We start from the raw sequence: 144179 nt of genomic DNA, 5'->3' as shown, positions 1-144179 counted from the left end.
CGAGAAAAACAAGCGCTTGTCAAAGTTGGCAACGAACGACCAGCAATCGAAGAAAAGATGTAAAAAAGAAATTGAAAAAGTGGTAAAGTGCTAAGGCGTAATAAACGTGGCGTGTAAAATTGTAAAGCGAAGTAGGTGATAACATAGCTGCGGTGGTTGCGGCAGGGATGCTGCGGAAGCAATGCGGCGGAGCCGGAGGAATAAATTCAAAACTCTGTAATGCCCGGAATTCAGAATCTAGTAGAAATAAAAGGAGCATCCCGGTGACAAACTTGCAGTCCGTAGTTTTATCGTGAATTTTTTTCAAATCGCTAAAAGCACGGCCGCATAACCCAACTTTTGCATTATCTCTTCGCGCGCAGAACAAGCGAAGCGAACGCCGTCGCTCCTCTCGTATCTGCGATGTACATTCACCTGGGGGCAAACTGCACCCCCAGCTATTCCACCCCGCTATATCTTCCCTTCTAATTGAAGCGTTTTACCTAAAGTATAATTTAACCACGAAACATCCGTATGAAAAATTCCGACTCAGTGTTACCCCTGTTAATTGAGAGGAAATCATCCCCTCTAATTAGTAATCGTGTCAGTCACCTCGAAAATCTACTGAGGCTCTTTGCGATCCTTGAATTCTAACGAATTCTTTCTTAAAACTGTCAACGGCTAGGAGGGGGGGGGGGGGGTTGATTCGACGAGCGATAACGAAATAATATCACTTTTCACCCTGCGACTGAATTAGGAAATGAAGACAGTATAAAAAAAAATATGAAAAAATTGTAAACGTAAAATTGAAGAACTCTAGACTGCGTGCCAAATGCAACTTATTGTTAAAGTTCTTTTATTCGTGCTTTTCTTTTCGGGGGGGGGGGGGGGGGGGGGGGGGGCGCAGAGAAATTAAAGCAGGTTGAAAAGAAATCGGGACATAAATGCGAGAAGTTGTAAAATATATGCAGGAGAATATACGCAGCACTCTAAATCGGCGAGAATAGGTGCTTGGAAACTGCGGAATTGGATATCGGGGTGGTTTATGGGATGGACGTTGAAAGAAAGGAGAAATTGTAGGGGTTTGTTTATTCGGGATGGTTGTTCGCGGACAAATAGTCAGCAGTTTGTTCTTCACATCGGATAGAGGTATTCGGTTGTGTGCTCTTGCTGCTGCAGAAGTGGGCATCCAGTGCCAAAGTTTCGACGTAGCTAACGCGAAACTACGCGACGTCTGCAGCGCCAGACGACATGAGACTGCAGATCAAAGCCGGCTCCTCTGCGTATAACCAAGCCGGTATTTGTGCTCTTCAAAGCCCTCGCTCTACCTACACAGTCTGTTAATGACTTCCAGTCGATTCCGCATTCCACACCAGCTTCACCTTCCTTCGACGAATTACAACCGGATAACTTTCCAAATTTTGTGAATATTTATGCGAAACAAGTAGAGACGCGATTTTTTTGCCTCGTAACGAAGTTTCGTTCATTTTTTTTTTTTTGTTTTTTTTAACACATGAAACAAATTGTCACAGCAGGTTGAAGAAGGTATTGTGTGACGTCACTAAGGTTAAAGTATGTGATTCATGTACAAGCATTAGGTATTGTGGAATTCAATTGCACATAACTTTTCCAATTATCGTCGATAACGTATATGAAAAAATACGAGCCAATTACGTTAAAATACTTAAACTTTTTGCGCATGTAAAATGCCGAAATTCCTTTCCATTAAACTTCCCCATTTGGGAGAATGACTTCGTTTTTCTTTGTAATTTTCTTTCTCAATTTTCTGAAGTTAACATTCCGTCGATAAAGGTGAGAAAGAAAATACAATTAATTATTAGAGTAAGCAAATGTAAATTACTTTTGTAAGGAATTTTCAAACATATTTTCAGACTAATTGTAAGGATTGTACCTCATTATGAGTCTGACAGTTTAAATAGCGCGTCTATTACGTAAATAAAAATTGGAAAAGTTGTCAAGTACAAGTAGAATGTGGCAAATGAGTTTAGCCGGTTGCCACTCTGCGAGGAAATATCGAAGAATCAATATACAATTGATACCTTGTAGTCCACATTTTAAATCTATTTGCACATTTGAACATATGCAATTTTACAATCTGCATTTCATTTTGTTTTCACTAAACAACGTTTGTTCACATGCTTCCTAAAAATGTAAATGAAAACGTGACAATTGTAACAAGTTTATAACAATTAAAAGTGAAAAGTTATCTACGAAAATGAAATCTATGTAACGAAAACGTGACGCAACGGCTTGGCAAAATCGGATCATTAATCCGGAACCCGCTTGGACAACAATAAAGAAGAGTAAAAGCTGTTATTGATTAAGAAAAAATTTCTCACGAAAAATTTTTTCAATTGAATTTGAAAATGAACATTAATATTAGACAGAAAAGGCGTGTTTTAATCTTGAGAATGAATGAATACGTGAATGAACGATGAAAAATAATACAAATTTATATTTTAGTTTTATATATATATATTTATACACCTTAGATTTATTCATTTATTAAACAAATAGAAAATATATACAGTTTACTTAAAAAGAAAGAAATCACTTAAAATTGATAATATAACAACATGGACTGAATTTACATGCATAATATATGTCTGTGTTCACAGAATATTTCTTGTGATAGACGACAACCGTTACACGAGGAACGTGGGTAAATAATTTTTAACATTAGATTACAGATTGAGAAAGTCCTGAACACGTGATCGAAAAATCTTCTCACTGAATTTTTCATAGAACTCGCAGATTCTCGAGGTACCTAATTATCACGAAAATTTCGAAGAAAAAATTATAATCGATGTGAAATCATCCAATATTTCTTCAACAATTATCATTTTGTTACTCTTGACTGCATATTTGTATTGTAATTTAAAAAAATATGATGTAGAGTTTTTATTGCGACAAGCGAAAGTAAAAAAGGAGTAAAAAGTAACAATTCATTTAAACGATACGGATGAAAAATAAAGGCGCGGCTGGCCAGCGTGCCAAATTTTTTTCCACGACTCTGAAAACCACAAGATTTTTCTGTACATTTATTCAGACGATACAAAAGCTACATAATAAATGTCTTTGTTATTAATCACGCGTACTTGGAGGCATGAAATGATTAAATTAACCAATTTTGAAGCAATTTTGAGAATTTAGTGTAAGCTTAAATAAATTGACGGTTGAATAATTTTGATAAATATTGCGTATTACATCGAATTAGTTACTTTTCCGTACATATTCTTAAAATGTAGCGCAATATGTGAATCTATTCTGTTATTCTGCGTACCTCCGATGTTTTTTTGTTTTTTTTTTTAATAATAATTTAACGCCTTCGCACGAGCTTCAGCATTATAAATTACACGTAATTTTTCGCCGCTATGTATAGGAGTCGCTTTGAAAATGTTATTCAATGTTGCATAATATACACTGTATACTCTATTTATCATGAAAGCCTGCGACAAAACAGGATAAAAGCTTAGTATTGCAGTAAAATTAAATACGCAGCACTTATGTTATCCAATCGTTAATTTTCTCAAAGCAAGTGTAATAGAAAGAAATTTTTTTCGCACTACTCCGAGGTTGATTTACTCTCTGAAAGTCTCTCTAAATATTTCTGAATGTGGAGATCATGTTTGACAGGTTTTTTTGAAATTTTCAAATTGTAATCTTTGTAAGTTATATATTTATTTTTTTTATTAAAAACGTATCTGCCAGTTGGAAATTTTCAGAGCAATCTCAAAATCAATAACTCGAAAAATATTAAATTTTTGTACAGTAAAAAAATTTGAACTGCTAGTGAAATTTTGTTAGCGGATTTTTTTTTCCAATCAATTTCTGTTACGCAGTCAAATCCAAGTGTTCACGTGATAATTTTTCATACGAACTTTGCTAATTTTCTCACAAAGTGACACGTAAAAATTTTCAGCCACCATTTCCTCCGTAACTCGGCTACAAAAACAACAACAACGAAGAAGAAGATGCGGGAATACAGGTGAAACTGGGTATAACTACAAAGCTGAAACGTCTTTACCGGTGGAAAGTTAGTTGCATGGATGTTGTCGTGTTGAAACTTTGAAATCTTGACGTGGAACCTTAGCAGATAGGACATACGTACATGTATACACGAAGATATAATAATACAACTCTTAACTTCTAACCGCTGCTGTTGCACTACGTGCGCTGATTACTGAAAGTGAAGTATTTGCCAGACGACAAGACAGCCCAAATAAAATAAAAATTTTTATCCTACAACCTTTGTATGAAATTGACAAATTCATATTTAAAAATTTCAGAAATTACCTGTATATATATTTATTACATGGCATCATTTCTTTTCAAAACCAAAAACGTATAGTTTTTCCAGTGTTTGACGAAAGACAGGCACATTTCATTATCAAATATTTATAACTTCTGTATAAATGGTTTGAGATAATTTTTTTCTCTCTTGTATACGTGCAAAATCGTTACAAGTTTTAATTAAAAAACTTTTACTTTTATAATTAGTACGTGTATTTTCATGTTCCGAGAATCTATTTCAGAGCGTATCGTAGAGAAATTGGTAACAAAAGAAGACTCGTTTTGTTTCATTACAAATTATACAAACAATGTAGGATTTTGGTTCAAAAGTAAAAACCAAAGAAGCTGACCGATCTGTGTAAAGTTCTATCAATCATCAAACTCTATCTTGGCATGAAATACCAGTTTAATGTTTCTTACTGACGAACAGAGACACTTTTACAAAAATTCAATTCAGTTAGCTTCGATTTTAGAATTTCAAGGCACTTATTCCGCCATCTTAATCATTGTACCAATCGATCGTTCTGCTAATAAATCTCGCATATATAACGACAATTGGTTTTGACTTTCTTTCTATTTCCTGGCTTTCTTTTCCAGACACAACCTTGTCGAAAAGCAGGATTCACCGAAGAACACGGAAAGTTGGAGCAAACGTGCCGCGTGCAGACTGCAAATCCAGGGTCCTTATTTCCGCTGCGGAGACGACGTCGTTGCAGTGCATCAGTCCATTAAACATTCGCTGCAGTATACTATAAACCATGATATAATCTCACAATGCGGTGAACACTGCCAGGCTTGGGGAGCGGTGTGCAGGGTGTCTGTGAGTCTGTTGGCCAACCTGTGTTCGTTCATAATCACACTCGCGGGTCCTGCGATACCAAGGGAAGTGGGTACAGCACGGATTCGGGGGATTACCTGCAGTCTCCGATCAAAAGTACCAAGTCAGCCTAATGCCGGGGACCGTGTACCTGCCTACCAAAATTCTACAGAGTTCATCCCTGATCTGTGGCTGCGGAATGGAGTGCATTGTACATCGCAGAGTGTGGAAGCCCGATTGCCCTGCAACTAGAGGTTGACTCAGTATATAGCGACCGCCGGAAAAACAATAGGTAAAAATTTATACAATCATCGATTATTTTGTGTTGTTTTTTTTTTTTTTTTTTTTTATAACGGTGCATTTGAAAGAAAAATTTCGTGAATTTTAGTATCAAGTCTTAATAGCGGAAAATTTTATTGATTGTCTGTAGTTTTATTTAAAATGTTTTTAAATTTGAGGTGAAAATATTAATTTTGGAATTCACTTGGATTCACTTCTGTTACACAGTAGGGATGTTCAGAATCATTCGCACAAATAACATTGCTGGAGATTTTTAAAATGATATTTTTTCTCTTTTTTTAACGTTTGAATCAGACGTTCCAGGTGATTCAGCCTTAACAATAAGTATATTCTTGAAACAAGTTGGTAATGCAAATCTGCACGGTAATTGGAACAAATACCTTCCCTACACTTTACAGTTCGTATTTTACGTTTCGTCTATAATTTATCGATAATTTACGTTCAATCATAGAAAAATGAAGGACTGGTATATATTTATGAGTCTACGATTATGAGTCTTATTTGATAAACGAGAAATATTGCAACAGAGATATTCTTAGCAAGAGTTGTAGGTAAATAAATATTCTGCACAGAGAAGCGGAACTTCTTTGAACTGCTACGATGGAAATCAAGATGCGACGAACGCTGAACGCTCAAAGAGACTTGTTTTGGTTTGTTTGTCACAGATAATTGACATATATTTCTGTAAAAATTGATAAGTCACAGTTTTCTCGGTGAGTAAATCGTTTCTCGATATACCGGAGGGTGACATCAATCGTAAAAGTTTTGTTTCATATCGATCTTAAATACTCACCGAAGTCATGCACAGTTCTTCGTACTTAAGCGTGTGAAATGATTTCGAGCCATTTAAAAAATCACTTGATTTTCCTATATGTAGCTTGATTTCTTCGAAAGTTATTCGAAGACATTTTTGGTTTCATGGACCTAGCCACGTGGCATTAGAAATCCGATCGAAGTATCTTCGGACTATTTTAAAGTGCCTCAAAGCCCATATACTAGTCCATTAACGTCTACAATAGAAAGAGAAAGTCGACGGATGAAATTCTATTGTAAGTTTAGAAATTTTGGATTTTGAAGTGAAGCGAAGCCCGACGCTTGTACAACAGAGAAAACGGAAAGGAGAAATGAAACCCAATGTGAAGTCAATGAAGGCGGAGAGTTTCATGGAATCAGGATTCCCTCAGGGTGAGCAGGTACCTACCTACCTATCAGCCATCGCAATTCCTCTCTCCTCTGCAGAACACCGGGTAATAGGAATTGCAACGATAGCTGGACATTCAACAGCTCCTCTTCCACACACGAGCCAAGGAGCTTTTACCCTCACAGTATGCACACGAGACCAGTAAGCCGAGCGTCCATGACGGGCAAACGGGGAAATAAAAAGTGCCTGAGGACGATATAAATCCACTTGAAATGTAAAAACAAAAGGGAACACATAGAGTTTAAACATTATCAAATCATACAGATAACGTCTACGAACATGTTCGTTGATACGATGTAAAGTCGTGAAAATTTACCTTCATGTCGTATTGACTAGGGGGAAAAAAAGATCTTCAACTTTTTATGGAGTTGTTATCCGTTTCATCTTCTTTCCTGGTGATCGACTAATTGAATAATTATTATCTCAAATTCCTACACTGCATCGACTGCAGTTCGGGAAGATGAACTTTATAGTTTATTCTCGGTTGAAATGAGAATTAATTTACAAAGGTGGATTCGTTCTTCGAGAGGTTTTTTTTTTTTTTTTTTCACGCTGTACCTACAAGTATGAGAAGTACTGTTGCTCGAGTGGCTTTTATACGGTAATTTGCGACGAAAGTTGTCCTGGTTTATGGAGAACTTTTCTTCCAGCTTACATTCACTCGCGCAGTTTCCGTCCAAAGAGAAATTGCACGTATACGTATATACTTACGTGTAAATTGTTGGAAAATTTATATGTAAGTAAGAAATTTCTAGATTCAAGAGAAAAGTAGAATTCTTTTTAACTATCTAGGAATTAAACGGTCTACCGGAATATATATTGCGGTTGCACGTTGTACGTATACCTTGTACGTCGCTTAATTTTCTAAAGCTGCAGTGCAGCTACGTAAATGTTGACTAATTTCAATGAGCGTCTCTCGCAATTTACAACCAACTTCTTGACCTTTATACCTGCAATATTTTCCCCGATAAATTTCCTAGCCTACTGTTTTCGTTTTTTGTTTTCTTTCTTTTTGTTTTTGCTCTCCAATTGTCTTACTTTCAATTTTTTATTTATAATTACCAATTTCGTACAGTAAAATGCGTGAAATTTTTTTGATGCTTGTTTACATCATATGGATTGTTGTTTCAATTGTACCTAATTATCAAATGCATCATTTATAATGCGGGCATATTTAAACCGTAAATTTTGAGATTTGAACAATCAAGCTTTCTATTTCCTCTCTCTTTCTTCTCATTATGTTTTATCATTTCTTTCGAAACTTCGTTCTTAAATACAATTCAGTCCAATAATCCTTATCAAATATTTAATGGTTTTAACCAGTGTAAACATTCAGTGCATATATTTCGTTGTCACATAAATTCATTTTTGTTGCGTCCGGTGAATTCGTTTTTGGATAAACATATTATACGTAAGGACTGTTCAGTAAGTAATTATTTTCTCGAATTTTACTCGATATTTTTTGTTTTTTGTTTTAACGGGCCTTTTAACTCTGGATTCAAACGGAACTTCCAGTGACTCGATAACTTACCTGGAGTGAGTTTAAGCATCCGTGTAGTTTTGCCACACGCGAGGTAAGTGAGGTGGTGTTGGGTTCGTCGTTTAGGTTGAAGTTGGCCGGGAACCAAGTAGAAAGGAAAAAAATGACGCTGCTGTTAGATGCCCTTATATATTATTTATATATATTATATTATATAATATAAGTATACCATAGATAATTCGCAGTACTACAGTACATCGTCGAGAGACAGAGTTGGATGGTTGGTAAGTGGAAGATTGTAATTAAAACTTGAGGCTTAATTGCGCCGTCAAATTGAGGGAATGAAGAAGAAAGCAAAGTACGAAGGAATAATGCTCGGCGGTTAAAAAATCATAAGATATTTCCCGTTCAGAGTTGAACATTACAGGAAATTAAAGGAACAAAAAATGGTGGTCAAATCAAATTTAGTAAAAACAAGCTGACCTACATGTTTTATTCATATATTTTATATTCTATTATAGCCACAGCTGCATACAATTTTGCAATTTGAAACGATGGCGGGTAAAACAATTATACTGGATCCTCGCAGCTGCAGCAGCAGCACCACCAGAATCAGCTCAGCACCGAGTAACAAATAGTCGTCGACAATTTTATTAGTACTATTTTCCGCTTCCCGATTAGTGTTGATTTAAACTCAATTTACAATCCCGAATCTTCGTTTGGTACCTACGGATTAACCGAATACATATGTACGTACATATTGTACGTATATATCTATAACTTTTATGCTGACCGTGTACGAGAAAAATTTCTAGTTCTCATTACAGTTCTCGTAAAGTCCTAAAATATTTTTATTTTTTACCACAATCTAAAAATTTAATTTTGACTAAAAAGTAAATATTAGTTTTGTAGTTGTAACCAGAAAATCAAGCACACTAGCGCTGAGAAGTATTTTTACAAGGATGGTAATTGAGTTAATTACAAACAAATAGAAAATAGAAAAAACAATATTTTTTTATTGAAATTAATTGGGTGTTCTACATAATTGTAAGAAATTAACTCTCGTTCGCTGGAAAATACAGTTAAAATGAAGAAAAATCAGAAGAATGATAGATCAAAATGATAACGAAATTTATATTGTCAAAATACTTTTGAGCGCCACTGTATTGATAATCATTTCAATTATTGTCACTTACAGTACATTTTTTTTTAAACTATTGCAACAAGCTTACGTACCTAATTGACAATAAATTGATATTGACGGATTATTCAATTGAAAAATGCAGTAATCCAAACGAACGGATATGTAATTTTTCATTGTCTTATCGTACCTTCAACTCACCCATTCTACTAAAATTTTCTAGTCACTGTAACAAAGAAAAATTTTCTCAATTTGGCTTTCACTGCCTGCCTCTACGAAGCTCCTGGTACGACCGCGCATCTGACCTATATATATATATATTTATACATATATATATGTGAGTGTTGCGTCAGTGTTAGTTTCCGGTTCGAGAATTTCACGTTCTAAGCTTAAAAAGTGCTTGTTATACCAGCCACATCTACTCGCGGTGCTGTAGACTCGTGGCAACAAGGCGTTACGCGAACTACGGTAATTTAGCCGGACAAAATTTTTTCCCTTTTTCTCGTACTACTTTCTCTTCTCCTTCTCTCCTCATTTTCCCGTTTTCCGTTTGTTTCCTATGCCTGTTTTTCTTTAACTCTCCTATATTTTTCCTTGATTTTTATACCTCCCTTAAGAACTTCCCTCACATTTTTTATCCTCATAAATGACGCCCACGCTTCCCGAAATCTATTTACCCGATCCTGCAGGATAGGCGAGATTTCTTAAGGTACGTAATATTCTGTACGTATAATCGATTGAGGATATTATTGAATTTGTAGCATGTAATTTTTTTAACACTGTTTAATTAGCAACTGAAATACGCAGTTCAAATAATGAATGTTTTAGGATTTCGTCGATTTCTTCTACTTCATTCTACGTACCTTTTTTGTTGCTTAGAAAACTCGTATTTTTTATTCAAAAAAATGGGGGGATTGGGGTTAAAACGAAGACGAGAGGTGTGAGCTATAATTTCACGCTGTGCCAAACAAGATCCAAAACTCACTTTCGCCTTTCATTTTGACGTTCGAATTTTCTTACAGCATCCTGCATCACGATAAGCCCGCAGTCTGTGGATACGATTTACCCATAATGGCACGATTCAACCTTATGTACAAAGGTGTATAGCTATATATATATATATATATATATATATATATATATATATATATATATATATATATATATATATATGTATATATATCCAAACCGCGGTATGTATATGCGACACGTGCCACGCGACCGTGACGAATAGCTGAGAGTCCCCGCGTCCTGAAGGAGGAATTGCCCCCCCATCCCAGTTCGCTTCCTCTCTAAAAAGTGAAGAGTCTTCGAGATTCTGAATGATGAGATTTTTATTCAATTAACGGGCAACTCAGCCGGTAGATTTTTTGTCGCGGAAAGAGAAAAACGAAAAGCTTCACCGAAGTGGAGGAGCGGAGAAAGGAGATTGAATATTGGTAGGAAAAATATGGATCCTTAACTCGTAATGAGGAGCTTGAATCAGTGAGAGGGGCATGAATCAGTAGGTATACACTGACGTTATATTTTTTTTTCACCCATTTCGACACCGTATATAGCAAGCCACCGAATGTGTACTTATATATGAAGTACGAGACTCGAGGTAACGACGATATTCGAGTACCTACTCGTAACAATTTTCGTGGTAACCAGTTGCGAGATAGCTTCAACGGCTCTTTAAATACCGTCTCTTCTGCATCAAAAATGGAAAAGGAATTTTACTGGCGAGACTCTTTTGAATGACCTGGCTTAAAGCGCTCGACCAATTATACATATTATAAAAGTCATTATACGAACTCAAAATTCTCTAAATCAGTATGAGACTCGACCTCATTTTCCCCGTTTTCTCTTTTCTTTTCTATACGAGCTCATTTAAAATATGTAACTTGTAATTCTCCAGTCTCAATTTTCCCCAAAAGTCTTCGCAGCTTAGAATCTCCGTATTTAAACGAAAACTCAAAGCCTCAGAGAGTACATTATAGCCTGACCGTGGAAAGGTGACGGAATCAAAACTTTACATAATAGATGTTCTAGGGATGTTGGCACGGAGTACGCGACCAGATGCTGACTGAGCATTGATTAGGATGAAGTTCCGCGACAAAGTGGGTAACAACGACCCGAATTTCTAATTAAGCTTTGAATGTAAATCAGATCGCAGAGATTTTCAAGCCCCTCTGACGAGGGAAGAAGAACGGGGGTTTGGTGGGGATTTGGAGGGGGCGGGAGGGATGGAGGGAGGGAGGGAGGGGAGGGAGGAGGATTTTCTTGACGGGATAGAAGAGAGGGCGTCGCGTGAAAGCTAGGTCGTTAGGATAAACCTGATGAATTTACTGCCTCGCAGAACTTTAAGCGCTCACAAGACATAATATGCATACATATTGCAGTATCTGTACCAGGCACAGCTATATATTTACTCGGTGGACTTACTTTAGGTATAACTTATAGAGGGCATTCGAATTTCTCTATTTTTTAAAATCAAGCATTAATACGCTGCTGATTTGACGGTTTTGAGAAAAATCTAAAGAATTCAGTGTTATGAATGATAATTATAACGGTTTTTACCGTTTTATTATTTTTTCAACATGTATCAAATTTTTAAGAAACAATATCTTCGAAAGGAATCGATCAAACATATTTGAATTCTGGGGTAAATTAAAAAGCTTAATTTTTTATACCCTAGATTTATCCATAATAAAAAAAAGCATTGTATAATTGATCATGTTAATACCTATTAATATAAGGATTAAAAACTGCGCCTTATTTTCGGTGAAATGTTCTTTCCAAAATCTAGAATCACCTACAACTACAGAGAATTGAACAGAAAAAATTATCTTAAATTTGGCACGGAATGGCTCATAGACGTGTATAAGTGGTAGAGGTACTCGTTACATATGCAAGCTGCATGGAACATACGTTCTAATTCCTGTTTGTATGGTATATCGCCGTGCACATTCCTGTGAAAATAGTTGCGATGAAACAAAACAGATCAAGACTGCCGCAGTGAGTATGTATATATGTATAAAACGTACGGTGATAATAAACAGGGCAGAATACGTATATATATATACATGAACAACCGCACTTCCGTCTCTGTCCGGCGATTAAAGTCCCCGCGTCCTATTATTCGATCCTTGTCGCAGGTCCTGGAGTGAGGAAGAAGCCCTCTCATCCCGCTGTATGGAAAATGAAACGAAAGGAGAATATAAAATGAAGTTAAACGAGGAAGAGAAAAAAGTCACGCCCCGCCTCTCGGTCTCCTCCTACTTTTTTATCGCCGACTTTTTAGAACCCTTTTTCATTCGCTAACCATCGGTTAGGCCATCGTGGCAAAAGGAAATGCGACCACCGCATGCCTCTCGTCTGACCCAACGAGGACAGCTACTACTGACACGACTGCCGTTCCTCCTCGTTCCGGAAACCATTTTGAAATCTTGAACTACTGTGTTTGCCCGTCTTCTTTCTGCAGAAAAGATTCCACGATCGGTTATCAGATTTCGATACGCCGAAGCTCTTTAGCCTTGAATTCAAAATCAACAATCCCGGAAATTGTAGGGAAGTTATTTTCACGCGGGGTTATGTGTGCGTTTATTTCGGTTTTTTTTTTTTCTTTTCTTTTCTTTTCTTTCACCTACGTTTTTACTTTGTGGAAACATTGTACCTGCTTCAAAAGAGACTTTGATTAAAGCACAATCGCTTTCACGTTGGTACCGCAAAATTGAAATATCGGTTTACCTTTTTACCTTTTCGTGAAGTAATAATTTTTCGTTTTTTTTTTTTTCGAACTGTCCGTGAAAGATTTTTTATGTGGACTCAAGAATTACAAGTAATGACACTTGAAATACACATTTTATGGGCAAAATTATCATATCTTATCTGTAATTATACGATTGTAAATGGGAAACTTCCGCTGTGATAAAAAGTACGTGATTTCGTTATTAGAAATCTGATTCGTAGAATTTGTCGGAAATTCATTACCGAGGAAAATTAACTGTGACTTAATTGCGGTAACTTTACCTTATACGCCACGGTTTTTGGACTAAGAAACGTACTTTGAATCTCACTGAAACACAGCATCTGATGTTTTACCTCGAAATGAAAATGAATTATTTATTTTTTATTCCTAGTTTACTGAAAAACTTCGTGATCCGTTAATACGGGTTTATTTTTCTTTCGATTAATACTTGCGCGATCTTTGTTGTAGATTCTACGTAGACGAAACGATTGTTGAGCAGAATCTTTTGTCTTATTTTATTACCGAGTCTAGTCTGTTATTATTGCACTTGCGTTGAAGCTATAAATATTTGTACAATAGGTACATATATCTGAACAGAAGATACTGGAGGCTTCAGCCGTACCGAGACCAGTTTTTACGAATGTTATAAAAATTATATCAACACTCGTAAAAGTTCACTGTTCGTCGTCAATTTTCGACTCGAATATAAAAATATCGATTCCTTACGGACCGCACGTCATTCTACATTCTTAATTTTCTGTCAGTTGGATTCGCTGAAAAATTAACTCAACTGAAATTTGCACCCGATGCGAATGTGGGATTAAATCATAAATTTGAGTGCAGCTAACTTTCTTGTATTGAAGATCGTCGAATACATTTGTACAGTATTTGAGAGCAAAGAATTTTCTAATAATTGATTAACTTTCTTGAAATAAAAAGTAAACTCGAGGGGATGAAATTCTCTTGATTTCATTTTTTCAACGTCCATGATCGTATTCGCATATTAAATTTTATTCAAGTTCTCCAACGAGTCCATATACACAAGAGGGGAGGAAAATGTCGAAAGTATAACCCGCGGGGAAAAAGTCAATAATTTTACGATCGACGTGCGCGTATTGCGAATGTATAATATCGTGGAACTGCGAAGTATCTGTTATGTAAAAGAAACGCGAGATCCGCGATTCCACGCCGGACTTACACCGGGGAAATCCGCCCTTGGAATAAATAGCTTCAGAACGAATTCGCCATTTTGGAATCCCGAATTTTTACGGGATCAATAATAATTTATCCACAGGCATGATTCTCTCGCGGTTCAGATGGACTAAAAACAAACCCTTCGCACAGTTATGGCCGACTTTACCTCCGCGTATTCCGCATCCGTTTATCCACCGGAGATTTATAATTGCGATAAGCGGCTTGCTCCGTATTATCATCGTCTGGATTGTATGAAGGAAACGAGCAAGTAGGCGGAGGAATTCGTGACATGGTTGCGAAATTTGATTGACCAAATGTAAACCGCGGACTGATCTCGCTGGCCAATAACAACCGAAATTACACCACGTTGCGGGCCTTATCAGCGTCTCGATTAGGCTGCAAACAACAGAGGACTTGCGGTTTTGCCATATTCCAGTTGGAACGTAGAGCGGAATTCAGCCTGCGACTACACAAGAGATGGAGGAATTTCAAGCTGCAATAATTATCCCCGCAAATTATTATCTCGGGCATCCAGAGCTCCGAAAATACACCGGGAAACACTTCACACATGATATCTGGTGAAATAATTTTGGAACAAAAAGACGTTTTGCTCACATAATATCGGATGTATTTTTACGCTCGTCTTATTGCCGTAGAAAAATAATTATTGAAAACCGTAAATGCATCTCAACGATCATATCGGGAAGTTGAATGTAATGGCAGCTTCTGAATGTGTTGTGTAATTTAGTTTAATAAGCTAAAAAGCGGAGACTAAAGGTCGGGACTTGCATTTACGTACGACCTTCTGCTTTCAAATTTTCGATTCTTTTACCTCAATATACCTGCGTCATAGTCATGCATTCATTTTATTTTGTTTTAATGATCGATGGTTGCAAAGAAGAAAAAAAAACTACAAAGGATTATACGCCGCTTTGACACTAAAATGCTTTTTGGGGCTCACAACTTTATTCCTCTGTACACGCTGTAATTGATGTGAAAGAGAAATTGCGGGGAAATATTGAACGGGAAAATTTCGAGGGGTGTAATCGCTACTTGCCACTCGTCGGGGAACCAGTTACGCGCTCTTCACCACCAGCGGCATTTATTACCTCCATTTTTCTCTGAAACTTGACGTGCAGACAGTAGCACGTTAAAGGACTCAGCATGGCGGTGTCAATTGCGAATTGGGGCAGTTACAGTTTAAAATAATTTGTCGCTTCGAATACCGTTTGCAACATTTGCAGAAAATTTACAATTTACTGTATAGGTATAATGGAACTGTGAGAAAACCAATGATACGAGTATTTGTTCGTTTGATATGAATAGGATAGGATATCACGATTTTGCAACGCGCCAAATGACGAATTCGACATTCCATTATTCTTTCAATTATAAGGACGCTGATGGGAAAGTAAATGGTAATTACTACCCTTGGCATGACGCATTCATTCACTGTGTCATTGCCTGTTTAACCCACGAATCAACGCTATTGTTTTACGGTATATGTGCACCACACATATGCGTTATACTTGAATGTGAAATTTTACCAAGAACAGGCTCGCGAAATACAGAGCAAATTTTCGACCACCCTCGCATTGCGGAGGGTAATATTTTACAATTAAATTCAAACTTGTTTTTGTTCTCTCCTTTCTCTCTCTCTCTCTCTCTTCTCTTTAACGCACCTCGGGATGTACATTAAATAACCATAAACCAACAAGGCTGCGCAGTCGTTTATTTCCTTTTTTCCATCATTAAAGCGGCATGATTTTTTTTCCTTTCTAAATACCCTCTCAAGCAGTCCATTAGAGTCGTTCAAAAAATACCAAACTTTTTACCTTGAAGCTCATTGTTAAATAACTACATCTGATAATAGCTATACTCGGTATATAATTTCAAGTAAATGCAGAAATTACCAGACATATAAATCTACGATTCTTGTGGAAGGGACAGAAAAAAATTAAAAACGCTTGAAATCCAACCAGTAATGCATATATATTTCAATCATATAATCATACATCGCAGACAACGTTCAATTCAGTTCTAGAAACTATGGTACTATTGCTGAAACGACACATGCCTACGTCTAAGGTCCCCATGACGATCCTGATGTGGGTTAAATTTTAAATCAAAGTCTAAAATAAAATACGAGCCAAAGTCAATAGGATTCTTTGGAACGTAAATGCGTCATTCCAACAGCGTTGTTTTATCGTGGATATGCATATTCAGCATTTGGGGCAACGTTCTGCAGTGTTGGGGTGGAATAAGTTGAGGTCTCTGTGTATTTATCGTCCAAATCTCCGAGCTCGGATTATACACACTCGTAGGTACACTGAAGGGATCGACAATCTGAACAATGATAGAAAAGTTCAGCCATTGACGTACTTTGGAAATTGTGTTCACGAGGAAACCTCGCTAATAATTAATCAAGTGTTGCTCGCAGTATTTATTACATATTTCGAAAATATTTGATGAAACTTTTTTTTTCTGCCATGCTTTTCGAAAACTTTGACAACCAAACCGAATATCTGGACAACAAGCGTTGATGTAGGTCGTAACAATTCTGGGTCGTAAAGCTAAATTGCTTGGACATGAAAAAAAATTTAACACAACTGTTATGAGCAGCTGGAAAAATTATCTCCTCTGAACGTAAAGTTAGAAAAAACTATTTAATGTAATGAAAAAAATGGAATTAACTTTCCAACAAAAACATAAGCAGGCACGTTAAGTAAAAAAAATATCCGAATCTTATCTCTCACGTTTATGATAGATAAAAACCAATTTTTTTTCTGCTTCGTCCCGAAATTTTCAAAATTGAAACCCCCTTTTAGACACAATATTTATGAATTGAGATATACATTTTTCAAGCCTCATTTGTACAGGTTTCTTGGATACGTCAGTAGGTTACCAGTTTTCCTTATCTCGTGATTTTCGTAGTGATTTTATTCTCGAAAGTGAGATAGAAAAATATTATTCAACGCTGAGCTATTGGACGAAGCGCAGCGCGATCCTCTGACTCCGGCCTTCAGGGATGCTCCTGAATCCATTGCGGATGCATAAGGATGACTGTAATAACTTGATACACGGACACAGAAGACCTCATGTCCATTTCTACATCCAAGTACGTGGTAAATTCTGGACCACTGTAGAAGCCACTAAGTGCTGACCTGGAAACCGGCGTGTCCAAATTTTTCACATAAAGTGTCATCAGCCTCTGGTTTGTGCGCTGCGGGGATTTCTAGCGTGAGCTTGGTGCACACGTTATGGCTGCACTCCATCACATTAAATGTGGCAAGGATCCAATAGCCAGGGAATTGATTGTGAGTTAACAAGACACTTTGGAGCGCCACGTACGTCGCGCCGGCGGACGCCGAGTCCGGGGTGGAAGCAGCCGGCTTTTCTTAATTGAGGAAAGCTTCTAAAAGCAAATTAAGGGAGACAAAAAAAAGGCGAAAATAAGCTCCGGTACGCCTCTGCCTAGTTACGCCGTTACGGCTGACGGCGGGGGAAACTGGCAAACAAACAGGGCGGAAGGGAGGGGGATGAAGGACCCTGAGGAGGGATCAGCTTCTTATTTCGTTTCGTTTCATTCCCACGTATATTTCATTTATTTTATTTCTCCTCGTCTCGTCTCGTCTCGTTCCGTGTCGTTTCGCTTCCTTCTCAGCCATCCACCTCGCCTACCGCCCACTCCATATTCATTTCACCGCGAAATTAGCCTCCGGCAATTCTCCGCCAAGCAAACAACCCGTGGCACGTTGCGGACTCAGCCACGTAACAATCCCTCCCTCCCTCTCTTCAACTCCCCGCTAAATTTTTCACCGAGCTAATACACGGCCACATATTGCACCTATTAACTTCGGCTTGAATCAATCCCCGTCGATAAGCGAGGACGTGTTAATCGTTCTCGATAATGTGCGAATATCCCATAACGAGCTATTAATCCATTACAGATACGCAAGATAGTATATATATATATATATACTCACTCTAGCTGTCGCCGACGGGTATCCGCTGGCAGATAATATCGACGTTGAATTGTAACTAATCATAGAGATAATTCACCCCGCACTGATTCACACCCCCATCAAGCCGTCATCCCGGCGGGTTCACATATCGTCCCTTCAACACTCCGTATAACCGTGCACGCGCGAAACGGCGGTCAAACACTTCGCCAACTGCTGTAACTCACTAGTGACGAACGGAATCTCGCTATTCCGTGTACGTCGTTTGCTTCTACTCGCTCTTTCGTCGGATTAACAATAAGTTTCACCGCGGTTTTCCGTTCCAGCCATTCTTCCTGTATTCATCTGCTCGTTCAAGACTTCCACCAGGGGAGGAAGAAGAAGCTAGCGTTTTTATATATCACATTTGTTCATCGGTCAGAGCGCACGCCCTTTTCATCGGACGAGTATATACAATATACATACAACGATATGCCTATACATATACGTGCCAGTTTGCGAGGGGTAGTTTTAATTTGACCTAAAGGATCACCGGCGGGTGAGGCTGACTTTTTCGAACACTATCGTGATCCCTATCGCCTGGCGTCATTCAAACTTTTCACTCAACACTCCACCGTCTCTCTTCGAGTTCACCGTTCTTCAACTTTTCAGACCTTATCGTGAGCCTCCTCGGCCGCGCTTTGTCGCCAGGGGTTAAAGTTGAAACTCAATAACAACGTTGGATTAAATCGAGTCTCAACTACGGCTATCGCAAATTCCCGCACCTATTGCCCCTGCCATTCGAGGTGGATCACTAGAGCTTAAAAAAACCGCACTGATTTGCCAGAAGGTCAAGTTCACCAAGATCCGGGTCGAACAGTCTGGCCGAACTTGGCGTTCGTCTGCTTTAACGATGTTCTGCGCTGTACTGCCGCGTAAGAAAGAAGAGAAATAATAGTGATAGTAATGGCTATAAAAATCAGCAGAAGTGGAAAGAGGTAATAGAAGTTTGGTGCCAACTTGCCTACTGCGCATTCGATTTGATTTACGAACTGTTATACCGCACCACAACACCACTCCGCAGTCATACCCTGCTGCTCATCTCTTTGTACGTATGTGTATATCTCGCACGACACGAATTTCACGCTGATATATTTTTCAGCCTTTGACCACACGCGAACCACGAGGATCTAGGAAAAACCGGAGAACTTGACACTCGGAACTAAAACTTCCCAACTCGAACTTCGACCGTTCTTCAAACAGCCCTCGTGACATCCATGCTCGATAGTTCTCGCCTGGCGAACCGCGGCGGGCGTTCAAACTCTCCGCGATCTCAGACCGTACCCAGCGCTTGAACCAGGTCCGCTCTGTTCTTGGTTGTCAGAAGTTTGCCAAAGGACTGCCGGGCAGAGGCGGCAAACTCCGACGCGCATACCGCTCACGCACCAGCTGCCCCACCCCCAGAGTATATAGTCACCTTTCATCCCCTACCCCTGGAACTGGGAGGCTGTCACACTGCCCGCTGGACTCGGCGAGGAACCGAAGCACCGTTGCTCCACTACCTCAGCTTGGTCAGCCATGGGGAAACCACGATGCAACCAACATCGCCGACGCCTTTAATCACCAGAAATTGCCGGCGCTTTTTCTTTGGTCTCAAAAAAAGGTCTGACTCGTGGTCATGGACCGTCTGAACGGAATGTCTGACGCAAGCTCTTTAGGACGACATCCTCACCCTCATCACCGGCTGCATGCACGTCGAGGCGTGAGAAGGCGAACGCTGCATAGTGAGCAGCTCTAAATTCGTCACCAGAATAACCTATCGAATCCATTCCACCGCTGGGTCCGTACATCGGGGCAAGGTGGCTGGTCCTGCCACTGCTCTCCGTCTGTTTGTATTTCCCCTGGGAAGCGTGTATATTCATGTACCCAGATAACGGGCATATGTGGACTCGGTACAACAAACGTACATCCGAGAGTCGCATTGATACGTTTAATGCACTGGGAAAATGTTCTCCATATACCGAGGTTATGCAGGTAGGTATAATATCCCGGCTTCAACCGACCATCGTCAATTTAGCAATTACCTTTGGCCCCGACCATGGCTCGCTCAATTACTCATTTTTCTATGCTGACCTCCGTCCTCTGTTCCATTTATCCAACGCACGGACATCGAGCAGTGACGCACAGTAGTTACACGTCACAACGCCGAGATACTCGACTCGATTTATGCCAGCACGCGGATGCTTTCACCCTCTTTTAGGATCGATTCCGTTGGCATCGGTCCGGCATTGGACCGGCGGAAAGTGGGACGTCTCAACCCGCAGAACCAATCAAAAACCCGAAATTATTTTCAGCTCAAAATCGGTCTGGGAATATTTTCCGTTCAATCCGATAAGGGAGCTCACTTATATCTCTGCCGAACAATCGTGTCCGGGTACTCCCAACGGTGCAGTGCCTTCCCGATGTCCGGTGTGTAAGGCATGTGCACATACATATATAGAGAAAGCAGAACTGAGACACGGAAAATGGAAAATTATATTAAGCCTCAAGGGACAAACCGAAACTGGAAGCAAACGGACTCGGATTCCACGTCTAGACAAGCGGACACGCGAGTGCGAGACGCGGTTTGATATTCAATGAATTCTCGAGATTTCGTAAACTTCGACAATCACTGCAGCTCCAAATGAGAACTGCACCGAATGGGGTGGTGGCAGCTTCACGCCAGGCGGTTAATAAGACCGCATTGTTGGACCTTGAAGAGGGTGAATGGAGCGCGGAGGCCTCACAGTGCCTCGACTGGCGGAGCAGCGTGTTGGAATCCACATTGCTTCAACCTTAATCGTGTCTCAACCGAGTGCAGTTTTGGATCGTAAATGGTAAATGCATTGTCTGGAGACGCGCGGACTGTGCAGTTCGAGGAGAATCTGCGGCGCGTTAAGCGCCTCAGACTGCAGGGTGATTCCCCGGAAATAAAGCGGTTTCAACCAGTTACAAGTCTCGCGCTTCTGACGATGGACTCCCTTGTTCCAGACGTCAGACAAGGTCTCATCTCTCACTCTCTCTCTCTTACTCTCTGACAGGCAAGTTAATAGTTCGTTGCACTGTACTCTATACCGACAAACAGTAAAGCTTCTACCAGCAAGCAGCAGAGCCTCCCTTGCTGAGAAGTGATGCAGCCTAGGCAAACAAGAAGCTCAGGGAAATACAAGAAGCACCCTGTATCATGACCGTCCCTCCGCACCAACTGCACCCTCTGACAATGGTGTAGAGACGACGTGGTGTGGATATACGTTGAAAGGTGCTTTGCAGTTGTCGGCCTCGTCTGAGGGTTCGAGCGGTAAGTTGTGCGGTGTGCATTTGGCTCTCGTGCCAGCCCATTCCGAGATTGAATCTCGCAAAACTGCAGCCCCTCAGATTTTACCCTCTGTCTCTGCCTGCCGCACAGTATAATTAATTCATAATGCCCACCTAATTGCCCAACCATGTCGGATACTTGTACACCCATGCGAACACAATAGCATTTAATTTGTTCCCTAATTAAACAGACTGCATCGCGGATCTGCCGGCCCTGGAGTATCTGCACAACCAACTCTACTACACTTGCACCAGCAGTCACGGTGGTCCGTTTTCACCATTCTACGGTTAACTGGGAGGATATTGTGCAGTCGCTGTTTCATTCCACGATTTGTGATACTTGGATGCTTTAACGATAATCACCGTTTTCGACAGTTTGGATATCAGTTTGACCGCTGGTGAAAGGTTGCGCTCCTAGTAAAGCGAAACGATGTTTGAAGTCTTGCTTGGTTTTGCTCCGAAGTTTCCGGGAACTTAGTCGCGTTATGTCGTGGCATGCCCCCATAATTCCCCTCGATTCCAGGGTTAACCACGAGTTTCTCTATTATTATCACGCAACTGCAGCTGGCAGGCAAGCAGGCAGTGAACCGGTATCCCAGTATACCATATTTGGCAAATGCGGGATGAACAGCGGAAACGGGATCTGCGAAAATTCCGCGTACAATCCAGGTTGTAAGTTTTGTCGTGTGGCGTTATGATATATGCCCGTATATGATATGTGCTGCCGAGATGGGGACAGAAAAATACAAAAAGGTAGGTATGCTGAGCAGAATGGATATGAGGAATGGCGAGGCTGAGAAAGCGGGGAAAGCACGGGAAGCTGAGTAACCGGGGAGCCTCATTCGTGATCCTTATCGCAGCTTGGCGAGAGAACGAATTTGCGTATCGGAATTGGATTCCTATTCCCTTAGATTACAAAACTGACTTAAGAGGCGGCTATACTGAGTTTCACACACGCGAGAAACACTTCACGTCAAATTATCCGCTGGAAGATACTTTGAATTTATATGTAACTCTCAAGGCTCTTACCTTTTCCAGTTCTGATTGGTGGAAAAGAATTCATTTCGCTTGAGTCTTAGACTAGGCGGAATTATGAAAATCTTACTCAATAAGATATCTGTTATTCGGAACATCCAATCGTTGCCCAATAGGTCATATCCGACAAACGGATAGTAGGGCTTTCCTGTGAAAGTCATTGTCGATTCTGATTGGAAGGTTATAAACATTTCTCAATTCTTCGGAACGAAATTTCCCACGTATGTGCTGCGTGGCGAGATTTTTGCAATTGATTCCTGAGCGTCCATCGTAACCACTTTGACAGATCCATCGACTGGGCTCTCATTGTCAGTCCTGAAGAGCTCCACGCCCCAGTCAATTTCCTATTCTGGTGATTCCACGTGAACGAAAAGTTTAATCACCGTTCCGTGAGGCACCAACGCTGTGCGTAACATCGGGGTCGCTGAGTTGGTTCGGTTAACTCGACTCCTCGACGGCTTGAAAACGCGGCGAGTCGCGACGTGACAAAGGCGCGTGAGGAGGCCGTGAGGAATAGGAAGGAGGATAAGGAAGTCGAAAAAGGGTAGGGTGGAAGGAAGTTTGGCGCGCGAGGCTCGCAGCTAACTGACTCAACCGTGCGAGAAATAAGCAATTCCCCCGATAATGGTCTCCACGTGTACCATCCACGCCTTACTTAGAAGGGACATGGTTATGCCGAAGGTGTAAGGTTCTCGCGCGAGCGGTCGAGAATAGGAACCTGGAGGAAGTGCCCACTTGGTGCCTTATAACGCGATCTAGATCAACGTGCATGATCGATTTTTCATCGAAAATCTGTGCGGTTTTTGCTGTAGAAGTGGGAGAATCCTATCGCGTTTAATACGAGTGTTCAGTAGGCCGAGACTGTGCTCCGAATATCGCTAGAGGTTGTGAACTGAATGGTCCACCACCTCTCTCACAACCGGCGTGACTAAATTTTTTGGAAGAGTGTGGGATACACCCCCTGATTGATACACCCTCTGACTGATCAAAGTGAACGGTGCCAGAAGCGAGAAGGTAGGATGGGAAATTGCTCGGGGACTGGGGAAAGTGGAAGAGACGGAGCAAGCGATGATGATGGATCGAGCCCAGCGCGATTGGCAGCTCCGTTATTACCTACACGTTGAACAATAACGGGGAATCAGAATGCGATGTTGAATAAGTGCTACGCGTTAGATAGCTGTCTCGTTGACGGAATTGCGTCCAGCCACAGCCAAGGCACCAAAGTCTAGGCTTCCGCTGTGAAGTTAAAACCCACTTTGCCTATGGAGCTTATTAGGATGTTGAGTAACAATGCCGATTGTGGTCGACGGTGAACTACAGTAACAATCGAAGAAAATATTCGCAATGACTGTGCATAAAACTCTAAATGCATAAAAAGAACGAACTTTTGATTTGATCGTTTTCGAACCTATTGCAGAACAGATTTTCACATTACAATACTTTTTCCTCGTGGTTCTGATATTGGACTCCATTACTAATGTATGATAATTAACGATAAGCATTATACTTTCATTTAATTTAATCGCATTTCTATTTTTTGGCATATGAGAATTCCGATATTTCAAACTGTTGAGAACACTACTTAAAAGTCAGACGCTTATTCACAAGATATGAAAATGAATTTTCCACGTTCTCCGATGTTACATTTCCTAAATTTCTAGCTGCAATACCTACCCAAACTCGAACATTCTTCCAAGAATCCACTACCTCTAGTGCGTTCCTATAACCCTCACTAAAATTCCATTTCCACGTGTTTTTCTTCCGTCACATTTGCAAATTCTCTCCCGCTGCCCTTTTCTGAGAATACTTAGTGCGTCTGGTTTTTTTCTACCTCTCCCTTGAATCGACATCCTGTGTGAATTTCCCAGCCTCATCGATTGCTACAAATCCTCACCAAGTTCTCACGCACTTCTGAAGCTGACAAACCAATCTAAAGCCATACGCGTGTCACGATCATTACTGACCCTCTACAATCTTTCTGTAACCGTCATCATCTCTTTATTGTGACGGGTATGTAGTAGGACACCTGTCAGTAAGTTAGAGTAAATACTTAAGAATAAATAAGTCCGAAGTTATAATGTCAATTTGCTCTGTAACCTCATCAGCAATCAGTTTTCAAAATTAATTTGAAAATATCTTCAAGCCTGTGGCGAATCACGATTCTTAAAAACGAAAAACACGTTGTAATCTATGGATATATTCATTCAACATAATCATCGACGATCAAATTTACTTGGACTCAAGAATTCACGTTAACAGCTGTTCGTGCGTGCCAATAAAAATTTGTAAAACACGACAAATTTTAACCAGTATCTACGACCATAAGCCTCAAACATCTCTTCAAATCGTGAAGAACTGAGTCATTATGGCAGTAAGAATTACTGTGTGTTGTACGATAAATACTTTATACTTATCTAACGAGTGGATCAATTTGGGCAACTTGGAGTCATTTTTTAGTAATTATCGCTAATTTACTTCGTTGTATATTCTAATCATTTTCGCTTCTATATTATCGGAAGAAATGAGTACACGAATGTGAATGTCACTTTTACGCGCGTCATATCACGAATAAATAATTAGATAGAAAGAAGGGATAAATAGAAAGTCGGCGAGAGATACATAAGGTGAGATTTTTTATGCGAAATAGCACAGTATTTATAAAAGTATACATTATGAATTAAGATAATTATTATTGACGTAGAGATTATTATTATAATTTCCTTATTGACTTGGAATCAGAGGAACACCAAAAGGACATTTAGAATGACGATGGACCAACAGCTGTAGAAATACGGAAAGCATACAAGGGAATTCAGCTATTTAATTATTTTAATGCAGGTTACATAAATTACTAACAATACAGAATCATACATATTGTATCCTGCAGAAATATATTGCGCCTGTGTGCGGCACATAACTCAAACTATATTTGAAAAGTACAAGAAAAACTATCTCATATAATACCTTTCATATTCTGCTTAATCTGAAATATCTTGCATTTGCCTTTAATAACATTTGTTCGGCTTTTACTGTAACACTGTTTGCCAACTTGTTGAAATCACACAGTTCTTCTGGTACACTGACACCCGAACACTTGTACTAGTATTAAGGCGTAATAACTAAACTGCAATAAGCAGAATTTAATGGTAAACTCTGTAGTTACAACCTTTGTGATGTCCTTTCCCCATCTTCCTGGAAACCTAGCGCGAGTTAGATGTTGTTTTTTCCGGAACTCTTAATCCAGCAGAAAATTACGTCGATATAGTGCATCGTAAAATTATTATGAGTATTTTTCGGTATCGTCGACCATTGTCACCAATAATCAAGAAATAATGACCGTACGTGTATTCACAAAAAAGTTTTGTCTCCACATCGATTTCGGACTTCCTAATCTTCTACTGGTAAATCTAGAAGAGATAGCGTTACTTTTTTTAGGTTAACAATCTTTGGTCCGGTTTCAAAGCCGCAGAGTTTTCGTCTCAAAATCGATTTGTATGACCCTTTCTGGATTAATTGAACGCCCAGGAACTCAATAAACGCGAAAAATAAGCGTAAAACCAACAGCAGAGATATTACGACGCACAGATCAGCAGCACAAGAATTGAGAAAATACGTCTATCTTTTTTTGGCTGTAACTTTTGATCCGTTGCTCGCAGCGTATTGGGACTGCGCTAAATCGATTTCTCTCGAAAAATTACGTCGGAATAGTGCCCTGAAGAATCAATTGCAGCACTTTTCAAAGTCGTCAAAATTTTCGCCAAAAATCCAAAGGGGTTAGCCATACTTTTTTTTGCGATTTTTGGAGTCGAAAGGTTCTGGTCTCCGAATTGATTTGGATGACCGTTTCTTGGCTAATTGGAACTCCAGGAACTCAAAAAACACATTAAAAACAGCGTAGGACCGACAGCAGAGAAATGACGACGAGAATCTGCAGGTTTTTGGCTGTAACTTTTGATCCGTTGCTCGCAGCGTATTGGGACTGCGCTCGATCGATTTCTCTTGCAAAATTACGTCGGAATAGTGCTCTAAAGAATTAATTGCAGCACTTTTCAAAGTCATCGAAATTTTCGCCAAAAATCCAAAGGGGTTAGCCTTACTTTTTTTGCGATTTTTGGAGCCGAAAATTTCTGGTCTTCGAATTGATTTGTATGACCGTTTCTCGGCTAATTGGAACCCCAGGAACTCAAAAAACACATTGAAAACAGCGTAGGACCAACAGCAGAGAAATGACGATGGAAATCTGCAGTTTTTTGGCTGTAACTTTTGATCCGTTGCTCGCAGCGTATTGGGACTGCGCTCAATCGATTTCTCTCGCAAAATTACGTCGGAATAGTGCTCTAAAGAATTAATTGCATCACTTTTCAAAGTCGTCGAAATTTTCGCCAAAAATCCAAAGGGGTTAGCCTTACTTTTTTTGCGATTTTTGGAGCCGAAAATTTCTGGTCTTCGAATTGATTTGTATGACCGTTTCTTGGCTGATTGGAACCCCAGGAACTCAAAAAACACATTGAAAACAGCGTAGGACCAACAGCAGAGAAATGACGACAAAAATCTGCAGTATTTTGGCTGTAACTTTTGTTCCGTTGCTCGCAGCGTATTGGGACTGCGCTCGATCGATTTCTCTTGCAAAATTACGTCGGAATAGTGCTCTAAAGAATTAATTGCAGCACTTTTCAAAGTCATCGAAATTTTCGCCAAAAATCCAAAGGGGTTAGCCTTACTTTTTTTGCGATTTTTGAAGCCGAAAATTTCTGGTCTTCGAATTGATTTGTATGACCGTTTCTCGGCTAATTGGAACCCCAGGAACTCAAAAAACACATTGAAAACAGCGTAGGACCAACAGCAGAGAAATGACGATGGAAATCTGCAGTTTTTTGGCTGTAACTTTTGATCCGTTGCTCGCAGCGTATTGGGACTGCGCTCAATCGATTTCTCTCGCAAAATGACGTCGGAATAGTGCTCTAAAGAATTAATTGCATCACTTTTCAAAGTCGTCGAAATTTTCGCCAAAAATCCAAAGGGGTTAGCCTTACTTTTTTTGCGATTTTTGGAGCCAAAAATTTCTGGTCTTCGAATTGATTTGTATGACCGTTTCTTGGCCAATTGGAACCCCAGGAACTCAAAAAACACATTGAAAACAGCGTAGGACCAACAGCAGAGAAATGACGATGAAAATCTGCAGTTTTTTGGCTGTAATTTTTGATCCGTTGCTCGCAGCGTATTGGGACTGCGCTCAATCGATTTCTCTCGCAAAATTACGTCGGAATAGTGCCCTAAAGAATGAATTGCAGCACTTTTCAAAGTCATCGAAATTTTCGCCAAAAATCCAAAGGGGTTAGCCTTACTTTTTTGCGATTTTTGGAGCCGAAAATTTATGGTCTCCGAATTGATTTGTATGACCGTTTCTTGGCTAATTGGAACCCCAGGAACTCAAAAAACACGTTAAAAAAAGCGTAGGACCAACAGCAGAGAAATGACGATGTAAATCTGCAGTTTTTTGGCTGTAACTTTTGATCCGTTGCTCGCAGCGTATTGGGACTGCGCTCAATCGATTTCTCTCGCAAAATTACGTCGGAATAGTGCTCTAAAGAATTAATTGCATCACTTTTCAAAGTCGTCGAAATTTTCGCCAAAAATCCAAAGGGGTTAGCCTTACTTTTTTTGCGATTTTTGGAGCCGAAAATTTCTGGTCTTCGAATTGATTTGTATGACCGTTTCTTGGCCAATTGGAACCCCAGGAACTCAAAAAACACATTGAAAACAGCGTAGGACCAACAGCAGAGAAATGACGATGAAAATCTGCAGTTTTTTGGCTGTAATTTTTGATCCGTTGCTCGCAGCGTATTGGGACTGCGCTCAATCGATTTCTCTCGCAAAATTACGTCGGAATAGTGCCCTAAAGAATGAATTGCAGCACTTTTCAAAGTCATCGAAATTTTCGCCAAAAATCCAAAGGGGTTAGCCTTACTTTTTTGCGATTTTTGGAGCCGAAAATTTATGGTCTCCGAATTGATTTGTATGACCGTTTCTTGGCTAATTGGAACCCCAGGAACTCAAAAAACACATTAAAAAAAGCGTAGGACCAACAGCAGAGAAATGACGATGTAAATCTGCAGTTTTTTGGCTGTAACTTTTGATCCGTTGCTCGCAGCGTATTGGGACTGCGCTCAATCGATTTCTCTCGCAAAATTACGTCGGAATAGTGCCCTAAAGAATTAATTGCATCACTTTTCAAAGTCATCGAAATTTTCACCAAAAATCCAAAGGGGTTAGCCTTACTTTTTTGCGATTTTTGGAGCCGAAAATTTCTGGTCTCCGAATTGAGTTGTATGACCGTTTCTTGGCTAATTGGAACCCCAGGAACTCAAAAAACACATTGAAAACAGCGTAGGACCAACAGCAGAGAAATGACGATGAAAATCTGCAGTTTTTTGGCTGTAATTTTTGATCCGTTGCTCGCAGCGTATTGGGACTGCGCTCAATCGATTTCTCTCGCAAAATTACGTCGGAATAGTGCCCTAAAGAATGAATTGCAGCACTTTTCAAAGTCATCGAAATTTTCGCCAAAAATCCAAAGGGGTTAGCCTTAATTTTTTGCGATTTTTGGAGCCGAAAATTTATGGTCTCCGAATTGATTTGTATGACCGTTTCTCGGCTAATTGGAACCCCAGGAACTCAAAAAACACATTAAAAAAAGCGTAGGACGTACAGCAGAGAAATGACGATGAAAATCTGCAGTTTTTTGGCTGTAACTTTTGATCCGTTGCTCGCAGCGTATTGGGACTGCGCTCAATCGATTTCTCTCGCAAAATTACGTCGGAATAGTGCTCTAAAGAATTAATTGCATCACTTTTCAAAGTCGTCGAAAATTTCGCCAAAAATCCAAAGGGGTTAGCCTTACTTTTTTTGCGATTTTTGGAGCCGAAAATTTCTGGTCTTCGAATTGATTTGTATGACCGTTTCTTGGCCAATTGGAACCCCAGGAATTCGAAAAACACATTGAAAACAGCGTAGGACCAACAGCAGAGAAATGACGATGAAAATCTGCAGTTTTTTGGCTGTAATTTTTGATCCGTTGCTCGCAGCGTATTGGGACTGCGCTCAATCGATTTCTCTCGCAAAATTACGTCGGAATAGTGCCCTAAAGAATGAATTGCAGCACTTTTCAAAGTCATCGAAATTTTCGCCAAAAATCCAAAGGGGTTAGCCTTAATTTTTTGCGATTTTTGGAGCCGAAAATTTATGGTCTCCGAATTGATTTGTATGACCGTTTCTCGGCTAATTGGAACCCCAGGAACTCAAAAAACACATTAAAAAAAGCGTAGGACGTACAGCAGAGAAATGACGATGAAAATCTGCAGTTTTTTGGCTGTAACTTTTGATCCGTTGCTCGCAGCGTATTGGGACTGCGCTCAATCGATTTCTCTCGCAAAATTACGTCGGAATAGTGCTCTAAAGAATTAATTGCATCACTTTTCAAAGTCGTCGAAAATTTCGCCAAAAATCCAAAGGGGTTAGCCTTACTTTTTTTGCGATTTTTGGAGCCGAAAATTTCTGGTCTTCGAATTGATTTGTATGACCGTTTCTTGGCCAATTGGAACCCCAGGAATTCAAAAAACACATTGAAAACAGCGTAGGACCAACAGCAGAGAAATGACGATGAAAATCTGCAGTTTTTTGGCTGTAATTTTTGATCCGTTGCTCGCAGCGTATTGGGACTGCGCTCAATCGATTTCTCTCGCAAAATTACGTCGGAATAGTGCCCTAAAGAATGAATTGCAGCACTTTTCAAAGTCATCGAAATTTTCGCCAAAAATCCAAAGGGGTTAGCCTTACTTTTTTGCGATTTTTGGAGCCGAAAATTGATGGTCTCCGAATTGATTTGTATGACCGTTTCTTGGCTAATTGGAACCCCAGGAACTCGAAAAACACAGTAAAAAAAGCGTAGGACCAACAGCAGATAAATGACGATGAAAATCTGCAGATTTTTGGCTGTAACTTTTGATCCGTTGCTCGCAGCGTATTGGGACTGCGCTCAATCGATTTCTCTCGCAAAATTACGTCGGCAAAGTACATCAAAGAATTATTTACAGCATTTATCAAAGTCGTATAAATCTTTTGTCTCAGAGTTGATTTGTTTCATCTATTTCAGACTGATTAGACCCATAGGAACTTAGAAAAGACATAGCAAACTGCCTTGGATCAACAGCAGAGAACGTATGTAGGAAATATCACGTTTTCTGGCTGTAACTCTCGATACATTGCTCGCAGCGTATTTGTACTGCGTGCAATCAATTTATCCCTCAAAATTACGTCGATATAGTGTATCAAAGAATTGCTTCTAGCATGTTTCAAGGTCGGCAAAATTTTCGCCGAGAATTTGAAGGGGTAGGAATTTAATTTTAGAGATAGGAGGCTGAGCTATTGCCTCACTCAATTCCTTACCTGTAATGCTGAAGCGTTTCAATTTAGTATTAACAATTTCATTGGATGTATCAAACTTAACTCTATATTCGCCAGAGATATAGTTGCAGATATTTTGTTTTTTTATTTTTGTAATAAATCTTCTTCTTATTATTTTCATATGAATTTGAATAGAAAATAAGAATCCTACGCCCATAGAACTAATTGTTGATAACATGTCTGTAAAGCCTCAATAAAAATATGAATAAAGAATTTATGACTTATGACTTACCTGTCCCCACTGCATGTTATCAGAAATTTCCACAAAATTATGTCCAAGTAACAGAGCTGAGATTTCTTCATTTTTCAGCGCCTTATCATAGGCAACCAATCTTACGTGATGTATGAGTGCCTAATTATAGGCACCCCATCTTACGTAACGTCAGAGTGCCTAATTATAGGCAACCAATCTTGTATATTATTGGAGTGCCTAATTTTAGGCAACTAGTCTTGTGTAATATTGAAGTGCCTAATTATAGGCAACCAATCTTACGTACCGTCAGAGTGCCTAATTATAGGCAACCAATCGTGAGATACATTGGTGAGCCTAATTATAGGCAACTAAACTTGTGTATTATTGGAGTGCCTAATTATAGGCAACCAATCTTACGTCACGTAAAAGTGCCTTATTATAGGCAACCATTCCCGTTAGTTAAAAGACCTCCTCGGCTCAGCTGTTCTCCTGATACCAGGAGCAATTTTCGGCTGAACTTTCTCCGATTCGCTAATTCTAAGTGGCTGTAGCATATAAGCAAGCGATCACATGCCTTCTCAGGCAAGCAGGCATGCATCAAAGCACACAGTATCAACGTCGCAAGCAGTCAATCAATCAGTCCCTGTTTTTGGAAGAGCTCCTCGGCTCAGATGTTCTCCTGATACCAGGAGTAATTTTTCGCTGAAATTTCTCCGATTTGCTTAATTCTAAGCGGATGTAGCATGTAAGCAAGCGATCACATGCCTTCTCAAGCAAGCAGGCATGCATCAAAGCACACAGTATCAACGTCGCAAGCAGTCAATCAATCAGTCCCTGTTTTTGGAAGAGCTCCTCGGCTCAGATGTTCTCCTGATACCAGGAGTAATTTTTCGCTGAAATTTCTCCGATTTGACTAATTCTAAGCGGATGTAGCACGTAAGCAAGCGATCACATGCCTTCTCAAGCAAGCAGGCATGCATCAAAGCACACAGTATCAACGTCGCAAGCAGTCAATCAATCAGTCCCTGTTTTTGGAAGAGCTCCTCGTCTCAGATGTTCTCCTGATACCAGGAGTAATTTTTCGCTGAAATTTCTCCGATTTGCTTAATTCTAAGCGGATGTAGCATGTAAGCAAGCGATCACATGCCTTCTCAAGCAAGCAGGCATGCATCAAAGCACACAGTATCAACGTCGCAAGCAGTCAATCAATCAGTCCCTGTTTTTGGAAGAGCTCCTCGGCTCAGATGTTCTCCTGATACCAGGAGTAATTTTTCGCTGAAATTTCTCCGATTTGACTAATTCTAAGCGGATGTAGCACGTAAGCAAGCGATCACATGCCTTCTCAAGCAAGCAGGCATGCATCAAAGCACACAGTATCAACGTCGCAAGCAGTCAATCAATCAGTCCCTGTTTTTGGAAGAGCTCCTCGGCTCAGATGTTCTCCTGATACCAGGAGTAATTTTTCGCTGAAATTTCTCCGATTTGACTAATTCTAAGCGGATGTAGCACGTAAGCAAGCGATCACATGCCTTCTCAAGCAAGCAGGCATGCATCAAAGCACACAGTATCAACGTCGCAAGCAGTCAATCAATCAGTCCCTGTTTTTGGAAGAGCTCCTCGGCTCAGATGTTCTCCTGATACCAGGAGTAATTTTTCGCTGAAATTTCTCCGATTTGACTAATTCTAAGCGGATGTAGCACGTAAGCAAGCGATCACATGCCTTCTCAAGCAAGCAGGCATGCATCAAAGCACACAGTATCAACGTCGCAAGCAGTCAATCAATCAGTCCCTGTTTTTGGAAGAGCTCCTCGGCTCAGATGTTCTCCTGATACCAGGAGTAATTTTTCGCTGAAATTTCTCCGATTTGCTTAATTCTAAGCGGATGTAGCATGTAAGCAAGCGATCACATGCCTTCTCAAGCAAGCAGGCATGCATCAAAGCACACAGTATCAACGTCGCAAGCAGTCAATCAAGCAGTCCCTGTTTTTGGAAGACCTCCTCGGCTCAGATGTTCTCCTGATACCAGGAGTAATTTTTCGCTGAAATTTCTCCGATTTGCTTAATTCTAAGCGGATGTAGCATGTAAGCAAGCGATCACATGCCTTCTCAAGCAAGCAGGCATGCATCAAAGCACACAGTATCAACGTCGCAAGCAGTCAATCAATCAGTCCCTGTTTTTGGAAGAGCTCCTCGGCTCAGATGTTCTCCTGATACCAGGAGTAATTTTTCGCTGAAATTTCTCCGATTTGCTTAATTCTAAGCGGATGTAGCATGTAAGCAAGCGATCACATGCCTTCTCAAGCAAGCAGGCATGCATCAAAGCACACAGTATCAACGTCGCAAGCAGTCAATCAATCAGTCCCTGTTTTTGGAAGAGCTCCTCGGCTCAGATGTTCTCCTGATACCAGGAGTAATTTTTCGCTGAAATTTCTCCGATTTGACTAATTCTAAGCGGATGTAGCACGTAAGCAAGCGATCACATGCCTTCTCAAGCAAGCAGGCATGCATCAAAGCACACAGTATCAACGTCGCAAGCAGTCAATCAATCAGTCCCTGTTTTTGGAAGAGCTCCTCGTCTCAGATGTTCTCCTGATACCAGGAGTAATTTTTCGCTGAAATTTCTCCGATTTGCTTAATTCTAAGCGGATGTAGCATGTAAGCAAGCGATCACATGCCTTCTCAAGCAAGCAGGCATGCATCAAAGCACACAGTATCAACGTCGCAAGCAGTCAATCAATCAGTCCCTGTTTTTGGAAGAGCTCCTCGGCTCAGATGTTCTCCTGATACCAGGAGTAATTTTTCGCTGAAATTTCTCCGATTTGACTAATTCTAAGCGGATGTAGCACGTAAGCAAGCGATCACATGCCTTCTCAAGCAAGCAGGCATGCATCAAAGCACACAGTATCAACGTCGCAAGCAGTCAATCAATCAGTCCCTGTTTTTGGAAGAGCTCCTCGGCTCAGATGTTCTCCTGATACCAGGAGTAATTTTTCGCTGAAATTTCTCCGATTTGACTAATTCTAAGCGGATGTAGCACGTAAGCAAGCGATCACATGCCTTCTCAAGCAAGCAGGCATGCATCAAAGCACACAGTATCAACGTCGCAAGCAGTCAATCAATCAGTCCCTGTTTTTGGAAGAGCTCCTCGGCTCAGATGTTCTCCTGATACCAGGAGTAATTTTTCGCTGAAATTTCTCCGATTTGACTAATTCTAAGCGGATGTAGCACGTAAGCAAGCGATCACATGCCTTCTCAAGCAAGCAGGCATGCATCAAAGCACACAGTATCAACGTCGCAAGCAGTCAATCAATCAGTCCCTGTTTTTGGAAGAGCTCCTCGGCTCAGATGTTCTCCTGATACCAGGAGTAATTTTTCGCTGAAATTTCTCCGATTTGCTTAATTCTAAGCGGATGTAGCATGTAAGCAAGCGATCACATGCCTTCTCAAGCAAGCAGGCATGCATCAAAGCACACAGTATCAACGTCGCAAGCAGTCAATCAAGCAGTCCCTGTTTTTGGAAGACCTCCTCGGCTCAGATGTTCTCCTGATACCAGGAGTAATTTTTCGCTGAAATTTCTCCGATTTGCTTAATTCTAAGCGGATGTAGCATGTAAGCAAGCGATCACATGCCTTCTCAAGCAAGCAGGCATGCATCAAAGCACACAGTATCAACGTCGCAAGCAGTCAATCAATCAGTCCCTGTTTTTGGAAGAGCTCCTCGGCTCAGATGTTCTCCTGATACCAGGAGTAATTTTTCGCTGAAATTTCTCCGATTTGACTAATTCTAAGCGGATGTAGCACGTAAGCAAGCGATCACATGCCTTCTCAAGCAAGCAGGCATGCATCAAAGCACACAGTATCAACGTCGCAAGCAGTCAATCAATCAGTCCCTGTTTTTGGAAGAGCTCCTCGTCTCAGATGTTCTCCTGATACCGGGAGTAATTTTTCGCTGAAATTTCTCCGATTTGACTAATTCTAAGCGGATGTAGCATGTAAGCAAGCTATCACATGCCTTCTCAAGCACGCAGGCATGCATCAAAGCACACAGTATCAACGTCGCAAGCAGTCAATCAATCAGTCCCTGTTTTTGGAAGAGCTCCTCGGCTCAGATGTTCTCCTGATACCAGGAGTAATTTTTCGCTGAAATTTCTCCGATTTGACTAATTCTAAGCGGATGTAGCATGTAAGCAAGCGATCACATGCCTTCTCAAGCACGCAGGCATGCATCAAAGCACACAGTATCAACGTCGCAAGCAGTCAATCAATCAGTCCCTGTTTTTGGAAGAGCTCCTCGGCTCAGATGTTCTCCTGATACCAGGAGTAATTTTTCGCTGAAATTTCTCCGATTTGACTAATTCTAAGCGAATGTAGCACGTAAGCAAGCGATCACATGCCTTCTCAAGCAAGCAGGCATGCATCAAAGCACACAGTATCAACGTCGCAAGCAGTCAATCAATCAGTCCCTGTTTTTGGAAGAGCTCCTCGGCTCAGATGTTCTCCTGATACCAGGAGTAATTTTTCGCTGAAATTTCTCCGATTTGACTAATTCTAAGCGGATGTAGCACGTAAGCAAGCGATCACATGCCTTCTCAAGCAAGCAGGCATGCATCAAAGCACACAGTATCAACGTCGCAAGCAGTCAATCAATCAGTCCCTGTTTTTGAAAGAGCTCCTCGGCTCAGATGTTCTCCTGATACCAGGAGTAATTTTTCGCTGAAATTTCTCCGATTTGACTAATTCTAAGCGGATGTAGCATGTAAGCAAGCGATCACATGCCTTCTCAAGCACGCAGGCATGCATCAAAGCACACAGTATCAACGTCGCAAGCAGTCAATCAATCAGTCCCTGTTTTTGGAAGAGCTCCTCGGCTCAGATGTTCTCCTGATACCAGGAGTAATTTTTCGCTGAAATTTCTCCGATTTGACTAATTCTAAGCGGATGTAGCACGTAAGCAAGCGATCACATGCCTTCTCAAGCAAGCAGGCATGCATCAAAGCACACAGTATCAACGTCGCAAGCAATCAATCAATCAGTCCCTGTTTTTGGAAGAGCTCCTCGTCTCAGATGTTCTCCTGATACCAGGAGTAATTTTTCGCTGAAATTTCTCCGATTTGACTAATTCTAAGCGGATGTAGCATGTAAGCAAGCGATCACATGCCTTCTCAAGCAAGCAGGCATGCATCAAAGCACACAGTATCAACGTCGCAAGCAGTCAATCAATCAGTCCCTGTTTTTGGAAGAGCTCCTCGGCTCAGATGTTCTCCTGATACCAGGAGTAATTTTTCGCTGAAATTTCTCCGATTTGACTGATTCTAAGCGGATGTAGCACGTAAGCAAGCGATCACATGCCTTCTCAAGCAAGCAGGCATGCATCAAAGCACACAGTATCAACGTCGCAAGCAATCAATCAATCAGTCCCTGTTTTTGGAAGAGCTCCTCGTCTCAGATGTTCTCCTGATACCAGGAGTAATTTTTCGCTGAAATTTCTCCGATTTGACTAATTCTAAGCGGATGTAGCATGTAAGCAAGCGATCACATGCCTTCTCAAGCAAGCAGGCATGCATCAAAGCACACAGTATCAACGTCGCAAGCAGTCAATCAATCAGTCCCTGTTTTTGGAAGAGCTCCTCGGCTCAGATGTTCTCCTGATACCAGGAGTAATTTTTCGCTGAAATTTCTCCGATTTGACTAATTCTAAGCGGATGTAGCACGTAAGCAAGCGATCACATGCCTTCTCAAGCAAGCAGGCATGCATCAAAGCACACAGTATCAACGTCGCAAGCAGTCAATCAATCAGTCCCTGTTTTTGGAAGAGCTCCTCGGCTCAGATGTTCTCCTGATACCAGGAGTAATTTTTCGCTGAAATTTCTCCGATTTGACTAATTCTAAGCGGATGTAGCACGTAAGCAAGCGATCACATGCCTTCTCAAGCAAGCAGGCATGCATCAAAGCACACAGTATCAACGTCGCAAGCAGTCAATCAATCAGTCCCTGTTTTTGGAAGAGCTCCTCGGCTCAGATGTTCTCCTGATACCAGGAGTAATTTTTCGCTGAAATTTCTCCGATTCGCTAAATTCTAAGCGGATGTAGCATGTAAGCAAGCGATCACATGCCTTCTCAAGCAAGCAGGCATGCATCAAAGCACACAGTATCAACGTCGCAAGCAGTCAATCAATCAGTCCCTGTTTTTGGAAGAGCTCCTCGGCTCAGATGTTCTCCTGATACTAGGAGTAATTTTTCGCTGAAATTTCTCCGATTTGACTAATTCTAAGCGGATGTAGCACGTAAGCAAGCGATCACATGCCTTCTCAAGCAAGCAGGCATGCATCAAAGCACACAGTATCAACGTCGCAAGCAGTCAATCAATCAGTCCCTGTTTTTGGAAGAGCTCCTCGTCTCAGATGTTCTCCTGATACCAGGAGTAATTTTTCGCTGAAATTTCTCCGATTTGCTCAATTCTAAGCGGATGTAGCATGTAAGCAAGCGATCACATGCCTTCTCAAGCAAGCAGGCATGCATCAAAGCACACAGTATCAACGTCGCAAGCAGTCAATCAATCAGTCCCTGTTTTTGGAAGAGCTCCTCGGCTCAGATGTTCTCCTGATACCAGGAGTAATTTTTCGCTGAAATTTCTCCGATTTGACTAATTCTAAGCGGATGTAGCACGTAAGCAAGCGATCACATGCCTTCTCAAGCAAGCAGGCATGCATCAAAGCACACAGTATCAACGTCGCAAGCAATCAATCAATCAGTCCCTGTTTTTGGAAGAGCTCCTCGTCTCAGATGTTCTCCTGATACCAGGAGTAATTTTTCGCTGAAATTTCTCCGATTTGACTAATTCTAAGCGGATGTAGCACGTAAGCAAGCGATCACATGCCTTCTCAAGCAAGCAGGCATGCATCAAAGCACACAGTATCAACGTCGCAAGCAGTCAATCAATCAGTCCCTGTTTTTGGAAGAGCTCCTCGGCTCAGATGTTCTCCTGATACCAGGAGTAATTTTTCGCTGAAATTTCTCCGATTTGACTAATTCTAAGCGGATGTAGCACGTAAGCAAGCGATCACATGCCTTCTCAAGCAAGCAGGCATGCATCAAAGCACACAGTATCAACGTCGCAAGCAGTCAATCAATCAGTCCCTGTTTTTGGAAGAGCTCCTCGGCTCAGATGTTCTCCTGATACCAGGAGTAATTTTTCGCTGAAATTTCTCCGATTTGACTAATTCTAAGCGGATGTAGCACGTAAGCAAGCGATCACATGCCTTCTCAAGCAAGCAGGCATGCATCAAAGCACACAGTATCAACGTCGCAAGCAGTCAATCAATCAGTCCCTGTTTTTGGAAGAGCTCCTCGGCTCAGATGTTCTCCTGATACCAGGAGTAATTTTTCGCTGAAATTTCTCCGATTTGACTAATTCTAAGCGGATGTAGCACGTAAGCAAGCGATCACATGCCTTCTCAAGCAAGCAGGCATGCATCAAAGCACACAGTATCAACGTCGCAAGCAGTCAATCAATCAGTCCCTGTTTTTGGAAGAGCTCCTCGGCTCAGATGTTCTCCTGATACCAGGAGTAATTTTTCGCTGAAATTTCTCCGATTTGCTAAATTCTAAGCGGATGTAGCATGTAAGCAAGCGATCACATGCCTTCTCAAGCAAGCAGGCATGCATCAAAGCACACAGTATCAACGTCGCAAGCAGTCAATCAATCAGTCCCTGTTTTTGGAAGAGCTCCTCGGCTCAGATGTTCTCCTGATACTAGGAGTAATTTTTCGCTGAAATTTCTCCGATTTGACTAATTCTAAGCGGATGTAGCACGTAAGCAAGCGATCACATGCCTTCTCAAGCAAGCAGGCATGCATCAAAGCACACAGTATCAACGTCGCAAGCAGTCAATCAATCAGTCCCCGTTTTTGGAAGAGCTCCTCGGCTCAGATGTTCTCCTGATACCAGGAGTAATTTTTCGCTGAAATTTCTCCGATTTGCTTAATTCTAAGCGGATGTAGCATGTAAGCAAGCGATCACATGCCTTCTCAAGCAAGCAGGCATGCATCAAAGCACACAGTATCAACGTCGCAAGCAGTCAATCAATCAGTCCCTGTTTTTGGAAGAGCTCCTCGGCTCAGATGTTCTCCTGATACCAGGAGTAATTTTTCGCTGAAATTTCTCCGATTTGACTAATTCTAAGCGGATGTAGCACGTAAGCAAGCGATCACATGCCTTCTCAAGCAAGCAGGCATGCATCAAAGCACACAGTATCAACGTCGCAAGCAGTCAATCAATCAGTCCCTGTTTTTGGAAGAGCTCCTCGGCTCAGATGTTCTCCTGATACCAGGAGTAATTTTTCGCTGAAATTTCTCCGATTTGCTTAATTCTAAGCGGATGTAGCATGTAAGCAAGCGATCACATGCCTTCTCAAGCAAGCAGGCATGCATCAAAGCACACAGTATCAACGTCGCAAGCAGTCAATCAATCAGTCCCTGTTTTTGGAAGAGCTCCTCGGCTCAGATGTTCTCCTGATACCAGGAGTAATTTTTCGCTGAAATTTCTCCGATTTGACTAATTCTAAGCGGATGTAGCACGTAAGCAAGCGATCACATGCCTTCTCAAGCAAGCAGGCATGCATCAAAGCACACAGTATCAACGTCGCAAGCAGTCAATCAATCAGTCCCTGTTTTTGGAAGAGCTCCTCGGCTCAGATGTTCTCCTGATACCAGGAGTAATTTTTCGCTGAAATTTCTCCGATTTGCTTAATTCTAAGCGGATGTAGCATGTAAGCAAGCGATCACATGCCTTCTCAAGCAAGCAGGCATGCATCAAAGCACACAGTATCAACGTCGCAAGCAGTCAATCAATCAGTCCCTGTTTTTGGAAGAGCTCCTCGGCTCAGATGTTCTCCTGATACCAGGAGTAATTTTTCGCTGAAATTTCTCCGATTTGACTAATTCTAAGCGGATGTAGCACGTAAGCAAGCGATCACATGCCTTCTCAAGCAAGCAGGCATGCATCAAAGCACACAGTATCAACGTCGCAAGCAGTCAATCAATCAGTCCCTGTTTTTGGAAGAGCTCCTCGGCTCAGATGTTCTCCTGATACCAGGAGTAATTTTTCGCTGAAATTTCTCCGATTTGACTAATTCTAAGCGGATGTAGCACGTAAGCAAGCGATCACATGCCTTCTCAAGCAAGCAGGCATGCATCAAAGCACACAGTATCAACGTCGCAAGCAGTCAATCAATCAGTCCCTGTTTTTGGAAGAGCTCCTCGGCTCAGATGTTCTCCTGATACCAGGAGTAATTTTTCGCTGAAATTTCTCCGATTTGCTTAATTCTAAGCGGATGTAGCATGTAAGCAAGCGATCACATGCCTTCTCAAGCAAGCAGGCATGCATCAAAGCACACAGTATCAACGTCGCAAGCAGTCAATCAAGCAGTCCCTGTTTTTGGAAGACCTCCTCGGCTCAGATGTTCTCCTGATACCAGGAGTAATTTTTCGCTGAAATTTCTTCGATTTGCCTAATTTTACGTGAAATCAGCATTCAGGCAGCATAATTCAAATTCGACAAAATATAGACCCAAACTCCGAAGACGTCAGTCAGCCTTACTTTCTTTGAAGTAAGCATAGTTTCGTCTGAGAACTGATTTGTATGATCCTCACTGGAAGTATTGGACGTTGAGCAACCAGAAAAAGACAGCAAAGAAAACATGGGACCGACAGTTGAGGAAATATGAAGAAAACACACAGAAGTTCATTTTGACATTTATTTTAATTCAGGTTACATAAAAGATTACAGTGATATACATATCATATCATATGGAGGTGCAGTGCACCTGTGCGCACTGCGGTTCTCAATATAAACTTAGGAACCACAATGATAACCATTCCATATACTACTTTCTACATTCAGCTTAGCGTATTTTACTCTTAAACCGTATTGTCGTCGTCAGCATTGTTATGAAATAATAAATTATATTTGTGTACATTCTCTCTATTCGATTTCACAATATTCGGTAATTTTATGACGTACTATACACTTTTATCTGAACGCTTGTATTAGGATAAGGACGTATTGAGCAAACTCAAACTTACAATAAACAGAACCTAACGTTGTAGTGGTTGTTATTTGCCTGACGCATCTTTTTGACAACCTGTTACGAATTCCGTGTTTTGCTGCGGTTCTGTCCAATTCGTTGTTAGCTGCGAGTGAAAACTGAAGGCAATCGATTCCTCCACAAAAAACGTCGGAATAGTGCATCAGAGAATTGGTTGCAGCATCTCTTGAATTCCTCGAAATATTCACTAATAATCCAAAGGGGTTAGCCTTCCTTTTCTTTGAGTGAAGAATCTTCTGTCTCGTAATCGGTTCGTACGAGCCTTTCCAGAAGAATTGATACCCCTGAAACTCAAAACATACAGCAATGACAGGGTATGACCAACAGCAGAAAAATTACGTAGCGAAGACGAACAGCAGAGGAATTACGGTGCACAGACCATCAGCTGAAAAATGGAAAAAACATGACTTCCGTTTTTTGGCTGTAACTTTTGATCCGTTGCTCGCAGCGCATTCGGACTGCGCTCAATCGATTTCTCTCGCAAAATTACGTCGGAATAGTGCCTGAAAGAATTTATTGCAGCACTTTCCAGAATGGTCGAAATTTTCGCCAAAAATCCAAAGGGGTTAGCCTTACTTTTTTTGCGATTTTTGGAGCCGAAAATTTCTGGTCTCCGAATTGATTTGTATGACCGTTTCTTGGCTAATTGGAACCATAGGAACTCAAAAAACACATTGAAAACAGCGTAGGACCAACAGCAGAGAAATGACGACAAAAATCTGCAGTTTTTTGGCTGTAACTTTTGATACGTTGCTCGCAGCGTATTGGGACTGCGCTCAATCGATTTCTCTCGCAAAATTACGTCGGAATAGTGCTCTAAAGAATCAATTGCAGCACTTTTCAAAGTCGTCGAAATTTTTGCCAAAAATCCAAAGGGGTTAGCCTTACTTTTTTTGCGATTTTTGAGGCCGAAAATTTCTGGTCTCCGAATTGATTTGTATGACCGTTTCTTGGCTAATTGGAACCCCAGGAACTCAAAAAACACATTAAAAACAGCGTAGGAATGACAGCAGAGAAATGACGATGGAAATCTGTAGTTTTTTGGCTGTAACTTTTGATCCGTTGCTCGCAGCGTATTGGGACTGCGCTCAATCGATTTTTCTCGCAAAATTACGTCGGAATAGTGCCCTAAAGAATTGATTGCAGCACTTTTCAAAGTCGTCGAAATTTTCGCCAAAAATCCAAAGGGGTTAGCCTTACTTTTTTTCGCGATTTTTGGAGCCGAAAATTTCTGGCCTCCGAATTCATTTGTATGACCCTACCTAGATTAATTGGACGCCCAGGAACTCAGAAAACACAAGAAAAAAAGCTTCGGACCAACAGCAGAGAAATTACGACGGAAAGACCAGCAGTAGGAAAACCTCAAAACGAACGTTTCGTTTTCCGGCTGTAACTCTTGATACGTTGCTCGCAGCGTATTGGGACTGAGCAGTTTCAATCAAAATAGTTCACTTTATGCTTGTATGAACAATGACTTCTGGGATTCCATCGGAGCGGGATTGTGGTGATAGTTACTTATTAGCGAATAAACAGTTTTATAATTCAAAATAATTTGAGTATTCACCGAATCGACCGAAAGCGTATTACACTCTTCTTTTGTTCATTTGAAAGAGGATATTTGCACCCTTATAAGCTTCGAATCAATCAGCATACAACCAGCATGATCATGCTCATGACTTAAATATTACGAATAATTTCATAAGTAGAAATCACAATTAACACACAAAAATGGCGCGTTGTTGGCAAATATTCCTGTACATATAGGTCGCAGTTACTTTGCCAGCCGTGGCGCATCAAAATGTTTATCACGCAGAGGGCTTTCAGGCACTCATTGCCTTAGCCGTGCGTAATTACTCTTGTTAGTCTCTCAGTCTCCTTTTAATGACTTGGTTAATTGCTGTGTATTACCCAGGACAGAGGATCCTCGTTCTTCACAGATCGCTTATCACCGGTAGAGCTAGTTTTTGTTCTGAAACTCGCTTCCTGTAACGATGAGGTGTGCTTAGATTCAGGATCAACGTATAAACATAGCACGATGCATCCATTATACAAAATATCTTGCGATCAGGGAGCTTAATTTCCGGTGGAGCGCAAATTGGACTTTGTTTTCTACTTTGCTTCACGGTTCCCTTCAATCCAATGTTCAGTAACACCATACAACTTTAGCATGATCATATTCCTATTTCTGAGTACCCGTTTTTTCGGTTAACCATGGTACACTTGAAAATTTCGTAAAACACTTTAAAATAAGCGGATTTTCGCCAGAATATTCACGAATCACCGCGTCCTCCTTTACCCGAATTCGTCCCACACCCTCTGTATCCCGCATTATCGGTTTCAGGGTCGGAAAGCTCGTTTCGCAGACACTTAGCGTGGCTCAGTCAGGTTTGGTCGACCGTTGCACATTGGCTTTTGATGAAATAGTGATCCGTTTTAAAAAATGAAAGCCACTCTGCCGGTATGGTGAAGAGTTATTGATGCTCCGAGTAAAATAGCCGGAGGAACTTGGTACGCGATTCGTACGTGTATACTGGAGGTGTTGCAACGTTGTACACACGACGCTTACGGAAATGATGAAGTATTTAATATAAAGTTAATGTAGCTTGCTAGCGGGGTCTCTGATCGATGCTACCCATCAATCAGCCAACCGTTCTACGGGAGAGAAAACCAGCCAACTACATCCAATTCCTTCTTTATTTTCACCTTAAATGCGACCCTCCATACCATCAGAGACGAAACGCCATGTCTCGCCTTGCAGCCGGGATTCTTAAAGGAAATGGAAGCTGTAACGTAATTTGGTAGGGAAAACATCTCTGCAGCTTATGGGAAGTGTATCGAGATTTTTATATTTTTAAAGTCGTGTAAGGGATACATTATTCAAAGCTGTATGGCGCGCTTGATCGATATAATAACTCCTTTCAACGCGGCGGACATCGAACCCGTCACAAGAGACGTGACAGTGACGTAACGGTGATGTTCATTCCTCTCGAGATCTAAGCAGGACGTGTAGGATTCAATCATTTCTCATTAGAAATTTTTTCAACTAGTCTAGAACCATTATTCTATGATAATTCTACTAATAAATCTTAACGTCTCTAGCGTACTAGTTCTGGTCAGCCTAATACCGGTTGTGGCCACACTCGTTACCACTTACGTGTCGTCTGACGTTATGTCAACAAATGGCACAGATGTACTTTGATCTATGTAACTACTAATTTTTCAACGATACATTGTGACAAATATTAAAACCTTTTGTCAAAAACTTGCTCAGAGTGGGATTCTAGTCATGAATACAGTTATTGGAAAGATTCAAAGTCAGATTATTAATGAACACAGAATTTGATAAAGGTATCCGTAAATGTAACAGTAACCATAAAAGATGTGTCCCCCCGTAAATTCACAGTATGCAGTTTTTTCCGGTATGAGTTTCAAACTCTCTGATAGGTCAGGAAGGGTGAGAATCTATGGCACTACCAGAATGAACTATTACCATATCAAAAATTTCTGTAAGCCCGTGAAGGGTGGTGAGAATATTAAAAAAAAAAAAAACAATAAGTCGACGAACCTTTAAAACCGATTTTATGAATCAACGACAGCCTGTGTATTCGGAAAGTATTTTGCTACCAGTACCTATATTGTTTGTCAAATAACTTATGCGGGTATTGCTTCAACAGTTGTAGTGCGTCACGCGTCAAAGTTCAGTGAAAATAGTTGTTAATTAACCATGTACCTACTGGGTTCTAGTTACGATTGTATTACACTATATAAGACCGTATAAATTCAAGGGGCTTCCACGTATTCCAGTACAGCATTCTCGTGCCACTTGAATTGCGGAAAGTTTAAATTGCGACGGATGTGTGAGGTGAGGTACGACGGGAGTGAGTAGTAGCCTCCCCAAGTGTGCTTGCTCGTTCAACGATAAAGCGGAACCCAATGAGTTTCGTATTTACGTCACATTTTCAACTGGAAATTCAATTTCCGATTTTTCCTTTTTTTTTTTTCACCGAGAACCTAACCTCGCTACGAAGCATACCAATATACCATACCACTCCCTTACTTTTTCATTCAAAATACACGCTGCCGCAAGCTTATTTCTTCCTTGGCGGCGGCTTCTGCTCGATAGGAATTCCTAATACAACTTCCTGATACTGCGAGGTAAAAAAGAATTGGAATCGCTTGTTTTTGATATAAGTGAATTCTATATTCTTTCGGTTCTTTATTCTCATAGTTCAACGGTATTTCATCCATTTCCACCGTAACTCATCTACCCGCGTCATTAATTTCATTTAATACGCACAAGTATATGTTCTATTACGGTAGAAAATGAAAATCGCTAAGGGCTACGTAGTAACCACGAATAGAAATTTTTCTTCGTGTGATCCATACATTTATTCAAAGCGTGTTGTTTTTTAGTACTCTGTAAGATAATCACCACCATCTGATCCAGGTCGCAGCGCTGCGTGGTGACAGTTCAATCAAAAAAAATCTGCTGAGTCACGATTTGCGCCGGTCTATGCAGGCGGGTTCAAATGGTTTTGGAAGTGAAGGAAACTTCTTGAATTACCTACAGATTGCAGAAACAGAGTTCAAATCACTGCGGAGCGACCAACTCAGAAATTCTGAGACAGTAAAATCTACACTAGGTTCATCCTTGAAATGCTTCTTCTGCTTTGAAATGAACTTTCATAAAGATTTTGAACAAATAAGCATAAATACTCATACACTACAAATACACAATATGACAGAGCACCTGAAACGGAATACCAATACTAAAAATCATACACTTTTTTCAGGGACTTATTGAAAGTATTTTGCAAAACGTGGGGATTTAAGGTATCGTTTACAGAGACTTTATTAAATACTATCAAGTGGTGTATATTATATACCTATATGTATATATATGTACGTAATACAAATTATCATGTATGTGTAGTATCACAACATTATTGTAACAGTACCTGTAGTAATACAGATGAAATTGAATATCAGAATATCAAGAATTCATTACACGGATGAGAAACAATCGTAGCATTCGAAACTAGATATATCGATACACGTACGACCAATGTCTTTTCGGTAATTTGTTGAAAACTCATAATACAATATATGTAATAAATGAAATTAAATCGCCGTGGAAAAAAAATGATACGAGGAATTTATGGAGGTGATCGCATCGAGTATAATAAGTTTACGGGGTTATATTTTTTCAGCTCACAAATATGCGATCATACAAGAGGTTCAAACATGACTCATAGTTGATTCCTACAGCGTTTGTTTATTGATTTTTCTACGTCAAAAAAAAAAAATATACATCAAGACTGCAGCGACAAGTTTCTACATTCGATGATTATTCGAAATTTCTCATAGAAATATAAGTTATACGTATGTATATATACTTTTTTTTACATTTTCATTTTCCAAGGAGTAAAGAGAGATCACAGCCCAAACTTAAATTTTTTATCTATAATTATATAATAAATTCTAACAATATTGATCCTCGAATTTTACTTTGGCGCGCGGTCGATACATTAATTGAATAGAAATATATAGAACGCAATATGTTTTTTTTTCTAACTTTTTTATAATTTAAAACAATCATGCGTTATGAAATCTGTTTAAAGATTCATCTAAAATATCCTAAATCTCTACGTTACAATATGTATATATATAATAATCGCTTGTAAGTCGGTATGCATAGAAAACATTTCACGAAAGAAAATATATTTAGTTTGTATAATTTTGATGCATAAATTCAAACGTCTTATTTCGATCAACGATTAATTACAGGTATTTCATGATTGTACGAGTACAGGACAGATTCAATAACCATCGAACAGTCGATTTTCGCAAAGAATGTAACTAAATACCTTGACTTATGAATTTGACTCGAGTTTTGACTGACACACATACTTTCCTACAAACTAAAACTGAAAATGATCGAATCTTTTCTTTAATTCATAAATTAACTGGTCAATAAATTCAGCGTGAAAAATTATACACTGTGTTTATAATACATTTTGTGCCTGTTTTTTTCAAGCCAGAGGCGTACATGCCAAAAATTCTCCATATCACCAAACAAAGGATGCGTAATATTCTAGAAAAAAAATCTATATATATATATATATGTATATATAACTCTGTTCACAGCTGATAGTCTATACAATTTGACAAAAGCGCGATAAGATTTAGAAATTACTCCTTGAACTATCCGGCTTACGGTGAATTGCGTTCGAAACTGTGAACAATTTATAATTTACGTAGATAAATACAAATACAGTAGTAAGGAAATAGAATGATTTTTTTGTACAGATTTCTGCGACAGAAAGGATATTTATAGTACGTACATTACTGTAAAGCATCAATATTCATTAAAAAAAAAGAATGTTCCACACAATCAACGGTATCAAGGAATATGAAAAATGCATTATTTCAAACGTCATCATTGATTGATTTCATCGACTGATTTTATGAAACATGCGTAACCGGGTGCAAACAACTTTGTAACTTATTACTTGATCAAAACTTGATTGACTAACTTACTAAATAAATAATAATACAAGAAACTGAAAAATTCGATACTCTTTCTGTTATTCAAAAAATCATCCGAATTCCCTATGGCGAATACAAGCTTCAAACGTGGCCGCAAATGACTCAGAATATCAAAACTAACAATTGCTACAATGAGCGTATAATTCGTTATGACATCTATTATAATTTATCAGTGTATAATGTATAAGAAAGATGAGATTCGGTAATTGTGGTTCCTTCTTCAACTTTTTTTTTTGTCTTTTTTCTTTTTTTCTTTCATGAACCACGAGATTACCATCGATACTAATAATAATATTATCAATAACAATAGTTTATAAATGTCTGCCGATCAAACCTGGCAGGGCGACTCGTGTATGCAGCGGTTGTTGCTCCGGACTAACTTCTCCCGTCACAGTTCCAAGCTGACCCACACAAACGATTGAAACCATCAACCATCAATAGTGTCACACAATATGTCATTAATGTATAGTAGGTCCTATCAAATCCAAACTGCGAGTGCATTATCATAATTACAGTTGAATTCAATGAATTAAGCTTTATGCATTACAGCTATATATATGCAGTTTTTATCCAGTGTAAATTATCTATTTTATAATTGGTATTTAAATAATACTGCAACACATATGCGTGCACGCACCATCATTAATCGGATGACGATAACGCATCAAACATTTTTCTTCATTTTCATCCCTATTTTTTTAAACACTACAATTTTTTTTCCTTTCTTTCAACCTTGTTTTGTGCACGACGTACGTTATACTAATAATGGAAACTCTACACCAAACCCCCGAGTAGAAAATATTGAGGAACACCGTATACGTGGATTTTATCCCACAAGTTTGTATTCTGGCACACTTTGGTACATACTTCAGAATTGTAAATGAGATTAGAATTTACAGTCATTTTTGGTTCCCATTTTCTTTTGCAATTTTGATTCAGCGCTATTTTCGTTCTTCCAAAAGTCAGTTGTAAAATTGAGATTTATTTATACATTGATAATAAATTGGCCTGAGTTGCTTCTGTTTTTTTTTCATATGCATTTAAATATTATTTTTTTCTTTATCGATTCGTTCCCTATTGCAGATGATTCGCTCACCAAATTTTTTTGTATCAAATCTTGTACATTCGTAGATATGATATAAATTTTAGATTTTACAAGAGAAAAATGTGTCAGAATTAGTGGTATAATCCATCCCACGTAAAAAATGGTAATGATAATGATAATAGGATAACTAAAAATAACGTAAACAAATCAAATTTATAACTAATTGTAAAACATAACTTATCTGTTGCAATTAGAGCTGAACTGAAACGACGAATCATAAATGTATTCCGTTAGCAGGGCTGATTGGAATACTCGTCTGCGAATGAAGAAAAATTCAAAGTAAGGAAGTTAAAAAAATATTGGAAATATGTGCAAATTTTAGAGAGATTAGATGTAGGCGATATCAGGACAAAATGGATACCTCGACTGAAAATGGTAAACCAAGGAAGAAATGATGAAAGGTTCAAATTTTTATCTGGCTTAAAAACTTTCCTTAACATATCATTTCTCACCCTGCTACCCGTGTTGCCCCCATTTTTTAATTTTATCCGAGGTGCCTGATTTGCCCCGATATTTCCTATAATACATCATTTCATGTATAATAAAAGTTTAATTGTGTTATTAGCAAAATAATAAAATGTGCATGTAATTTACGGGTATACAAATATGTATTAAAAACGAAAATATTGATATAGTATGCATGATGAATTCATATGTATGTACATACATATATATTATATATATATATATTACATGTATATACATACATATGTACACAGGATAGAAAAATGAATGACTTGTATTAATCTGATTTATAATTTATTCAGTTTCTTTGATACCCTATAAAATTATATCGTAATGTTATTACTATTATTATTATCATTATAGACAATTTAAATTCGATCAAGTAATATAATATGCCACAGCATAATCGTGCTAACTTTCTTAAGAATTTCAACAGTCATTCATCAAAAAAATAATTGTCATCATGTTTCTGTTTTATAAATTATATATTTATTTAAAGTTCCATCAATATCTCGCTGTTCTTTTTTTTTTTCTAACTACTTTCTTTCAAAAATGCTCATCGAAACACACAAATATATATCAACTTTCATGCAGACTAGAATACGTATCAACTGTTTTACAAAATATTATCACTAATAATATTACATTTAATATTATTATTATTATTTCAAATAAGAAAATAGCAACTAAGTACAAGATCACATATGTTATCAAAGAGCATTTTGGAAGAAAAGAAAAGAAGAAAAGAAACAGGAGGCATATACATACAGTATGCGCAGTGGCATATGTCTAGAAAATAAAAGTGATATGGTAGTAGGCAAACCAATCCAAACAACGCCACCCTATATTAAGTTAGTATGTGTATAGTTATAGGTATATCGTCTTTACAAACGTAAACGTATATAGAATTTCTATATAGTATATACCAAGTGACTAGCTTTGTGGAAGGAATAAGCAAAAAGACAAAAAAAAAGTCAAGAGGGGAAAAGTGAAATTAAATAACTAGTTGGCACACTGTCGTTACATAATGCATTTGTACCCTATAGTACGTAACAAATACTGTTGTGTGAATGTATGTATACATAAATGAATCGTGCTGCTGATTTTGTATATATGTATACATACATGTATACATACACGTATAAAAATTAGTTTTTTTAAATTACGAATACCCTCGATTATCGCATGTATAGGTATAATGCAATCATTGACACGCATTTAAGTTTCGTAAAGTGTAGGTGTGCTCATTAGGAATTGAGTAATAAAACCTTGTACTAAACCGACGTGACCTTTTCATTTTTCTTTCATTTTTTTAGTTTTCTCATCTGATGGTTAAAGACAGCACCTCACATGAAGTTGTAGGCCAGAGGTGAGGTCGGATCCTCCAAGCCGCGTGCAAAAATGCTTGGTAAATACTTCTTGCAAACAATTCTTCAGAGTGCAATTTTTAAATTCTAGCTTCAGTTAGTTTCTTTCTTTCGTAAAATTCTTTTCTAAGTAAAATACTCTTCAAGCATCGTCAACTATACATATAAAAAGTATAATAACTGCGGTACTGGTTAGTATAGGAATGCAGTAACTATTATACATAACTATGTGTACACCAATTTATAGTACCTAACTTTGGTGTTATGAATAAATTTATCATAAAATAACATATAATTAAAACATTTATACATTTACTCACACTTGTTTCGAAAATTATGTTTAATGCTCGACCCTAATTATATCCCCCAATAAAATTATATGCTGCGGTGATTAACGCAATACTATTGTGTAGTATGTATAACTGGGAAAAGTCAATTGCCAATTGCTTTAAATCTCTGAAAAAATCAATGTATGTATGCTTTTCCCATGAGAAGTGAAAAATGTACGTTACATAAATAAATATGTAATCGGTGAATCTGTATACTGAAATAAAATTTGACTAGAGAAAATGATTGTTTCAATTACAGTACAAGTAAGCAAAATATACATTTTGTATATGATGTAAAACAAATTAGCTACCGAAACCGTGTATGAACTTTTTCACCGTGATGTGTAATCAGAATATACAAAGTTAGGAAACTCTCAAGTTTTTAGATGCAGCAGGGGGAACAGGAGGAGCTTATCACACGGTTTCAATTTCTGCGTTTCATTCCCAAGTTTTGACAGTGTAAAACTTTGTCTTTGATAAGTTAGTGTTAGTTCAAAATTTCATTATTATTATTATTGTTGTTGTTGTTGTTGTTGTTGGTGGTGTCGTTTTTGTTATTTGTATGCTACGTCTATGGTTATCGTGTAAGATTCGATCAGCTCAGATCCCACTTTACAACGTTCGCAATGGAATATATCCTTCCATTCCAAGCATAGGAAGATCCACGTCGCCGTTAGCTTCCCACTAAAAGAAATTGATTAGAAACCAAAATTCAACGGTTATAGGTCTTCTGCATTAGAAAAAAAAAAATGGATTCCCAAAGAAAAGTATATTTTCTATCATTTATTCCCCAGATTCTCCATAATATTTCATACGCACGTATATACCAAGCTATATGTACAATTTTATATATATATATATATATATATACGACTGTATATATATGAGTATCATATTATGAGTATTATATGAGTCATTGATCTCATATGCGTTAATTCTACACCAGTCGCAGTATGCATACAACTTTATACATGTTATTTACTCATTAAACATAATTTTCAAAACGCATCTTCCATATCATTGAACTCAAGCACGCAACCAACTTATTTTCCCACCTATATACCGATATTTTATGAATCACATTCTCATGTAGAGAACTCGCAGACGCCTTTGCAAGCTCAAGCATTGTTAGAGACTTGTCATTCGCAGTATATCATCTTTTGAATAAACACAATAACAGGATTGTAAGATCGATTATGAAAAAAGCAAATCTCAAATGCCAATATAAATCGTCTCTGAAAAGCAAACATATCTTGTTATATCCCTATCATAAGCAATATGAGTTAAGAGGAAACATGATGTTCTTTCCATCAGGCAATCTTGACAATATGTATTAAATTTGAGTTTTGAATTGCTAATCATGTATATCTAACAATAATTGTTATCTTCAATCGAGAGATATTTATATGATATGAATCAAACGTACTTTTTAAAAATCTTACAACCCTGTTTGACCATCAAATCATTTTGAAATGAAAGCTGCCTGTGAACCGTTAATTAATTCTTAGATGATGAAAAAAAAATAATTTTTCAAGCCATCATAAGTGATCTCTAGTTTTATGACTACCTTGCTTTAATAACCACGAGATCACAATAATATCTGCCACCCCTAGGTAAAACGAGTAATGCTTTAGCACAGTACGAATTTATAATATATTTACATACTTTCGATTAATCATTCGACCTAAATTTTAGCTCTAGAATCAATTTGCATATATATAGACAATTAGCAAAGCATGTAAAAAAAATAATGACTTAGGTACATCACAGAAGTAAGGAGTCCAACCCTTTGACGAATTGAGAGCTGTACCAGTAAGTATTCTATTCAATTAAAAAAAAAGAATTTACCAAATTGTTCAGAGATAACGGAAAAAAAAATTAACGATGATAATGATAATAATAACAATCACAATAAGAATCACAAAGAAAAATAAATGAGTACATCTCACAAAAGTAAAAGTTTTTAATTTTTTACAGTGTTGTAATTCGAAGTCAGCGAACAGGTCCGTGTGAAGTTTTGTAATAACGTGAAAACTACGATGATTTTGAAAGTAAATAGCTATCGCTCGAATGAATGTTTTTAATTGAATTCAATCAATTATACAGTTTTGATACTAATCTAAAAAGAACTAATCGTTATCAGTTTAATACCATTCACTGGTTAATTGGCCTGGAAACAAGCTTATGATAACAGGCACGATAAGTTGAAATTTTATTTTTAATAAATCAAACTAATTATCAATTTTTGTTGCATATTCAGTTACATGTTTATTTTACGCAAATTTTGATTGACCAGTTTTTCAGTCATTAGTTTTTCGCTATTCTGAATCTAGAGTAAGTTTTCATCTAATTGTCAAAGCTCAATATCCCTCTGTATGCTCTCTCTTGTTTGAGTTAGGCCTTCAAAATTTTCTTGATTTGAAAAAACTTCATCGACCTTTCGTTTATTTTAAAATATTGGTTTTTCCATTATCTCCATAAAACTGAATTCTGAAGATGAAACACCATACGATTTAGGTACATCGATATATATTAGTAATAAATTTCTATATGTGTATATATCTATACTTTACATATGCGTTTATAATACATCGGAATGAGCAATTATTGTGAAATATTAATAGAAAAGCGTTGAGCTGAGCCGTTATAAATAAATAAATAAATTAATAAATAACAATGATGTAATATGAACAGTGAGATCAAAAGTAAAAAGGATTCAAGCCAAGCATATGATTTAAAACAGTAAATAATACGGTAATTACTAAGTAGTAATCACGTGGTTGATACACATAACATATTCTTGGCAATGCGAGTATCATATTTATACATGATACATATCCTGTATGTATATTTGTTTACACAAGATTTATGTGCATGCAATCAACATACATACACGATATCGTTTTACAGTTATTTATTCTGCGTTTTTTTATACACAGATTTTTGAGTTCGCAATTTCTCGCAACGAAACGATACGATACCTAAAATTAATTTCTCGCAATAGTACCAAGAGAAAAATCTATTTTCCCTGGTATTTGTCTATTGTCGCGTGAAATTTAGAACCACATAAGGCTCTTCAGAGTTCGATGGAGCCGAGCCATTGTGACTGTAGCACGGGTTGTTAGTATAATTCAGATCAGGTTGATGATAACTCACCGGCTGAATGCTCGTCCTCCGCCTATCAGTGTCACGATCCTCCAGGCATAAGTCCGAGTCTGAGTCTACCCTCTGTGCCACATTGTCCTGTATGAATTGCGCAAAATTCAAATCTCTCGAAGGGTTGTACAAAACAAAAAATAATAAAGATAAACTACGAAATTTAGACTTCGATATATCATCAAGATACAACAGGTAAGACGAAGGGAAGCAAAGCATACCTGTGTCATTTGCTGAGTGGTGGTCAAGATCCTGGCCAAAGGACCACAACAGACCGGTAGAGTGTCCAGGAGGGTTGGTCGAGAATGTGTCAGTAATGGTTTCATGTAATGGGTATCGAAATTGCCCCATATTCTTGCAAGCAGAGCCTTTTCGTTTGTTTTCGATGTACTTCCACCCATCGACAGGGAACCACCCTGCATAGAATCGTACTGTGAAACCGTAAATGGGGAATTGTTACCGTACAAGTTTAGATTTTTTAATTTCCCCAATTTACACACTTTGGCTTGTTCCATAACTTCTGTTCTTACGCATGAAATTCAAACGTGTTGAATGTTATTTAAGAAAAATAAATGCAACGAATAAATACTGATTTAAAAAAACTAAAAAAAATCAAACAAAACATTTTAATCACGGATTTCACAATTTCGTTTCTTATTTTTCAATCGTTTCATCCAAAATCTAAGAAATCTCCATCCGTCAATTCCTTCATTTATTAGTTTAGTAATTTCCAATTTCAGATGCTAAATCTTCACCTCAACCTTCAGTTTTCAAAACGATTTTCATTTTCTGTGCAGTAACGTGTATTTCTTCACGTATTTTAAGAATCTACTTTATGAAACTCTTCTTTCTCAAGAAAATAATGATTTCATTCCTAACGATTAACCACACAAACGCCAGATTTGATTACATTCGTGAATCTGTTAATAGTATGTACTCGCATATACATTTTACTTTGTGTAATTTATATCTACTACAAGCGGGATGTTCCAGTGCCATGCACAGTGTCGACGTTAACTTGCAATTAAAGGACGTTATATAGTGTTGCAATATATCATGAGGAGGTACGATGAATAAATTACTTTCTTTGCAACGTAAATTGGAAATTTAAAAATGAGGAACATACCGTGGGACTTCTTTCACGCCGACTCTCGGGATCACCAAAGCCACCATCGCCAGCAGACTATCAACATTCGTATAGACGCAGGTGAATATTAAGCAGTTTGTTTTTTCCCATGGATGTAACAATTACAATCGTTAGTTAGATTCAATAAGCTATTACGTGCGCTCATTTGGCGTATGCCTATTGCACCGTGTTTAATATTCTTGCAGTTACTTTACCCTCGATGCAGTATTGATAACATTCAATTAATTATAAGCTTTCTACTGCAAATTACCCTTATTCTGAACGATATCTAAAGATTTTAAGCGGTGTTTTGAAAAAGATTCTATAAGATTTTCAAATGACTTCTATCAATATTTAAAAGATTGTAAGGGACTTGGAACAAATTCCAAAATATTATTATTATATATTATACGAAAAGTTTTAATTTGGTTGCATAGAAATAACTAGATCGTTTTCGGGCTGTTTATTTTAATTTCGATTTTTCTTGTTGGTTTTATTCTAATCCCACGCAGCTAACTTCTTCGGAACAAAAATAAAATCAAATTAAACAGACAATGAAGAAATAATTTAAAGAATAAAGATATTAGAATGTAACTTCAGGATAAATAATAAAAATTACCTTACAAATCAATAAAAAAATTTTTTTTAAAAAAAGATCTCAAATGTATTTCCACTTCAACAAAGTAAAAAACGTCATTCAACAAGTTAGAAACAGTTATTATATATAAATTATGCAACTTAATATTCCCTGAAAGATTTCATTAATGCTGGTCTCACAAATGATAGCATGCCTTTTTCAACTGTTTTGAATTATTATATGGCAGTGATAATAAGAATTATAACAATAATAATGACAGTTAAATAATAACAACAATAATAGGAATGATTTTTGACGCACCCCCGCGGTGTCCATGGAATTATATACCTTCGTGTAAGCAATGGAAGATAAGCATAATGAATACATGAAGAAAAAACCGTTTGAAAAATTATTGCAATATATGATATGAGGTGAGCGCTTGTCCGTTATACATACAAAAAAGATATGAAATGGTTATGCAGAATTAAAAGCGTCTTTTTTCAATAATAATAATAATTATTCATGTTTAATGCTTCACACTTTAAATTAAAAAACGAGGGTCGTTTTTTCAAACTTTCTGTTCAACAACGATCGATATAAACCAAATAAAGCAGACATAATGATGAAAAGTATGCAAGTTACGGATTTTTCAATTCATATAAATAAATGAATTACTCACGCTTCGTACTCCATTGTAAGATAATATTTCAACTTCTTCGTCAACACCAACACTGTAAAAAAAATTTCCTCAATTCAGACTTAACTTTACTTAACGTTTCTTAGTATTTGTGTTCTAATCAGTTTGTGGTGTCAGAATATCTACATACAAAGAATAACCGCAGTTTAGAACTCATATATTAATCATTGAACTGAAAACAAAAAAAATCGTGGTTTCAAAGCTATATGCAATAGATAAAAGTAAGACTTACGGTATGTTGAACCAGCTTAAAAACTGTGTGGTTGCACCGCCCTGCAGAATGACTGTTAGAATGACAATCAGACTCGTTGTTGTTAACATAGCTTGACGAGCATCGGACACAGTATTTCTAATGGCGAGAGCAAAGCTCATCGCTCCTCTCAAACCAGCACAAAACAACATGTGCTGATAGTTTGATGGTATTTTTGGATTACGTCCCAAATTCAAGAGGAAGGATAATGGATAAACATTCACTGCTCGACCAAGCAATGCACAGAACTAGAATTTGTTTCCGTCAAGGATCAACAAGTGTTTTAAGATATTTTCTCCCCTAGCTTACCAGAAATCATTTAAACAACAAATTTTTTAAGAATTCAGGTATGATCATGAATGTTGTAACACTGCCGTATATACAAAAAAATGAATAGGCAAATGAAAATTTTCAAAAAAGAATCTCCCTGCATATACATAGAAAAAATGTATACAATTACGTTGCAAAGGATACAAATCCAGCAAAAATGAAACCTGGATCGAAATGATGTTTCGGGAAAGTGAACATGGACACACCGATGTAGCTGAAAATGAAATTTTCTGCCAAAAAATTAAGCAATTCAAAGAGCTGCTTAGTCCGCTGTCGCGAATCGACACTCAAGTTGTTATAGGTGTAGTGGGCTTGGCATATACCGCAGAATAGTACAGCAACGACACCTGGAAACCAAAAAAGAATAATATGTAAGAAGTAAAACCTCGGAAAAATGAATTACCTACAGGGCGTCTGCTACAATTGAGAATTTATAATTGCGAAATGTCACAATTTTGAATTAAAAGTGTATCATGTTAACTTTTCCAGGATCAATCAAAATATTCCAGGACTTTTCCAGGGCTTGAGCAACAATTTTTATTTTCCAGTATAATTGCAGAATTTAATGATATTTACGGGGCAGTTGATACCCTGTACCTACTATTTCCAATTTCATCTTACCTGTAAGATCTGAGGCTTCGGCGATGAGAAAAGTACTGTAGGACATCAAGACGAAGAGAGCAGATTCCAGCAGTGGGAAATCTCTAACTCGGGTGAACTTAGTTAGCAATGCAGTAACGCAGCCCATTGTGGCTCCTATGAACAGCGAGAGGCTGAATATTCTAATAAAATCTCCGAGGGCTTGGAAAAATGCCCAAGTCTCAAACCCGCCAGAACCTGACTGATACCGTTCAGCGTAGTTTTGGATAGACCTAGTATACGGGCATTCGAGTAAAGTTTTATTTTGCGTTGTCTGATTCGCATTCATCCTCATTAATCCTTATCCCAAATAACTTTGATTATGATGCAAATTTATGTGCACAAATTTTCTTACCCACTAAGCACAATGGCAACCGCATCGTTTAACACACTCTCTCCAAAGACAAGAGCGTATAAATTCACGTCAACGTGTAGATCGTTGAATATGGAAATGATCGTCAGTGGATCGGTTGGCGAGATCAGAGCACCAAAGTACAAGGTGTCTAGGAAAGTAAACGATGAAGCTAAATGAGGTATCAGCTGTATGAAGCTATACATAAGTGCGCTGAAATGAAAAATTAGATTATATTTAATCATTTAACACCATTGTTTTCTGCTTGTTGGTAGAAAAGAATGACAAAAATTATTCTCTAGTATTTAATGCATTTTCCGAACATTTTATAATCGGGATTAAATATTATATTCTGGTGTCTTTTAAAGTAAACATTTCTTTTAAAACTAACAACATTTGATTGAGAAAACAGATTCATTTGATATTCAATTCAAGTTGTAAAATAGTGAGAAATCGAAAAAAATATTATCCCCAAGTTAAAACTGGGACACTGGAGTTGTGAAAAATTGAATCAAGAAGTTTGGACTATAGAGTTTTCTCAATTGCAGGATTCAGAAAAGACTCATTAACGTATTTCGATTGGTTCAAATATGAATTTCTGGTTTTCTGACTTCGAATGTCACGTCGCGAGGGGATCCTCTCAATAAAATTGCGTCGACTTTTTAGATTTTATGGTCAGACTGCCTTGATCTTTTGGGTATTTATAATTGATAAAAATATGTAAAAGAAGCATTTGAAGCCGAAATTTTGATTGATTCAGTGAATATTCGCAGACATAGCAATAATCGGTTAAAACAGAGAGAGAGAGAGAGAGAGAGAGAGAGAATAATTTACTTATCACCCATTGAGAGTACTCCCAATAATGCATAAAGTTTGAAAGAATGGGGCTGAAGGAGATAGTGATTTTTCTTGTCCGGTACAAATAATGCTGCGTTTGTTTATTGCTATCGGACCGAAGAAATTATGCAAGGAATTCCGATACGACTATGTATGATTATTAAAGTCTGTAGCTACTCACCCAATGACAAAGGAAGATATGGTAGTTCCTATCAATGCGTACGTCAAAATAGCGCCAAGATTTCTGAAGAAGTATTTCTGGAAATAATATGCAAATATTTCAATAAATGACAACACTTCTATCAGAGTATGAAAAGTAAGAAACAGATATGATAAATAAGAAAAATAAACGAAATTGTATAGTTTATAAAAAGCAATAGAAATCACAAGAATTCTTCACTATTTATTCCACATTCTTGAGTTATTATCGCTCTAAATGTATTATGATAATGAGCAAAAGTGTTCACAGTTCAACACTCACGATAGTATTCTTGAAAAATATGTTTACTCGATTCGTTCGCAGGAAATAATTATGTTATCGTAAGGCGATAAATAATGAAGTGAATCGATTAGTCAAGATGTTTAATAATTACATAACGAGAGATCAAGGCGGCCCCTCACTTTTCGCTTTCAATTATCCCTGACTTTTCCCCAGTTTCCCTCATCAACATTGACACTCTTCCCCGACCGATCTCTGGCCTCGTAACATCTACAGACAATTTGAAAACTATGCAATATTTTTCTAATTTCCTCAACTCCCCTGATTACATTTCTTCTTCAATGTAAGATCTTGAGAATTATAATATGTTAGACCAAAAATGCTTATCATAGTGCTTGCTGTGACTTAACATTTGCACTTCTCTTCATCGAGCCAAAACAATTTATTTACTTCACTGACAAATTTCTAAATTTATTATCCTCCAGCTAATTTTTTTTTCTTTTTTCCTCGAAAATTATGAAACTTCTTCAATCGGAATCTAGCTGAGAAACTGACTAATTTTTATCTTGTACAGAATGACTCACTGATTAAGAATCTACTTTAAAAGTACGGAAATATATGAAAATCATGGTAGAGATAAGATTCAGCAGTCCCTCAGACTTAGTTTGATAAATATTTGAAATTGTACTGTAAAAATAGAAAATTCTTCACAGAAGACTGACAAACAATTATAACAATAATGACGGTAAAAACGATACCTGTGTATCTGTGTGGTGTGACAATGTTGCTGATCAGGGATATGAGATTAAGAAGTCGTTCAGTTGGAACTTGAATGAATTTCAAGAATGTCTTTTACACAATGGCTATTTTGAAAAGCCAATTACTCACCCTCTTTAAACTGTATCCAGCATGGAATATAATCGGGGGTAGAATAATGTTGAAGAAGATTTCTGGATCAAATGTAGCCTGTAATATATTAAACACCAAAATGAAAAACTCAGTTCTGAAAAACAGCTTACTGAAGTCAACAATAACCACATCAACCTTGTAGTTGGTAATAAATACTAAGCTTGACAAATACAAGAGCAGAATTTATTAGGCAAATTTGATTAAGAAAGATTCGATATATGTCCATCCATGTTGCTTCATTCTATTTGATTCCAATATGCTTGATTACCTTGAGGTCAATTTCGTTGTCTCGCTTATAAATTTCTCCACGAAAGGAGTAGGCAAAAGTTTTATTCTTAGTTGTACCATCGCCCTTATTTTCCGGAAATCGTAACCACAATGTATCTGGTGGTACCGACTGATTATAGTGGCTACCGTCAGGTTCCGGTACCACAGGCATGTGAACTATTGTACTGCTATTTGTGAAACCATATCGGATTATCGCCCCCACAATCAGTCCTGTTGAATACGAGAAAAACACTGTGTAATTAAAGGACTATAAAGTTATGTTTGAAAAATTGGTAACAGAGACTCATAGTCGTATTTACAATATTTTCTGCAAAACTTGACTTTACAGATCGATGAAAATATCCGCTAATATAAATCAAAGTCCAAGGTCCTTGAAACTTATTATGCCTTGTTATTTATGATAGTTATATGGAAATAAATAAATTACTTTTTTTTAATAAATCAAGTAAGGTTTCACGTTGTCAATTTACATTAATTTTATTTCGTCAATAGTCTCAAAGTATCCAGGACAGAGGTCTTTATCATATTAAACGATGGTTTCTTCTTCTCTTGACAATTTTAACTTTTTCAATAAAACTCAAATATCTTTGCAAAAAAAGTCTTGTATAAAAATTATCTGTATTGATACAGCTGATGCCTTTCTTTCTGATGAGTAAGCGGTCTTGACAATTGGAATCAGACCAAAAATTAACTTGGACTCTTCTCACAACCCCTTCATTTATCTGAACAATAAGCTATTGTCCACCTGTATACAACTACTATCAATTACTGATAATCGATAAACTAAAATCAGTGCCAAGAAATCTAAGTCATTATTAGTGTTACTGATTTTTGTCTTCAGTCTATGAAATGTACTTTTCTTTTAAATGTCTTATACAAGATTGAATTTATGATTTCCTAGTCACAGGAAATGGAAAAAATTACTTCGGCATATCGAAAACTAACACATGGATATAATTCTTTGAAATGGCACAAAAAGTACTATCATCAGCTGATCATATTGAGAACGTTACATGGTTGGTGTTGCACGTGACAAAGCTTTGTGCAAGCTTTTGGGCTCTCACGTCTTAAGGCGAGTAAATAACGCAGGAAGAATGCTATAAACTTCGACTTTCAAATTTAACTAAAACTCTTTATTGCCAGATGAAGTCTTCGAACATGTTAAAGTGATATATAAGTTTATTTTTCAAGTATTGCTTCACGGAGGATATTTTTTTTAATTTCTTCATATCTAGCAACAATAATTTAGAGTTTGAAACAGTAAAAGTCTACGACGAGTAATAGCTCATAAAACCAGAGACATGAAAAACCTAGTGAATAGAAAATGGTAACAATGAACAGGTGTGATTGATAGTACAACTGGACATGCATGATTCATGACTAATTGACAGAAGCGCGACATTGAGAATTATACAAACCGACTTATTGGCAAGTTGTAAATTGATTTAACCGTCATGAACGTGGGGAGGGGGAAATTGAAAATGACAAGTAAATTAGACAGAGGAAGGGTGGGGGGTGGACAGGTTGCCGTGTTTATCGCGCGTTGCACGAATGCGACTTAAAATACGTGCGGACGAGTGATAAAACAAAAACAATCTTACGTGATTGTTTAATAATAGATGAGAGGTAAAAACGAGGCAGATGAAAGGGGTGAGTCTGGTTGTATCTAGGGAAGAGTCAGGGCGAAAAAAATCGATAAGCATGATTCGGTGTTGGCCAGATAGCAACAACAATCGAGCATTAGCGGAATAGCAGACGACTCACCGTAGATGACAGCAAGGCCAGTCTCGTGCAAGAAGCGCAGTCGGCGATGCTTGAAAGTCCATATAGTTAACACTGTCAGTATTAGTAAAAACGTGTACAACAACAAGTTCAAGCTGTCCAACCTGTGCAGCAATTGAGCTTTTTTGTCTAGCTTTATATCCGTCTCTTCTCCACTGCATGATTTTAACAAAAATACACCGATTGTCACAACTACGGCGAACGGAACGGTCATGGCTGAATCTGCCATCTTCTTTCGCTGCGTCACGAGCTCGAAATTCGTCCGACCACGACGCTCGTCAGTGAACGACTGTAGTAACCGTCAACCGATTACGGCAGCCCTCTGCAAGGTCCTCTAGCGGCCGAAAAATTTTGATTTCTCGAGAACGTCGGTACTGCAGTTCTCTACGTTCAACTTATGCTTGATTTGTCGTACTCGATATATTCGGTTCTCAACCACTATGGATTAAATTCAAGCTTAGTTGTAGCAACGCTTTCTTCAATTGTAATTCAAATACAATTTGCTTCAAGGAACTAGGACAGCATTCTGATAATTTTTGAACTGCTGAAATAATTACGTTGATAACAATGCAATACAAATGTATAATGTAGCTCAAAAACAATATTCCATATATTAGAATTTATACATTTGCTTATTCTTAGAGTATAAAGATATATCCAAAAAAATCCCCCAACAAATAATCAATATTTTCTTCAAGCATCTGACCATTCGATTACTCATTTTCACGTATAATTAAAACGATTTCAGTCAGAATATACTAACTACACTTGGTAAATTTTCATTTTCGTTTCGATATTACTATTAGAAAAGATGATAATGTGCTCAATGCCATAAGTACCACAGTCAGTACGTACATTTGTCCCTGTTCGTTAGGACTTGAAATGGATCTGCTTAGAATAAAGGGATAATGGCTAGGTTTGTTCATGGCTTGCGCACATTGTATCGAATACATTTACAGTTTAGTTGATACATCTTTTTGATAAATAACACGCTGTTGAAGATATTTCTGTATTTGATCTGTCGTGAATCCATATTCTAGTAGAATATCAATGCTATTTTGACCTGCAGCAGGATTAGGCTTATCGGCAGTCCGATCACAGCCAGGGGTCCGCGACAGCCGTGGCGCAGGATTTGGTATAATGTCTCCTGATTCAGATTTCTGAAAACTGCATCTAGCCACATTTTGTGGATTAAGAGTTGCAGATTCTAGTGACAGCACAGGTGTAACACAAGCATCTGTGCCTTCGAATACCGTGCACCATTCCTTCTGTGTCTTTTCCTTGAATATCTGTGCCAGCCGTGAACGACTTTTCTCAAAGTCTCCAAACTGGGGCAGGTCATCTTCTGAAAGACCAAGTTTCTCTAACAAAACTGCATAGAATTGGGGCTCGAGGGCACCGACAGCCATGAATTGTCCATCCTTTGTTTCGTATGTATCATAAAAGTGAGCCCCTCCATCTAGCCTGAAGTAACCAATGAAAAATATGATAACAAATCAACATTTCTTGTCTTTCGAATAATGATCTATCCTAATTCTTCATACAAGTTTTTTCCTCTGGGTTGTCCCCATAGCCCATCAAGCCCTTGCGAGCGGTATAACCAGCTCCCCAAGTATGCTGAACCCTCAACCATAGAAACATCAATTACTTGACCCTCGTTACTCCGTGTTCGTTCCAGCAATGCCAGGACTATGCCAAAAGCACAGGTCAGGCCACCACCGCCAAAGTCTGCAGTAAGATTTACAGGTGGAGTTGGTTTCTCATGGTGTCTCCCAAAGAGAGAAAGCAGACCTGTGAAAGAGCTTTACTGGTCATTATTTTATATCGATATATATTGAATAATATCAAAATCCTGTGAAGATAAATTGCAATGATCTCACCTGATAAACCGACATAGTTTATATCGTGTCCAGCCATCTTAGCATATGGACCAGTCTGTCCAAACCCACTTAGCCTTGCGTAGATAAGTCTCTTGTTTTTTAGTGTTAGAGTGTCTGGACCCAGTCCTAGTTTTTCCATAATGCCTGGTCGGAATGGATCAAGAATAACGTCGCTTTGTTGTGACATCTTTTTCAGTATATCAGTACCCTCTTTAGACTTCAGATTTAGTCCTATGGAACGTTTTCCATTGCCCAAGAAATCAACAGCAATATCTGACACTTCACTGGAAGCCTATAATAAATGCATATGATTTATTCATTACAGGTGATATCGACTTTCTTGAACTTTTCATGTTTTCAATACATGGTCTGGATACTATGGTTTATTAGAATTCTTACTCTGTCTACTCTGACCACTGATGCCCCAAAATTTGATAGTATCATACCACAGAAAGGTACTGGAGCAAGTCCGGCTAGTTCGATAACTTTGATTCCGTGCAGTGGCATTTTGAAACGTGATCAGGTACTAAGTATGATTCTCTCCTACTAAAAACTGCACTCCGATACCCAATAGTTTATAGACTTACTGGATTAATCTTTTATTTGGGGTCATCTTATCCCTACTTTAAAACTTGTTGGTCAAGAGGGGGGATAGCAGTCTTCGCGTAGATTATCAGCCGCGGAAAATGCGCAGAGAGCATACGTACCGATCTCACTGCTCAAGTCGATTTCGACATTGACGTATATATCTCCAAATATTTAAGTCCACGCATCTCAGACGCAAAAAGGGGCTTTACAGCCCCATTCTATTGACAATTTCGAACAAAAACACTCCAATGCGTTTTGCTTGGACGCAGAAATAAAGACGAAATCACAATAGTAAATTCGTAGAATTCATGCCATTTCTTTATTTCAGCATAAAATAGCACCCCTGTAACCGGTATGTACGGACGCATGATGTATATAGATATATGCACATACATTAGTGAAAAATAAAAAGGGGAAACCCATGGCATTTGGGGTGTGTTCGTAAACATATTGCCAGGGTAAGGCTCACTACCTACCGTCGGTAGCTCTGCTGGTACGCTGACTTCAATCCAATGCATGTATTTCATGGCGAGACGAAACAGAGTCGCTAGCTTAATGAGAAACACGACAATCCGTTAAACAAAAAGGAAAATCATTAGAAATTAGAATATTGGATTGATTGAAAAAGAACGTCATTCAATTCATTTTTTATTATAGGATACAGGCGACCGAAATACCAAACAATAGAACACCCCACCCCGCGCTTGATTAGAGTAATGAAGTTTTGTATCTATCGTATTTTTTTTTTGTTTATGACAATCGCGTCAAGCCAATCACAGAGAACCACGACCAGAGTTGGATTTCGGATACACTTATGCATGACACTACGTATGGTGATAGCTAAACGTCTGCTAGGATGGCAGCGGCACAATTAACCAGGATATTTCTAGTCAATTTAATATTATGCGTTCTATTCGTACTGGCCGGGTAAGTCTAATTTTTTCGTAAAAAACGGAATTAAATTTGAGTCAAAAACTATCAATCATTAAGTCACAAGAGCTTCTATTATGCTATTACAAAGACAGTAATCCAATACATAACCTCGAATGTTTTTGTTACGAAAATCGTTGACGTGTATATGAAAATCATTTAAAGGAGGGACTTCTACTCCATCCTCGGGGTATCAAGAAACGCGAATACCCATACGATAAAAAAGGCGTACAGAAGATTGGCCAAGGAATTGCATCCGGATAAAAACAAGGATGACCCGGACTCATCACAAAAGTTTCAGGACCTGGGGGCTGCCTACGAGGTTCTCTCTGACACAGAAAAACGAGAAATGTACGATAGGTGTGGGGAGGAGTGTCTGAAAAAAGATGGCATGATGAACAATGCCGATCCCTTTGCCAGCTTCTTTGGTGACTTCGGATTTCATTTTGGCGGTGATTCGCAGCACCAACATGAAACCCCTAAAGGGGCAAACATTGTCATGGAACTGCCAGTGACATTGGAAGAACTTTACAGTGGAAACTTTATAGAGGTTTGAAATTGCTTAGCTTAAACCATTCGTGTTATTTTATTAGTTTCATTTTGGGCTGTCTATTGAAATCACTGATAATAATTCAGGCCAATTTTAATCTGAAAAGTAATTAAATCTTGCTTTTTGAACAATAATTATATTTCATGCACTTAGTTTTATGTTATCACATCTCAAAATCATGCTAGTTTTGTATCAATGTTGTTAATTTTTCGAATCAGTTTATGAATATTATTGCTCGCTTAGCAATAAATAGGCCTCTAATTTTTCATGGTCATCTAAAAATTAGTATATGCACAGGTCTGTGATTTCAAAACAGTTATAATCTTGTTCTTTTGAATTATGCAGATAACAAGGAACAAGCCAGTAATGAAAGCTGCCGCGGGAACGCGAAAGTGTAACTGCAGGCAAGAAATGGTAACACGAAATCTTGGCCCAGGTAGATTCCAGATGATGCAGCAAACAGTTTGCGACGAATGTCCAAACGTCAGATTAGTAAATGAAGAACGCACACTGGAAGTTGAAGTGGAACCAGGGATGGTGGATGGACAGGAAACGAGATTCACTGCTGAAGGGGAACCGCATTTGGATGGAGATCCTGGAGACTTGATAATCAAGTAAGTTCAAAAGAGGACAAGTAATCTATGTTTGCCATGAGAACTACATATTACTGTTGATTACCCTTCAAACAAGGAGTCGTGATTCTGTAATAACGTGATCATTTTGTTAAATTTCCAGAATACGCACTCAACCGCATCCCGTTTTCGAAAGAGTTCAAGATGACCTTTACGCCAATGTGACTATATCCCTGCAGGACGCTCTGATAGGGTTTACTATGGAGATCGATCATCTAGATGGGCACAAAGTCACGATACAGAGAGATAAAATAACTTGGCCGGGAGCTAGGATCCGAAAGAAGGGCGAAGGCATGCCCAACTATGAAAATAACAACCTGCATGGTACTTTGTATATCACGTTTAACGTAGAGTTTCCAAAATCTGAATTTTCCGAGACCGAAAAAGAAGGTAAGCATCGTCGTTATGATTTAATTGTTTTTCATTACTTCCCATTTCGAAAATCTATGGCATTACAATGCATGCAAGGATTATATTACTGTAGTGTATTACTGTCTAATTCTACTTACAGATATCAAGAAGCTCCTGCGGCAAGGTTCTGTAAACAAAGTGTACAATGGATTAAGAGGGTATTAGTGAAAAAAATTAAATCATCAATTAATAGAATTATCAATAATGGAAAAGAATAATCTAACAGATAACATCATGAATTGTGCGCCAATGAATGAACCGTCGGTGTCATTTGAGAAGGGCTCAATAGTTTACGATTTCCGACTACACTAGTTCACTTTCCGTCAAGTTGTTCGACGATTGACATTCATATGTAAACAAAAATAGTTAATTCGCCATTAGATTCGATAAGTTTGTATGTTTCATAAATAGTTAATTGAAAATGTTGCATATTATGAAGCTGCGTCTTGTATCAATTATACGGATGTTCTTTAGACGTAGAAACACACGGAGCACATGTCGCAGCATTGTGACTGGTTATAAAGATTTCTTTCTGATACTCTTCAAATGACATGAGATAGAAAATGTATACTGACTGCCTTATGCAATGTATTTCATTATGTTTATTCTGCTGAACAAGAACCGAACGGATGATGTGTAATTTATAAGTTATTATTAATATCATTATGATTAATGATGTGTGAATGGCCAATAGGATGTGCAGAAATTGTTGCGACGCATAGACTTAAGAAAATTTTTGCATTAAAAATGTACAACTATTAATATATGCGATGCATGATGATGTTCACAAGTTATACAGTAAGTCAAAAATCAATAACGCAGTATTCCTTTATTCATACCTTGTATGACTCCAGTCACATGCTATTCCCTCGTCGATAATTACCAGAAAATAAACTCCTCCCCTCTTTTGGTCTAGTCAAATCGATACTTCGATTTTCGGATGACACTTCGAACTCTTATCAATAATAGCAGGATAAAAGTCGCATCAAGAAGCATACAAAACGAAATATATTAACCGACTCATGATTGTTGATATTTTCAATTACGATTGTAATGAAACTCGACAACATTGTACGTCTGCGCCATGCCCGCGTTATTCGATGGGTAGTCTGTTGTTATTATAAAACAGTACAATACAATTTTCTGTAACTAATTTCTCAAACAAGGCCGAGTTATTTTAGAACGTAAATCCTAGTAACTTGAATCGACAAAATCCTCAGTTTGCAAGCGTCTATCGGTGAAGAAATTATAACTAAAATATTCATGCCATCATTTCGCGAGGCGTGACATAGTACTAGTATTTCGTTTATACCTAAAATGATCCTACAGCAATAACAAAATTTGAAGCGTGTCAGCGGCGGCCATGTTTTTCGACGTAAAGCAATTTAACAATAAGTACAAACATGTTTTCCGCACAACTTTAGCAAAGTTTCCAGCTGAGATACGCTTATACCCGTCAAACATTTGTATTTAATGGGAATTAATTCTGCATCACAGTTTCGAAATAAAAATACGTAAGTAGGATTGTATTTGTTCCGAGATGAACATGGTTCTTCGCCGAAATCCGAATCCAAGTACGTACACGTGAAATAACAGCTCAACATCGTATAATATTTATTTAAAATACTATAAAATATCACAAGTGTATAATATCCATGAGATATGTGTGGGGGAGATATGTGTGTAGAAGATATGTGTGAGGGAGACATGTGTGTAGAAGATATGTGTGGGGGAGATATGTCACGGACAGTAGCAGTACAGGCGCATTTTAAAGTCATCAACGCAGGCGCTCTGTTTACCGTACAGGTTCAGTCGGCTGATGGATCCGACAAGGGTTTGGCTCAAGTCTTCAGCTCGATGTCGAATGGAGGCCTCAAAAATAGCGTCACCAGGCTGGGTCTGAATCGTAATGGAGTAGTCAGTCGCCGGAGCAGCTTTGTCCGATTTATGAGACTGGGCACCCCACACCTTAGAGTTTAAAATAGACTTGAGCTTCAAAACCGCGCACTGAGGATAGCTTTGCAGCAGGCGGTTCAATTCATTGACCAAAAAGCCAACGGCCTGCTGGACCATGGGGTCAGTGGTCGGGGTACTCTGGCTGAGATGGCACATGCACCATTGGCCAGGAATGCCGGCCATGGAGCAGTTCCGGTGATCAGGAATTGGAAGGAACCAGCTGAGGCCGCGGGGCGTGTTCCTCTCCGTCAATATTCGCCGTGATCTTTCCTTGAGCTTATCTTCCTCGAGTTCCTCCGGCCTCAGGATGTGCTGTAGGGTCTCGTGGAGGTCGAACGGTGTCGTAAGACTCCGTGAGTTTCGTCTGAAGTTGGCCCAAGCGCTAGGAAACTTTTCTCTCCACCACCTCGGTAAAGCGATGAACACGAAGGGTAGCCTCTCTTCCACGTAGCCCTGATAAGTCTGTCGGAAGCTGCCCCACCTAATACCGTGGTCGCTCATTACGATCAGAGCGGTGTGTTCGAGGAGGCCATCGTCGGCTGCTTGGTCGATGAACCGCCGGTAGGACTCGTCGCCGAATTTCGAGTAGGTAACAAAGTCGTGAGTCAAGCTTGCCTGCCAGAAAAAAGCGAAATATGAATCCTTCGCGAACTCCTCAGCGACCTTTCGAGAGTAGGCCAACAGATTGTCGAAGGTCATTCTGGTGCCCACGCACAAGTCCGCGTTCAGCTTGTGCGTGTTGCCGATGCCGTTCTCGGTCGCGATGCAATACGGCCGTAAATAGTAGTCCGTTGGCTCGTTCTTGAATCCGGACTTCAGGTAGTTGAATGTGGTTATACTGCAGGCGTCTTCGCCGAGAACAGTGCGGTACCCTGCGGCGCTGAAGTTGCTCCATATGAAAGGGCAGTCGTCGAATGTTTTCTTCTTCGTAGTCCAGCAAGCGATGGTCAACTCCTCTTCGGACAACCCGGACAGCACGGGTACCAAGTTGGGAAAGGTGTTATCGCCGACCTTGTTGTATCCCATCATCTCCACGGCCCCAAGACCTTGCAGCGCCGCAACGGTCTTCGGCATTGTCCGGTGAAAATTGAGCCTCGAAACCGAATCCAACCCCAAGATGAGGACACTGAGACGCCCGGAACCCGGCCCGGGCGCGGGTGAAGACCCGCACCTATTTTCGACCGACTCCTTACGCGGTACAAACGCATGATAGTCCGTGTACACCTCTTTTCCTTTTCTCTCGCACTTGACCTTGACGAATTCCCCGTCCTTGATCCTGGTCGAGTTAACGAAATTTTGGCACGTTGATTCGTAGCTGGAAGATGAAACCGAAGATCTTAGCATGTAAACTGTTCTGTAGATTCACTCGCTTGCCACGTACCTAATACTGTTGTCATTACCCTCCGATCTCCAGAATTTACTCCAGCAACACTGCACAGGTTCGGTGTCATTGTAGAAATATGCTTTCGCTTTCGGGTCCACGAACAGCGATGTGAGGTTCGAGTCGACCAGGGGTAGGTGAGTGCCGGCATTGCACTGGAACTCCGTCGTTTCCTGGAAGTATCGCCTGATGCTCTCGTCCATCACCTCGAATGATGGAATTCGGCAGCCTGATGTCCGCACGACGAAACCAGGAACCGGACCCATCGGCACATCCGCATCGCTACTATCGACCTCGATCTCATTCTCTAAAGAGTTAACGACTGATTAATTACTCACTTTGCAGAATTATAATAAGAATAATTAATTCAGGACACTTTCGCACTACTGAATGTCAGTATTCCACTGTAAATGGGTGTCAATACTCCCCATTGCTCTACTGTAAATGAATGATAAGTTTTGATAAGGGGTCATCGCGTGCTCTCTCAATTTGACGACAACAATTGATATCAACTGTCATTGAGTGGGAATGCATCAGGGAATTTTACAGTCATTGATAATGAACAAAATGGGACAATGGCGGGCATTGAGACCATACTGCAATCGTCAAAGTCAACCATCAAAACAAAATGGGAATAAACTAGAATTTAACAGTCCATCGATTATACTACAATCATAAACTATAACAAATTAAAAGTTGATCTGTCAGTCGGTAGGAGCTTTCGACTTTGTTCTTCCTGATCAATTCTTAATGTAACATCCGTTGATTTCTTCAAATTACTAATGCCACTTACCTCGGATCAGGTTGTGAAACCGCGGTGTGGAATGAGATGAGATGAATTGTCTGTACGTAAAACTGTTGACTATCACAAGGGAAGCACAGAGGCAAATGAGTAAACCGATAAGCCATTTACGGAGACGAGAATTCCCTCTTTTATCATTGGTTTCAATGAGTACATAATGATTTTCGTCCTGGTCCATGTCCCTAAGAAGTCTGCAGCGTTGATCCGTTTCCACGGTCCCATTATAGCGTGACAGTACCTAGTGCGGCAGAGGAAAGGAAATCGAATAATAATTTCATGCGATCACGGAACATTAAAAATTAGTGCTTAGTGTATACTTTCAATTAATTGCGATTCCGGCGTGGCTATTCAGTCGAATTGTATACTGTGTAATATTAATATCTAATATCAATTATATAATATATATGTATTGGGGTATAATATATATATATATATATATTGGGGTGATTTTGTTTTCGACTATTGTTTTTCAGTCCCCACCTACAAGTTTGTTGGATATGTCGAACAAAAAATTTCCTCAAAGTTATCGCCCTTAATATTAATATTAAGTACCTTCCCTGGGCGTGAAAAGATTTTCCATACAAAATACACCTAAATCGAAATTTTTTTTTTTCAAAATTCCATAACTCAGTGGCATTTTATATTATCACATTGATGAGATGGTACGGCTCACTATAGTTTATTTTTACTTAAAATTCTCGTTTTTTCGTTGTTATCCACGAAATGATCAACTTTACCGAAAAAATGTAAAGTAGAATTTTTTTGGAAATTTAATCTCCTAAAAGAAAGTTCCTCTAGACCTAAATGCTCAGATTAATATTTCTAGGTATATCGAACTTTGACTTACTTGACGTATAAAATTTTTATGGTTTATTATATCAAACGGTTTAAATTATTGATAGTCCATAGGAATTCGATTTTTTTCGATTCGATCCGATCCATTCGATCTGCTCCATTGGATTTATTCCATTTGATTTTATTCAATTTGATTCTTTGGTTCAACCGGTTACGTCAAACAAGCTTCGGTTAGATTAACAAAGTATGGCATTCGATCGATGTAAATTTTTTGATGGCTAAATTCATATACTTATTTTAATTGAAGTACCTAATTTTTCAAGGAACACACGACTTAGAGAAAAAATACATAAACTTCAAATGAAACGTCGTTTAGTTATCTCAATTTGAATGATATATACTTGAAAATGTTCACTTGAATCAATACTTCATCCGATCGTGACAAGAAAGGCTTTTGTTGAATCAAGGAATCCGCTTGACTAAATCACTCCGACAAACTAACTAAATCGAAATTGTTGAATTGAAGTCATCGTTTTTGAAACGAATAAGGGATACTAGATTGAAGCAAATGAACTTCAACAAAATCTATTTTGTTGGTTCACGAATTCTTTTCCCTCCGTGTGGGGACTGAAAAAAATAGTCGGAAAGAAATCATCATAATATATAGTATATGTATATACGGGGCTACTATACTAGGCAACTTAAAAAATGAGAGCACAAGTTATATAATGAGTTTAAATGCACTCTACGTGGAGCTGTTTTCAAAATTTGTTACCAGCATATCAGTCTGACCCTGCAAGAAGACTGGACGTACACCTACCTTCTCATTATACTGATTACCACCGTCCATTTCGTCCCGACTTTGAGAATCGATGAATAGCAATTGTTAGCAGACAGGGCGACACATGCAGCAGCGCGCATTATTATACTTATTTGAATTATTGCTCCGAAAATATCATGCTATTGAACATGGGGTGGAGATATGCGAGGCTCGAAGGCTGTAACGTTGATAGGCTTAATCACTGACCGTTACTTGGAACTACATGTAGTATCAAATGCATTATCACCGAGGAATTGCATCTCCCACTTGCGGTTGCAAATCGTCAATCGGTGGTAGATATCCTTATCCTTAGCGATGTTCAACAGAATTTACTTGCAGGTCGGATAGCTTTATAAATCTTTTCTGCTCTCTATCTACGAATCCTGATTCCCGGGATGCTCGTGCCTAGAAAGAATTATCATTAGTCAAATTTCGATCATACTTCAAAGTGTTCACATTCAAAGAAGAAATTATTTCAATCTAAGAAAAATTACTTGTTTGTAGTAAAATAATAATCTTGCTATCTTGAAAGCAAATAAATAAATTATTCTCTTGTATGAAATTTATAGCCGTAGTTTAAAAACATGAGTTTGAATTTGATATATTTTTGAATAAGCTGTTCTTTCAAATTATACAGTGAATATTTGTTTTACTCAAATACTCAGCAATGAACGTTGTACTTTTTTGAACCTGGACAATTCTGACTTATTTTTTTAAACTCTATAGTCCTTGCTGCATTGTTAGTACCTTTTTATTAACGAAGTCAACTGTTAGTGCAGAAATAAATTATGGATTCTGGTTGACCGACTTCGTTTTCTGCAAGCTGATAAACAATATTGAGGGCATTGGTTCATTCAACAATCATCGTTAAAATCCGCTGAATTGCTAATTCTGCCGAGGTCGAAATCACAGTAGGTTGTGAACCAGCTAATTATCAGCCAATATTTACATCGACTGTAATCTTTGTTTTCTTAATACGAAAATTTTCGTGAGAATATCGCAGCATTACGTAATAACAGTTACTTGCTTTTCAATCGTCAATTGGACTCGTTAAAATGATAATTCAGAAATAAAAAGAAAGAGATACTTGATTTCTTGGTTTCACACTTGTATGCCGCCCAAAAAATTCCTTGAGTTTGAAACCTACATTCTTATTTACGGAATAACCTGATAAATTCTGTATTTTTAATGAAATAGCGATTTTATTCTAATCGAAAAATGTTTATCAAGTAAAACAAATGTTATTCGAATGTCATTTCACGAGATAAAATTTTCTTTATGAAAAACAATAATCTCTCACAAATTCCGAATGAAAAATATGTTATCTTTCACGTGTCTGTTTTAGTCTCGAATTGAATTTACTCGAAAAACAAGAAGTTGAATACAATGAGTAACTTAGCAAAAATCGTAATCTCTGAATCCAGGGTTGAGCAATTCCAAATAAAAAAAAAAAAAAAAAAAAAAAAAAAAAAAAAAAAAAAAAAAAAAAAAAAAAAACTGGTAAAAAAAAATCAAACCACAAAAATCATTAACTATATTCATACATCTGTGCACAAATTTTTCCCGAAGATAAAAAAGTAAGAAATATCCACAAAATTCCACAAGAGATGAGATTTCACCGACAATTACAATTGCACTTTTGGGTTGCACCCCGTTTGCACCTCGCAGAATATTTTTGCGCAAAATTACATCCTATTGTCAGTGATCCGGATGGCCTGGCCATCTCCGAGGGGTGATACAGCCCTTCCACGTGATATCACGGCCAGCCCCTCTGCATTATCTCAAGGATGAAGGGAACGTCACTAAGAACCTTCACTCACCCACTGCTGCGTAGCTCACGCAACAAGCCGAGGGTTGAACCCGGTGAACACGGCGACACGACAACCCGGACTAGCAGGATAGGAATGAGCTTTTAGCACGGGGAAGGCTCGGTCGATGTTAAATACGCGCGCACGCGTTCCAGTTACCAAGGAAATCCCGCCTGCGTGATAACGCAAGTTGGGTGTGTGCATGGCCTTTGAGGCTAAACGCAATCGCAGCTTGACGATTCGGACATCGGGTCACGACTTTTAAAAACTGTTCAACGGGGTCATAGATCGCCCTGAAAGATTTTGCAGGGTGTTGTAATACATGGCTATAGATAAGCTAGATACCGTAAAAATCAAGGAACGCATGTAGATATTATCAGACTACATAGTCTCTATTATTCTAAATTCAACCATGTAAGGTCACAGTGAACTTTTCAACCAATGGGGCTTTTTTTGCCCACGAGTGGTGCTAGTTGTCCAGATGCACACACTCTTGAACACGATTTTTCCAGTACTTAAACCCGTAAAATTGTGGAAATCGGGAGGGTATTACTTAAATCCATCATGCAGGTCGCGGTGGACCCAATCGATAAAAAACTTTAACTCGTCTTGACTATGAAGGTGAAAGTTTTTCCATGAAGAATCACTTTATGATTAAGGAAGCCAGTGTTCGCGTTTGCTGCGACAAAACGGGCCTATATAAATTTATGCATCGTGATAAATGTCTTGCATTTTTCAACTTGGAAGTTCTTTGGAAAAAAAAGAGTTGTTTGATCATTTCCGTGTAATTACAAGAAAAAAATGTCTAATGATCGCAAGATTAATAAACCAGAAAGAGGTAAATCTTCAATGATTCCATTGATCCTTCTGGTATTTTGAGAAACGGTGTTTAATGCGAATCTAAAACGTAACTATAAGGCCATGTTACTCCTGTTTGTCATGTAAGTTAACTATTCATACCGAGTCATAACAAAAATTGGCTTTGAGTCCCAGGTGGAAGTTGAGCCGGAAGTTAGTTATACCCTGCGAGGTCATGCTGAATATGTAATTCAAATTAATAACTTAGACTCAGATAAGACGTTTATCGTAATTGAAAAGTGGGATGAATTATAGCAGATGTGACTATAATCTACGGGATGCAAAAAAAGAAAAGGAGCCAAAACTCGAACCCACAAGTCTTGGTATATCTCAATCACCTTAAATCCGACTTATCGAGTTGTTTCTTCGGCGGACGGATGGATGCAGTAATAAATCGTGACCATAAACGCGGTTTTACATCACGTTACTGTTTTACGCGACTAGTTTAAACGTTGTTCGTATCGTCTTTCAGTCCATTTGATACCCCCTTACTCGAGTTGTGATTTTATGAGCTAATGCAGCTATCTTGACTATTAAAACGCACATATCACAGTTTGAAGCACGTATTTTTCACCTGTCCTCACCAGAGACCAAAACAACACCGTGATTATCGAATGCAGTAAAAATTGAATAGCTCTGATACCAGTTCTGTTATTCACGTTTCCTCATTTCCAGAACCTAAACCGAACGCAACGTGATTTGACAATCTTCGCCGTTTCAACAGCGATGCGCTGAATGTCTGTTGGCAAAACTACCGACTGCAGTTTGTGTCGGCTACTAAAAGGCAGTTTAACTGCCGAGCTGATATACCACCCCAGCCAATCAACCCATTACCAATCTGTAACATAATCATGGCGTGGAATCGAGCACAGTAAATCGTGCACTGCTCATAAGCACCATGTCTTATCAACTTGCACTGTTTGATACTAGGTACATATCGACTTCCCGTCTTATGTTACAATATTTCTGTACCGGCCTTCGCGTCAATGTATGCATGGAAGGAAAGGATTATTTGAGTCAAGTGATATTCGTTTGATATAACTAAATGCTTTAGTCAAATGCGGCGAACGCAATATCTGCTTAATTCGATGAAGTACTTTTGTCGGAAATTTATTACAAAAATCTTTTGCATTTACTGAAAATTAGAGTTATTCGCCCGCACGCAACGTATTATCCAAATAATATCATTTATAATTCTGTTGCCTCTAAATTTTGTGGGATTTACTCGACATATTATGGATAAGACTCGAAAAGTTTTTAATGTATGTGTAGAAGTATAAATCGAACATGTTTTAAAGGTTATTATTTATTTGTAGTCACTCTCAATTGCGATAACTCGAACTTTGGTAATGAGCTTCCTTCGTAAAAGGTCTGATAACATTTATCTTACGTTATTCGTGTCTAACTTCCCATTCGCCTACCCGGTGCTACAACTATCGCTGAAGCCACTTCCGTAGCGAGAAACTTAACCGGCTAGTCGCCGTTGAGGATACTAATATACCGATATTTACGATGAATATATTATCTACTTGATTCAAAGCATGTGGCGTTTTTTTTTTGGTTATTTATTTATTTGCAGTCAATATCAATTTGGCTGACTCGAGACTTGGCTTAATGCTCTCATCAGTTTTAATTGGCTTGAGGACAAGTTTCTTTCCCGTCATCGATGAAAGTCTTCCCAGTGAACTACCCGGTTTTATAAATACCTCCGAAGCTACTTCCGTAGCGAGAAAGTTCGCCACCAAGTGGCCGTTTGTAGTACTAGTACCCTCATGCTTACGGTGAATATATTCTGTACTTGTTTCAAAGCATGTGGTGTTTATTTTACTTCTTCAACAAATTATTGCAACTGATTCAGCCGCTTACGCCAACTAAGCTCCGGTTAGATTAACAAAGTATGGCATTCGATCGATGAAAATTATTTGATGGCTAAATTCATATACTTATTTTAATTGAAGTACCCAATTGTTTCTGTTACCGCGAAGATGCGACTTGGAGGAACAATACATGAACTTCGAATGAGATATTTGGTTGACTCTATTTCGGAAACACATCAAAAAGTTCACCGAAGGAATCAATACTCCACTCGATCGCAAGATCAAGAAATTCGCTTGACTAAATCACTTTGATAAACTAACTGAATAGAAATTGTTGAATTGCAGTCATCGTAGTTGCAACAAATAAAGTATACTAAATTGAAGTGATGGAACTCCAATGAAATCTATCTTCTTGGTTCAAGAATTCCTTTCCCTCCTCATGATCCTTCATGATTCATGATTATGATATTATACTGTTATGCATTGACGAAAGCTTCCATCACGATACACACCATGCAGCTACTGAGGCTTTCGGCATTTTGGAATTCCATATATAAAACTTGTCACGACGAGTGCAGTCATGGCTGTATTCCAAACTGGTAGACGATGATCTTCAAGTGCTCGGTAGGGTATGAAACTGGCTTTTCAATCACAATATGCAGTGTAATCGCGGAACTCCTCACTTTCGTCTTCCACAACTACCAGCAAACGAATCGAGAAGCAAGCTGCGAAGTTGACAAGTTTTATTTGACGAAGATTAATCAACCAAAGTTTAAAGTAGCATGAATATTTAACGGCTTGCAGTGTGCAGATGACCGTATAATCAGAAAAATGTTATAGCTTGCGAATCCGTTTCACTCTTCTACATATAGCAATGCTTGAAGGAACGTCGAACGTTGACAAAAGCTCATGTAATATGCACTTCGGTGATAACGTTTCATAGAGGAAAACTACACGCTTACACTCTTACTTCGTTTTTAAACTTGAATCATGCGCACACGCGAGCAGTCGACAATTGCTGATTGGGTCAGTAAGCGGCTTAATTAAGATTTTCAACTGCTTGCATTCTTTACTGAAAATTTCCATGTGATAAATCATAAAATGCTAAGGGAGAATTCAGCCTGTAATTTATACAAGACTTATTATATTTTATAAGAAACTACAAAAGCACGAATCATCAGATATCACAAATATGTCAGATCCACTTCAGATCAAAAATCATATATTCAACTACACAATTGACGTATGATTTTTTATCTAGTATACCTGATGATTCGTAGTTTTGTCATTTAACTTGTGATTTTATATATATTATATCGTATTTATAAGGTAAATCACGTAATAAATTACACTCTGCACTGTGTCGTAACAGTTTCTGATTTATCATATGAACATTTACAATAGAGTTTAAGACGGTTCTGTCATGACGCTAACTTTCTCACGATCTTGAAGCGACTAGTTCTTTGAACAATATTCAACCTGGTTGATCTTGGAACACTGAACCACGGCACTGGTTAGGTGGGATAATATTCTTTCACGAATAATATTACTTCATGATCCTGACTTCCTGTTTGTAAGATCACTTTGAGCCACTTTAGAGCCACAAAGGAGTTTCAGCCAGTTTCATTGATAAGGGCTAGAAGTGTATTATATAGCATTATGAATTTCTCGCCATCATAATAATAATGGTTTATTGTTGAAGTTATATAGATATAATGATTCGTTAACGTACTTATCATCTAAAATGGTAGGGTATTATGTATATATGTAATTATATAATCATATTTATACACGGATTATACAATATGTACAGAAAATTTGAAGCGAATTTCATTCACAAGCGGTACTATATTATTATTGTTATCATTATCATTATTATTACTGTTTTATTATTTCCGTTATTATTATTGTTATTGTTATTATTTTTCAATTCATTTTTTTTTGTGTTTTTTTTTTTACTTTTTTTTTTTTTTTTGCTTTTGGACAGTGAGCGCGAACCACGATCATTTTTCATTAACATCATCATTATTCATTATGCATTTTCACAGATTCTATAATACATATACGTGATTAAATATTATACGTATAGCCGTTTGTTTGAAGTGTCGTTCAATCCCTAACACGTACAATATCGGTACAGGTCAGCAGAAATTATTTTTATTTACTGATGAACCTACGCAGCGTGCGTCGTTTATAGATGTCTTATATATGTTATGTATAGTCACGCATGATTCGTCAGTATGCACTATATCAAACGTCGCTAGAATAGAATTATTTTATTTTTTTATTATTGTTTTTTTTTTTTTTTGTTTGTTTTGAATGTTTTTTCTTATTTATCTTATAAATCTTACATACTAGCAGTACGTATAGTGCTACGTTATACAACGTTTACATCGATAATAATGCGTTCTAGCTTATTTATTTAAGTTACTATTATATATGTTTATGCTAAACGTATTTTACGTAGGTGTACGCGCCTTGTATTATATGTATATTTATATGTATATCTGTAGGTATGACTTATTTAATATCTTAATTATCTATAAATATTTTATATACAATACATTTTTTTTTCTTTAATTGCACATAGACGAAGGACTGTTTTTCCAAAGACAGCTGTCGACTTACGCACTGCACGTGTGAACAAAGCGGAAGATGGGCGTGTTTTTCAATATTGGAATCACTGACAAACACCCGAATAACATATCGTATGGCATATCATTAGCTGAAATGCATCGTTTTTCACTTTGTTCGCGCGGACGCCTGTAACGTGTATCTCATTATTATACGTATGTATTACATGTGTATGATGTGTGTGAGAGAGTGTGTGCGTGTGTGTGTGGGTGTTAAAAATTTTCACTTTGCTACATTTATTGGTTTTTGCTCGGTTTTTTTTTTTCCGTGTTTCACCTGTTCACTTTTTCTACAGTTTCCACAAGAGTGTGAATTTAATTGTAATACGTAGAAGGGTTCTCTTTATCCCCCGATTAGGTAAAACTGCTTATCGTCATAATTTATATAATGTATGATAATGTGGTACTGTCTGATTTTTTATAAAAAGAAAAATGACAGTTGTTGGGGAATTTAAAATTAACGTCATTAGCCTCTTTGCGTACGTATTTTTTTGCATATAGTATTGTGTATCTTATAAGGGGCTCATTCGCGTATATACGACTATTTATAGTTAGTCATATTACTTATTATCCAACATATAAATATATTCCGATTTTTTCAGTTTTTTTTTTTTTTTTCTTTTTGTCTTGTTTTTCTTTTCAATTATATTTCATTTATTCTATTCTTTCTTGCAAGTAGAAAATTTTCGATATGCTTTTGTAATTGCAGCAGTCTGACGGACTCCGGAATTTTTGGAAATTATCTATACCTATTCCACACTCGTGAATCGAGTGCAGAAAGTGCACTTATTGAAATCTATATTCATGATTTTTCTTTCAATCAATCATAACAGAGATTTTAACTGAAAGTTAACGCAAAAATTGATTTATCGTCGCGCCAGCTGCTCGCAGAGATAAATGTTAGTATATATTATATATATATATATTTATATATTATTGCTCGTGAAATACATTGTATTCAACAAATATTCAGAGTTTTTTAATGAGATGAATGATTTTAGTTTATCATCTGATCGAATTAGGTCGTGATTATCGGTGCCAGCACCAATTTCCTGAGATCTATGATGAATTTTGACACTTTTGCGTCGGTTCCATTGAACTAAATTTCTTTCATATACAATTTTCCGTTATGGAAATGGGCATGGAGAGAAAAGAATATGAATTACTGTGACAGCGTATTTCTCGAGCAATAGTATGTTCTGAATATCGCCTTGATTTGATTATCAATTGTATATAATATTTTGAGAACAAAATTATAGACTATAATATCATTATTATTATTATTACGTCGTAATAGTGGAGTAAAAATTTCTTATATATTTCTTCATGACATATTGAGTTATTTTATAAGAGATTGTTTTTAACTATGTCCTTAGCTTTTTTATTGTTTGTTCTCAGACGGTTGAATTATTCGGTTCACAAATTTTAAATCACATAAATATTATATGCAATTCATGTTGCTAGTTCCCGAAAGAACAACGAAAGAAGCTTCTAATAACGTTAATATAGTTAAGAAATTATTGTTAAAAAATACTCCAAAACGCCACTGAGATAAAAATAATAAATACGAAGAGAAAATGGTAGAGCTAAAATTTATTTCGTGGCTACGAAGAATCACTCAAGAAAAGAAAGAATATTAATGGTTTGTACCGTAGATTATGATGAATTTAGAGGTCTATCGACACACAGCATATAAATTACATCGTAGGAGTCGTAAGAAATGAAGATCAAATTGAATGAATCAAATATAAATTAAAAAAAGAAAAACTACTATCATAATAACAGATTCAATTTTTTACCGATATTGAGACCTATTACACGTTGCAGATGTAAAATGAGTGGAAAAAAAATAAGGAAAAAAATATCAATAACAATTTGATAGAGTCTAATAAAAATTTCTATGTGCTACATAACATTCTTTATAATAACGAAATAATTCAACGTAACAATTATGCAATCGTGATAATATAAATCGACGAACGTTGTGAAAATCGACGGATAATAATTAGGGTGGTTCATTTCTTGACTTTTTTTATTAAGCTGCCACTCGAAAAATTTTGACAACTACTGAAAAACAATTGTCGTAAAACCTGGAAGAAGTAGGAAGATATTTATAGGTCGCTACCGATTATTTAAATATTTTTTATTTATTTTCATGTATACACCTTATAATTGATTTAACTTTTATTTGAAAATTGGTACAATTAATTCTTCACCAATCAAGAGCAAACTGTAAAAGGATTAATTGTCTTCGAAAAATTTGGAGATCAGTTTATCTTACCAAAAAAGGAGTATCACATCATCTTAAAGTTCCCGTTTCGTTTTCAGTACTGAGTTTTATGAGCAAAAAAATAAACGTTTACATACAAAAGTCCGTAAGGTGTACACATAAAAATAAATGAAAAATATTACAGTCATTGGTAGCGACCTCTAAATATTTTCCTACCTCCTCCAGGTTCTACGACAATGTTTTTTCTTTTCTTTTTTCAATACTTGTCACAAATTTGCCGAGTGGCAACTTGAAAAAAAAGTTAAAAAATGAACGAGCCTAATAATGAGATATCGTGATTATACCAGACGAGTAAAATAAATAATTGAAAAAAAAAAATACATATAATATAAGTTGACGTCACCGTTTGAGTTTTACATTGCTTATTATAATGCAAAATTGGATATTAATTAATGAACTTTGATGTTAATTTATACAGCTTAAATTCGCGCTAATCAATTGTGTGTTTGTTTAATCGTGTTCAATGTAAAAGTGGAAGTAATTGTCACGGTCCAAGTTCTTCTCTGTCGTCTCCAGTTGAAAAAAAAAAATTAAAAAAATGATACTTCTTTTCATCGTTTGAATTATTATATTCAAATTCAAAGAAGTACTTCAGATTCTAGACTCAATTTAACTCTCCAGCTAATCGATCACTCAAATTAATAATAATAACGATAGTAAAAATAATAACAATAATAATAGTAATAATGGTAATGCTATAATACAGAATTTATAAGTACATTGGTTTAATGATTGCAGGCTGCTCCTCTCATATATATCACAGCGAGGGGTGCCGCCGGGCCCGCCTCAACCTTATCAGCGCTTTCCGATGAAATTTCTCATGCGATTCCCCTGCATTCCTTCACATATCGCGATGTAATAATATCTATTATCTTACACTACTATAGTGTATAATATGATCGCGGATCGATACCAAGCATTCTCACTTCAACTTTATCTCTCATTCACTCAAATTTTCATAAAATTACAGATTCACACTACGTTTCATACTCTCCCTCTCTTCCACGCACACACACACACGCGTAATAATGTAACCTAGTAAGTAAAACACTGCGCCGATTATAGAATGCGTGTGATTATGGTGAACGGATAATTTACTCGTACTATAACAATAATAATAATAATAATAATAATAACAATAATATGATAATTATACAATAATGTAATAATGTACAATGCGCGCCAGTGTGTCATTTATCTGTGTTTGTGTGTTTGTGTGTGTGTGGGTGTGCTTCTTGTCATTCAGTTTTACTCTTGTCATGGTATTTATAATAAATCATAGGTCTCGGAGACATGTCTGCACTTACCCTAGGTGGGACCATCACTCTCGTGGACGGTCTTAAAGAAGGTCCCTCGTACGCGGCGCCACTTGTCTTACGGCTCGTCCTCGCCGGGCGTAGCTCAGTCTAGGCACCGCGCCAAGGTGTCGACCCTCGTTTACGATACGATTACACCTTATTTATATACGTTATGCATCGCTATGTTATATACTATATGTATATAATGTTATATTTACACATAAAACGTCTCTGTCAGACAAGGCCTTCATGTCACCATCTGTGCAGTTTCACGACATAGTATTTGCAGCTTTTGTAAGCTCTTACAAAAGGGATATGTCGAATTTTATTAAAATAACGTCACAAAGAGAAGCGTTCAATTTAAATCCCATCATAGCCGTATAAACCGAAGAACACCGACTTTTGGAATAAGATTGTACTTCTTGTACACTTTTAAAGAGGGCTGCGCAATGTCCTACGACACTTCATTGTATCGCCGCATGCGGAACACTCTTGCATCGAGTGTGACGGAAGTCGTGACATGAAGACCCTGTGCATATTGCAAGGAAAGATAAATAAAAAAAAAATAAAAATAAAAAACAAAAAAAAACGACACATTTCTTTTAAACAGGTCCTGAACTTTGCAAAGATTCAGGGGACCTAAGCCAAGCTAGACTTAGCATATGATTCGTGGGCAATAATTTACACTTTTAAGACTAGTCTGATAATAGGAACATGGTGTCTTCATCGTTACAACATCAACTCGAGCCGTTCGTATATTCAGCATTCGCGTGGAAAAAATAGAAACAAACAAAAACCGACTAAATCAAAACAGGGGGTAGAACTCTGCGTTGATGCGAATGCTTTAGGTGCAGGGGGTTTCTGACCCTAGTCCTTAAGGCTGCGAGTCTCTGCGAAATACTTCTGAGCAACGAGACGTTATGCATGCAGAGTTCGTTCGCCAGTTCCGGATTCCATCCGGAATTGGATAGTACACTCATTCTCAGTCGCGGGTCGAGCTTTCCGGGTTCGAAAACGCTCACGCGGCGAGACCTTCACCCCTCGGTGGAGGTGGGGGTGGAAGTCGCGGTGCTGAGGGCGTCGAGTCGTCGTCAGACCTCGAAGGCGCTTCCCTCTCGAAGTGGCGCTGAAGCGACTCACCGCCGCCGCCACCGCCGCCCCCGACGACGCTGCTGCCCCAGACCGGAACGCTCGCCGAGTTCTGGTTACCCGTGTTCGATGACGGCGTTCCCGGCGAATGCGACGGCGAAGGAGTTCGAAACAGCATCGACCCCGTCGGCAATGACGATTTACCTTCCCCCAGGGGCCCGTTGCTCGGCGCCATCGGCTGCTTCTCCAGCGGGAAACCCGCGCCGTAAACGGATCCGAAGAGTCCTGCGTATTTGTTCGCGCCTCCATGGTGCGGCGGCAAACCGTTGCTGTTCTGGATCACGGATATTTCGTTCAGCTGAAATTGAAAATATATGGTTTAGGAACGTTGCTTAGTAAAGTCAATAATTACTCCCTTGAGTCCAAACACGTCCCTAATATTATGGAAAGGCAGCTTTCAATATAGGCAGGCTTTTACGTAAATTATATCTAAATTCTGATAAGCTCTAATCGATTACCAACCTTTTGCTGAACACCGTTAAGGAATGGTGCGGGTAGGTATGGGTAAAAAAGGTCTGGCCTCCGCTGGAGAAACTCCGAGTCTTTCGGAGTGATTGGTAGCGGCGGTAGGTCCAACGACATGCGACGTCCTCGACGGGAGGCACCATTCGTCCACATATGGGTCCCCATGTGAACCTGCAACAAGATTAACCACGTTCGGATCTTCAGAGGATATTGGTCTCGGTGTAGAATTTCTACTTAACGGCAATTGATAAGATTTAAGCAGACGTGGTGTTACATGGCTGAAGATTTGCGAGCGAGAAGTAGAGGGAGAAAAGTTATAAGAAATGTCGAAGCTAGATAGAACAAAGTTTGCGGTAGAAGCGGTAGACCTACCTTGAGGTTCCCCTTGGTCGTGAAGGCCTTCTGACAGACGGTGCATCGGAACGGTTTGTCACCGGTGTGAGTTCTCATGTGGATCTGGAGAGCCGATGACGACGAGAAGTTCTTATTGCAAACTTGGCACAAATGCTTGCTGGACATGCCTGCGAACACACACACTGACGCTAAACTCACCCTGCAGCTTCCAAGCTTTCTGAAGGTAGTGGACTTTGCCGTGGCAGTCACTCGGCATCGTTACGACAAATTCTTTACAATATACCATTCTCAACTGGACTTTGGGTATACAAAAATTATATGTATATGTACGTATAATACATGTATAGCCAAGCACCAGGCTGGTCAGTATGTCAGTGATGTTAGACGCGGGAAAATGGGTATAGAAGAAAGATTTTTAATGAGTGAGTATAAGCAGTATAAATCATACTTGAGATCAAATGTACACAGAAATGAAAATGTGTATTAATTAAAGCCTTGCTTCAAGAAATGGGAAATAATGATCTTCCTTTCTTTTCTTTAAATTTCTTCGTAACAAAAGAAAAACAAAGTAATATCTTTAACCGCGTCACGCCCGCAATGCGAACTCGAAGCGAAGAAGGGTGTTTTCCACTTACTGGGCGGTCTTTTTGGCGCGGGTAAATCACCTTCTGGCGGTGATCTCTTCACGGGGACAGCTGACTCCATGGCGAGTGGTGGCATCGGCGGAGGTGGCGGTGGCGGGGGTGGAGGTGGCGGTGGTAAGCTGGAGTCATCGGAGCACATTGGACTCCTGGACGTCTCCTGCTCCTGTATGACCTGCTGGTGCTGTTGTTGCTGCTGTTGTTGCTGTTGCTGCTGTTGCTGCTGCTGCTGACCGGCCGATTTCGAATCGCTGAACAGATGAGGTGGCATGTCGCGTATCTTATGAGTCAACATGTGCTGCTTCATATTTCCCTGCAGATCAAAACGTTACACAATTGTCAGGTTGCTCCAGGAACTGTTAGACATGTACTGAAAATCAGATTGAGGTTTCGGGGAATTTTATAATTCGAGATAGAACGATGGTTTCGTTCAATCACAGGTTCGGTTCACGTTCAAGCTCATCATAGTTGTGTTCCCACGATTCCATATTTAAAAATTTCTGTTCCTACTATCCCACGGTTGGGATACATAGGGTTGATATACGACATCGGATTTCCATGCACCCCGACGTACAGAGGTAGCTTGTGCAGTTAGGCGGATTATATAAGTTTAACGTGTTATTGCAGTGATTGATCCAACAAGTCACTGTTTTGGCAGTTTTGAGTCGATGATGAATCATCTTCGATCTGGGAAATGACCTTACATTGGATACCATAACGGAACATGTAGTCAATTTCTTGACTGTTCGTATTGCAAAAAGGGTACCACAGCTACGAATCAAGGTATATCTTTCGATAACAAATTGTAGCATTATTGGTGTTTTGCTTCATTCAATCAATTTTCGAGTGGACAACAACGATTCGATATTCAATTGAAATGGAAGATCAGAATATCAATGAAAGGCTTTGATGGTCATGATTTTGGAATACATTAAAGGGTTTATCAGGCGTTGTCATTGTATCATTACAACTCACTGCCACCGTGTACGTTTAGGTGAAAAAATAAGAATATAAATAAAAATATTTCAACTGTTTTTACAATCCATAGATGCCAGCCCGGTTTCCCAAGTAATAATAGGATAGTTCCTGAATTTGTTCGACAATACGAATATAAAACATGCATACATTGCGCAGGTTTTTGGTGCAACTTTCTCAAAACTGAGTCTAAGACCGCATTACTTATCGGTCACTGCAATAACACGTGGATTTTTCAATTATTCCAAAGGCAAAAGAGTATGCAATACAGTAAGGAGGTATGAGAGATTATTCGGCGGGAGGCCCTTACCAGGAAGACGTGGTCCGAGGTGAGAAGCCCGAGGGCGGGGGGCAGTAGCGGGGGCAGGCGAACGGGAGCATATGTGAGATGCCGCCCCCCTCCGGACCCAGACCGCCCCCGGCTCTTCCGTTCCTCAGGCCGCCGCCGCCTACGTTTGGGCCTCTCGTGGTTGCTGGAGGGTGACCGTGGTGGTGGTGGTGGTGGTGGTGGTAATGGTGGTGGTTGAAGGTTGTATTGGGGGCTAGTTTCAAGGGTGGTGTTGGTTGTGGTTGTAGTCGTGATCGTGGTTGTGGTAGTGATATTTGTCAGGTAAGGGTTCCTTTGGTTCGCGCAGGAGCAGACGTCCTGGTCCCACGAACCGTTGTTCTGAAATTTTATCACATCGTCAGCCAACACAACGAGCTGATTTACAATACACATTTATTCTACTGAACTACTTTAAAGTAGCAATACTAAACAATCTTCAAAGTTATGCTTTTATTGGTCCATACGGTACAGCCAAAGTGCGAGATCGTTTTCAACCAATCAAGTAGTCTTCACTAGCATTCTCACCCTTTGACTACGCACCTTGAATTCGACTAGGTTGACAATGGGGTTCAGGAGAGGGTCTTAGGGGTGAGTTGACGGGGTTAATTCTAAGTTTATCAGCACTATAGTGCGATGACCCCGCGTCCTCACCTTAGTTGAGAATCCCCGATCGCAGACTGTGCATTTGAAGGGTCGTTCCTTGGTGTGGCTTCGATAGTGTATTTCCAGGGCTGAGTTACACGCGAAAGTCTTGTAGCAGATATTGCAGGTCGTATTACCACGGACTGGAACAAATCAGGCGAAAGCTAAGTCACACAGTGAGCACGATTCCTCCTCCCTACTCGGCAGCCCTTCACCTTACGTTACTCTTTTTATTTTTCTAACATCGCGATTTCATTCAATTTAATAAATGTTCGACTCGCCTTGCGCTCTTTCGATTTATCTTTTTCATCAGCTTTACGTTGAATCGCGGGATTACAGAGGCCCAGGCTACTTGACTTGCCCAATTTCAGATTTGCTCAAATTCTAAAAATTGATTCGAACCGACTTGACCATCGAACATCTCATTTGCGTTTAAGGACGCAACAAACGACGCGACGCGGTAATAATAATTTCTTGAGTCAAAACTTTATGAAGAATATTCACACGCACGATTTCTACCATGGAAACAATAATGGAAAGAGTAAGAGAAAAAAATCAATATATTACTGATATACCCTACGACTACGATGCATTTAAGAGTAATCTAAGGGATCGGGATCAAGCGTGGAGGCAGGTTTTGTACTGTACAAAGCTGTTTATTCAGAGCTGTACATGTGGTAATGATATACTTGAAAAAGAAAGAATCATCGTTGACTCGTTGCATCTAACAAAACTTTCTCGCATGGAAATCATGAAAATATAATCATAGTAATTATAATAATCACAATTATAATATAATTTGTAATGATAATAATAATAATCATAATAATCGTAACCATACTCGTAATGGCATTAGTAACAATAATAATAAGAATAATGATAATCGATAGTGACGGTAATGATAATAATACAAAACAAACCTATATACTTATCAGATATATGATACAAAAACAGGCATGTCTATAATTCTATAATATGTAATATCAAGACGTATATTACAACGATGATAATAGTAGTAATAATAATGACAATGACATTGATCGTAATAATAATAACAATCGCAAATTCAAGATAAAATTCGGCAGTATGGAAGAATGGTATTGCAGAAAGCGGCAGTTTTCTGGCGGTGATTGATTCTGGGGTGGTGGGTGTATGCGGGGAAGTTGGAAATCAGGATATCCAAGAGACGATCGTGCAAATTAAACTATGCGCGGGGTGTAACGTATAATATACCATGACGTACATATAATAATGCAAGAAGTAAAAAAACAGACGGAGGGTGATATATCTATACAGACAAACAGATAGGATAGAGAGACATATAAAACAAAGAGACAGAGACAGAGAAAGAGAGAGAGAGAGAGACAGTGATGTAGTACCAAATGTACAAAATTATAGAGTTACAAGTTAGAGACAGAGGGGAGTGCTAGGCCCGGCTACACCACGTTAGGATAACATTGGAGGGTACTTTTTGACAAGGATGTTTAGAGTTTTTTTTTTTTTTGTTTTTTTCTCTGAGGTTGGATTCATACCCGGTCGCCCTGGGGCGTCGAGGGTGCAGGACGATTCCAGTTGGCATTTGCTGGCTCGTTGACGACTTTCAGGGTGGAGGAATTGGGTGCCGATTCGGCGGTCGGGGGTCGAAGGATAGTACGGAGGGGGTTGCGCCTATGTTTGGGATGCGGAGGGTGTAGCGGGAACCCTGGCTCGCCCTGCTGCTAGCAGCGCCTACCTGCTGGCCCTCCGACAGCTAGGCCGAGCGGGTTGTAGGTGGAGGTGGCAGCGAGGACTGCGGACGTCGTTAGCGAGGCCAGCGGCCCGCTTGCACCATTCCCCGGGTTGCTCGAGCTCATCGTCGCGATGCTGTTCACACCCCCGACGCTGCCCATCGAGCTCGTTGACGGGGGTGAGGAGACGGCCTGGAGCAGGCCGGCGAACATCCCGAAGGGGTGCGGCGCTGGGGTGTGATGCGAGCTGACCTGAGCGGGGGGCGGAGGCGTCGCGTCCGGTGTCGACGTCGAGGTGTCTGCGGGGGTCGAGGAGGCCCTGGGGGTCAAGTCCAGGGGCGCGCCGCCTCCACCCCCGCTGACGCTGCCCCCGCACGGAGGACTGCTGGTCTTCTCGCTACCGTTGAACGGGTGCGGAGGCGGTGAGGCTATTCGCGGGTTGCTGGGCATACTATTCGCGCAGGTTGTCGTGATAGTGCGCACCTGATTCTCAAGCGCGGCGAGCGACGTCGAGAACAGGGGAACCGAGCCCTGCCTCCGCCGGTCAATCTCCTCCTGGATATCGTCCGCCTCGTCCCCGTCGGCGCTTTGCCTTTCCCGCGCCTCCTCGCACCGGTCGTCATCCTCTCTGCCCTCGTCCTCGTCCTCTTGATCGTCCATCTCGTCGCCCTGCTCGTCCAGATATCTATCTTGCTGCTGTTGCTGCTGCAGCTGATGGTGCTGGTGGAGGTGATGATGGTGGAGGTGGTGCCGAGGCTCTTTACCGTCCACGTGGTTCTCGTGCCGGTCAGTGAGGTGGTGCTGCCTCGAGGGCGGAAACCCCAGAGCGAAGCCGGCCCCCGCTGTGGAATGAAGTGAGGGAAAACCCTGGGGGAGGAAGGAGGCCAGGGGGTGGTGAGGGTAGCCGGATGGAAACTCGTTAACCTCCGCGGCCTGGATCTGCTCGGGACTAAGGTCGGTTGGTTCGCCGGTGTGAAGTCGGATATGTTGTTGAAGGACGAGGGCGTTGGTGAACTTTTTGTGACATACGGGACACTGGTGGAGCACCCTGAGCGGTGGTTTAGCCCTGTGCACGCCCATGTGAGTTTTGAGATTCCCCTTCGTCGTGAAGGCGCGGCCGCATATCTTACATTTGAACGGTCTCTCTCCCGTGTGAGTCCTGTAGTGCATCTGGAGGGCGCTTTTACAGGATAACACCCGGTGGCAAATCACGCACTGATTAGGGTCCGTCAGTTTGTGCTCGATGTTGTCGACCAGCTGTTGAAGCTTCGAGGTCTCAGAGGTCTTCGTGATCTCGATCAGGCTTTCCCAGGAGTTGTCGTTGCTGCCCGGCCGCGGTAGGAGGTTTGAATAGATGGCCGGGTCCCTCGCTGGATCCACCATCATCTCTCCCGAGGGACCGGTGGGGGTTGCGGGTCCGACCGAGGACTGGTGGTGGGGTTGCTGCTGTTGCTGTTGCTGATGGGAAGGTGGTCCGGGAAAAAGGATACCAGCAAAAGAGAACTGCAAGCTTCCACTGCTGGCGCTACTGCTAGCCGGCGAAGCCCCCGGATATCCAACCGTCTGCTGTGGTAGCCGACCGGTTGCCCCCCTGCTGGACAAGTTCTCGGGTTGTTCCTCCATCTCCTCGTCCCCCTCCATATCACCGTCACCCTCGAGCCGCCCGCTCATTTTACTGTCCATGCTGCAATCTTCGAACGGTTGAGCCTGCGACGTTGGATTCGCCGTCGATTGCGGCGATGTGCAAAGGTATCGCCTCGTCTCCTCGTAATCGTCAATCTCCTCCTCGGCAGTCTCTTCCGCCTCCTCGGGCTCCCGCTTGGGTGTGACACGTTCCCCGCTTCCATCCTCCTGACTAGCGGGTCGGACAGGTCGGTAAGACTCCGTGGGTGATTCCTGCGTCGTCGGTGACCTCGCTGTCTCCAATTTCAATTCGTGACTCGGCTGCGACTGGTGTTTCTGGAGCGACGACGACGGATGGAGCGGGTGGTCGTGAAAGGAATGATGCGAGTTCGAATGAGTGACGGGCGAACGTGGGGACGGGGTTGAAATCGTCGCACCGCCGACTGGCTTGCTCAGGTTCTCCGGTACGTCTTGTTCGTCCCTGCAGTGGTTGACGGGCACCGGGGTTCGGTAGAGGGGTGGCATACCAGGTAGAGTTAGGGTGAGAGGTAGGGGCGGTTGTGGCGGGAGAAATCCGTGTGCCGCTGCCGGATGAAAGGGGGGATGATGGGGGGCCGGGGGTGGCGGCGAGGTGAGTTGCCTCTGACCGGGGGCAGCCAACTGCTGGAGTAGGGGGGGATGGTACTTGTCGAGGTGCTCGGGTATGGGGTTCGGGTTCATTTTAACGTGGGGAAACTTGGCCGTGTGCCTCTGGAAGTGAACCTTGAGGTTTCCCTTGGTGGTGAATCGGCTTCCGCAGACGTTGCATTTAAAGGGTCGCTCACCTGTGTGTGATCGGATGTGTATCTGGAGTGCAGAGTCGCTGCCAAAGACCTTGCCGCAGTACCGGCATCGGTGCTTGAAGAATGGCTCCCCGCGGCCTCCCCCCGACTTAGAATCGTACGGCGAAAGACGCGAGCCCTTGCCGCTCCTGAACGCTAGTTCGTCGGCGAGGTTGTTGGCCAGTAGGCCCTGGCTCGCGTTGTCAAGCACCTCCTGCGCTCGTTTCTGGAGCATTTCGAGGGTGTTCGGCTCGTGGAGCGGCGGGGGGTCGGTGTTCGTGATGATTGTGGAAGCCAGCGAGGAGCTAATGGAGCATAGAGACGGCATTTGATGAGACAGTGACATATGATTGTTGCTACCATTGGTCTGCTGGTTGGCGCTCGTCGTCGTCGGAACGACGCCGACCCCGCCAATCGTCGGTGGCACCGCGATCCCCGTCGACGCCGGAAGAGGCAGACCAAGAGGCGAGGCGCTCGACGGCGGTATCGCGTGTTCCTGTGACAGGCTGACCGGCGTCGAGGGGCACGGCGACGTGGTGTGCTGATGATGGCTTGGGGGTCGGGATGGGGGTGGTGACGTCAGGGCGGAAAGGGGCTTCGGGTGAATGCTGGGTGACGGGGAGCCTTCGTCCTTGAGTCCCTCGTTCCCGAGAGGGACGTTGCCGGGGGCGTGAGAGGTCGCCGACGTCGGTTGGCTGTGCGTTATGGAGAGCTGCTGCTGCAGCTGGCTTATCAGCTGGAGCTGAAAGACCTGCTGGTGCTGTAGCGTGTAGAGTGTGCTCTGAAGGAGGGCGAGATCCTGGAGGGCAGCTTCGCTGTCGGCCCCGCCGGCGAGGGCCGTAGCCGCGAACTGAGCTACGGCAACCTTCGTGTTCTGCAGGGCCTCGAGGGTTACGTGGCTAGCGCCAGCCGGCGGGAATATCCCGGTCGTCGGAGGTGCCGCTCCTTCGACGAAGCTGTTGTTGTTCTCGGCGTCCTGTCTGTGCCGTATCTGTTTCCGCGTCCCTTCCTCCTCCTCCTCGTCTTCGTGCCCCTCCGCAGTCTCCTCGACCCCGTCATCGTAGTCCTCCTCCATCGGGAGCTCCTCGCTCCCTCCTTGATCGTCTCTGTCCTCATCGTCTCCGTGGTGAGACCGCGTCGACGTGAGGTCGACGGCCTCGTCTCCGACGCCGCCTCCGCCTCCGCCCCCGACCCGACCACCCCCAATCTCCTCTCCCTCGGACCCTGAGTCGTTTCCCTCTCCTGAAATTCAAAACATGATTCGTTAGGAATGTTCAGTTATACTTGTCGTGTGAAACTTGCTTGGTAATATTCATCGACGTATAGTAACTGCAATTCTATAGCGGCCGAGTACAATATGCAATATATCTGCTGAGCAATGCATTGCCCTCGATCGGTAAAGGAGAAACCACTTTACTCGGCTGGTTATTGGCCGTCGTGGTTCAAGTCCGGGTGAAATTGTGCTCAAAATATCGAGAAGCTTCGGTAGTTTGACGTAGTTACCCGCGCCAGTTAATTTAATATTCCAGTTCATATTCTAATTGACCTCTTTTACTATTCAATAAATTTTCGAATTCACCTCTCGTACGTTGTTCGCCACGCATTGTCCGATACAAATGTATATATTTTATGCATTAATGAATTCCATTGTTGTATGATGTTTATTAATGATTAACCTGCGCTGTATTCAAAACCCTGGTTATATTCACTACCGGACGATCGCCAGCAAGCCCGTAGAGCCTGAATGTCGTGAACGGCAATAATAATGGTAATATGGATTCTACAATGCTGACAATCAATTCATCGTACTAACTAGAAGACAAAAGTAAACGTGGAGAACAAACTGGTCAGAAAACGTCAATGTCTTTGCTTATGCATGAGAATTAATACTGCATTGACATGCTTCTATTTATGCATAACGCAATACATAGCATAACGATGTTTCATTTCAAACGTCATTCAATGGCGCACATTGCCACGGAAATAGTGATCGTAATTTTTCAATATAGAACTTAATACAACAAGGCTCGCAAAGTGACAATGATACAGATATATTCCATTTTTGCAGGTGGCGCTTGACTTGTCAACTAACAACGCACAAAGACAAAGTATATTAATGAGTCAGGCCACTAACCGTGTCTCTATTTTTCGAACGTATAGCAAAACGGTCAATTAATGTAGCTTAGCTACCGAATTGCATCAGCAACGCAGAATACGAAAATTATACTCCTTATTTTCATCATTAAAACCTAAATATTCAATCCTCAGTCCGAAGTCAGCGAAAATCCAGATTAGCTACTGAAAAGTCGATACAATTTCACGTGGAGTAGATATCTACATAAAATGAGAGAGTCCAATTGAGGTATTACATGTACCTATTGACTATTGTTATTCGTTAATTTTTTTCCCATTAATATCGCTACCCTTGCAATTCCAACAGTAACTCGATATACCATATATTCTCTCAAGCTAATTCTGGCAATCTTTAATTTATAAATATCAAGTATTTCGTAAGTACGCGCAATTCACGGTAAAAGCTGATCACAAATTTTCACGAAGAGGAAGTGCAGTCACTTATAATCGAGAAAGTCAGCATTGGAAACCAGATCAAATACCCTGCATGTAAAAAATTATCGGTGTTAATCTAATGCTGTTTGAATTTTTGCACACGATGGCCCACGTCCAACACCATTTACAGTTAAATTGAAAGTTATTTGATATTGCGACTGACAGGATAAAATGAACAATTTTAATCGTTAGATTCTCTAAGTGCTGTTGATTATAATGAGGTTAAAGTTCGTAACGTGTATATCAACTCTAATGTTTCTTCTTCAGCAAAACTCCTTAGAATCGTCCGAAATTCGATAAATCGTTACACAGCAGTAACAACCTCATATTTTGCAAATTGAACTCCTTCGAAATTACTCTGAGGTTCCAAATATCTTCCTTCAAACTTTTTGTAACGTTCACTATAAGTTCAGTCTTATTAATTACAGACGAAATTTGGGCTCAGCATTGGAACACTTAGTTTCATTTGAACGCCTAACAACAATGTGCATCGTTTACCAATGCAAGTATATCCAACATAGATAGATGTAGAACCGGAGTACTTTCTCGGAACGAATCGTCATACAATGCACCTTTCTTGTTAAAAAATATCCTCGAGTTCAATTAACATTCCGATGACTAGTATATCGTATAACAGTGTCATGGACTTGTTTCTCGTATAAAAAAAAACGTGTTCTCTATTAAAAATCTACGAAGCAGGTGACTGTGGCGCATAGTTATATAGGATGAACATCAGAAATCAGTTAAATACATCTCTCTATATACCTACAGGATTCAGGACACTGTATAATTCACAGATTCTGATTGATGGAGCATAATATCAGACACCACTCCACTGTTACGTATACCTTATACGAATTGCTCGGCGATCGTCGCAGTTTGTGTATTATACTTGCTAATTGTTTCAATCGCTGTTATTGTCACATACACTTTGGGAACCGAATATAATCTTGACGGTTTATGATCGTTTATACAGATGGATTTGATATCGACGAGCACTCGCGGATCAAATCAGAACATGAAACATATATGACAATTAGCCCAAAACCATCACTATCGCAATTTGGAATAAAACTGGTGAAAAAATGATAGAAAATAAGTTGAAAACTAAATGATGAATTGACGATAATTAAGGATCGCTGAGATCGTTGTGTAGTGTGGTATATACCAGAAATTAGTCTGACGGATCGCTGGCAATGATCAGCGGACAAGGATGTTTCCCGTGATCGTTGCTTATCACTTCGTCCAGACAATCGCCTAGTGATGCTCCAGCGCATCAGCTGCATTTCGTCGATCCTCTTTCGTTTTTCTCGTGATTTCCTTTTGCTCTCAGCTCCTTCCTCCGTACGAGCAAGCAGGTCCTCAAATGCGTATAAATTACAAGCACATGTCTCTCTTCGCGACAAATCGTCCACCGTACACAAAATGTATCATATATATATACTAGCTTGTTCAGTTTTTTAAACCTAAGTATGAAAAACCGTATATCATAATCTTTCAAACGAGTGTCAAATTCACCAAGTATTTTCAAATTTACCGTTTGAAAACGAACAAAACCAAAACCAAAAATAGAAAAAAAGTAAAAAAAAAACAACAAACAACAACAACACCGTTCAAACGAATGATGATCGCCCCCCTCTCGCGTGAAGAAAAAAACAAAAATAAAATTACAAAATCACGTCAGGGGTGCAGACTGTTGCCCCTGGAGCTATTAAATGCACTGCACCTCCCTCAAATAAATTTCGCTACGTGACAGCAACGGGGGGGGGGAGACGGCCTGCAGCGACCGTAACCGCGTCAGTCACGCAGCAAGGATCAATTCCGACTGAGGAGCCTCGGTCGACTGGGGCGCGTAGGTGCGTACGCCACTGCCGGCCACCCCCCTCCCCTTGTCTCTCCCCTCTCCACGTCGTGCCACCCCTCTCAGCCCGCCTCTCCTCAAGCGGCGCTTCGTTCTCTCGTTCCGCGCCTCGATTCCCCGCTCGTCCAATCCCCACCGCGAGTAACCGGAAAGCCGGTTATGACAGGATGGGCGGAGCCATTCATAAATCAGGGGGTAGAGGGGGCGTGGCTTAGGCTCAGCCACTCACCGAGCAGTTATGAATTATTATCAAGCCATCGTCTACTGCGGGCCGCGGTTCTTCGCGCGATCCGGTGCCGAAAGTCACGCAGTTTTCTGCGCGTTCTTTGTTCATCCTCGCCCCCCCCCCCCCCCCGCCCTGCCCCGCGACCTCTGGCTGGGTTGCACCTACGCGACGATCTTTATAGCAACTTTAAAAAATCGTCCGTCTCAGAATTTCCGTCTGACCAAAGAATTAGGTCCTGCGTATCGTTTAGCTGTAAAGGACGCGTTTGGCTTCGACCCGCAGTTTCCGGTCAACTGGGGTGGTGGTTGGGGGCGAGAGAAAGCGAGTGAATGAATTGTACCGATCGCGCGCATCGCGTGGCGCGGGAATAACCTGTTTCTTATGGGTTGGGTTAGGTCGAGGTAGCTCTAGTTTGCGGGCACGACGGCTGGTTTAGAGGCTGCGAAGCGTGCCTCGAAATTTTTAAGACACCGATTTCGCAGCTGCGCCGAGGCGACGGGCCCCGTCGAAACGAGAAGATTCGAGGTGCTAGGTTCGCTCTTCGTCCGCATCGCATTCAGGGTCCTTCCGAGAAGGAATTCCCGTTCTTACGACCGCGCGTTATGCAATTACGTGAAACGACCGAGCAAGGTCGGCGGGAGCTCGGTACCCCTGCAGCTTCGAAAAGCCTGCACTCGAAAGGCACTCGTTTTCGAATGGGGGGGAGGGGGGGGCAGCTTTTTCGATATCTTCGTCCTTTGTGTGTAGCGGCAGGGACCTCGGAAAGGCCGAATACCCCTTCGCTGTCCTCGAGGCGTAACATCCGGAGAAAAATCCTTAGGTATTAGATACTCGCTGTGAATATGGCAGGGCTGATATTTTCTCCTTGAAAAGGAAGTAACGCGCGGTGATTTACAAGGGTTTTCCTCCGGCGACCCCATGCCGATCGGTGCTCTCGATTTTTTCAAAAATCTGTCAAGGAACGTCCCACCAGCCCAAGTTTCTGCGCCGAATAATATCTGATTGTGAGTTGCATTATATACAAACAGCCACCAGCCATGCACCGGACTACAAGTCTCGCCTCGCCTCGCGTACCGCGCCGACCCGAAGACCTCTAAAAATGATTTAGGCAAAGCCATAAATAATGCCGGTTGAACGGAGCCGGGAATATCGACCCCATGGAGCGGAGTGACTACGTATTGAGGTTAAGGTCGGCCGTTTGCAGGTTAAGTAAGGATTTTTGGTAGCGGGCGTAGGTACATTTCGAAGCCTGCAGAACCCGACGCGATGGTGATGAGAGCCTATCTCAAGGCGGTACGTGCAGCACATACACGGCGAGTTTAACAGCCGGCTAGCCGGCGGTCCGAGGTATAATGTTATGTATGTACGTGGAAGCTCCGCGGTTGCGGAGAAACGAACCGCGGCGATGAAACCGCCACGTGGCGGCGCCCCATTGGCCCTCACCTGACTCCTAGGCCCGCCCCATCTGCCTCCATGCATAATGTGCCTACCTGCTGCAACGCTGGCTAACGATAAGCCGGGGTGAAGTGGTAGCCACCGAGCACCTAGCCAGCACTCTCTCTCCGAGGTTCGGTGCACCTCTGCAAGTAGGCACCGAGGACTGCAGCGCCTCCATCTCTCCGCCTGGCCCAGGATATGTGCCCCTGTTTAATGCACGTCGAGAGGAGAGGAGAGGAGAGGAGAGGAGAGGAGTTGGGCATATATTATCCTTTTGTACATGCATGTATGGATTACCGACCGACCGTGGAGGTAAACGGATGACCGACGAACGGACGGACGGACGGACGGACGGACGGACGGATGGACGGACGCAGAAACTCTCCGCACTGGTTTAAATTTATCCCTGATAGTCCCGGGCGAGACGCGAGGCGCGGAGCCGCTACAAGATGGAAGTCCGCTTTCATTACTACGGACCCTTATAGATGTGCACGGATACCTACGATTGTTCCGACTCGCCACTCGCAATCTATACCCGCCGCCGCCGCCGCCGCCTCCCGCTTTGGCCGGCTGCAGTAGGTAGGTATACCTAGTTACAATCAGCCCCGCGGTGAGATATTGCCGAGTGGTCTCGTGGATTTTAATCGGGGTGTAATGTTTTATCAGGGCGCGTTATTTAACGTATACCTATACCTAAGGTATTATGTATATGTATATACCTACCAACGTGCAGTCGAGAGCGTAGATTTTACGATCGAAAAATAGAAGAATTAGAACGTTTCTTGACATGAGTTTCAAGGAGAGATCGTAAAATATCAGCCAAAACGACGTTTTGTAAGCTTTGGTAGTGGATCAACAATTTTTTATCGTTCACAATATTTTATTCGTATCTATACGCAGTCCTTGATCCGATAATATGTCATCTTGGATTCTCAATCCTCTTCTGACGCATCACGTGAACGAAATTATAATTAAACAAATTTGACGAATAAAAATAAAGTGGGCTACTGCAGTTGCAGCATATTATTACTCGATGCCGAAAAGCATGCGAACACTTTTCCTACGGATTAGCGTTATTTAATATTATACATTTTTCAAACTTTTCTCGATTTTCTCAACCTGTCGTCAGTGATAATTGCACGTTTCTTTGTTGTGCTTCTTTTACAAAATTTTTTTGAATATGGAAAAACGTATGACTTCGACATGAAAATTTTACAGCAATAAATTAATAACTGCGCACACATACAATTTGCTTTCAATAATGTATCATTTTTTCAATATGCACTCGAATTAACTGCAATTATGCTAACTCCAATTCCAGACCACAATTAATTTAACCCGATAAGTGCCAGATTTGAAACCCTGTAATTACTAGGTTGAAAAAATCACAATTGCTTGATGAATAAATAGAACATTTTGGTTTGACTTACAGGACGAGAATTCTAAAAGATCGAAGATTGTACGCTACGTATAACAAGGTACATCAATATGGCGAATGAATGTAGATAGACATTTTGCCCTGGAGACCAGCGATTGCAGTATCAAATGCCGATGCTTATCGAGTGCTTGGATAACAAATACTGCACACCAGCGGGCACATCGACTTCTAATTGTAATATACAATATGCGGGCAATCGATAAGCAATATGGACGTTGAGCATATACCGATACCGATATAACAGCAGCACGCTATTTATACATGTAATCAGTTCGAAGAGAAATGAACATGTTCAACGTTAGAATGTGTTTTGACAATAATACGTGGATATTGAAATTGACAATCAGACCAAAAAACAAATTGCAATTTCGTGGGTCAAGGATTAAAAATATGCAATGTGCACTCAGCAAGTGCTTTGTTGTTTAAAATACGATATACACATTGCAGTAAATAAGCATATCTAATTTCATATCGAAAAGTCATTACATAAGGTGTAAAATATGTACAACGCATCGAGTTTTCTAATAAACATTGTGCCACTCATATTTTTCATGCACTTTAATAATCTGACCCATGTAGTTCTTGAATCCTACAAGTAAAAGGTTGTATCTTTCTGAACAATTCCAGAATGGTAAAAATAAGACGAAGCTTTCGGTTATAACGATTTAAATTTAATGACAATTTAATTTGAGAAGCGCAAGCAGATTTTTCTACAACGTTTAACAGCGGCTATCAAATATCATTTTAGTCTAAACAGAATAACATTGATAATTTTAAAAACGAAACTGACAATGGTAAGAGAGCCTTCAACTCTGTCCAAGATGAGCTTATACGTTTCTTGGAATATATCGAAGAGTGTGCAAACCGCGACTATCAGGAGCCTCTACAAAGCTACTCAAGGCTTAACTGCATGGCTAGAGGTAGGTAGTAGAGAAAAATGACGAACTTAAGTACCCTGCAGGTATTCTTGCAGGTACCTATTGATCGCAAAGAGAGGGTCATCGTACTATCGTAGGTACCTGTTATACACAATGGAAATGTTGATTTGATTGGTAGAGTGAATCGCGATGAGCCGATCGAGGTTCAAGGAATGCTTTTTTCCAATTTCTCTCTCTCTCTCTCTCTCTCTCTCTCTCTCTCTTTCTCTCCGGCTCTCAATTTAACTCCGAAGTTGTAGATGCAGCGGCGACGATCAGCACACGATGCCGGTGTTTGTAGTACCGGTCAGGAGGAGGTATAGACTACAGATTTGCAGTTCCCTATCTTATCGGGGCACCGAGCGCTACATCGCCTGTTCGAGTATTTATTTATTTGCAAATGAATAAATAAGGTCGATCGATGCGCCGATGCAGGCGAGCGCGTATAACACTGGCAAGTATCGCTCTTACTTCCTCGGGCTTCTCCAGACCCTCCGAGCTTGCGGCCCAGGGGAGGACGTGTCATACTCCGGGGCCTTATCTCACCCCGTGGGGCCTCCCGGAGAGGAATTCTGATCACGGTCACCCGTGCCAACCAGATATGTATACCTACGTTCCTTATACCCGCTTCGATGTATCCGATACGACAAACTGTAAGAGGGTTTTAATGTCGCATTATGTAGAGGCACGCGCGATTCGCCTTCGACGTATCGCGATCCAACCTTCGAAATTTCATCGTCATACTAAACAGTGACAGAACTAACCTTCTCCGCCATTTTCTCTAATCAGCTACTGTTCAACCGCCAAGAAATATATGTATAAATAAAGTCAGGAACGCGAATGACAATGACGAGACACCCTGTAGATGGTGTGGTAAAATCCACGAAGTTTGGGGTCGAGGTTTGGGCCAGGCGTGCGCACGCGCGTCCCTTATTAAGAGAGCCCTCCGGCTTGATGCCTCTTTACGACGAGGAGCGCCCTTTTACGATGACAACCGTGCATTCGTGCATATAGGCATGCAACTCGAGGAACCGAATGCTGTACCACCATAATAATAATAACAGTAATAGCAATAACAACAACAACAACAAAACAACAACAACAAAAACAACAATGGCAATAATAATAATAATAATAACTATAATAACAAGGGTGATCATGACCACCTTAGCAACGATCATATTCGAAAGGATAATAACTGGCGAGCGAATATTATTATCGTTAGGAGGCCCCTCGAGCGAATGGGTCATATAATGGCCACTTTTCAACCCGTTCCTTATGTGATTAAAAATTCCTGAGGGAACGATACAAAAAAAACTACACTGGTTTAAAAAACGTATATTAATTTCAACCTTTTTCTTAATTTTCAGTAGAGGCAACAGAGAAAGGATTTATTGAATGAATATATACCAAATATGGTAAAAGCAGTATTTTTTTTATGACAGTTCATTTTGTATTTGGTTTAGTAAATAAGTACTCCTCAACAGTGATTTATTGTAATAAAGCAAAACCAGATCCATTTGAATTCGGAAAAAAATTAAATGCATAAAAATTATTTTACTTGTGTACGTTGAGCTGTGAAATGCTGAAGTAGTTTCATTTTACTAATACGGTGACCTCAGAATATTATAGCTATTGCATTGGTAGTAGCCGATATCTTGTGTTATTCAAACGAATAACATAGCGTGAATTTAAAATTTACGGTTAATGTACATAATTAGAATTCCGTGTGACACGATAAAATAGCGTTGGAATTTGCGTCGAATTCCTGTTAAGTCCAACCAGTTAACACATTTGGCATGAAATAAAAGTTGTTGGATCAACCGAATCGATTTATTTGGCTGAAAAATTGTTGCTTAAATCGTTATCTTGTGAAAACGAATCACCGCAGTTAACGCAATAAATTCTGTCATGTCGAATCAACCAAACGAGTTACTTGAACTATTACACGGTGGATTTGATTTGAAATTTGATAAGTCCAAATAATATTTTGTTGTGTCAACTCAATGATCCGGTTGAAGAGGGCTTAACTGAATGCAGTTGAGTGCGTGCAATATTTTATTGTTGTTAAAGATTTCGGTGTCTCGCGGAATCCCAACATGTGATCTAGTAAACAAATTTAACTCGTCAAATTAATTGATTTTTATCATTTCCGTTTAAACTTACAACATTGTTGAATACGGAAGGTTTAATGCCAGGGACTTTTGATGATTGAAAGAAACAAATTAAGTCTCTTAGCCTAAACAAATCTACATCTTGTAGGTGTTACTTGTTTCGTTGATTCAAGTTGACGAATATAATTCGACTAACTACAAACACTTTTATTGATAAAATGTATGTATTAGTCGAAACAAAAATAATCGTTTCCATGCAAACAATTCAATGAATCTAACTCCAATCACGAATAGACAATAAATTTAGCTTTCAATTTAGAAAGATATGAGACTACAGTCAACAACTAATTTGTTCCAATTAATAATTGGAACACTACACTGAACTAAATATTCAATTCCGTTGAATAAAATTTTGTTTAATTAACAAAACATGATCTTGCATCGATCAAATGTTAGTTGGTTCAAAAAGTAAGATATTTAGATTACTAAATTGATTTTTATATTAACTATATGTACAATTCAGGTCGTTCAACTTGATATTTCGTCGATTGTAAAATAACAATTTAATCAGCAGAAGTATTTTCATTAAGTTCTTACAACTTATACATTCTTCTATAACAACCAAATATTCGTTTCTTCGCCTGTGAACACCGTATTTAGTTAATCGAAACGACATATTTTGTTTTCGATTCAACAACTTTTTTCTCTCGATATGGGAAAAGCATAGGAATATGGGAATCGCACGAAGCAAAAAGAGCTCACCGCGGTCGTGACCTTTTTCCAAGGATCTAGAATCGCGGCCCGTATATGAATCCGCGACTGCAACGGACTCTCCAGACTCAAGAGCCGATCCTCATCCTCGTCTCGTCGTCCTTCGATCTTCGGATTACTCGAGACGGGACCATAAGGGCTTCAAGGTTGTAAAAGAGGCAGGACTTTGACGCGAAGATTCGTTTCGCCCGTTCGATCTGCGCAAGGTATGAAATATGCGGTCGCCGTTTGTGCGATCGTTGCGCGTTGAGTGTATCAAATTATACACTGGCATGCAGGTGCGGGTGCACGTGAGACGATTATACTTCGTAAATCCTAATCTCGCGGTGTATGCCTAGACGGATGTACCTGTTTTACATAGATATACGTCAGGCCGGTGATTATGGTTCACCGAATATAAGCAGCAACTGGGTTTGGAGTTTAGGGAGGCCTCGGAGATAGTCGTCAGCGCGATATTTCACTTTGGAGGATATCCGTGACAGGCTGATATGAGCTGAAATTGAATTTCTGGTCAATGTATATATATATATATATATACCCGAGGTGTAACGTTACAGTGATTTACTGTACTCTGTTTGAACATGCTTCACAAAACTGCAGGCGAGACTTGGACAATTTGATACTATTTAAAGATCAATTTCAGGAGTTCAAAGGACGCGGAGAAGACTGAAGTGGAAAGGATCGACGTGATCCTCGGAAATCGGAACTGCTGATCAATTTCGTTCAGTCCATTACGAAAAATGAACAGGGTGATTACACGAGCGATGCGAAGTCTTACAAAATTGGGAGAATTGCGGTCTCCGTATCGAAGTAGGTATACAGCTTGTAAAGTGGGATTTGTATAGGTAGGATTTGAAACGGGAAGACATATTCTACTCACGACTATACGCGGTGTCCGATTCCAGAATTGACACAGCGAGGTCGATTACGGACGAGACTTCGATCGGGATATGGAGGGTTTCTTCACATGTACTCCAAGTTCGTAGCTGCAGTCTAATAACTGTTCATCGGTTCTTTTATTTCATGACAGTGAAGTGGAATTGCCACATAATACATTTGCTCTTCAAACGTTCGTTAATGAAACTTTTAATTCGTCACTGGTTACCTTCCATCCGTTAAAAAATTGTCCTGATCAAAACGAAAAAACGCTTCACGCGAGTGTCTACGTAGCGCGAATGACGTGGCGGAGGAACTCGATGGGTTTAAAAAAAGGTTAAAGACGAAACAGCCTGTATATCATACATAAAGCACAACGATATAGAAAGATAAACGAAGGGCCTAATCGGTTAGTTAACCTATTTGCACCCGTCGAGTCGCCGGAGGGAAAGAAGTCTCAAAGCGAGGATATCGAGTGGCTTAAGTACCCAGCGAGATAAAAGAGATGCGTGAAGATTTTTTCCGCGTGGAGCAAAGCAGACGCGATTTAAATGCGGAGTTTGACCAACGGGTCAACCTGGCGGCACTAATGCCATCACCGCAGAGCCTCGTTCCCGCAATGCCCACGCCCTTCATCCTCGGACCATTGCACCTTGGCCCCAAAACAATTCGGCCGATGGTCTCGGGTTCACACATGCACCAGGATGATCAGTTGGCAACGAGTCAGTCACGATACCCCGAAGTCCTGCATTTCGCCTTGGTTCGTAATGGTATAACGATATTGAAACCAGCAGACATGCAGAAACCAATTTGGTCACGAGTAGGTACATCATCTTTGACCAACGATCGATATACCTACCCATAATAACAATAACAACAGCAAGTTACCTCTGTGCTTAGCCTCGTTAAACTTCGGGTGCAATGCTAGTCCAGTCACGTTTTCCAAGCAGACCAGACCTCGCGCATTGTCCGTTGTGTTTTTGGCACCTCGGTGCGTGGGCGGCTGGTCAGCAGTTGACCATGCAGGGCCAGCTGTGAGCGGGGGTGTTTCGGCTCGTGGCAGCTGTCCCATAAAGGACAACTCGGCCCGAGTGACCACCGGCTCGCTACTCCCCCAGCCAAGCTTCTTTGTCCCATGTGGACAAGCTCTTGGCCTCGATGGTTCCCGGTTCATTGGTATAAATCAGATTTTAAATTGCCCGCGCGCCGTTTTATAATACCGATAGGTACTAAAATTCTGAGGGACAAGAAGAGCTCCAAATGGCACTTCGTTGCATATGTCGCTATATATATGGCTCCAATCATCGGCCATGGTTCTCCGTTACGGTTTTGGCTGCCAGGTTTCTGCACCGGGTCCTCCACCCCCGCATCCATGCACCCTTGCCACTCACCCTATCACAACTCCCGGGCTATTTCGTGACCACTCAACGCGCCTATTGTATCAGAAGCGTCTCCTGTTCAATTAATATCCGCCACGAGTCACACTGCATGCAGGGAACGATTATAATCCCTGTGAGCGAGGTGCTGATGGTATAGTGCAAAGGTGAAACCGCTTTGGCGGCGCATTATAGCTTCATCCATTCGTTCAATCTGCATAAGTACACTTGGGTTTTGCAGACGGAAAGATAACTCATTGATTACATACCTATACGTATAGGTATGTTACTAGGTGTGCGTATAGACGAGGATCGAATGACCATGGATGGAGATTTTTGGGGGCGGGGTTGAAATTCCGAAAGCGCGAAATTCTGGGTTTTTTTTTGGTGGTGAAACTTAAAGTATAGAAATAAAATGTGTAATGAAACATCAAAGTTTCGAATGGTCCAAAACCAGACGCTCAAAGTTGCAAAAGGTGAAAATGCGGAAAGGGAATAACTCAGACAAGTCAAAGCTCCGAAAGTGCGAAAATGAAAGAATAAAAAAATCTGCAACATCGAAATTCTGAGTGATCGAAGATTTTCAGTTTTGTAAATTTCTGGTTTGGTGAAATTTCACCACTTTGATCTTTCTTTGTTCTCGAATTTCGATATTTTTACGTTCGGAATCCTGGTGATTTTGATTTTCGGATTTCTGGTTTTTTTGCAGCCACTCCTTAAGTAAACTACGCTCTGCAAGTATCTATATCATAATTTTCGTAATTTTACTCTATCAAAAATTGAATGTTCGGAATCTTGCATTTCGGTACTTCGAGTCGTCGGCTTTCCGACCATTCTAAACTCTGTTGCTCCGTCAAAGTTTGATTTCTTTACTTCAAGTTACATCAGCAAAGAAATTGTAAATTTGGCATTTTCGGAAAGTTTCAAATTCGGAACTTCAACCGCGGCCCGAAATATGATAGGTAATCGTGGAATCGTAGAAAACTAAGGGGAAAGGAAGAGAAATGTTTCCGGCAGGGAAACTAGAGTCGCCATACATAAAGTGTGCGCGTCAATTTGGTGGAATACAGGGTATTTACGGTATTTATGGTATGCGTGAACGCACACGTATACGTGCGGAGATTTTTCTAAAATTAGACACAAGTTTGGAAAAGCTGCAGTGTGGTAGGTGAGCAGTTATGTACATGCCTATGTACACATATTACATACATATATGCATCGTGGCACGCGCGGAGGGATGCGACACACGCGTTTAAGGCACGCTTTTTGGCCGTGCTCAGGGAAACAAACATTCACGGGCTACACTGGCTGCCGCAGACTGCACGCCTGCAGACGGAGATCCGAAACTCTCTCCCTTTATAATTCACGTTGCACAGTAAATAACCCCGGAGTTGTGACAGAATTACGGTATTCTCAGTTAAGGTCGGCCGAGCATTAGGAAAAAGATGGAACTATGACAAGACAATAAAAGAAACCAATGTCTCCGGCTCGTACACTCTGAAGTTTAGCTTTTTCCGCTTTTTATATCTATGCAATTGTACGCAGTAAACCGATCGAAGAAATGTAGGTACGTACGCGTTCGTTATGGGCTATGGCTCAAGATTTATTTTTCGGAGTGAGTTTAATCCTGATTAAATGAGAATGTCGTATACACAAAAAGGAATTACATTGTATAAGATTCGTGTCCAATAATTGGATGGAAATGAACCTTATATTCCACATCTATAACACTCACCTGCAGTGTGAGTAAGTAGTAAACCAGAAAATTAAATGAAACCAAAAAGAGACGCGAAATATAAAAATATATTCAAGCCTCTGAGGGTGTTCGAGGCTGGTTTTGTGCCTCGATATCTCAAAAACCGTTGAACCTATCAGGTTCAACTTTGCAGGGTATTTAACTATCGTAGTTATCTTAAGCGTGAACGACGGACACGAGCATACGAAACGGAAGTTCCTGTTTACAAGGCAGAGTCGTTGAGTAGGTACTCTGTTGATAAGTCTTGCAGAAATCAGATTTTGACGGTGATTAAATATAATTCGAACCATCATGTAATATTGAGTTAGGTTTTGGCTATTCAATCACCGAAGTTTGGTACATCCGTTTACAATCCATATCAGGAAAAAGTAGTAAAGAAGAAAAAGTGTAAGTTTGTCGGTAAAACATTGAAAATCCAGTCACTTTAAGTAGAACCGGAAATTCAATTTTTCATGCTTATGATTTGATTGGAAAATCCTGTAGTATATAAGAAATTTCGCAATTATACCTATATATAGCTTCCAAATTTTATCACAGAGATAAAATTGCTGTTGCATCATCTACTTTGGAAACTATCGGATTTTCGTTGATGACATTACTACACACGTCAAGTTTTTGGCTGCAATTTTCCTGCATAAAGTAACATCGAACTGTGGATCCGTTATAACTCGCAGCATTAGAAGATTAACTTCTTCCCTGTCCTTTGGTTTAAATCTTGAACGTCAAATCGTTCACACCCTTAAACTTCGCGGTTAATAATCGTTAACAGAGATTCACCCTCTTCGAGATTGGCGTTGAACAGTGCGACCCTGAAAAGTTCCAAGGTTCCGAAAAACTCTCGTCTTCGAAACTGCATGGGTTTCCAAAGGCGGCGGAAAAAGAGACCCTGAGGCAGGTCAAAGGTCGAGTCCGCGAGGGCGTCGGGCCAAAGGGATCAACTAGGCTGGCGTCCCGCAGGGGTTTCCCCATCAGGAGTCTAGAAGGCGTCGCGTCGCGTCGCGTGCCCGAAGCATCAGGGGTCCTCCGTCCCTCCGCAGCAGTTTCCAGGGGTGTAACACCCATAAATAAATAGGGCTTCCGTCTCCAGTTGCCCCGTCGGCGTCGTCCCACCCCCCGTATCGAGGCGAGGAGGCCAAGCGAACCTGCGAGGAGCGTGCCGCGGCTCCGGGTGGATGTAATTATATTTTTAGAACGTCGGGGCGACTTTTACATATTTCAGGAAAACCAGCAGCAGCTTTCCTTCTGCACCGTATCAGGCCGCAGCAGCTCTCTTTCGCCCTTCGACGAGGGGTTGCCTATTTATAGTCGCATACGTGCAGACGGCGGCGCCCTCATCCGCACGCGTCTTTGTATCCCTTATAGCTTCTCTACTGCTGTTGCATTGCGGAAGGAAGTGAAACGGCCAAATTTTCCCTGCCCGCGTATATCTGCCGGAATATTCCCTAGGATACAAATAAACGCCCCGCTCTGTCTATATCTCGTTTCGTGGTAAACCAACGACTTTATAGTCTTCCTCACCTACTTCACACATCCGCACGCAGTTCCATTCCCCTTTCCGTATAAATCTACACTCATATCTACGAGCATGCGGTGTATATGTTTTTTCTTTCTCCCCTTGGCAATCTCTCACCTACCAAAAAACCCTGTTTTGACATTCGATTTCACTTAAATAACCAGACACACGCCTCGGGACCAAGCACTACACTTCGATCATTCTGTATTATTACTGCACTCTAGGTAGAAGTTACCATTTTCTTCAGGTACGCGCAAAACGCCCGAGTTTTGACTATACACTATTTGCAGCTGAGCGAATGAGATGGAAAATACAACGTTTTCGTGAAATTTGCGAACACAGTAAGAAATACCTGAAATTCTGCCCAGCCAAAATAAATGAATATAAATGTTGACAAATATAGGTAAGGATGTGCAGGTGTGTAAGTCGAAATCGTTCCAGGTGAATGAAAATTATCCAAATTGTTCTCACTTTTATCATAAACACCCTTGTAAAATTTGGCAGTGATTTCACTGAATCATACGGCAGTTATTTTGCTTCTAATTTTTTTGTGATTTTGCATTGATTTTTATAGGAAAGTGTCCGGATCGATGTAAAATCACGAAACATTAAAAATGGTACTTAAATAACTCCGGTATGGTTCAGTCAATCGCTTTCAAATTTTACACAGATGTTTAAAACAAAAGTGAGAACAATTCGTGTAATTGTCACGTACAACCTTCAGAATTTGTGGCAACGAATATTTTAATTTTATTGTTTTATTCTTGAGTTAATGACCATGCACATGACAAATAAATTTCAACCAAAACTCGTTGCGTTAATATGGCTATAAGTAAGATATTCAATTGTTAAATTTAACGACCCACTCCGTAAGTATATAATGCATACTAACAATACATATGTGCAGCCCATTGCAATTGCTCTGAAATCTCTACCCGACGCAATAAAAATGAGAATACATACCGCGAAGCAATTTCCTTCAGTCTTCGGTGGAGTTTGTGCAGAATTTTATTGCAGGTAGGTAATATTCATGACAATGCATTGTATATGTATACCTATATGTATATATCGTTGCTGTTCATAGGTGCGCAGTCAATGGCGCATCTGCTTGCATACGTATGGGTGTATAATACGTTATTAAAAAGCGTAATTACCCCGATCCAAGGAGAGAAGGATGGTGGGTATCTGGTATTAGGTATTATAATACTTATAAAGATAGAGAGAGAGAGAGAGAAAGAGTGAGAGAGAGAGAGAGAGACGGAGAAGGGTTTTATTCTCGTGAGAAAACCGGCCAAGTCCTGCTAGCTCGTTAACCAATAAAACTCGGAGAGGAATAATATAAAGGATAAATTAATAGATGCGGTACGCAAGTTCAGAGCCAAAGAGAGAGAGGGAGAGAGAGAGAGAGCTTCATGGGACGGATGCAGATGTACGCGTTTGCTGTTACAGGCATAGGAGAAAGTCGACATAATTAATACTAGGGTACCTATACATGTCGATTCTATAATATAATCATTAATCAAATATATATGAGCTGCGTTTACACCGATTGCAGTTGTAAAGTACAATCTTTCAGCGTTTCGTGACGCTCGTAATTGAAAATTAATTTATAACGATAAATTCTTCTTCGACAAGCACTCAAGACACAGACAAAGAAAAATGAATATTTTTTTTACAGTTTCTAGAGAATTCTAGTAAACCGAGTACCGTTGCATCAAAAAGTGTAAATATCTCTCCGAATATCTGCAGCCTTCAACGCAGAAATTATAACCGACGATTTGTTGAAAACGGTTTTCACCTCCCTGTGACTCGATTACTTTTACACTCACCACTCGCAGAAGTGCGAAAAAAATTTCGAGCGCAAATATTTGTCTCACTTTTATTCTCCTCTCATTCGACGGCTTATCGGAAGATCGAAATTACGATACCTGCACCGATTTTCTAGTTCCTCTTTGAGCGCATAGCATTGCCTTAACGGTGCGTGTTCATAACGGGGTTGGAGAAGGTCGGAGGTACCTGCGGGAAGAAGTGAGAGAAAAAGGAAAAAGCGAAAGGAGAGATAGGAGGGCTCGCAGGTGTTTGCGTGAATCGTGGAAATTAGTGGAGCATAGAGGCGCTTCGGTAATCAATCGTAACCCCGGATGCACGTAAGGCTTTGTTATATCCGTGGCTATATTCGTCTACATATATGTTATAACCGCAACCCGTAGGAACTATATGAGCACGTTCGTGTGCACGCTAAATAAATTATCACTCTATTGAATTTTATAATTATTCATCAGCCGCGAGTAACGGGTGCAGGTGGAGGGAAGAAAAGGAAACTACACAAGGGGAAGAAAACCCGTGTTAATTTTACCACAATCGCGATAAGCCGTTTTATACTTCTGCGATGGTGTAATTCACGGTGCTACGTTATATATATATATACCACGTGTCCTTATATACACCGTTAAAAAGGAATCTATGAAAATCCTAGACTAAATTCTGCATTTTAAAAAGTATATTTTATCAAAAAACCTAACGTGTTCGTCTTTTTTTGCAGTTTTTAGTCAAATCTAGTCTTTTATTTTCTCTGTGAAAGCCTTGTGAAATTATTTATCAATATAATGAAATTTGTTCGAGTACACGTTGTAAAACCATTTCTGTGATACTAGAATGCTCACATTTTTCCCCATTCGATTAATTATGGTGAAAAATCCTGTTTCATTCAACCAAAGTCTAAGTGCAGAGAATCAAATTGATTCGTAATCGATGCGCGATTCTGCGCGGTTATAAATACACGAGAAGAGAATTTTTACAGTCCCTTAATAAAATCAGCAAATCATCTCCTAAAACAAGTTGCTTCATAAAAAAAAAAAAAAAAATAAATAAACATCCGTTCACACCCGCAGTCTAAGATTATACTGTAATGTATAGAATATAATGCTAGTGCAGTATTAAATTGCCTTAGTTCTTGTAGTCTGGCTTATATACATGCTTCCTGACAATGCAAGCATATCCTAGCCTATATGCATAAGCTAAAGTTTATTTTCAACAGCCGTCGCATTGTTGCAATGATAATTGAATTGCTAATTCCCAGACGAACATCACACGGCCAATGCGTGTACAACATCGCCACAACCTATCTTTGTACGATGAAAATTGATTTTAATACATCTATATACATTATAAATATTGATGGTGTATGTGATATGCATTTTTCACGATTACTGCAAGCGGTAAAGACATTCATTTGTCGAAGTATAGCGTCATTATGTACATCCACAATTAGATATGCAAGCGGTTAGGTCAGGTCAAGAAACAATATCATTACAGAAACTCTCTATTGTATGAAAATACTGCAGCTATACAAGATTAGGCAGTTTTTTTTTCTTGTTTTTTTTTTTTTAATTTAATTTAATTTTATTTTTTTTCAGTGTAATCTCATTGTTCGTTTTTTGCTCCGTTTATATACCCGTGTGATTTTTATGAGTAAATGAGGTACGTCATTGCGCATTGAAGGTGAATTCAAGTCCTCGATGTTTTCGACAACATCGCAAAACTTTTTAAATTCTTATTCAACTTGATGCACTGATTAAATCTGTTTGTACTATATACATGTAGGTAATTCAATACGACGGGTAATAAATTACAATGAATTATTTTGCAATCCGAATTGAGTCTAATCTTTTTTCTTGATCCTTGTAGCGCCAATTATTCACCTTATCACATTTCTTTTCTGCGGTGAGTCAAAATTTAAGTTTAATAGAAAAAAAATAAAAAAATTAAAAAAAAACTACAAAACCAGAATTTCATCACGCTAGATGAGATAAAAATAACTAATTGTAAGAGAAAGTAAAAATAAAGAATTAAATTTTTTTTTTTTTTCTTCTAATCATCAGATAAAATAGTGATGGGTAGGTATATATACCATGAACTTGGTCTTGGAAATGATTTCCGAGTCCCGTATGGGTGTAGTAGGTATAATATTTCGTCAGCGTGATAGATGTATCAATTTCTAAAGCATCATTGCCGAGGTATAATATGTAGTAGGTAGGTAAGTACCGGGTGTTTCCTGGACCAGCGAGAAGAAGCTGCCGCATGACGAGCGACTTAACGAGCGATGAGCGATAAGCCGTGATGAGAGGAGGCCTAGCGCTACAGTATACGCGGCCAGTTTTAATAACCGATTCTTATTCAGATGCGAGGCGAGCGAGAAATCGTACCGGATTCAACTATCGTTCGTTTTATTTTTATTTTTATTTTTATTATTATTTTTATTTTTATTTTCCTCGCCCATGAGCTCGTCACAGGTTTCAGATATTCGAATTTTGAAGGAATGCCATAAAAGTTTCAACTTATATGTGTAGCTATGGACAGAAAAAAAAAAAAAAAAAAAAAAAAAAAGAAAAAGAAAAACGTCCTCTTTTCCTAAATCGTATACGTATAATATCGATATAAAAGACGTAAACAATATTCAACAAACCAATGTTCACCAATAATAAATCAAACTTGCGTAACCAAAGCAACTTTTATTACACACATATACGTACACACGACTAAGGAATTCATCGGAGATTTCTTGCATTTATACATACATATATATATATATATGTATATATACGTGGCGCGAAGCCTTTCAGTTATTCAACTATACAGCGACTATAATTATATCAAGAGGGTTGATGATAGAGGGTAGCTCAGACGATACGGTATCTTCGTCTATCGCTTGACTATATTTTCATTCTATTCCCCGCTGTACGTTGCTTCTTTTTCTTTTCTTTTTTCTCCCCCCTCGTTCTCAAAGAGTTTCTTTTCTCACGCGGTTATACGCGGAAGAATTTTATTTTTCAAGAATTCACGTAGCGGTCGATTTCTGGTTCAATGAAAAAACACGAAAAAACTAAAAAAAAAAGAAAGAAAAAAAATAAAAACTAAAACGAAAACGTGTCGTTTGATTAGATATCACGCGATAACGTATATTAGGATTCCGGGAATTCTGGCATATCGTCCATATTAAATTAGCTCTACAACCTGCGGAGTTACACATATAATATAATATCCCTAAGGTAGGTATACATATCTACCTAAACGCGCGTGATACGCCAGGTATTGCAACATTAGTCGAAATCAGCGCGGCGACGTTTAGGAGTAGTATAACAGGTTCTATTAGCAATTATTAATAAATAATCAACGCATATATGAAATTGTAATGATTAAAATGATCGTCTTATATACGTATATATGCATTATGCATGTATACATGACTGTTATATGCGACGGCAGAGCGATCTTTTTTTTTTATCTTTGTTTTATTTTCACTTAACTGATAAGATCCATACGAATATACGTGTATAGTACAGTATAGCTAACATGTTCTAGAGTTGAGTGGTGTCGAATAAAAATGACGAAATGCCTATTTGCCATAAATTATTACAGATTTATACGGTATGATCACGATGGGAATTTGGAAAATTACCGCGAGGACGGAATGAAAAAAAAAAAATCCTAGCTCTACGGGAGGTGTGATGGGTTTTAGTAGGAGTTGTTTTAGGTGTGTAAGTGTAGTCGTAGCCTCAATTTTTTCCCTCTTTCTTTCACTCCCGATTGCAGTCTACGCAAATAAATTCATTATACTAGTTAATTGCATCAAGGTGCAGATATAAGCGGAAAATTAGCTCCGACTTAATGGTGCAACCGGTCTTTTTTAAATTTATTTATTTATTTTTTTTTTTTGCGTCCATCACCGAGCTTTCTTATACTGCGATAATAATCTCGTTACTGAGTGAGTTGGAGAGACAGCAATGATTTTATATAGTGATTGATATACTATATTTGCGATTATCGTTCTGGTATATTATTATACATAAATATAATATACAAGGCCGTGACATTATAGATACGTAAACGTTATGCATATCGTCATGTATAAATATACACAGATCTGTATAAAAAATTAAAATAGAAATGAAGAATAAGCGTTGATTAAAATCAAACAGATGAACAAAAACTCCGGGGTAATAAAGAATCGTCACTCTTAAAAGTAGACGTAGAAGTGTAATGATCGTGACGAGGTTATAACTGTTTTTATATTCTTTTTTTCTCCTGCACCGGTTTTATCATAACTATATGCTACTGGCTGCGAATAAACGATCAAGTGTCATATTTTATCGTAAAGGATGTGAAATTATTTTCACATTAATATTTTTCATGCTGATAATATGGATGAATTGAAAATAATTTTGTCTGCGGAGTTTCTGAGTTTTAGATTGTGTAATCTGCTATATACGCAAGCTTTATGAAATGCAACAAATTTGAACAAAGGTTTCGGTATTGAGTTGAGTTTTCTCATCTAATAAATTACAAATAAATTTTGCAATGCAATCGCGATGTTTTCTAAATCCATGACATGACATTTTAAACTTTGACGACAATTTTGTAAACTATACTGCCACCTCAAGTCAAAGGTATTTAGTTTGAGATAAATGCAATTCAGGCTTTCAGCTCTGCACCTGCTGCGTTTAGAATAAATAAAGATAAATTTATAAACAGATTTTAATTGGGTTTTAAATTTTTACCTTATCTTGGCAATTAACGTTCCTGAATTGATCAGTCGACATTTTACAGAATTAAAATCGTGAACTTGAAAATGTTGTTGATGTAAGGATTGATTCCTTGTCTAGCTAAGCTAATGTACGTCACATTCGAACGAATTACGATCGACGATATTTTAATTCGAGACTGCAGCATTTTACGATATCTAAAGCCTTTCCGACGTTTAGAAAATCAGTTTTTCAAATGTAAAAATAGAATGCAGTTATTTTTCATACTTTAAATCTAAATTGAAATTAAAAGTGTGTGAAAAGCATCGCTCGTTAACCTATAGAATTTTTGACGTAGGTACTTTTTGTGCTACAAGAGTTTTTTGTTCCTTTATCGCAGTATCAATATCAACACCTTGTATATGACAGTGACATAACACGTGCGAGGAAACAAGATACCGGTAGCAAGAAAGGTTAAAAATAAAAGAATCAAAAGCAATATAAAAACATATAAATCCATTAAAATTCATGATTGAATTTTAAGACCTACGGGACGAGTAACACTATACACACTATTATTCAGATTACGCATATATATATTTCTGAGGGCTTAAGCACAGGTCTTCCTACATATCGAAAAAAGTATACTCGATGTATGATAAATTTCCGTACGATGATGTCCAATCGTTTATTACACGGATCTTATATACACATTTGTTGTTTTTTATTTGTAAAATTCAAACTCGTTGTGTTTTCATTTTTTCTTTATTCCTTTTCGAAGTACTTTTCTCTTTAAATAGTGACTAAGTCAAATTATACCCAATAATAATTATTATATTAATATATCTGCTTGACAAAAATGTCAAGAGGATATGTTCACATAATATGATGATGGATTTTTTTTCATCGGTTTTTTTTCAAATATGAAAGCATTATGCATAATGAATCAGCATGAATATTCACGATATCTAAAACATCTTTATTATTTTTGGCTTCATTATATATTCATAATAGTTGAAATGTGAATGTTTATTTCATGCGGTATAAATTCGATGCAAAGGTGTGTCCTCTGCAGAAATTAAAAGAGAAAGAACTGCACTCTTCTACATCAGAACTCCTTTTGACGTTTCTACTTGCTATAATACATGAAAAATATCTGCTGAATTTGCTCTGACTTGGAATTAAAAATTTAAACATTACACATATACACTCTATAAACCACATAAAAATTGAATTCATTTAAGGTGCACATATCCCGTCTAAAATGGGAGATTCAAACTCATTGATGCTACGTTGCCCTCACAGCACATTAATTTATCATTAATTAATTATTTTTATTTACATTGGCGATAATTTGGGAATTCTATACCATCACAGTTATAATCCAACCTAACAATTTCGAATTTGATTAAGGAGGAGAGGGGGAGGGGGGTACAGCTTGGGCGATCTAAAATCGTACCTATTTTTAAGAGTTTTTTTAGATAATGAAAATATTTAGAGCAATTTGAGTTTGAAGGCTTTATTATCTATAGGTTAAGCAACATTTTAGAATATTTTCATTGAAATTAATAATAAAATGCCGGCATGATGAATATAAGTAGAGAACGACCACGTTTTTAATCCAGTAGCGCAGATTCCTCGGTGACATTTTACTCGATTGAATTGAAATTTTTACACATCCTTAAAACTTGTTTATCGATTCGAACTCGTGGCTAGATTTTTGAATTTAAATCCCATAGTTTTTTGTTCATAATTCTACATATTTGAAATTTTATTTTATTTAATATTTAGGCTACGACCTCCAACCCGTAGAGGTGTTTTCAAAAAAAAAAAAAAAAACAACTGATTCCATCTGTTACAAATTGGACAGTGATGTCAGGAGATGTGCCAGCGTAAAAGTTCAAAGTTGTTCTCTATTTATATGCGCCTTAATTGCCACTATTTTGTTATTAATTTTAATGAAAAAATTCTAAATTGTTCTCAAAATTATGAATAATAAAATCCTAGAACTCAAATTGCTCGAAGTGTTTCCGTTTTCTTGAAAATAAAAATCCTAACATTACGTGTGGTTTTAGACCGTCCAAGCTATACCCCCCCCCCCCCCCCCGCCCTCTTCCCTTAATGTCTTCTTGATCTTAACCCCGACTTTAAAATGCACTCGTATTCCTCCAGTTACTTGATAAAGTTTTTGAAACAGATCTTAAGAATACTGTATCGAATAGAAATTATTTCGATCAATTGTGGAAAATAGACTTGAATTGCTTCCATTTATTCAATCGGTTTCGGGTTTCAAAAAAAAAATGCTAGCCGATATTGAGGATATGATACGTTTGTGGATATGATTTCTTTCATTCCTTTCAACTAGACTAAGTATATGAATGAACGAAAGTAAGGGTGAAGAGCAGTTGGCAGCCAGATTACAAAGATCCTCGAAGATAGTTTCGACCCGACACATTCAACCCCATGCAGTCTCGCAGTTTTTACGATCCGAGAGATCTTGACGAAAACGGAGACGAAATCTCTAAATATTTACAAGCTATGCGGACGTGCGTCCTTCCGTTCCGCTAGTGCGATACATGCGTGAAACATGCGGAGAGAAGAGGAAACCCTCGTCCATTGACGAGGCGAGGCGAGGATTTTATATGTACCTTGCATGCGGGAAAAGGAGGAGGAGAAGGAGGAGGAGGAGAGGCTCGTCGCTCGTCATCTGGCATCAGAATGCTAATTACGATACCGGTCTTTGACTTATTTCAGCCTTTCGACCATTCTCTTGTGTCCCCCGGTTCAGCCTCTCTCCTCGACCCATTCTTCGCGATCCGCAAAACTCGCACTTTGGTGTATATTTAGTCTGCTCCTGAGCGATTCGCGCTTGCGATCTCGGTTCGCGTGTTTGTACTACAACGTGTTCAAAGGATAAGAAGAAAAAAATACTAAAGACATCTTCGACGAGAAAGGAAGAATGAAAAAATGCCCATTTCTTTTTTCTCACGTCCCATCCGGTGCAATCTCTTGTCTGCGGGAATTTAAACTCTCTGAAAGTTCTAACTTTCGCAAAAGGAAGCAGAAAGGATGACTGTTTTCGAAAATTTTCAATTTCGATTAATTATTCATTGATTCTAGATTTGAATTATTTGTTATAGTAATCGATACATTTTATGTACTTATTCGTGCATAATTAGTCTCGAAGGCACGTTTATCGTAAATCAATCAAGACATTTATTCATCTCGTGTATACTTTTTCATCTCATAAAAATGTTAATATAAATATAGTGGAAAAGCCTGTTTTTCCAATATGTTTTGGAACATAGACGCAGCTGTTATCTTAATTCTAAATTTTATGAAGGAACGATGAATTGATCAAGATATTATGTGTGTTCGAAAAAATTTTCAACCACTTTGCAGAAATTTTAACGTTTAATTTTTTCCAGACTCTAAGAAACTAGCGAGATGAATTGGGCATATAATCTTTACGTAATCCTTGATATTACGTGAAAATAGATTTATATAAGAAGTTGCGTGAAATAAAATTGCCTACACTTGGAATGCTTTGACTTTGAATCTTAGCAATTGCATAAAATTCATATAAATTATATCCAATCGATCGTACATGCTTCATACAATCTTAGGAACTGAAATTTCTCGTAAATTGCAACATTATACATTCACTTAAACAATAACTCAACGCAATACAGACTCAACTGAAGAACAGAAGCACTATCCAAATCTTCATACCGCTAAACCTGATACGTCATTCGTTTAAGCCAGTATAATTTTTTTCCCATCTCCAACAGATTGACTCATAAATTCGTATCTAGTCTCCGCTTATAATCTCAAGATTCACGTATATATTAGAAATAAAATAACGATGATGATAAAATTGAGCGCCTAAATAGTTGCGAAATATATAATATATACATATCATCTGTAATTTTGAACCGATTCAAACTGCGTGAGTAGATGGTTAAGCACGTTATATGGGATGGGTATATGGTATACCTATACCAGCTGCCAAACGAACCGAACGTATTGAAAAAGCGTCCGCGTCAAACCTCCTGGGAGATAAGGTGACGTATCAGCCGACTCGGTTCGATCTCGCGGGCATTACGTTATATGGGTATAAATAACGCGAACAGAAGCAATAATACCTAATAATATATCAGATGGGATTTTAGTGCGGCGGTGGAGCCCCGAGCCTTCGGGCCCAACGGTCGTAACTCATAGCGGCCAGCTTCGCCTTCCTCATCCAGTTCTCCGGCCTGTGTCTGTACCTGCTATTCCTCCAAATCGGCCTTTCGCCTTTCGCCAGTATTCCGAAAACCGCCTACAAAACCCGAAAACAACTCGATCCTGTAAAGTTGTTTCGTTCGATTTTTTTTAATTTTACCCACGCTGGGTATCTAGATTTGTATAAAAGTAAAAGCGTACGAAATAGAAATAAGATTCATAAATAACACGCAATTTTAATAATCTGTAGATTATAATCTTAAGAGCTCAGAGAGCTGAGAATAAAAAATTACCATTTATTTTCGTGATTTTTTCAAATCCAGAATCGTTCTATATTTCGGGAATAAATTTCCGTCTATCGTTACTGAATATCTTCTTTTATTGAGACTAACTTTATAGCGTACAAATTATAACTTTGTGGATTACTTTTTTCAGTGAATGAAATCAATGAAGCAGGTTAGTAAAGATTTGAAAATTCAGAACGGACGAAAAAATAAGGGATGGAAGATTGTTCCTTTAATCAAATCATAAATCCCGAGTATGCACGATACACGTAGTATACATGATACGCCGTAACTCTATACACACGTAAGAAAAGAATTAAGGTTAGCCTCATTTAACCCGTCTACGTCAGTGTAAAATTGGCTTCCGTTATGGAAAATGGAGGGTGGTGTTTTTGGGGGTTGGAGGCGGGTCCTCGACACGACTACGACGGGGCTTCTGCAGGGTAATCGCAAACAACTCGCGAGGGGGAAGATTGGAGAAGATTTCATCATAATAATTTGCTGCTCCATTAAACCCACATCGCTGCAAAAGCCGGAGGGACGGAGATTCGAGACTTGCAGCCCTCGGCTCGTCGACTCTGCCCCCCACCCTGTGCATAAAGAATTTGACAAACTTTTTCTTTGCCAAAAACTCTTGCGAAATGAATAGAGAAGAAGGACGAGCGAGGGATAAAAATCTTCGCTATACACATGCAGAGTGAATTACATGCAGGATTAATTTTTTTGCTCGTTTCTTCTACTTTTCTTTCTTTCTATTTCCCTTGTTTTATATTTCGCAAAATTATAAGGGGCGCAATTACAAATCGAGCATACATATCTGTACAGAATTTGTGAAAATTCTGCAAAGATGAAAACGGTAAAATGGTAATGGGAGAAGAGCGAGCGATGCGTATTATAGAAACGAAGGAATAAGGTACTATACCTATGCCTGCGGTTCTTGAATTATTTACTCAGTTACAATCGTGTCTGGATTCGTGGCTGAGGTATTAATATTATATTATATCAATAAGGGTTTGAAAAATTGAGTGTTACGGCGGGGCATAGCAGCCGGGTACTAAGCCAAATAGATATATCGCCAGGACCCCAGACACACTCTAGTGGCTTCGTGTTACTTCGCAAACATCCCCCTCCCTTATGCCACCCTGCCCGGCAATCCGCCCGCCTTCGGCGAAAGCTGCAGGCTTCACTTTCGCACTTAGATTCTATAGCTGCGACTCTCATGCAACTCGTCATATTTTGTGTATTTCACAAAAGCGTTTGTCTACGTAATTAAATACGAGAGTTATTTCAATAAATTATATTTTCATTCTTTACCGTGAATTCTTATTTCATAAAATTTGCAGAATTTGCTTTTTACTGTCTTCCGTAAAATACCTTGCGACGAATATTTATACAGTTTCCGGGAAAATGGTGAATTTTTCTCCAGAGAGTGAGTCTATACTTTGTAAACTCTTTACAACGAACCTTATATTCATGATTTCATCCGCAGTAAAATGTTGAATATAAAATTCTTAACGTTGCCTATAAATATAGTTAGAAGCTTACAAAGACTTCTAAAAACTCATAGAACGTAGATTAATTGATAAATTTGTAGAAATTATAAAAAGTTTAAAGCAAAAAAGTAATTCAAAAAAATTTCTTCTCCAGCCGTTATATATATATACGTCTACGTTATTCGTGACCGAGATCTGATTCGTGCGTAGGTCATAGAATATAAAGGGCGTTGAGTAGCTCGGTGAAAATTATCTATATATGTTAGAAGCGTCGCGTCTCGTCGTCAACGTTCCCTGATGCAGGATGGGAAATAGTTGAGGCCGACGCTGCGGTAAAAGTTTTAAAATAAAGCTTTTAAGAAACGTCTAACGAAATTGTTTCGGATTAAAGTAGCTACAATCTGCCCTGTCTGCCTATTTATATGTATATATACACATATACATATACATATAGATATAAAGAGAGACGCGTGCAGCATTTCGGAGTGGAATAGCGTTGTTGGCTGTTGGCTGTTGCCCGTTTCGTCTCGCCTCGCAGCGTCGAGCACAACAGTGACGAGTTCGATGTCACCATGGGTAGCGCAGTAAAGCGAAGTGAGGAGTCTCCTAGTCGAGTTTGAGTCTCCCTGCCGCGAGCAAAGTGCCTGGAGGGGGGATCGAGACGAGAAAGACTCGCGCCTCCGTGAGGATCGAGGGGGGGGGGGGGGGCGGGGGCAAAGCTGAGTCGATAAATCAGAGCCCTGCCGCGTTGCGGGCGCGTAGATCACGCGCTGGGAAACCTATAATTTTTTTCTTTCTTTTTCTTTTCGGTAAGGTTGCCCGCGTGCGCGTACGAGTTTTTCCTTCTTATTTACTCGTTTTATTTTCTTTAATTTTATTTTTCGTTCTCGCTTCTCCTTATTCCACCACATATACGTGTGTAGCCAGACTCTTTTGTCTTTTTCTCCAAATTTTACTTCTGCTTTCATTCGACATATATTTTTTGTTTTTCCCTCTCTTTTGTCTTCTTTTTCATACTTTACTTTTTGTAAAAATTTTTCTTATTTCATTTCGTTTAACTCTAGTCTTCGAGTACTTTTTTCTCCTACCGGTATATAGATACGTGTATGCGTATAGACAACGGCATGTGTACATATGCATACGTTGTTCATATCTCTCTCTCTCTCTCTCTCTCTCTCTTTCTCTTTCTTGAAAACCGCCGAAACGAAAATAGCGTTCACCGCGAGATGCGAGAGACTAAAATATATTGAAGAAATATCCGAATTCTTTTCTCGGGTTCTCTAAGCTGTCCCGATCCCTCCCTTTCCCCGCTCTGCCCTTCCTCAAATTCCCTCTTTCTCGCTCCCTCTCTCCATTTCTCACCCAACCGCGGGTGACTGTCGTCTCTCCTTTTCTCTATCGCTAGAGAATCTCTCGCGAGACATTACTGCCGCGTCCCGTTGGGGAATGACTTCTGCTCTACGTTCTATAGCTGTATACACCTCTCGACGTTCACCCGCGGCTCCGCAATCCGCGGGATAACAAAAGTTCTGAGACTTTCCCTTTCTCTCTTTCTCTCTTTCTCTCCTCCCCTCGCGAGTTTACGCACTGCCTATATAGGCTGTGCCTTTGCCCTCGGAGTTCGTTCCTTGTTCGTTTTTGTTGTTGTTGGTTTTCGTTTAATCGCAAGTAGCGTAGAATCTACGAGGGGCTGCAGCTCGTCTTAAAATTCTTGAGTCTATGGCGTGTGCAGTGTTCGAATCGATAAAGAAGCGCGCTAATTTTTTGATTCAAAATAAAGACCGATTCGTACGTACGTCCGAACTTCAACCCACGTGTCAAAAAACATAGAAAGGACTAAGCAACATGGGGGTGAGTTAAACAGACGGGGTGTCACACCGCATAAGCGATTGTCCAAAGCATAAATGTCAACCGTTTTACGCGCACAATCTAAAAAATTTTCATGGAGTAAGAAGGTTTAATCCGCTGTCCGAAGAAACACCCTTCACATTATGAAGAGAAAAAACGACTTCCATCGATAAATTTCGTCGCATGATTTATAGAAGCGTTGAACTTTCTTTCTGAATTAAAATCGACCAACACGACCTAAAGACCTATGATTTAATGGCAAATATAAGCCACCACGATTGACCCCATATACATATATCATCAAGAATATCCGTAGGTACATAAGAATGACAAATAAGAGCGATTATAGACGATTCGCTAAGAATCGCGTGCCGCGATTTGATAATCAAGAATTACGAAATTCTCGGTGATTCTAAAGTCCGATTATCAGTTTATAATTCTAGATCGCGTGACGATTTCTCCCCCTTTTTCACGCTCTCTCATCCTCCCACGCGGGGTGGATTTTCCAGGTACGATTATATCCCTCCAGCGTTTTTCCACAGATTTCCCATGCATCTTATCATTGCGATTTTTCCATGGAATATGACAGGCTAAGACGGAAAGATGAAAATACTCGGAATAACGCCGGGTGCTTCGAAGCGCGTGTCGCTCAAGCTGCGAGGAGAATACCGCGGCGGCATCGCGGAGCAGGAGATGCGGTTTTTTGTCGGAGGGAGCAATTAGCCACGGATCGTCGTATGGATTTACCTCCGACTGTCTCCTCCGAATGACGAACGATGTGTGCTCCTCTTCTTACCCCGACTGGCTGTCCTCTGTATCTCGACGGTTCATGCCGTTGCACCGTTCTATTACTGCAGGCCTCTTATTTCCCCAAATATAGACGGTTGGATATGGTATCCATGTGTATGAATATGTTAGACGCGACTTATACCGAAGCGTGTGCATTCGCCCCGCTTGTCTTCCGCGCACAAATCGAGCTCAACTTCACGTGCCATCTGATCAGTAGCACGTTTTATACCCTCCTAATGGTGTTTAGAATTCTTTTAAAATAACCAGACATGTAGTTTTCCAAATTTACTCTAATTGTAAAAGGAAAAATAGTTTCTAAACGCAAATTAAGCGTTCTGAAATAACAGTGCAACGTGGTAAATTCCAGTCTATACATTTAGGTGCAGTCAAAGATCGATTGAGGGAACCGATGTTGTGCTTTTAGTGAAATAATCTGTTTTTTTCAGTGTCCTCAAAAAGCAGTCTGATGTTTGGTATTAAATAATGTATAACAGACCTTAGTGTCCTATTTTTTATACTTTGCTCCGTAATTCTGCACAACACGATTAGAGTAAAGAATTGAGCTTATCAGTTTTCGCTGATTGATGAGATTTCGTAAAGTGCAAATCGATTTTGAAGAATTGCTTTCGATCTTGATTCAAGAATGTATACGTTTCGGTAACTAATTCTTATACCTGTTTATTAGTTTTCCATCTTGAAATTATTTTTTAAATCTTACAACACATTCACGTCCTAATACCTACATATTCGTACTGCATTATACCGATGAATGTAAAACATCCTCGCAACATTTGCAATATATAACAATAAAAAAAAAAAAAAAAATTAAATTGCACAGTACCTCGCACATATCTAGCATATTACTGCATTTCGCACAAATACGAGAAAATTTCCAGAAAGATTGATAGAGCCATAAAATGACAGATTATACGACAATGGAATCTGTGTATTATAAGCCTATATAGCGAGCTTCTGTCTCACATGGTGTGGTACGAAGGGCCGAAGGGCAACGTAGAGGGGTGGTCATGTTTACACGCGAATTTTCGGAACGATGCACTCAGCCCCTGTGTGTACAGTAAGTAGATATAAGGCACGGTGCTGTAGGTAACCTGAATGTCAAAGAGCGAGAGAGAGAGAGAGAGATTTCCAGGGCACATGGCGTAAACCGCGCAGAGAAATCCGGGTCCCATAGCGTTATCCCATATACTCCATAATGCATGTACCTACGCTATTATTAGCTGTTCTTATTGTCATTTTAAACGTAATACACCTCCAGCAGCATCCCGTGCCCCGGGACCGACGACCATTTTTTTCCATTCGAAATTTTTCTTGCGGAAAAATTTGTCCCAATGTCGTCAAAGGTCCCCCTCTTCACCCCTGTTCCCCGTTTCGGTGATCCGACAAATGACGACGTCCTATCCCGAATTTTTGGTAAAGAAGAGGGAGAGAGAGAGAGATAGAGAGAGTCCCCTGTATTCTGTATCTATATTTCTCTCTGTTGAACCGTTTGTTTAGTCTTTCGTAACGCATTTCCGGGGAGATTACCGGCTACTGTACTACGAGGACCCAATCCAACGGGAGACAATCGTCAAACAATGAAGCGGGGGGCCAAAAATATGTCATCCGTTGTCATCTGTCAGTCCCAGGGTATCGAGTTTTAACTGACAGTTGCACCGTATTGCGGTATGATTTGGTGACGTGGGTTGGAATTTTTTCACATCGTTTTACACGGATCATTATATTATATTGTCTTCAATTCATTATATATGATCAAGGATTGTTGAGTCGTTGTGAAGATTTAAAAAAAAAAAAAACTGTTTTGTATAGTTAAAAGCATTTCGACTAACCGAATCGATTGGATTAATTATACTACATAGAAAATATTATAAATATATATATATATACATATCAGTAAATTTTTGTTATGAGTTGTAGAAATACAATTTCAAAATTCTCAATTTACTGTTTTTGTAATTTTTATTTGAATTCACTTGGGATAGATTCTAAACCGTCTAAGCTGTTTAAGAGAAAAAAGTGTTTGGATCTATTGCGGTGAAATCAAATTTTTTTTTTTTTTATCATTCAACAGACAAAAATACTGTGAAAACTATCCCTAATTGCTACCAAATTCAGAACCTAAACTGGAAGTTTTTTTTGTGAAAAAACATATGTTCCGTAGGTCGAATCATTCAATGCAGGATGAAATTTTTTTGTATACGTATTCAGAAGTTTCAGCAAAAAAAAATCCTGCCACCTAATCGCAGCAACGCCAGAAATACCCAAAGTGAAGAATGCATGTCTCGTTATCGGAAAGAATAGTCTCGACTGAAACGAGTTCATGAATATAGAAGATTTCAATATATTTTCCCATAAAACCAATCCACCTCGTACGTACAATTCGAATAGTCAAGACTACTAAAGTCAGCAACGAACGGTAATAAGAAAAGGACATAAAAAAGGTAACACAGAAATAAAATGGCGTCAGTCCGTAGGACGGGTTTTAATAGAGATTTCAGTGCTACGGGTTCGTCTAGGCGGGCCAAAGTGGGCCCGATTCTATGATGTGATGACAGGAATACGGATCTCTAGGATTTGGAACACACGTTGATATTCTCTATTTAAGTACACGTGACAACATGCGGAGGATACCTTGCGCAGACCCGGGGGGATGGCTCGTTGGCCGTCCCTGCAAGGTCCTCTGTCATTGGTCGCGAGGGTGTTTCAACCCTTTCCTGTACGGCCAGAATTAAGGCACACAACCCGCCTCTCGCTGGCGTAATATGCTAACTAGCCATGGCGAGCAGTTTAGATCCAACCCTTTCTCGGCGAGGCCTTGCAACGTGATGCCGGTATTAAAAACCAAAGTTGCACGTAAAAACGATGACCGTTTTATTATTATGCCGTCTCATTTTTTCATTCGAATTCGGATCATGATTGTTTCGATTCAAAGCCCTGTTTGTGAAAAAATGACTCCTGTTATTATAGTAATGTTCGTTAATAGGTTCCTAATATTCCTCACTATATTTTCGAAATCAAAACTAGAATTATAATCTTTTTATTTAAATTTAATGCGCCAATGACTAGCGACGTAAGTGATAGAATAAACAAATGATGCGTTAGCCATAAACACGTAATATTTCTATACAAAGAAAACTCGTTTCGGTTTTGATTCCCAAAAAAATAGTGATTCACTGGAAACCCACTGTTCATTAATGAACATTATAACTATACATATCATATTATACTTTTATCTTGAAAGATGCAGGCAACCGCATATACCTGGATACGTGCCAGGAAGTATGATTCCAAGGTAGAATATTTAAGTACGAAAAAATTAGGAGTGTGCAGTGCAGCGAATGAGGTAACAATGAAAATATGTCATACTAGTCAATAATGGCGGCAGGATAATAGGGATGAAAGATAAACAAAAAGGATATATGTAGAGAGAGAGAGAGAGAGAGAGATGCAAAAAGAGAGTTGTACACGTAATAATAAAGAGCTAAAAAAAAAAAAAAAAAAGAGAGAGAAAAAAAACACAGAAAGGAAAAGTACCCCGAGATGCTAATCTCCCTACGTTATAGGTACAGCCTTGGGGGGGAAGGGAAATCGGGGAAAGAAGGGGGGCACTAATGCGATCCCGTTTAGCCAAGTCAACCGTAAAACGTGGACAAGGCATCCGATCGGCCCCAAGGTGCAGGGCGGGGTGCAGAAGCGTGCATGAGTAGCCTGGTTTCTGGCTGCATCGGTGCGAGTAACTGACGAGCGAACCAGCGATCTAGCAACGACATATATATAGAACAAGTATACATATATTCATGCGTACACAGGGTGCAGTGTGTACAATATAACGATGCAACGACAATGCAGATGTCAAATGACAAAACGTGGGGACATCTCTCTCCCCCCTCTCTCTCTCTCTCTCTCTCTCTCTCTCTTGCAGAGTGTCTCGTTTGGTTTTCCCGCAGGGGAATCCCTGCCTGCAGCCAACCAGCGGGTTCATATACCGGAGTTATTATTGTTATTGTAGCTATCATTATTTCGCAATTGCGTTCCCACCCGGATTGAGGACTGCCCGAGCAGAAAAATTGTTGAATCGTATCTAGATACGGTTGCGGGGACCCGATGCGCGATGGATGGATTTTTGTATTAACCTTATTCCAGTCTGGTGTTAAGAGTTCTTTTTCAACGGCGTAATGTTACGTCTTCGCATCTTTGCGGCGTCTTCTCATAGCTACAGTCGAGGATTCGGGGTGAAGGGAGAATCGCAAAAAACCGTATTACTCGGGTCACGATCATGGCCTCTTTTTATCTTCGAGTTGTTTCAAGGGAGTAATATAAGGAACAATTGACGAAAATTGATTTCTTTTCAAACCAGTCAATTCGCTTTTTGCACCTTTCTTCATGGTCAGGTTTTTTTCTACTGCAGTTACACACAAACCGTCCGCAAATTGTTCCATTCTTTTATATTCCATTAACTCTTAGTTTTACTCGTTTCTCCTGGCTGTAGTTATGCTTACGATTGAAAAGTAGAATCACAAGCGTTGATAAATCAATCAACTCTATCGTTATCTCTCTTATTATTTGTAGATACTATTCTCAGAAAGATGTGTAGCATAAGTGTGAACTACTCATCAATGTTGACTATCGTCAAACACATGAAACGGAATGTCTTGAGGACGGATCGATTGATTTATTTGAAACGTGACGATGAGATCTCACAACTTCAACAAGTTGTATGTGTAGAGAATAAAAATCGGTTCCGTAATTCTGATGAACAGTAAAAATTCTCTTCTACTTCCTAATCCTACTATTCGAATTTCCCTACATCTGTTAAAAAACCTACCTCAAACCATTCGTCATCAATGAGCGACTGTACATAAGTTTGTCAAATTTATTTTTAAAAGAATTTTATTTCACAAACGTTGTCAAAAAATTCAATTCTCAAACCGTTTAATCGTGTTTATGAATCAGCCACCGTATGTATTATGAACTCTGTTAAAGTTACACCGACATAACAAAGCCATATTACCTACACATTCTCAATGCGGATGTAATTAGTTTTCAGAGCTCGTCAATATCTCGTCTTGGTAAATTTGCCATATGAACTGTTTGCGATTAATCTATTCCCGTCGAAGCCACGGCACGCGTTTCTCTCTCTCTTTCTCTCTCTCTCTCTCTCTCTCTCTCGCTCTGAGCGTTCGCGATATTAGCAGAGGCGTCGAGAAAGGCGTTATCAATAAGCGCTCCGAAACGTGGAATGAGGACCCCCCGGGCTCTGAACAGTCACGATTAAAGCCCAACGATGATCAGACGGGGCGACGGGTCGGTTATTAAGTAAATACACCGCGTATTCACCCCACGCGGGATGAATCCGCTTGGTGAATGCCGCCGCGCGCGGATAAGTTGGAACCCTTTCGCTGGCGCGAAATAATGTAACGAACGCCCTTAAACGGCTCTGGCTTTTGATCTGTCCTCGGTCCGTTGATCACACCCTCGAAGACCACGTCGAAGCTCAACGTTCGCCTACCTCGTAGCGACGGACGCGTTCACGTTGTCCCTTCTACACACGGTTACGTGTTTTATGACGTTAATCCTCTGACCACTAGCGTCATAATAATTCCTCTGACGGTGCCGGCTGCTCTCTAATTGAGTCCAAAGTCTGCAAAACCTTAACCAGAGGGTCGGAGGATCAGAGAGTAAATTGCTGATCCTGAAACGAGACCTGGCTCGTGCCAATCATAGCTGATATCGCCAAGTGTTTGGACTTTTTGGGAACAGCTTTGAATCTAACTGAAAATTGTGTGCGCTGATGGTAAACAAGTAAAGCAAACTTTTTAAAGTTGACTCGTATGCAAATCCTCTCAAAAGCTTCTCAATGGAGTACCAAAGTTTGAAAGTATGAGATCGCGGTGGCGGTGATCCTATACTGCAGTAAAATGATTTCCTTTCAACGCGACGACGACGATCAGCGTCGTGTACCTACCGCGGCCATTGGGAAAATATGTCTTTTACCGCGGAGCGAGGCGAGGTGAGGGCCGATGTCGTTGCGGTTGGTAGAATGAATGGGGATGTTGGTTGGTTTGTCTAAACTCTAAAGGTACCGCGGGGCAGGGTTGCCTAGGAAATTCAAAGTCCCGAGTCTTTTGCTGCTCGGCGCATGTCCTCTCCCAGGCATATCCGTTTACAGGCGACATTATGGACGCTGTGGCCGTATATCGCCGTCGTAAATCCACCGAGGATCCAGAGACGAGAGAGGAAGAGGGGAGGTGGGGGGAAAGACGAAAAAGAAAGAGAGTGAAAAAGAGGGAAAAAGTGCGCCATGCAGAAGAGAGTTATAAGTGTACGCTCGTATGCCGCATACGGAGAAACCAAAGATCCGTTTGGTCTTGGGTATCAATTTGTCCCGGACCGAAGTTATTTTTCAAATTTTCATCCTAATCCCGCAGCGAAGAGACTTGAGAAGCTAATTACAAGGCGATATTTTAAGAAATCTATAATTGAAGACAACAAGCTGCAGCGACACGTTGCTCACCTCGTATACCGATTTCTTACAATATCAAACACCAAACTTTTTCACCGCGTTACTTGGGGAATCGTGGCGCGAAAACGGATATCAAAAAGCACCCTGAAACGATGACGACGAGTTCGACATTCCGCGAAGAGCAGAGCACCCATCAATATCATCGATCCAGAAACAGAAGCATAAGCTGTACCAGCAGCAGCAGCAACGACGCGGGGAGCTATCTTCGCGAAATGAAATTGGCAACAAATTAGGTACTCTCCTTGTGTGTACAGCGCCGCGGTGCCCAATTAGCGGTTGGGTCAAACCCGTTTCTTCCATTGCAAAAACTACGGTGCTATTCGCTCCTCTCGGTCCCCCGCTTCTCCCTCTCGCACCAGGAGAGCCGGTATCTCCCGTCACGGATCACCTGGAGTTTCGCTTCACGTATGACGAGGGCATGAGACAAAGAGACAGGAATAAAAGGAACAGGGAAAGACGGGAGGAATAACTCTGTTCTCCCATTTTAAGCCTCGATCGGAAGCACTTGGCGTTTGCAGTTGGGTACACAAGCTTCGAGGATCGTTCTTCATTCTTGAGAGCAGAAGCTCGTTCATTTCTTTGTGGATAAATCATCCACTTTAATTGTCATTAACCCGGCTTGAATATCGTGTTGTAGTAGGTTCGTAAAAAATGAAGCCAGCAATGTTTCCGGGTTTCACCGCACCTCTCTGCACGATTTGCGAGACCGTTTAGTGCGTTGTGAACAATCCACCAGCCTTCAAGAACGGAATATCATGATGGACGTCGCGATCGGTATCGGACCGCGCGTTTCTTCAACTTTTCGTTTCTGACAGCTGACGTTGCTTCGGGTAAAAACCAACCAACGAGTTTTAAACTGCGCTAAACGCGTTCCGCGTCGATGCGACGTATGAGTACCATCATCGTCATCATCATCATCATCATCATCATCACCATCATCATCATTATCATCATTATCATCATGGAAGAAAAATGTTCACGGATGATTTTGTGTAATTGGAAGGCATCGCAGTACAATTGGACCGGGACAACGACACGAGCAACAGTTTAATGCTCGGCATCGGTACACCTATATACTATACTTCCGCGAAGGAATTCTCTCGTGGGTGTTTTTCCCTCTCATCCCATGGCAGGCAGCATCTAGGTGACGTTTCACCGTTCTTACAGCGGTTCTCCGCTTCCCGCATACTTTCTTCCTCTTCTTATCCTATCTGACGCCGATTCCGCATCACCATCACTGTTACGCAATTGCGTACCTACGCCGTCGCCGCTGCAGCTATGCTTCGATATAAATAATAACCGAGCTGAAACAGCTCGCCGGTACCTTCACCCTACCTACTGGTACCTTCTCGTAATTGTATCTGCACTTGTAAGCCGCCGACCGACGCCGCGCGCTCCTTAAAACCCTTAGGGAATGCGTTTGAACCGTTCTCGCAATTGCGACGTTCTTCATAACGTATCCAGAACGTCATGCTACGTTATTGTTATGGGAAAGTCTACGGTAGCCGTGCAGGTTCTAGTCTACATGTATAAGTCAAACCGCAATTGCGATATTATGTCGTGGATCCTGAGATCATGCATGTCAGCATGACTCAGACTTCAAGCTCCCAAATTACGTCCAAGGAACAGTGCTTCCAAAACTGCTTAAAAATTCGCAAACCGTGAAAATTTCATCGTTCCAGATCTTTCGGAACAAGATAACGACACACCAAGCTCGCCTGTGATCGATAACTAATCAGGTTCCAGCCACACTCCACAACGATTCACAGTCTCCTTAACCATCACCTTAAGCGAGGTAAAGATTATAATTTACAACGTTGTATTTGGCTGGGTTAGAATGTTGAAAGGCAGAGTCCATAGCGAGTATCGGTCGGTGCTTGACCATACTTAGGATTTTACGACGGAGGTATATAGAGTCGGTCAGTGCGTTATTAATTGATAATGACGTCGCGGCGGAACGTCTGGGTTAATATTGGCACGCGCCAAGAGCCGGGGACTCGGGTCAAAGGTGACGCAATTAAGAGTTAAGACGGATCATCGACGCGTGCGCGAAGGACGGACACACCGCGCCTCCCGGCTCGCACTAGCCGACGCCGACGACGAAGCCCAAAGATTTACGATCCTCATATTTACTCGTCTGAATTCACAAGTGCAGGCAGCCAGTCTGTGTATGCATATGGGTACAACTGTTGTGTTGTCGTCGTTGCTGCACCGCTCACCAGAGAACACGCAACGCGCGATAGAGACGAAGAGAGAGAGAGAGAGAGAGAGAGAGAGAGAGAGAGAGAGAGAAAAGACGTCTGTAGCCGGCCTAAGTGCAATATGAGATCTATTAATATTCGGTGCACGGTTGCAGGGTCGGTGCGAAAAACATCCGCGGAAGCTGAACGAACGGAATGAAATTTTGGCGAAAAAAATTCAATTCCGAAAAATTTTTACACATTTTTCATGTCCGTCGAGATGAAAATTAATGTCCTGGGGATAAATGTCACCGTTGAAAAACCGAGAATACTGAAAAAGATGTTCAGCGATTTTCCTTCTCAAGTTTATAACTGTACCTACTCCTGAACCTAGCAGACATCTTCTTATTCCACTATACATATTTGCAAAACAGTCGCGCCTTTCGTTTGGTCTCGAAAATTTTGGGGCGTGGTGAAGCGAACTCTTACAATAACCCTGAAATCCTTGCGCGACTCAAATTTGAGTGGCATTCTTTGTTTGGACAGTTCTGCAGTTTACCCTCTGCGATTAGGTACTCAAAATCCTTGCATGACTTTTGAAAGTATTGATCTTGTTTCCTCGCGGGCTTATATTTCACCGAGGTTTACAAGAACTCATAATTTCTCAATCATCCTCTTAAGATACGTTCGTGAATGTCTATTCAATTTAATCACGAGTCTAATCTGATCATCGATTTCTGTTATTCCCATCGGAATAATGTTTTTTCTTATCTCTCTTCATCCTTCTATTTCTCTCTCTCTCTTCCTCTCGCGCTCGTTCCACGGATCAAACGGAATTCGAATAATTTCATTCCATTCAGTATCCCCGGTATACCATCCTTTCAGCTTTCAAGTTATTTCGGAGTCTCTCAATGCCGATAGATACTCTCACAATCTTTCAATACTCCATTAATAAAGTCAAAGACACGCGTGATAAAATGGTGAAAATTTCTATACAGCCGCGTCTCCTCATTCCACAGCCATAGTAAAGAACTTGAAATCGTTGCGACGAACGATAGTCGGAGATGACACGATAGTGATAATTCTCTTTATCCATAATCAGGCATGAAGAATAAAATTCAACAATTTTCCGGAAACTAAAAGTCAGTATCTTATATTCCGCATGCGGTAAGTTGAAACTCAGTGGTTGTAAAAAAATTTTAAAGTTTCTTTGAAAATACTTGCTGTTCCTCCGTGCTTACAATAAATCATTCTAAATTCCTTTTTCTCAACCATGTCAAATCTAATTTTTCCATTTCGTCATCACGCCAAGATCTCTCTCTCTCTCTCTCTCTCTCTCTCTCTGACAGTTGTAAAACAGACGAGCAAATTACAGCGTGTAAAATATTTGAATGCGTGATGCCATCCCTGGGGCGTGCGTATCTAATACTAGTTGGTGATCGAGATTTGTGTGTGGGTAAAACGCAACGGCGTTGCACGTTGCACGAGAATAGGTGCTTAGCCGCTCGTAGAGCATTAGCGGTACTTGTCATATCGTCGACGCATACAAAATGCCACCAGCGTGTGCTTAATAAGATCTATGTACCTAAGCACCACTTGTACACTCCACTCAACTCTGGATACTCGGTTCACGTACCTTGTACGCAGCTCGCAACGTACGTGTCGTGTAGTCACTAAGAGTGCCAACATTCAGCCGCATCTCGATACATACGAATGGACACTAATTTCTGCACGGACGGTACACGATCATATTCATCTCCATGATGAAATCCAGTTGTTAGGTGGTAAAGATTTTACGCTGTCGATTGAAATTATATGAGATGAAATGCGGACGTTGATTGAATAATTTTTTCACTGAGGAACAAAAATTCCTAACAGCATCTTTATGGATTCTTACACAACATTTGTCGTGTGAAACCGGTAGGTGGATGTAGTAATTACGATACATGTCACTGTTAATTCGTTTGATAATTTCATAGCATATAAAATGGCCACTAATCTATATCTATACACGCTATAGATCAGTGATAATGGCACAGGTTGATCAGGAATCAAAAACAGGTTGGTAATGATCCTGCAAGAAAAAAAATTGGCAAATTGGTGATAGATGAGCCCGGTTTATCCTGAGCGTAACCTGAATAATTATCACTATCTGCACAGTTTGTATATACGTGAGAAAGTATAGATTCGTCGTATTCACCAGACAGACTGTCTCAAGAAGTTACGAAGTGAAGAATCACCTGTTTTGATAGGAATTTATGCACGACCGTGCAGTTCATTCCAAGTCAATTACTGCCAAGAATATTGTTGCTTCCTTATTTACCGAATGTGTTAAATAATCCCAAGATCTAGCTGTGACACCGATCGAGCTTACATTTAACACTTTCGTTTTCTGCACCGTGGCCGAAAGAATGTCCGCGAGAGTTTCGTCAACGATAAATTGGATCACGTCATTCAACAAGAATGATCAGGGTGCCATTGGGTTAGCTGCATAACGACGATTCCGGAAACGAGATATAAACTAACGTCGAATCGTAGAATGGAAACATGCATGTCTGAAATGTCTGGGAGACAGAGAGTGGATGGATTGAGACGTTTGAGTTGAGACAGATCCGAAGGAACTGCAAGAAGGCGAGGCTAAGCGCACTATCCTTGACTATTGATCTCTCATCCCTACAAGCGGTTTCTGGCTTCATACCTTTATTTCCCTTTAACAGTTCTAGATACAGAGTAAAACAGCCCTCCGCATAACTCTCCTTCTGCCCACCCTTCCGCCCTCTTGTCCACAGTACTCGACTCGCAGAGCCCTACAGAACAGCTAATTGCGGGGGTTGAAGGTGAGTTTGGGCAAAGTTTTCCGCAGGGTAAAAGGCAGCCCCGTCAATACACCGATACATCGCGTGCAGTGACATTAGATTAGCTTGGTACTACTCCCAGTGTGCAGTTAAGTGTGTATAAAGTATAACCTGCGTTGTAATATTGTACAGGGTGTTGCAAAGGAATTACCGAGTGCAGTACCGCGATGCGGAGAGTCGTTCCTCTCATTTCACACGCAGTGAACATTACACACTGCAGTCTCTTGATATAAAAATAGAGTTCGGTATTTCGAGAAAGGCTTCTCCTCCATACGACTCGACGACTATCCATACGGTCAGAAGTCGTCAGCAGTCGAGGACGACTTAATAATGTCGCATCGGTATCAGACACGCACGACGATCAGCGGCGTTCGCACCTTCATTTTAAACGCGTCTACGTTGTATTATACATACCTATATATCTTTCCCGGACGGTTTAGAGAACATCGTCAGATCGCTGAGGCACTCTAGTACGAGGACGGAGATTGATTCCTGTATCCACGAAATCGTGTACAACCTGATTGTCTCTGTCAACGATTAACACCAGCTTCCAGTGGGCAAGTATCACAACTCCCGGCGACGAAGATCACACTCGTATCCCATATTCGTAGATACGAACGATGTAGATCGAGAGGGGAGAAAAAGGAGGATGAATTTTTTATTCTACTCTCGGAATCATCCGCGAGGCTTGACGGAATCTCGAGTTTTTTTAGATAACGAAATAATTCTACCATTATTCACGCGTCGCAAGCTCCGACGTGTTTCGAAATCAGGCGCAATTACATATTTTAGGCCTATGGGGTATACCCACCACCTAAGGATGATGCTATATTTTATCTTGTGCAGCTCTCGCGCTACGGAATCACATTATACACGTCAAAAAAACCTCTATTATTTCTACACTCGAAATGGAATTAGAAACTATTTTTATTTGGTCAAAGTTAGTTTAGTCGACAAGTCAACTAATGGCTCGCTATTCATTCTACTAAATGTTCCCCCGTTTAAAATTGAATTTATTAAAACAACAAATTTTACTAGCCTGTCCACTTGTGTACTAAATCATGTAATCAACGAAACAACAAGTAAACGAATACTCCAACAATTAGGTGTAATAGCTAAGTATCGTAAAATAGCTTTACCAACAGTACCGAATCAATGCAAGAATTTATCTAATGTTGAGCTGTTTGAATTACATATGTGAAGGTTTTCATAAAATTTGAAAAACCTTCTCACTCAAAGCTTGGAGTAGGTATCTCACTGATTTGAAGAAATTATTTACTCGGTATCAAGTTTGTTTAGAATACGTACATATAACTATACACACATATATATATATAAATAGTTATTTATGATGTGACAAAATCTTCTTAATCGAAACATAATTAACCTGACGAAATATTTCTTCCGTTCAGTTTACGCACCGTAACACGTGATTTTCACATCGGCTTTTCCCTTGATCATTTTCACTGCCGGGCCAAGTTGCATCTGCCGCGATTTTATCACCGTAGATCTTTCAGATCCATCTAGCTGTACGTCCGTCTCTGTATATGATATGTACATAAACTTATATACCCAGTGACGTATGACGAAAGTGTAAGGTGTATTACAGTGACAATACACTACATCACAACGAAGTATAAGAATTTAATCGCGCGGTAGAAAATGCAGCCAGAAGTAAAAGCAGAAGCAGCATGAGCGTGAAACGAGGTGCAATGATGCGAGAGTGTAAGGCATGTATACATATGTATATATATATATATACTATATATGCGTGTACATCCCACCGAACGAAATGCAACTGTTGGTGCGTTGAATTTAAATCAAGTAGTTAAGCGTCTATTTTCTGTCTAAGAATAAACCCCGCGCCAACTATTACGAGAAATGGCTGCTGCCAGAATGTATCCCATGGTCCGCATGCACGCTAAGAGCATCAACCATCCGATCACGGTTCTGCTTCGATTTCTCATCGCGGTCCGCGATTTCAATATTTGAGATTGAAAATAAAGGAGTTTGTGCATCACAGGTGAGGCAAAAGGAAATAACCGATTGTTCTCAATCCGTACGCATCCGAGAATTTGTCCCGGGGATAAAATAGCAGAAATAATTGGACCAAAAACCCGAGCATTGTACACTTTTGTTATTGTTATATTTGTGCACACACCGTACTTGTGTACACGGTACGTTTGATGTACGACCGCCGGCATCGTGCCGCAATTACTTGGGCAACGCGTCCTATCTTATCTCGTTCAGTTGAACTGTCAAAAGCAGCGTGTCGAACCCTCGCGATCGCAACCTGCTGCAGTCGTAAAATTGCAGTAAAGAGCGCGGAGAATGCACTCTCGTGTTTTCTACGCCGATTAGCCGTATAAATGAGGGTGAAATAATGGAAACAATAAGATTCGACGATTTGACTTGTAAAATATCTGCCGTTGATCGTGTAGATGGCGGACAATTTTTATCTTCTGTATTTTTTGGATAATCGAAGCACCTTTCTATAGCCAGAATGATCACTGGGCTTGGATTATACCGCAAAATTCTTGATAAATCCTGTTCCGCCATTATTTGCAAGAGTTCTCAGAGACCTCGTGTGTTACAAACGGTCAATTCTTTGCTATTACAACTGGTTTTGCTCAGACATTGGGCAAATGTTCGATTCCGTGTTTAACAGAAATTTAATGCCAAGAGGTATTTATCACGCGCAAGTCTTCCTGGCCGTCTCAAAGCCTTCAGAAATAACCTGACGGCGGTCTCGTGTCTGCATCAGCCTTTTGCTCTACACACCCGCACTAACGCGTCAGCAGCTTCGAAACGAGTCAATAACTGCCTTACAGCCACGTTATACCCTGACAGCGTTATCTCCTCGTTTCTACTACGCTCGTTACTCATACGCTTTTACAGATATAAATTGGATAATCGCACCTCGGCTGAGAACCATGATCATGCGATCACAGAACGATCTTCACGCACCGATATTCCATAGAGAATGTGCGCAATCATCCATATCCATCGAACGAAACGCGGACCATGATAGAATACATCGATTCACCAAACGAAAACTTCTTTATTTACTACTTTGTTGTACTCCGCATATTGCTTGCTACATCGACCATTCGCAGAATCCCTTGCGATCAAAATTATTATCTTATCCACTGTTTGTTACACTGTTTGTTCAACAAGTTCCAAATATTACTCTGTAAATTTGACTCATCTGATTGAATTGTTGTTCTATGCGTTCAATGTTGGCCACTGAACTCTATATACCTACCTAATAACCATAAGAATGATCAAATGTTTTTCAAACTAGAGTTAAACTTGTAATCGAATTATATGCGTTGCATGTCTATCAGTATTTGATCTCGTTCGTGAAAATATAGTTTTGACATTCAATGGAGCAGATTGAATTCACTATCCTGCGAAAAGTCTGGACTACAAATGTCACAATTCCCTCTCAACTCCTTTCTACGACACGAGGCTTCGATTCTTCGAGGACCCGGATGACAGGGAAGCCCAAGCGCAACGCTCGGAGTCCGTCGGATCAGAGAATTGGAGTTGGAGTAACCGGAGTATAAATTCGTCCCGGGATGTAAAAAGGGTTTCGAGAATGTATGATGGAACTTACGTATATCGTCAGGGTTTGATGTCTGAAGAGATGCCGAGGCCGTCCGAAGAAGGGGGCCCCGAACGAGAAGTTCCTCTTCGAGTTGGGCTCGGCTGGGTCGGGCCTGCTTCCGCCTCGCCGACATACCTCTGGTATCGGAGTCGTGGCTCCTCGTTGCACCGGCACCTCGCGCACAACTGACGGTAGTATTAATCGTGAATGAAGTCCTCCGTGCACTGATCCGCGGTCTAGTAACACACACGCGGTTTTTCCGGAGCCAGCAAGGACCGGCGGCAGTCTCTCTACTAGAGGCCCTCTACTCGTTGAGAGGGCGATCCAGAATATGAAGAGTGATAATGATAATAGGATCGTAGATCCACCTGCGCCCGGTTCTGCTCAGCGTCCTGATAGTCCCGTCGCGACGCATCCGGCCCCGAAGAGTCCCGATTTCCTCAGTTTCCTGGTACGTACGTAACCCGTTAAATCACTGCACCCCTTGGACAGACATTATCCGTCCGTAATCACTGAAGCTTGAGTCAGGGAGACGCACCTCCCCACCAGGCAATATCCACTTCCGTAATAATTCCATGCGTCACGGTGTTTCTTGTATCCTTCGATACGCGTTAAATATCTCCGTCCGTGCGCGAGCTCTATCGAGTAGAGTAAAGATCGTGTGAGTAAGATCAGTGTTTGCGCGTACAATATTTGTTTGTGTATCGTGTTTCGATTAAACCGCGAACTTCTCTACAAATTTATTCTCAAAGTTACTTTCAAACACCAAAGACAACGACGACGACGATCGAGGGAACGAGGACCGTAAACAACAATCCATTTACGATTCTTCTTCGAACCAAGAGGCGTCGGTTGAGAGGGGAGTGAAGGTGATGGGAAAGGGGCAGGAAGGGGGGGAGGTGAGCAATATTTACTCCGTTTGCACAGTTATTACAACGAAGATACCTACAATTAAAACCGTGACAACATTGTTATATCCAGCAAAGCGGCAACGGTGTGTTATATTAGTACATGATACACATTGGATTCGTTTATCTTCACGTGTATACGAATTGTATTGTGTATACGCAATTAACAATCGTCGTTTAATTTCCTTTTCTTAATTTTTACACACCTTGTTATCATTAATCTGAGGAGGATTACGATTATTGTTGTTGTTGTTGTTATTGTGATTATTATTATTATTGTTATTATTATTATTCACTGCGATGTACCAGTCTAGGCACATAATACGTATTATCGCCGTATATTATTTGTATACATATATATATATACACATATGTACGTATGTATATATATATATATATATATTCGTGTATACGTATATTATATTATATTATAAACGCACAGATGTAACGACGATGTATCATATGTACACAAAAACTTCTGTACATGTTCAAGGCGTTTCACAGTGAATCCAGACTCGACTAATCTCGACACTCTCACTACGTTTACAGTTCATGGCTGGACACCAGTTCGTTGTTATAGCGGGTCCAGTGGTTGTCACACGAGAGACGATTTAGGGCCGACTAAGACGTGCATCGAGGGAGAGGAGAGGGCGAGAGGGGTGGTTACGCGGGGTGGGAGGGAGAGAGCGAGGGAGGGCGACGGAGTGGGGCGAGGGTGCCGAAGGGAGGGCGGTACAGCAGGTGGGTGGTAGCTGCTCCTGGACCGGCCCCGTTGCGCGTACCACCTTCTCGGCGTGGAGGGCGGTGTGGTGGTTGATTAGGTCGCCCTGGGGGTGCCGCGTGCGTTGATACCGGCATGAACCCGCGACGTTTCGACCGGAGATCCTCGATCATCCGAGGTGAGTTCGATTGATCGATCGATTTCCAGTCTCTTATGATTCTCCTTCTTTGAACGGTCCTACTGTCCGTAGTCTTCTTCTTATTCTTTAGACCGAGAACAATAATTTATCGATACACCCGGCGACCGTGGACGAAAGTAATTAAGCAAAGTAAAAAAGCAAAAAAAAACAGTACGGTTTGAGAAACACGCTGGCTGAGCTTTGCGCCGTTTTCAAGCCCCGGACCTCGTTGAGCTCGGCTCGGCCGAACGACGGACGGACCAGGTCTGGGCTGACGTCCGGAGGCCTCCCCACTCCTCCTCAATCCTGGCGGGGATAGGTGCGCGCGCTAGGCCCCCACCACCTCCACCGGTACCCCCACCCCCTGCCCCAGCCCCTTCTTCCACGGCGATCCCCTCTCTTATCAACGAACCCCAGAGGTACTTGCGCTAGTAGCCTTGCCGCGGCCTCCCTTCCGCGATTACAGTACCACCCTTGTTGATGCGCACTCTTACGATACTCGCGTTTCCCTGCTGCCGCCGCTGCTGCTGCTGCTTTTGGTATTCCTGCTGCTGCATCTCTCCAGCTTTCTTTATTCCTCTTTCCCTTTTGCGATTATCACGAAAAGACTTTCTTCCGTTATATTCTGTACCTATTAGGTTTCGATACTTGGTTGTTTTTTTTTTTTTTTGTTTTTGTTTTTTTTTTAGTCTAGTTTTTACTTTCTCTCTCTCTCTCAGGTCAAGTTGGGCTACTTCGCGTTACAGTTTCTTCGGCGACTAGGTACCTGCCACCGCGACCCGCACTGCAGGTACTTCACCCTTTCCTATGACCTACGAACGTAGGTATACCGTGCGTATGATTTTCGGAGGGCTTCGACCGGCGGACGGCTGAATGACCGGCTTGGTACCAGACTGCCGGTTGAACGAGAGACGGTGTCGAGGCGAACCGCAAACCGCACGAACCGACGCCGTCCTCTCATCTACCTTAGTCCACGTAAACGCCCTCTCCGTCTTACTCCCACCGCGGTGGGCCTCCCCCTCAGCCCCCCTCCTCCCATTCGACCCCTCCTCGTCATCCTCCTCCACCGGCTCTCTCGTTCCTCTTCAACCCCGCCGACGCTCGCCGCGAGGTGACGCTTCCTCGCCGGCGTCGGCAGGTTCCTCTCCTCCGAGAGCGCGGGCGTGTCTTTTCTCGCCGAGAGGTCCCGCCCCTCTTATACATTATTATAGCAGACACGAGTGCCTCTATGAATTTCTACCCGGGTACATGCACGTGCGGTGACGAGGTGATGTGCGCACCGTCGACGTCGTCGTCGCTCCGTCCTAGACTGACGGTTTTTACGTCCTGCTCGACGGTAGATGAAGTGCTGTTAAGCCCACAGTTGCTGCCTCCGAGTTACATACTTATCTACCTCCAGGACCATACCGGCCACGTTGTCTATACCTACTCGCCGTTCTTCCTGATGGTGAGAATTTTACCACTTTTAGAGTTCCGGTCTGCCTTGCGCCAGGTCTATACTCGTCTGACCGCGTTCCGTGCTACTCTATACTATACATATAGGTACCTGTACATGCGCTTCGGTTTTGTATTCTGGCCAGAAACACGGATATTCGTCAATTACAGAATATGTTGGTGCTTCGGTCGACAGACGACATCGAAAATTAGTGATCATCCTTATGCATTGTAGTATTTTTACTGGTATAACGTCATTTTCGAAAATACACAAAGGATTGCTCTTCATTTACCCTGATCAGGAGACGATAAGCCTCATACGCGGTTCAATGAATTCGTTCGTACTGATCATTCAACACGAATGATTCTCTATGTCCAGATCAGGCATCAATGATACCAACCCTCCTGGGTTATCCACCTTTCCGCGTGAGCCTCGAGCGGAAGCCTTGATTCTGAGCACCAGGATAGGTCTGGAAACCTCTAGGAGACTCTAAGTTATAGCGAGGAACAGAGTCCTAGACCGTATAAAGGAAGAGAACGTGTCCGTACCTCGCGTTCTAGAGAAGTTGGAAAAACAGGTGGCTCCGGTTGGAGGGACTCAGTCTCGGGAACTAAGACGATGAATGAACCTGATCCCCATGCAGCGCTACAAAGCGACGTGTACGGCGGATCGCCAAACGATCACTGCTGCATGGGTAAAAGTAGGTGTAGGGCACAACCGTGGCTCGAAGAAATCTCGGCAGGTTCCTGCGGCTACTCCGAAGATGTCGACCTCTCGTACGACCTTCGACCTCGGCCATCCAGTGTGGAAGGCAGAATTCCAACCCGCACTGCACGCCGTCTCGGAAGACAATTCTGATCAGCGTAATTACCGGATACTTCGGCATTCCTGGTACACGTTTAGAGAAGTTATATTCGCAGGCGTGAGAAAGACCGAGGGATGTAATCATGCTAAGGAATTACAGAGGCACTTTATTTTTATCCTGATTATTGGCTTGTGGTACGTGAACTCGCGTTTTTAGTGATCGACAAAATTTTTTTCGGAAATTGCGATTGCTCATGATGTTGTACACAAAAACAGAACATCAGTACCAGCCATTGAAATATGGGTATATAATA

At 40.2% G+C, this 144179-nt stretch overlaps 6 protein-coding genes across 20 annotated transcripts in view; 1 reads left to right on the top strand and 5 right to left on the bottom strand.

Moving 5' to 3' along the window:
• Window positions 1-19485, bottom strand: part of LOC124405617 (obscurin) — a 189112-nt gene extending 169627 nt beyond the window's left edge. Inside the window, exons 1-2 of the mRNA XM_046880648.1 lie at window positions 18736-19485; window positions 18146-18552 (exon numbers count right to left, since the gene is read on the bottom strand). The gene's annotated coding sequence lies outside the window, so the exon portion shown is untranslated. The remainder of the gene's footprint in view (window positions 1-18145; window positions 18553-18735) is intronic.
• Window positions 19486-48052: 28567 nt separating this feature from the next.
• LOC124405220 (sodium/hydrogen exchanger 7) lies at window positions 48053-62753 on the bottom strand. 8 transcript variants are annotated; one of them, XM_046879930.1, is made up of 13 exons: window positions 62430-62752; window positions 60646-60875; window positions 60357-60434; window positions 59211-59287; window positions 58196-58405; window positions 57823-58073; window positions 57346-57548; window positions 56854-57119; window positions 56604-56655; window positions 55348-55404; window positions 54443-54652; window positions 54222-54308; window positions 48053-49160 (listed from the first exon to the last, which is right to left on the bottom strand). In XM_046879930.1, exons 1-13 carry the CDS (start codon window positions 62674-62676, stop codon window positions 49119-49121), a joined length of 2010 nt encoding a protein of 669 aa, XP_046735886.1. In that variant the 5' UTR covers window positions 62677-62752; the 3' UTR covers window positions 48053-49118. The 8 variants fall into 8 exon arrangements, with proteins under 8 accessions (XP_046735886.1, XP_046735883.1, XP_046735884.1 ...); XM_046879927.1 differs by having other exon boundaries at window positions 48053-48200; XM_046879928.1 differs by having other exon boundaries at window positions 48053-48200; window positions 54443-54637.
• A 577-nt stretch (window positions 62754-63330) lies between these two features.
• On the bottom strand, window positions 63331-64946 carry LOC124405631 (alpha-methylacyl-CoA racemase). Its single transcript, XM_046880678.1, has 4 exons — window positions 64727-64946; window positions 64328-64619; window positions 63992-64238; window positions 63331-63911 (listed from the first exon to the last, which is right to left on the bottom strand). Exons 1-4 carry the CDS (start codon window positions 64832-64834, stop codon window positions 63401-63403), a joined length of 1158 nt encoding a protein of 385 aa, XP_046736634.1. The 5' UTR covers window positions 64835-64946; the 3' UTR covers window positions 63331-63400.
• Window positions 64947-65681: 735 nt separating this feature from the next.
• LOC124405450 (dnaJ homolog shv) lies at window positions 65682-67645 on the top strand. The gene is made up of 5 exons (XM_046880333.1): window positions 65682-65842; window positions 66011-66395; window positions 66741-67009; window positions 67131-67417; window positions 67539-67645. The coding sequence occupies exons 1-5, from the start codon at window positions 65772-65774 to the stop codon at window positions 67601-67603; spliced, it is 1077 nt and encodes a 358-aa protein (XP_046736289.1). The 5' UTR covers window positions 65682-65771; the 3' UTR covers window positions 67604-67645.
• A 1383-nt stretch (window positions 67646-69028) lies between these two features.
• Window positions 69029-78317, bottom strand: LOC124405512. Of its 7 annotated transcripts, none has more exons than XM_046880456.1 (6): window positions 73940-74001; window positions 73193-73597; window positions 71569-71815; window positions 70776-71082; window positions 69161-70709; window positions 69029-69107 (listed from the first exon to the last, which is right to left on the bottom strand). In XM_046880456.1, the coding sequence occupies exons 2-5, from the start codon at window positions 73220-73222 to the stop codon at window positions 69179-69181; spliced, it is 2115 nt and encodes a 704-aa protein (XP_046736412.1). In that variant the 5' UTR covers window positions 73223-73597; window positions 73940-74001; the 3' UTR covers window positions 69029-69107; window positions 69161-69178. The 7 variants fall into 7 exon arrangements, with proteins under 7 accessions (XP_046736412.1, XP_046736416.1, XP_046736413.1 ...); XM_046880460.1 differs by lacking the exon at window positions 69029-69107 and having other exon boundaries at window positions 69114-70709; window positions 73193-73370; window positions 73440-73597; XM_046880457.1 differs by lacking the exons at window positions 69029-69107; window positions 73940-74001 and adding an exon at window positions 78188-78317 and having other exon boundaries at window positions 69114-70709.
• A 6180-nt stretch (window positions 78318-84497) lies between these two features.
• LOC124405510 (homeotic protein spalt-major) lies at window positions 84498-140064 on the bottom strand. Of its 2 annotated transcripts, XM_046880454.1 has the most exons (8): window positions 139829-140064; window positions 90183-93863; window positions 88460-88593; window positions 87791-88147; window positions 86500-86818; window positions 85883-86031; window positions 85508-85681; window positions 84498-85343 (listed from the first exon to the last, which is right to left on the bottom strand). In XM_046880454.1, exons 1-8 carry the CDS (start codon window positions 139950-139952, stop codon window positions 84915-84917), a joined length of 5367 nt encoding a protein of 1788 aa, XP_046736410.1. In that variant the 5' UTR covers window positions 139953-140064; the 3' UTR covers window positions 84498-84914. The 2 variants fall into 2 exon arrangements, with proteins under 2 accessions (XP_046736410.1, XP_046736411.1); XM_046880455.1 differs by lacking the exon at window positions 87791-88147 and having other exon boundaries at window positions 139829-140061.
• Between the last annotated feature and the right edge of the window lie 4115 nt (window positions 140065-144179).

Source organism: Diprion similis, chromosome 4 (genome assembly GCF_021155765.1).
Source record: "Diprion similis isolate iyDipSimi1 chromosome 4, iyDipSimi1.1, whole genome shotgun sequence".
In the NCBI taxonomy this organism is placed as follows: domain Eukaryota; kingdom Metazoa; phylum Arthropoda; class Insecta; order Hymenoptera; family Diprionidae; genus Diprion; species Diprion similis.
Note: the sequence above shows the minus strand (reverse complement) of the source record. Positions and strands in the feature narration are given on the sequence as shown.

Coding starts and splice junctions, on each gene's coding strand:
- LOC124405220 (XM_046879926.1), bottom strand. CDS start 62,676: ATGGCAGATTCAGCCATGACCGTTCCGTTCGCCGTAGTTGTGACAATC. Junction 56,656..56,853: donor TTAAGCTGGTTCAACATACC/GTAAGTCTTACT, acceptor TTTTTTTTACAG/TGTTGGTGTTGACGAAGAAG. Junction 54,309..54,442: donor CCACTCAGCAAATGACACAG/GTATGCTTTGCT, acceptor CAATTCATACAG/GACAATGTGGCACAGAGGGT.
- LOC124405631 (XM_046880678.1), bottom strand. CDS start 64,834: ATGCCACTGCACGGAATCAAAGTTATCGAACTAGCCGGACTTGCTCCA. Junction 64,239..64,327: donor AAACTATGTCGGTTTATCAG/GTGAGATCATTG, acceptor GCTCTTTCACAG/GTCTGCTTTCTCTCTTTGGG. Junction 63,912..63,991: donor CAACCCAGAGGAAAAAACTT/GTATGAAGAATT, acceptor TGGTTACTTCAG/GCTAGATGGAGGGGCTCACT.
- LOC124405450 (XM_046880333.1), top strand. CDS start 65,772: ATGGCAGCGGCACAATTAACCAGGATATTTCTAGTCAATTTAATATTA. Junction 67,010..67,130: donor CCTGGAGACTTGATAATCAA/GTAAGTTCAAAA, acceptor TTAAATTTCCAG/AATACGCACTCAACCGCATC. Junction 67,418..67,538: donor TTCCGAGACCGAAAAAGAAG/GTAAGCATCGTC, acceptor TTCTACTTACAG/ATATCAAGAAGCTCCTGCGG.
- LOC124405512 (XM_046880457.1), bottom strand. CDS start 73,222: ATGGACGGTGGTAATCAGTATAATGAGAAG. Junction 71,083..71,568: donor GTTTCACAACCTGATCCGAG/GTAAGTGGCATT, acceptor TTAACTCTTTAG/AGAATGAGATCGAGGTCGAT. Junction 70,710..70,775: donor GGTAATGACAACAGTATTAG/GTACGTGGCAAG, acceptor TTCATCTTCCAG/CTACGAATCAACGTGCCAAA.
- LOC124405510 (XM_046880454.1), bottom strand. CDS start 139,952: ATGTCGGCGAGGCGGAAGCAGGCCCGACCCAGCCGAGCCCAACTCGAA. Junction 93,864..139,828: donor ATCAAACCCTGACGATATAC/GTAAGTTCCATC, acceptor TTTGAATTTCAG/GAGAGGGAAACGACTCAGGG. Junction 85,344..85,507: donor TTAACGGTGTTCAGCAAAAG/GTTGGTAATCGA, acceptor TTTCAATTTCAG/CTGAACGAAATATCCGTGAT.